Source organism: Acomys russatus, chromosome 18, assembly GCF_903995435.1.
Source record: "Acomys russatus chromosome 18, mAcoRus1.1, whole genome shotgun sequence".
Classification (NCBI taxonomy): domain Eukaryota; kingdom Metazoa; phylum Chordata; class Mammalia; order Rodentia; family Muridae; genus Acomys; species Acomys russatus.
In genome coordinates, this window is record NC_067154.1 from 44,284,767 (window position 1) to 44,418,841 (window position 134,075).

Genomic DNA, 134,075 nt, shown 5'->3' on the forward strand with positions numbered 1-134,075 from the left:
ACCCCCACATGGATGCTTCTACTTCTTGTTTTCTCGTCATAGGCACGGCCAAGCTCAACCACAGTTTTTAGGAGCAATATTTTATTTTATTTTATTTTATTTTATTTTATTTTATTTTTAAGGAGCAGTTTTAAGGAGGATAATTGCTGGCATGTTAATGAATTAATATGACCCAGGAAGCATAGACGATCCAGTTCCCTTTAACAATGTTGCTAAGCTTCTTTTAATCCTCCTTGCTGTTAGGAAAAGTTCATTCCAGAGTCTGTGAGAGGACCCCCCCCCCCCGCCACCCCCGCACCCCCCCTGCGTGCACGCCCCCGCATCCCCCCCGCACCTCTGCACCCCCACACCCTCACAGCCCCCTGCACCCCTCGCACCTCCCCCCCCTTGTGCCCCCAGCCCAGGAAGCGCTTCTGTGTCCTTCCTCCATCACAGCAGAAACAGCTTTGGTGTAGGAATCTGTGTCACCATCAGCTGTAAGAGAAGTTTTGACCATTGTTAGCACATTACAATTTAACTAAAATTGTATTTACTTATTTGTGTGTATGCACGTTGGAGTCCACATGTGGTCAGAGGCCAACCTGCAGGGAAAAGTTTGCTTTCTCCATCATGTTTGTCCTGAGGCCCCAAGTCAGGTTATGAGACACTTAGCAACAAGCAGCTTTACCCACTGACCCATCCTGCTGACTCTCTTAAACTTCTTCCTTCCTTCCTTCCTTCCTTCCTTCCTTCCTTCCTTCCTTCCTTCCTTCCTTCCTTCCTTCCCTTCTTTCTTCCTTTCCACATTGTGAAACAACTTAAGCATGAAGAGTCTTATGTTTGGAGTGTAATAGTCCTCTGATGTCTCTATAAAGGGTTCTACATGTGGAATGTCTATGGACTCCTTTTATAATTAAAAATAAGACGATGATAAAAAAGATACTAAGAGACCAAGGCAACAGATGTTAGATACGGAGTTTGTTAAGTGAGCATGAGGAGAGAAGGAAAGGTGGGAGGGGTACCCCAGAGAGAGGAAGAGAGGGATAGACACAGAGACAGAGGCAGAGAGAAGAGAGGGAAAGAGAGGGGAAGAGAGAGAGAAAGGTGAGGTAGGTCTGTCCTTTTATATACTGGGCAGGGCTACGCCCCCATGGTGGGTAGGCCATGACATCACAGGCAGGCAGACTGAAGCAGAATTCTAACAGAGGCCCTGAATTTAAAACGGAGTAATGGAGGATGATGTAATTGTATTTAAATCAAAAATTATTATTAATCATTTAGGTTTTTTGGCATTCATGGTGAGCTGTTCTGTACATGAGTTCCCATCATAAATAATAATGTATACTTCTTCTGAGCCCAGAGCTCATGAAGTTGTGCCTTTCCCAACTGAGCAGTGCACTCCCTATACATATGTCTGAGACTTCACATCCCAAGTAGTACAGGGAGAGAGGAAGGGAGGGGAGGATGGAAGGAGGGAGGGAGGGAGGGAGGGAAGAAGGGAGAGATTCATCTCTACTTTGAGTTTTTGTTTTGCTTTTAAAAAGTATGTACACACCAGGCATGGTGGTGCACGCTTTTAATCCAAGCACTCAGGAAGCAGAGGCAGGCGATTGCTGTGAGTTCAAGACCAGTCTGGTCTACAAAGCAAGTCCAGGACAGCCAAGACTAACACAGAGAGACCCTATCTCGAAAACAAAACAAAACAGAAACAAAAACAAAACAAAAAAAGCGTACTCACAAGTAGTTGGCTAGGATGCCAGCTTGCCCATATTGTGTGTTGTGGATATCAGTTAAAAGAGTGATAGGACAACAAATGCATTTTGGGGCATAGCAAGGCCACAAATTACACGAAGAACTTACGGACAGAAACAGTAGGCTGGCGAATGAGACTGTTTTTGTTGAGCTAGTGTTTGCACAAGGTGACACCCTCTTTCACACCGCCTACCTCCTCCCTGCGTGACTCAGTGCTGAGAGAGAAGCCTCTAAGCTGTTCATTAACAGAGTCAGGTGGAGGTGGGAGCTGCACCTAGGAAGCTCCAGGTGCTCATTTGTTTCAGCCGGATCCACTCGGGGAATCACTGCGGGCCAGTTGGCCAAGAGTCCGGGTTTCTGCGCAAGAGAGGTAAGCTGAATTCTATTTGCGGAGATAAAAAAAAAAAAAAAAAAAAAAAGAGCTGCTTTGCGGTTTGTGCAAAACTTGTGTTTCCCCTCCAAATGATGCTGGTCAGGGCTGTCTGCATTATCTTTGACTTGTTTCCAGTTACGTTTTGACAGCCTCTCATGAGTGTTCTGTGTGCCAGAAATCCTGCACTTTTAGTTCTCATGGTTTTTAATTTAGTCATCGTCCACATCACGGCATCACTGACATGGGTAGCCTTTTGAGTTTCCCGTGGGAGCTGGCAACTTAGGAACCCTACTTCCTATAAAGATAATAAAGCTTTTAAATCAAGGAATCATCCCTCACTGGTCTGTTTTCTCCAGTGACTATAAAACTGTTTTTTTTTTTTTTTAAAGATATTCCTATTTTTCATGCTTCTAGTAAAATATTAAACGTTTTTGATTTATAAATAGCACCATTTTTTTCCCTCAACTGTGACAAAGACTGCAGACCTATTCAACTTTATTATCTTCAAATAAGAAAATCACCCTTGCCTACACAAGAGATCCATGGGATAGAATAAGGTTGGGGTGACGCGGAGCTGTGTGATTCTTCTCAGGGCTTTGTGTGCCTGTGACTATGTTCTGACTTAGCTTGAGAAGGGATTAAGGTATGCAGAGGGAATTTCAACCTCTCTGTTCATCTTACTCCTGAAAAACCAGCTGGCTGGTCTGACTCGTTTGTTCCTTTCATCACGTTTGTTTACGGTACAGAGTAGTGGGAATCAAGCACAACTTATAGCAGCCCTTTCCTGACGCAGACATGGCTCTGTTTAAGAACTAGAGGTTTTGTTGCTTTCTATGACTGAGTGGCTGAGAGTCAGTGTTCAGGTCTCAAAGGTTTCCTAAAGAGCTTCACTGCTTGGTTTTCTGACATGTATAGTCAACAGAAAGCCCAAGGATAACATGTGTGGAGTACAGTTTTATTTTTCATAAGATTGAAAATCGGTTGTCACTTCTGTAGCTGATGATACAGATACGGCCTTTCTGATACTGGCTATTCTCTAGTAATTACAATATTGAAAAAAAAAAAAACCTAAGTGTTTACCAAGACATTTAGATGATTATAAATGTCAAGATATATAGAGAAGGGAGGGAGGGAAGAATGGGAGGATACAAGGGATGGGCTAACAATTGAGATGTAATATGAATAAATTAATAAAATGTTTTTAAAATATATATAGAGAGAATACATAGGAAAAGGTTGGAATTTTGTAGAAATGTAGGTGCATGTAAATCTAAGAAACTCATTTGTGTAATTTCTCAGCTGGGAAAAAAATAATAGAATCTTCTAGCTCAGCCTGTGTATTTAAACAACTTGATGATGATGACGATATGTGCATACACACGGGCTTTGTGTATGAGCATGAAAGTGTGCATACCATAGCATGCATGTGGAGATCAGAGGACACCTTTCAGTAGCTGTTTTCTCCCCTTCCACCTTACTGAGGCGGCATGCCTCTTTTCTTTCTGCTGTGAGGTGTCTCACAGTCTAGCTGGCCCATGAGTTTGTAGGTGACTGTCCTGTCTCTGCCTCTTGTTTCACTGCGGGGCTGTTGAGATTACAAATATGTCCTACCACATTTGGCTTTTCTATTTGGTTTACAGGGATCAAATTGGGGCTTTAGGCTCTGAGCCGCCTCTGTGGCCCTACCCTTCGAATTTTCTAGATGAAGAAAACAAAGAATAAGTATTAGGCAACCTCCCAGGCCAGAGTAGCAGGACCAGAACGTGAACTTGGATCTCCGTCATTTATCATGTACTATTGGATTTCCTCAATGATTTTTCAAAAAAATTTTCACATGAAAAATAGCGATAAAATGAGCTACACGCTATCTTTATAAAAGGACTACCGTGCAATGTAATCAAGAGTGCCCTTGCCTGGCAATATATAACAATGGTATTATGATTTTTGTTTGGTGATTTTGACATAGAAAGACATTTTTAGTTTGTGGCTTTTGGACTTGGTCTTTTATTTATTTATTTATTTATTTATTTATTTTATATTTGTAGGGTTAAATATTAGCAGCCAGCAGCCCCTCGGTGTGACCTTGTCTGGTAGATTCCCCACACTCAGCCTTGTCCTGACCTTGGCTGCCGTTCTGTAGGTTCTGTTAACTGGGCTGCCTCCCCTAAGTGTCAGAATTCTGACCGTTGTTCTTGAGAAAGTCTCATTCCTGGGAACCTTGTAAACAAAACGGAAGTGTGCTTTGAATGACTTCTTTCACACTGTGGAATGAGCTGTACATAGTCCACCCAGCAGTCAGCTCTAGAAAATATGATTGCAGATAGCATCCGGTGTGGTGGATGCATTCCTTACGAGCAAGGTGCTAAAATCCTTAGCCCAGCAGTCAAAGAGAAATCTTACTTGTTTTCACAGTTTCCCTCCTGGCATTATCCTACCTCTCAGCCATTTGTAATATTTTTTTTAATTTTGTTTTCTCGTCCCAAGAACTTTGAAATAAATAAAAGCTGTAGGCTCTAGCTCCTATACACCTATCTGTAGCTGCCTCGTGCCCCCCTCCCCCGCCCCGTTTGACATGGTGCAAATCTATTATGATTTTCAGATTTAGGCAAGGCTCGTCCTCAGGCGCGTGCTTTGCAAATGACAGCTTCATTTATTTTGCTTCTGTTTTATGTCAGTTACCAAATTCTTTAAAGATATGGATTGTCCTTTTATTGTAATCATCAATTAGAAGAAGGAATTTTATAGCTGTATGTTAAAAGCCAATAGGCTTTCATCTAGCCTAGAAACCAATAGTGCTGAGTACTCACTGTAATTGCACACTCAAGAACTCAAAGAATTGAAGTAATGTATCCTAAATTGTCTCTAAACCCATGGTTCTTGGCTCTAAAATGTTAGTAAATCTTTTTGTGGATGTTAAGAGCGAACTAGTTACTTAGTGAATGGTGGCACATATATCCCAGGAGACCGCAGCAGGCTTCTAGAAAGTATGTAAGAATTACACGGTAAGACACTTAGGAACATCTATTTGCTTTCCCCTCCCCTAACATTTCATGGGGGTTGGGTGATAAGAGCTCTTTGATGGCTTGTTTTATTTATCTGCTAGAATATTACTCTTCTTTTTATAGGTCTGTGGTGGTGATTGATTATTGGCTATTTACAGGTCTGAGATTATCTCTCATTCGTCTGTAAAAAATAGTTTTACAGCCTCCAATCTCTTCCTGCTCTTAGAGATTCTATCTGTCACAATGATTTCTGAGAAACAAAATCCCCAGGACTTCTTTATGTAGCAAGGCATATACCACTCAGGCCAATGCCATTTATACCATTTTTTTTTCCTAAACACATTTGCTGTAGTTCTTTCTACTTTCCATTCTACAGATAGTTGCATTGCTTTCCAAAAAGTCACCCATTTCCATAAATGTATTAGGAGTTCACTACACTGCAAAAGGGTTCTGGAGTAGTTAACCCATTCATTGCTACTCTCTTCTGCCCTCATAAGCCTTTGGTAAAATGACCTTCAAGAATCTGCTCCAGTTCATGCAGCTGGCTGACCCATCACAGAGTTCTGCTGCAAAGGGTCTGCTATTTTATTTACCATTTCCTTTAGTCCAGTAACTTTCCACTCACTGCTCCCTTTTGTTTGCTATGTTTCTAAGAGAGGAGCTTTAGTGTCAGCGTGGCCTGAGTTTGACCCTCCACCATGTAATTCACTAGCTATGTAACTCCAGGCAAACCATTTATCCTGAGACTCCTACCCAGGATAAAGCTACCCCTATTTCCAGCCTCTGCCCTAGCTTTCTTTAAAGCGACTCACATGTTATTTTAATTATAGAATTGCATTATCTACTTTTTGTTGCTGTGATAGAACACCATGACCAAGGTGACTTAGAGAAGATGGTGTTTACATTGGTTTATGGTTGCAGAGTACTGGAGGCAAGGCAAAGGGGTAGGAAGCTGAGAGCTCATGTATTCAAAGATAAGCATTCTGAGAGCAGACTAGATAGAAGTAAGGGAAGCTTTTCAATCTCAATCCCCATCCCAAAGATACACTTCCTCCAGAAAGGCTGAACCACCCAACCTTCCCCAAACAGCCCCACAACTGGGGACCAACTAGCCCATGGGGAGCATTTTTAATCAAATGACCACATTTCACTCCATAGCCCCATAGGGCCATGGCATCTCATGTAGAGTTTGCAAACTGTAAGGGCAAAGGACCACCTTCTGTTACTGAATCTCAAAGAAGAAATGAAAAATTGGCTGCTGGTTGACAGTTTTTTATATTTGCTTTTCTTTAACTTTGTTTTGTTCTGTTTATGTCAAGGTTTTTGAGAATTTTGCTCTCTGGTTAGAATTTCAACTTAAGTATTTAGTACTTTGACAGCTAAAAGAATATTTAAGCTTGAATGTTGTATATCGACTATATGGCCATCTAAAGTATAGCTGGTTATGGGCACAGGGCTATTCTACCATTGTGGCAAGAGCACTAAATTTAATCTGAGAATTTCTAGTCTAGAACTCTACTTGGCTGAGAGACACTGGACCCTTTCTCTGGGTTTTTTTTGGCTCCTCAAGCATAAACGGTAGTTAACAATACTGACAAATCACAATGTTTTTGTAAGGACTTTGAAACCAAAACCAAAACCAAAACCAAAACCAGAGGGTGCTTTTTGTAGTTCCCAATACAATAGAGAAGAATTGGAGTATCCCTTTCTTTTCCTCTATGATTTCCACATTTAAAACATAGTTGCTGTGCTGTAATCCCAAATCCTGGGAACCTGAGGTAGCTCTTGGACACCAGTCTGGGCTCCATGGTAAGGCCCTGGTCTCATGAAAAATGAAACCAGAGAGACTCAGGTGCTGATGCATGCCACCGTTGCACATAGACTCAGGCAGCAGCTTTCTGAGGAGTTCCACCCTTCTCTCGAGAAGATATAAACTTTACTGCAATGAAACTAGAATATGGTACTTAAGAATAAGCCCAATTAACTTTCAACTGAAGCTACTAAAGTGGCCTCATTCGGTTGGATGTTGAATAGGTTTTAAAATCCAGATAACTCTAGGCCTTAAAAAGTAATTGCATTAAAGAATTCCATAAAAATAAAATTTTTGTTGTATTTAATTTTAGCATTCAATTTGAGAGACTTCTGATTGACAGCTTATTCCCAAAAAAGCATTAAAAAAAAAAGTATATTCTTCACAAAGATGTATGTTCTTTATTCTTTTTTGAATAACTGCATAAGAAACACCTGTATATTAAAAAAAAAAAAATGTTGCTTTCTATCCTACCCAGGATAGAGGAGTTCCGTCGCAGAAAAATGTCTGGGAAAGTGGAACTGAATGAAAGAGGGACTCACTTCACAGATGGTTTAGAAGCCACTAGAAATGGCTCTGGACCACCAAATGGGCTGATGAGAGGAGAAACTGAGGTAGATGATAGTTGGCAGAGGCAATTATACAGACAAGCCTTGAGCCATCAAGCAGATGGTGTCACTATTTTGTCATTATTTGGTGTCACTATTATGTCATTATTTTGGTCTGTTTTTCAAGGAAAAACAGAATCCTTAATGAACTATTATTACCTGAAAATAGCATACAATACATCTTCCTTTATTATCTAGATTGCATCAATGGACAGCATGAGTTTTGGAAATGAATAGGAAGCATTGCTCAGCTGTCTGGCAGCAAGATGGCCCCAGGCAAGCAATGTTATCAGGTCTTAGGTTCAGTGTGGTGGGAGTGAGAAGTTCCATGCTGAGCTGTCAGGACATGTTGTAGGTGCCCTTCATCACTGTTGCTACCCCCAACCACCCCTCCATTGTTGCCCTATCTTTCGGTATGCTAGAGTGATCCCTCGCAAGCCTTGTATTGGCTATATCCCGTAGCATTTTGAGTTGTATATGGAACCACTTACTGCATTGTATTCATACACACTTAATTACAGCTCCTGTTTCTACCACTTACTGTGATCTGTGCAGGCTACATCTTGGGCTCCTATAATTAGAGATAATAGTACACACCGAAAAGATTAAACAAGATCATATACTTGAGCACAGGAATTGGCACATAGTAGTGACTCAACAAGTGGTCCCTCTTGCTAAAAGCCTTGATCACAGACCTGCTGTTGCGTGTGCTGTTTTGTCACATGTCTTGTTGACCCCTGTCTATTTCAAACCTATCCGTTCTACAAAAGCTTAGAAACGTAGAAGAAAAGCATTAGGCTTGAGGAATAAATATAAAAAGTAACTTAATTTTTAATAAGAGGAGCTTTGTCATTCTTCTAGATGGAAAAGTTTAAAGATGGATGATCTAGGATAATTGTGGCAGTTTTATGACCTTGTCATGTCCAGGACAGCCACTCCTACCTTCCGCATGGCAACTTAGAGAAGAACAACTGAAACAAAAAAAGGCCAAGCAGAAAGGGATTTTTCTTTTGAAATTTTGTTTGTTTGTTTGTTTTTGGTTTTGTTTTTTGAGACAGGGTTTCTCTGTGTAGCCTTGGCTGTCCCAGACTCACTTTGTAGACCAGGCTGGCCTCGAACTCACAGTAATCCGCCTGCCTCTGCCTCCTGAGTGCTGGGATTAAAGGCATGTGTCACCACGCCCAGCCTAGAAAGAGATGTTTCTTTCAGCCTCCATAGTCCGCACTACAGATGTGCTCACCTGTAGCTTCATCAGAGGCTGGAAAGTGTGGCTTTATCTATAGCTAGGGAAGAAGCAAAGAATGGGTGCTAGAGAGGTCACCATTTTGTGTTATGAGTTGCTAAAAAAAAAAAAAATCTTGATTACTTGTGTCTGGGCTTTTCCTATTCATCCTTTCCCAGTGCGCACAGGGCTCCTTTGATGGTCCCTGAAGTTTAAGATGAACCAGACAATAGACTGATCAGATGGTGTGGGAGGAGGGCTTCACACCGTACATATGTATGTATGTATGTATGTATGTATGTATGTATGTATTTTCCGAGACAAGACAAGGTTTCTTTTTGTAGCCCTGGGTGTCCTGGAATTCACTGTGTGGACTAGGCTGGCCTTGAACTCACAGTGATATGCCTGCCTCTGCCTCTCAAGTGCTGGAATTAAAGGTGTGTGCCTGCAGGGCATGGTGGCGTACGCCTTTAATCCTAGCACTCGGGAGTCAGAGTCAGGCGGATTGATGTGATTTCGAGCCTAGCGTGGTCTACAAAGTGAGTCCGGGACAGCCAAGACTACACAAGGAAACCCTGTCTTGGAAAAAAAAAAACTTAAAGGTGTGTGCCACCACTGGCCAGCATAAGCAAAATTTTTAATTAACAACAACAACAAAAAGAAGCCATGGTATCCTAAGAATGTTCTTTTTTCTTTTTCATTCTATGCAAACACTCTACCTCTGAACAGGATACCCAGTCCTCACTTTATGTTTTTTTTTTTTTTTTTAATTTGGGGCAAGGTCTTACTCACTTCTCCAGGCTGGCCTTGAACATTCTCTGTGGTCCAAGCAGCATCCCCAGGAGCTAGAATTATAGATACATTCTACTAGGCTTGACTTCTGGAGCATTCTGAATATGACAATCAGAGTGATGGTCATTTTTATTTTGAAAATTCACTCAAAAATCATGTGGTCCCACATATGAGACCAGCTATATATTCAGTAACTTACCAGATAACAGAAGACATGATGGACATATGGTGATTTGCATTTGGCTAATAAAAATGTCTGCACACTGAGTTATAGGCATACTTTTACTGTAACCCGGTGCTTCTAATGCTTCATCTCTCCCACCCTCTACAACCCGGTTCATTTAGAACAGAGGTTCCCAACCTTCCTGATGCTGTGACCCTTTCATGCAGTTCCCCATGCTGTGGTGACCCCCAACCATAAAGTTATTCTCATTGCTACTTCATAATCATAATTTTGCTACTGTTATGGATTGTAATGTAAACATCTGGGATTTCTGATGGTCTTAGGCGACCCCTGTGAAGAGATGTTTTGACCCCGAATGGGTTTGTTGTGACCCCTGATCTAGAAGTTTGTAGCCAGGGTCTGGGTATTATGCTGGGATGAGCAAGATCTTAAGAGACTCTCAAACTGTCATATTGTCAACTTTTTACAGAGTGCTATATACAAGAACAAAAACAAATCAACAAATGGAAAGCAGGAATTGCCTCTTGGTGCTACATTTAGAACTAACTCCAATAAGACAGACTGAACACCCTCCTGGAACGTGTGGCCTTCTCATGCTTTGGGAGCCAGGAAACATTCTTCAGAAGGCTTGACTAAAGGAGCTAGGTGTCTGCTCCAGTCTCTGTCTGGACCCTCTTCCTTTCTGTTAATGACAGGTCTCAGGTATCATGTAAACCCGAAAGCCCTGCCCTAGAACCTCTGGGATACATCTAGGAGTAAGTGGCTATAGGAAGCTTATTCTCTCTCTAGGTCCTTAGCCTCTATCTTGTGCATCTTCCCTGGTGTGCAGCTTGCCTGTAGGCATTGCTCTTTCCAGTTTCTTTGGTCTCTCACCCATGTCCCACTCAATCGTCCTCTCAACCCAGGCATCTGTTGCCTGTCGACTCTGGCAAGAAAAGGGGAGAGTTCAGAAATAATGACAGCTTAGCTGATTTATAGTAATTTATAAATTATAGAACATTATCTTAGTTTTCACAATAACCCTTTAAGCTTGCTATAACCCCCACTTTGCAGAGACAGAAGTAATGGCTTGGCCCACGTGGCTAATGAGTGTCACAGATGGGACTCAGCCTGTGGCTAAATCACAGTTTGTCACTTGTCCTCTGAGCCACCACTCAGCCTTAGTGTGCTCACTGCTCAGGCATATTTTACTTCAAACTAGCTAGTAGTCAGAAAGACAGAGAGACAATGACAGTCAAATGCATTGTGATACTTGGAGGAAAATAGAAAGTTCTGTGGCCTAACAAGAAGCCAAAGATGGCATACAATAGGGAGAGGAGTCATCAACATCCATATGTGTGGGAAGTCTGCACAAAGATCCAGTAGGCAACATGAACACTCCAGAAGCTGTTTGTTCTGAAAGCTAGCAAATGTAGTATGAATAAAACATGGCATATATAATGAGAGATTTCTGTGTTTTAAATGAGCACAGTGTGTCTTCTATATATTGAATTTTAAGTTCAATGTTATAGGAATAGATATTTACAGTATTTAATTGTTTTATAAATAAACAATATAATATATAAACTATAGAATAAATTATAATATATAATATTTACTATATATGCTAAATATTCTATTTGTCCAATATGTACTATAAATAGAATATATGGTATGTTATTAGATAGCACACTAAGTAAAATATCAGAAATCTAGTATCCGGTAGTTACATGTTTATGCAACATGGTAGAATATTACATTTTCTTATTGCCACACAATCTGCCTTATCACCTGGTTAATTCACATGGACAGAATCTTGAATGGGGTTGGCATTTTTCCTTTGATTTCCATCCATGCTTTCCTGTAAGAGAGTGACTCTGTTTCCAACGCAGAAATAATAATTGGGGTCTGGTCAGGAGCCAGGAACATTTAAGCAAGGATGTTTCTCAGTACAGTATATATGTTACCAATGTCTGGATGGATATCAGTTCTGAGGGGCTTGATGTAATCCTGTGATATAAAAATCTTACTTCATTTTATTCTGACAAAATGATGGTGGCAAAATAAGGCCATCCCTTCAGGTCTCATATGGCCCACACAGGCTGACAAGTTTTTAAAATTTTAATTTATTATAATTTATTCAGATTACATCCCGATTATTATCCTCTTACTTGTATCTTCCTGTTCCCATCCTCTCTCCCTCTTCTAGCCTATTCCCCTCCCCAAGACCTCTGACAGAAGGGGACCTCTTCTCCCACCATATGACCACAGCCTATCAGATCTCATCCAGATAGCCTGCTTCCCCTTCCTCTGTGTGCCCATTGGGCCTCCCCACTAAGAGGAAGTGATCAAATCAGGGGCACCAGAGTTCATGACAGCGACAGTCCCTGCTCCTCACAACTGTGGAGAATGCGCTGTCTATTGGCTATATCTAAACAGGGGATCTAGGTTTACTGTATGCATTGGTTGGTGCAACAGTTTGTGCAGGCTCCCCCGGGTTCAGAAACACCAGCCATGATGATCTCCTTGTGGGGCTCCTGACCCCTCTGGGTCCATCCATCCCCCAATTCTTCCATACCACTCTCAGCACTCCACTCAGAGTCCAACCTGATGACAATTTTTGGTTTGGAATTTTTTTTTTTAAAGTTGGAAGCTGATTCACATACCATAACATTTATCCAGTTGAAAGTACAAAATTCACTGTTATTTATTAATTCACAAGCTTTTAATCCATCACCACTGTGTAATTCCAGACCATTTTTGCCCCCAAAGAGGCCTCTCATTGCCATTAGCATCATCTTCCTTTCCTCTGGCTTCTAAAAAGCCCAAGTTAACTTTTTTTTCTAAGAGCCTGACTAGTTTTCACATTTCACAGAGACAGAATAACACATCTTTACTGTCTGGCTTCTTTCATTTAGCCTATTTCAAATTTCACCCATGTCCGAGTGTGAATCAGTTCTTCAGCCCTGTGTAATCCTGAGCAATGCATTGATTAGATATGCCAAGCGACACATCCATTCGTCATTTGGTGGGTGTTTGGGTTAGTTCCACTGTGTTTTTAGTATTACAAATGATGTTGCCATGACTACTCACGTGTAGGATTGTGTGTTCGCGTATGTTTTACTACCAAGATAGTATTCAAGAACACACAGAGGAGGCGCTTCTCTGGAGCTTGATCTGCTTTCGTGATCCCTTGAAAGGCTGCGTTGATTGCCCTGGTGCATTGTGGGTAAAACTTTCTGGACTTGCAATATGTCGTGGGTCAGGCAGGCCCCCAACAAGTGCTATGCCTCTGTCCCTCTGTCTCAGGATACCCGTCTAATTTTTCAGTGACTCATGCTGAGTACGGTGGCTGGGTGCTCAGAAAAGGGATGGCTTTGTTGTTGGAGAAGTCCGTCTCCCTGAACTTTACGTGTCTTGCCTGAGTGTTGGCGATACTAGTAGCCACCTCCCGGAGTTCATATGGTGGTGAGAGATAATGCCCATGACACACATTATGTTCTCAAAGCAGGGCCTCAACTAACACATGTTTATGGTGTTGTTCATTGCTCTGTGCGGTATGACAGCTGAAGAAATTCAGGGCACAGGCCAGGGGCAGTGTGGCACAAAGCTCTTCGAATGACTTCACTCCTTTGGAAAAGCTCCATTCTTAGACAGAGAGTATGCAAGGGGGCTCCACGCTTAGAGAGTAGGCAAGGAGGCTCCACGCTTAGACAGAGAGTAAGTGGCCATGACTTTTGTTGTTTCTCTGTCTTGTACCCGTCTCCCCAGCATCAGCGTGTGAGAGGAAATTTGGTGCCTGTGACTTATTGCAGGTGTAGTCTCAGGAGCAGGAAGTGAAGGATGGGGAGGCACAAGAAGCTGAGCAAGGACATGCTCTGTGCCAACTGAGCTTCAGGCAGATCCCATAGTAAACTCCAAATTGCACATTATCCTCACAGAGTTACCTCTGCTCGGAGTCACGGGACTGGCATTTTAATCCTGAGTCAGTCATGTTCAGGTTACGTGGCTGTGTCCTTATGCCTGTGACAATACTGATGGAGGTACTTTGGCGTCAAAAGATGGAAGTGGGGGGCTTTCAGAGTCTCTAGGACATACTATAGCTGCTAACAAGGTGCTAGGCAGGCAGAATTTAGAGTTTAACAAGGTATTTTTTTTTTTGTGAACATTATTCATTTGATCATTATCATCACAAGAACCCTTTGAAGTAGGTGGCAAGTTTTGTTAGCCCTGTTTGGTGGGGTAAGCTAAGGGGTATGACTGCAGAACTTGACTGTGAGAAATTGGACCTCGAATTTGCTTCTTAGTTAAGAGTGAGGGGATTATAATCACGATGTAGTGTGAATAACTTAGAATAAAAATATTTAAACAAGCAAAAATGAGAGATATCTGTTTTTTTCACAAAATAAAAGAAACTGAGAAAGTACATTTTAAGAAATATCTTTAAAGTGCCACATCTGTATGTCTATTTAACTATTATATTTTTCTGTCTGAAAACATATACTGGCACATATGTGACCACAAAATAAATAAATAAATAAATAAATAACTGAATGGTCCTTCAAGTTCTGTATGTCATCTGGTAGGATAGATACCAAAAGGACACATTTACTCACCTAGAATGACTAGTTGTCCACATTTGCCATGCTTCTGAGAGTCATGGAAGTGTTCTCATTTTAACTCCTTTAAACAACAGGAGAAAAAGCAACTGTAATAATCATGAACATGAATACTGCAGACAGTCTTAATTGTGTTCATGCTAACATAGTCGTTAAGGATATATCTTCATTTATTTATTTCGTGTGTGTGTGTGTGTGTGTGTGTGTGTGTGTGTGTGTGTGTGTGCATGCATGTGACAGGCGGAGGCCAGAAAATGACTTGTGGGAGTCAGTCGCCTCCTTCCACCCGCTCTGACTGTAGATTGTGTTGGTTGAACTCAAGGCATCAGGATTGGTGACAGTTGCCTTCACCTGCCGAGCCGTTGCGCTGATCCCCGCCAAATGTAATTTTTGATGCATATGCATCTGTGAGAAGGAGCTATGAGTATCCCTGAATACCACAGATAGCTATGCCACTTCTGCGGAGCTGTATCAGTCCTGGAAGAACAGGGATTGGTATCATATTAAACCTTTCACACTGTAATAATGGTGGCTGGTCACAGCTGGCTAAGGACCTTGGGATTTCCCCACGGAACAGTTGTTTAAAATTGCCAGCATTTGGCCAGCTCTGGAGTTTCTGGGCATCTTGTTGCTTCTCCTCTCATGCGACACCTGTTGCTTGGCTTTTCTTCGATTTCCCAGGAGGAAATTGGTAAGCCTGTCTAAAGTCCTTCTTCCCCTGGGCACTGAGTTGCGCACAGTCTCTCTTTCTGTCTATTCACCATGACCAAACACTTGTCCGACTCACTGTGCTGCCTCCACTAGGTCAGGGCCAGGCACAATGCAGGTACTCAATGCACATTTATTGAGTGAATAAATGAATCCATTGAAAACTGAATTTAATTAGTTGCTTATTATATAGCCTTGGGGATGTTAAACACACTGGGACTAATTTTTTCACCATGTATAAAATAAATAAAATACAGTCCTTGGAACAGATACAACTCAGGTTCTTTATGTAGGCACTTTATGTAACATTCATTATACTTGTAGGCTTTGTCACTATTGTTGAAAAATATATCTTAGCAATTAAATTGCTCCTTGAAGTTTCTTAATATCATCACTATTTTTTTCTCATCCCTATTTTATTTTCAGATCCTAACTAGAATCCAGCATGTCGAATTTTTCCTCAAGAAAAAAGTCTCCTACTGGAAATGGTAATGTAGATAATGTTTACTCAAAAAAATTTTTTTAAATCCCCTTTAAAATATAGAAAAACAACTGGGCACAGTGGTGCATTCCTGGAATGCCAGTATGCAAAGAGGCAGAGACAGGAGGATCTCTGTGAGTTCGAGGCAGCCTAGTCTACAAAGCAAGTCTAGGACAGCAAGACTAAAAAAAAAAAAAAAAGAAAAGAAAGAAAGAAAGAAAGAAAAGAAGAAAATGAATTCATAGGTCATAAGTTTTTACCATAGATATTTATTGTTTGTAAACAATGGACTTATTATATTAGCATTGCCTGTTAGGCATCTTTTTTAAAAAAGTATAAGAATGAGGCATGGGGATGTGATGTGAGTGTAGTTAGTATTCATGTGTGAAATTCTTTAAAATATTAAAATAATTTTTAAAAAATGATGTACTTTGCACTTATGTCATTGTAATTTTAAAAAATTAAATCAATATGAGATTCATGAACTAAGTCATATGTAATCAAATGCATCAAAATGTACTGTGTGTTTCTAAGGCGTATTTTCATTGAGCTGAATGGCTGGCCCCTAAACCGTGGCTGGGTTTGTCTCAGCCTGAAAATCTTGCATTCTCTGGGCCTCAGATGGGGCCTCCTGAGCTGCACTGCTGGTTTCAGTTGGCATCTGAGCACGTTTGCTTGTTATCTTTGGTGATGGGGTGTGGGATTTGTTCTCTCTTGCTGGGACACCTGCTTCTAAAAGCCACTAGACTTGCCAGTGCAGACAAGGCCAACAAGATGTGCCTCTGAAGTCCTGGTTAACGCCCCATACTCAGTTTCACTCTCCTATAGCTGTTCGTGTTTCTCTCTATAGATATGAAAAATGCCCAGGCGGCTGCCCTGAGACCACAGGGTTTCCATGATGTGAACAAGAGAAGGGCTTTATTACAGGATAACAGCTGGATAAAGAAACGCCCCGAGGAAGAAAAGTGAGTGTGATGTGGGGAGGATGCAAGCATGGATGAAGGGATGGATGGAGGGATGCAGGCATGGAAAAAGGGAAGGATGCAGGCATAGATGGAGGGATGGAGGGAGGGAAGAAGGGATGGATGGAGGGAAGGATGGATGGAGGGAGCAATGGAGGGATGGGAGGATGGAGGGAGGGAGGGATGGATGGAAGGAGGGAGGGAGGGAGGAATGCATGGATGAAAGGCAGCCATTTGGAAGATATAATCATCTAAAAAGCAGCCCTTTCCTGCTAAAGCTCATAGCTCCATGGCCTAATTTTTGTAAGATTTAGTAAGCATAAATCAGTTGTACCACATTCTTAAGAAAATCTGCACTTTTAGAAGCAAGCATTTACATGCACAAAAATGTGAGTTGTTATGGAGAGAGCATGGCTGTTAACTAAAACAGGTGTTTCTTCTTCCTTTGCAAACTGAAAAGGAAGCAAAATATCCCATTTCCCCAAAGACAGCACTCAATCATCTCTATGATGTATTGATCATGCCCGTAATTTTCCAAGTTTACAAATACAATGATAATTAAAGCTTCTATATGCACAAGTAAAATCAATAACCTCCCATCCAGGTTAGTCCCTTCTGACCACCGACCTCTAGGTGGCTGGAAGACTGTGGCCTTATTTAAGGGCACCCACTTAATCACTGGCTTTGAGCACCGCTTCTGCTAGCTGTGTATTTACAGAACTGAAACTATGACCATAAGCTTCCAACCTATTCACAACGTAGATTTATGATAGGCATTCATCTAGCCTGGTTTCATATTTATCATCAATAAGTTATATCTTATAAATAATGCATAGCTATGGATTCATTTTCTGATTTCCTTACGTGTTAAATTTGATTTCAGGTATCTGGTTGATGAAGTACCACTAATTCTTATAAACATATAGAGTAGGTGTTGTGATCTCATTTATAAGAGCGAAATCTACAGTTCTGAGATGCTATATAATTTGTCCAAGTAGTGCAAATCTATTATGTGGTTAAATTCATATTTGAACAAGATCCATTGTATTTCTGTTATACCAGCATTTTTTAAGCAGAGACAATTTACCCCAGGGGATATTTGGCAGCGTTGGGAGATAATTTTGTTCATGAAATTGGGGAATACACCTAACAATTAGTGAGTAGAGGTCCAAAGTACTGATTAGCATCCTGAAGCATGCAGGAGAGACCTCACAGCCAACAACTTTCAAACACAGAAGGTTATTAGCCCTATGTTGAGAAACTGCATTTTGAGATACTTACTCTAAACATCTACACACTACCAAGACATGCTTATTTGAGGAAGTGCTTGCAATAACTGGTAAAAAAAAGTATGTTAACTTCTGTTACTGCATCTTGTTTATTTAAGGACTTTTAGTGACATGCAGAGACTCAGTCACTGTTAGACTGAGCACTATTGAGCAATAATTACTCCCTGCTCTGCCCCCCAAATCTGCACTTAGCTCCTCTGTGAGTGCACTTCTCTTTTACAAATGCAGGTAATAAAGTTTGGCTTCAAGTTATTTATATAGATGAATTAATAGGTAGAAATGCCTATGATAAGTCATGGTTGGTAGGAATGTTGGTTCTGTGCCAAGCAAGCCTCCCTAAGCAAGCCCAGGGAAGCTGGCTTGGATGGCATGGTAGCTGCTGAGTGAAGAGGAAGTTGGCTCAGGTGCTTTCCTAGCTCCCATTGGCCCCGGTACTGGGCTGTGTGTTATCATTTGTTTTCAGGTAAGAACATGCCTGGTGCCTGCTGTGCTCTTGGGTTTTAAGGAAGAATACAGGGAGGAAGGAAACGTTCTCTTGGTGGCCTTCTGAGTGTGTAGCTTTGCTGCATTCTTTCAGCTTCTCTGCTCATCTTTCTTTTTAATTATCTGCTATAGTTTCTTTCATGGCTTTACTAAGCATAGTTCAAAAATGTTGAGAAATCTAATGGAGCCTAACCGGAGAAAATGTGGTGTTTCAGGGTTGGGCGTTGGCAGGAAGAAGTTCAGCTACTTGCCTTCTGCTGGGTTTTGAGGCCACTTCCTAATGCTGCCTGCACTCACTCTTATGCCCACTCTTCAAAGCAAGAGTGACGTAGCTTTGGCAACTTATGTATAAAATTCTATCCCAGGGCTGATAGGTAAAGTAGAGGATAGGAAACAAAGATCTGGGCTGTAAGCCACCTTTGTCACTTACTAATCTTGTGACTTTAGGAAAAGCCACAAAGTCTGATGAATGATCTCATCTGTTGAAGAGCATAAACAATGTTTTCTCTGCCTAACTTAATAGGTATTTTAAGGCACATGCATTCCAATGCTTCAAAGGATGGGCTTAATCTCCTATGAATGATTAACATCCCTCATTTGAAACACTAGTCCTCGTTTCCTTATATTTTGCCAAGGCAAATGGTGAAACCCATCAAAATGTGCAGACATCGCAGGCTTAATTAAGCCTGAAGAACATTTGCAGAGAACGTTTGCCTTTTCTTCTTGTAATGGTCTTATGTTCTGGTTTCAAAAAAAATCACAATAAGCAAAGCACTGACTCATTGTTGACTTATGTGGAAATCTCATGGGACAAATAGACTTGTACTGTCAAACTTGCTTTACTCCACTCTACTCCGGCAAGTTGTGACTGGTTAATTTAGATTTATGGTTGTGCTCTTAGGCATGGAGTAAAACAAATTAACCTTGCCTGAAGTCGTAAACTCTCTCCCTGTCTCTCTTATTTAGTGCTTAGCAAACATTATGGTAACTTTTGATGTAATTTAATTTTGGTCTTTCTCTGCAGAGATGAAAATTATGGCAGAGTGGTGCTCAACCGACATAACTCCCATGATGCCTTGGACAGGTGAGCACCTTACAATGATTACATCATTTAAAACACACACACACACACACACACACACACACACACACACACACAGAGGTTTAGAGAGAAGATGTGTTCAAACCAGATGTGTATTTGTAGCTACCAGTGAGCTTTCTCCAGCAATTGTGAACGCAAAGGAGACTCTAGAATATCATCAGGGATTTATTCTGTGTCAGCTCCCAAAGCTATGGCTTAGAGGAGGCTCATTAACCACATCATCCCACTCCACTGACAGGGAGATAAAGAGCTCTCATAAGGGCATGGCTTGAGAAGACAGCTTTGATAGGAAGGAAGACTCAAATACATAAGTTGCCTCTGAGCTCACATGCTATATGGGACAACACATTTCTTTTATGAAAGCTGTAGGCTTGTGGCAAAACACTGACTTGTCTGTGGTATTAAGTAGATTGAGAAGTACAAATGAATAGGGAAATTCAGTTAACAGAAGGAATCACACTGCTGGGACTAATCTCAGACTGCTCAAATGGATAAGAGCCTCATCAGTACACACTTGCACTCAACGTGCTGAGGAACAGCCACACCTGTTACAAGAACCTATTTATCACAGATGAGTTTCATCTGGTGCAGTGGCTTGCATTTCAGTGTCCTGTTCTGTGCTGTAGGGACTCGCAACCTGTGCGTCTGCCTTACTTTTCATTGTTTTGGAGATTGGGGACCTGGCTTACAATATGCCCTCATTTCACCAAGCAAGGAGACAATGATTATTTGAGTTCAACAACCAATGAAAGTTGTTCTGTGCATTTAAATATCCTTCCTCTAGAACACCAGAGAACACACACTGCCATGTTTAAACTGTGACAGCTGAAACCAAGCCTTGTCTTCTCAGTGTGCCCACAGTACACAGGGCCTTGATACCATCTATATTTTATATTTTAGTTTTAATTTATATTTGAAATATTTCTTTCCTGCAATATTCTTCTTGGGGGCCAGCAGTTTGGATAAGCAGTTCACCAGGCTTTTATCACTAGTTACAGAATCTGTGAACCAGAGACAACCTGTAACTAATATCACAGATAAGTCTCCTCACGGAGTATGCGAAATTCCCCTGGTACTGGCTCAAATGATGCTGCTTGTTGCTTCTCTATCCAGCCATAGAGGGTTTTCTGTGGTGGCAACACAGTCACTTTGGAGCATCTGTGGATTGTGGGAGTGCAGCAATGTATGAAACAACCTTGGACAGTAAGAAGCTCTTACACCAATGGAAAAGACCATGAGCTATAATACTGTCGTTTACCACAAGAGGTAGCTATGATACAGATGTGTGACAGTGTGTGGAAATAGAGGAAAGGGAGAGATTGCTTTGGCCCATATAATTCCCAAACCCACCAAGGAAGTGGTCTTTGGTGGATGCCACTGCCTGAAGAACAAGGAGGAAGTTTTTAAATGAGGCTGGCTGTTGGGCATATTGGGAAAGTGGGGGCAGGTTCCAACAGAGATGGCAATGTGTACAAAGAGCTGGCAGAGCAGAGCCTGAATTAACATACTCTCATCATCTTGGATAACAGTGTCATACAATCTGAGACTACAATATCTTACTATGTGGCCCTTTGGACATTTGATCATGTCAAATCAAGTTAATATCACCCATGAAATATCCCTGGAGCCAGACATTGAGCTGAGAACTTGATCCCAAACAGCCCCAGCTTCCATTGAATCTGAATCCCAATGAAAGGTCTAGGAGAGGAAGAAAAAAGAAATAATAGCAAATGATGCTATAAGGTCCCACAAAGTTTGCTCTCCGTAGAGTGTAGGATTTTGGGAAGCATTACTATGTGCTAAGAGACGAACAAAGCCAAGCAAAGTCTAAAGCAATGGTGTTTGTAGATGGGGTGGGTTTTGTTGCTGTTGTCAAATTGTTTGTGGTTTTGCTTTGTGTACTTGCTTGCTTGTTTTGAGATGCTGAGAGCAGGATGCAGAACTTCTCACATAGTAGACAGCACTCTTGCCATTTGCTACAAGCCATACTCAGGTGGCCTTTTTATGGATGTCCTGAGAAGCCACCCACTGTATTCATGCAATGCCCAGACAGAACCACAGCATAACTTCCTGATGTCTTTTGGAGGTTTCCTTTCCTTCTTTCTCGCTTTCACTGTATGTTCCATCAGCCCACTGTAAATGTTTTGTCTGCTCATCCTCCAGAGCCCAGACCAAGTTGCACATTATCAGGAAATCCTCTGATTCTTACATCTAAAAATCAGATTTTACAAACTTATCACTTCCTTGAATTTTGCCCAGACACCTTTTATCACATCAAACATTTGTTTTTCACTTGGACATATGTCTGTAATTTGTCTTCTAGCCTTAAGTGGGTAAGCAAGATGCATTTTTAGTTGGCAAAATGTGATGTATATGGCCTACTTCCAAGTATTTGCAATGAAAATAAATATGTTACTTTGAGTTTAAAATTAAACCAAAAAATGCAAACACAATGAAACCACACCATAATTTCCCACAAGTCCTGCTTTTTACAGGTCACAGGACTCCAAGAATCATTAAGTAGAGTTTCTTCTATTTAATCAGTTGAGTAAAAATATCTTCTGTTTCATCTTCCGTGGTCATGTTTCTCAATGTTGAGCATATAATAACAAAAAGCTTTGTCCAGTTTTAATACATGCCATAAACCCTCGCAAGAGGCTAACTACTGCAATGCCATGTTTAACATTCAGCACCATGGACAGGGAGAGAAGCAATGGGAGGATACAAGGGATGGGCTTACAATTGAGATGTAATATGAGTAAATTAATAAAATATTTTTAAAAAAGACAAAACTGGACAAAGCTTACACGATGATAAGATAGCTCCTGTTCTGTAGAAACCTGCAGCACTGAAAGATCATATTAGCCACTATTGGCATTAGTTTCATATTTCCTTAAGTTTGGTGTGAGTATGTTACACTTTGGTTCTTTATGAAAGATTGGGGAAATCATTGGGACCAACAAAGTGTCATTTATCAGCAGGAGTTAAGTTTGCCCTAATTTATTCTATCCAAGTAAAATTTTGGAAAACTCACGTATGACAACTTTGTTTTTTCTTAGTAATAAGTGCCTTTCCTAGATAAATGGGTTAACATTTTGTCAAATTTGTGATAAGTCTTATGAGATATTTTTGTAATTTTATCTTTTGGTAATTTTGTTTTCTACAGGAAAATGACTGAGAGAGATGAGCCAAAAGCCACAATTAGCCGGTACAGATCTGAGGACATGCTGGACAGGTGAGGTACTTGTGAACCCTTCCGTGCTTTAAACACACTGCTAGCATCAACCCCACCGTGTGCTAGCATCAACCCCACTGTGTGCTAGCATCAACCCCACTGTGTGCTAGCATCAATTCCATTCTTACAGTGCAGTGAGGCATTGCAGTGTCTACTTACATCGTCTTTGCACTGCTGCTATTTTTATCTCAAAAAGGAGAAGCCTCCTGAGACCGGATTATCTCCTCAACCATGGAATCTTAGCTAGATGAATTGTTTTCCCAGGGTCTAGATTTTAGGGAACAGTAGATTAACTTAGAAGACTGTGACCTGAGTATGAGTTTTGAGTGTGGGTAGGACAGACAGACCCTGTATGGACTCTGTTAGTTCCATGTACACAGAAGAATGTCAGTTTTTATTCCAATCTTGGGTTCTTTCATTTTGATGGCAAAAAGCAGCAGCTTCTTGTTGTTAGAACTGTGAATTGTGCTAAAGTTGAAATAATGTATGGTATGAAAAATAAAAGATCCTAAAGCTGGAGACTATTTCAAAGACTAGGTTAGGGTGCCCCCTAGTGTTCTGCTTTTGAAGTAAAGCTTTCCCTTGGATCTTTTAAAAACAATTCTTTGAATTAAAAGTTGCACACAACCTGTTTTGATGATGCTCCCCCGCCACACCCAGATCTACCCCCTCCACACTCATTGTCTTAGTTACATTTTTATTGCTTTGATAAAACGCCATGACCAAGACAACTTATAAAAGAAAGCATTTAATTGGTTTCAGGTTTTAGTGGGTTAGAGTCCATGATGGCAGAGTGGAGGAACCTCACATCTTGATCTTAGCCATGAGGCAGGAAAAGGGGGTGGTGCTCCTGTTTTTAAAACCTTAAAGCCCACCCCTGGTGACCCACCTCCTTTAACAAGGCCATATCTCATAATCCTTCCCAAAGAGGTCCACCAAACCGGGACCAGTTGTTCAACCATATGAGCCTATGAGGTCTGTTCTCATTCAACTTTGTGTCCTGTTTTGTTTTTGTTTTACCTATCAAGACTAATTGATCTAGGTTGGTATTGAGTCTTCCACAAGATTGTGTTCAGCTTATCAGGGAATAGTTTTAGAGAACATTGTCTCTCTCCAAGAGGCTAACAATTGCCAATAGCTTCATGGTTAGGAGTTTGACTTCCTGCCCAACTCCCATCCTCATTTGCTGGGATCTGGTCTGGATTGCATGGTTTTGTTAATGCTATCACAGTGCTGTGAATTTATATGTGCACCCGCCCTGTTGTCCAGAACACACTGTTCCATTATAGCCATTCACTGTTTTTTTTTTTTTTTTTTTTTTTCTTACACTCTCTCTGCCCTCTATTCTGCAATGAGATCCCTGAGTTTTGGGAGAAGGGGGTATGGACTATATATAATCCATATAAAGCTGAGCATTTTGTGGTTTCCTTTTCTCTTCACCTTTGCCAGTTGTGGGTCACTGTGTTACTTACCATCTACTGCAAATAGAAGTTTCTCTGATGCATTAATGTATAGTTATAATGATAAGGAAGGGGTCAGTTTAAATAATATGCCAATTCAGCAGAATAATAAAAGCAGGTTCTTTCCTGGGCCTAACAATTATGTTTGTTGAAGTAAACGAATTTGTCAAGATACAGTGTTTTTAATCCACCTCTCCTTTTCCCCAAATCTAAATGCCTTAACACAATAGACCATTGCTTGATTTATGAGAGCCTATTACCCAGGGAGTGAGCAACTCAGGCAGCTAAGTTCTTTCCATGTTTTTTTTTGCTGTCATTTTCAAACCATGGCACCAAAAATCCAAATGAGTTAATATATCAGTGAGTCCAGAAAGTGAACAGCTAATGTAACTATACACTCAAAACTGGAAACAATGTCAACGTGGCCTCAATAGCCCCTTTTACTTTCAAATAGTGTGAAAATGGTAACACATAGAAAACAGTTGTTTTACAAGCAAATGATTAAATATGAAAGTGTTCGTGCATCAAAGAGGTCTGTAAGAAGTTTGACAAACTAAATGTTTATGAAAACATCTGTGTTGTGTACGAGGAGTCTCAGAAAGAAACACTGTTTCTGAAACAGATAAGGCCCAAATCTTGGATAACCAACCTACCAATACGTAGCAACATACACTGACTTTGGAAAAGCTCAAATAAAATCTTTTCTAAGTATTACTTATTTTTATTTAACAACTCACAATAGTGCTTAGTAGTGCTTCATAAATTCTTACCCTCTCTATATTTAAAAACAATTCTATGAACATTTCTTTCATATATGCATATAATACATTTTATCACATTCATTGCCACACCTCCCTCTAACTTCATCTAGATCCATCCCTTCTCCTCAATTTCCTTTAAATTTTTTTATTTATTTGTTCATCCACTTATCTATATATTTGTGGATGTTTTCCTTGCATGTACATGTGCATGCCTTGGTGTTGGAGGAGGCTAGAGGAAGGTGTGACCTGCCAAATGGGTGCTGGAAATTGAACCTAGATCCACTGGAAGAACAACCAGTACTCTTAACTGCTGAACATTCTCTTCAGACACACACACACACACACACACACACACACACCTACACACCTGTATAGTCCAAGTCAAATTTGTGCTGCTCATGTGCTTATGGCTGTGGTGCCCCCTATTGGAGCCTGGTCAACCTACCAGGAACAGCACTCTTTAAAAATATATTTTTTTTTACATATACATTTATATTATTACACACAAAATAAGCTACATACAGCAGGAAGAACCATGAAACAATCAGGAATTATATAAGTGTTACATGGAATAGCACTCTTAAAGAAAACCTTGACTCTCTAGAAACCATTACTTGTCAATACTCTTCAGTTGGGAATGGGAGTTTGGATACCCTTTTGCTGCATTCTGGAATGTTGACTGGCTTGATCTAGTGGGAGCCTTGTACAGGCCTCACTATCCTATATATTTTAAGCACAACTTTCCACAAGGAAAAACCTTTCATCTTTCTCATGATAGAACAAAATGTCAGCTTACAAACCCAGAGGCTCAGTTGCTGTGGGTTCCTACTCTTAGCTCATCCATGTCTCTGTTAGGGTGTTAGGGTTATACTTTTACATTTCTACTGCTTAGAAAAATCATCAAATTTAGCATCTTAAGACATTGGGTGTAAATAATAATGAATTTTCTGAAGAAAAAATATTTTGTGATCCAATACAGGAGATTTTAGGCATCATGAAAGCATCTCACCAAATTTATTCAGATAGTTATGCATTTTCTTCTCTGAAGTAACCTCTACCTTTTTCTAGTGACTTTAAATTCATGGACAAGCACAAATAAAGGAAGAATTAACTGAGTTTTCACCTTTGCTCAAACTGTGCCATTGTTTCCTTCTTTTTCCAGAACACTGTCCACATTTAGGGCATCAGAAGCACCGAAGATGTAAGTATCCTCCTAACTGAGGTGTGTTTCCTTGTATGCATTTGAAAACAATCAAGGCGTACAGCCTTCAGGCCAAAGGTGTCATGGGAATACAGCCTCGGCCCTGTGGTGTTGGCAGAGTTAGCAGTGGAGGAGAAGAACCAAACTAGGCAGCAAGGGATCAAGTACTTTCTGGCTAGACTTGTGCTACAAAAGCTTACCTGCCAGCACTCCAACCAATCACTTAAGCTTACATCAACGCCTCTAATCTTATATTTAAAAACAGACTCAGGGCTGGAGAGATGGCTTAGTGGTTATGGGCCCTGGCTGGTCTTTCAGAGGATCCAGGTTCGATTCCTAGCACCCAGCTTACAAACCTCTGTAATTCCAGTCCTGGGGAGATCTGATGCCCTCTTCTGGCATCCTCCAGCACCCTGACTGTAAGTGGTGCACAGAAACATATGCAGGCAAAACACCCATGCACATAAAAGCAAAATAAAGTAAAATGATGGGCCATGGTTTTCTTCTGTTTCCTACTCTTTCTCACTCTACACCTCATCTCTCTGCTCTACACCCCTCACATCAGTGCCTCTTCCCTTAGTGCTGAATCATGAAATTGTCAAGCACATTTCCCCCAGCATATATTCCTAGTAAGCAATACAAATTAAATGGACTTTTTGAATATAATTACCTTTAATAATTGTATTTATGGATAAAATACTTTGTGTGCTGGATCTTAATCTTAATGTGTGAAGCAGAATTGCCATTTTGGAGGATCTGAACATATTAATAAGTGTGAAGTGGAGATTACAAATGTGTGTCCCTCAATTTTTAAGATCATATTTCTAATGCAAAAAAACCAGTATGAGTCTGTCAACACAACATAGTAATAAGATGAAGAGAATACAGATCCACAGCCTGTCACATGGATTCACCTGAACTTCACACGATTAACACCATGTGCTAGCAACTTTCTCAGCCAGTTTCATCTTTTTAACTAGCTGTGCAAGACTCAGATAGGGTATAGAACAGGTAAACTAAGAAAGAACTTTTTTCTTACTGCTTTTTGATCCGCAAGTGAAATATTTTATTGTAGATGGGCAGTCGATTATAAGATGTTTCAAAGGCATGCATGTGCCTGCGAATAAGTATATGTGTGTGTGCACTCATGTGTGTGTGTGTGTGTGTGTGTGTAAGCTGAAGGACAGTGATGACCTGTTGCTCTGCTCACTAAACAGGTCTGCTGGCAGCTCCTTTAGTGCAAACACTACCACCACGGCTTCCACCCCTGCTACCACACCTGTAAAGAAAAAGAGGTAAGACGGGCCCCTGGGTCTGCCTCTTGCTAACACCCTGCAAAAGACGGTTGCTTATTAACTGCCAGATCACCACCCCCCAAGGCTTGCAGGTGTGTCCAGAACTGTTTTTCTCAGTCTTCGTTCCAAATATCATAGCATCCTTACATCTCTGAAGCTCTGGGTCATGATTTGATGATTCTTTCTTTGGTTTCTGTAGTAGTTGGTACGGAAGCCGAGTTTGTGTATTCTAAGAGGGCCTAAACACCGAGCTCCTCTAGCTGACTCTGATGGTGAGCTTATAAGTTACGTTGTGCTACAGGGGCTACAGGGCATGGCTTGAAATCATGATTGGTGAATAACCACACATTACCATGCACCCATTGGGTTCCCCCTGTGCTCTGTACATCAGCCTAGTTCTACTTAAAACCAGAGTAAAGGCCCTTTCTTCAGACTTCACTCTGTTTCCTTTGTTCCTTTAGAGCCTAAAGTTTAGACAATTATATTTCTTTATATATATATATATATATATATATATATATATATATATATATAGTCTATGTCACCCATAAAATTAAAAATAAATCTACTAGGTGACCCACTATATTCTTTTTTAAAATTTTATTTTATTAATTTATTCATATTACATCTAAATGGTTATCCCTTCCCTTGTATCCTCCCATTCCTCCCTCCCTTTCATTTTCCCCTTACTCCCCTCTCCTATGACTGTGACTGAGGGGGATTACCTCCCTCTGTATATGCTCATAGGGTATCAAGTCTCTTCTTGATAGCCTGCTATCCTTCCTCTGAGTGCCCCCATTCAGGGGACGTGTGACCCACTATACTCTTAAGTATGTTCCTAAAGAACTCTAAGTCAGCATCTCCCAGATAAATGGGAGAGGGAGGGTTAATAGAGGGAAGGTAGTGGTGTACTCAATGGACAATACATACCTGTGTGAAAATACTTAAAAATTAGTTTTTAAAAAATAAAAATAAACACAATCAAACATGCCAGTATTTACTCCAGCACTGCTCACAAGAACTATGAGCTATGGAAACCAACATAGGTATCTAACAGTGGGGGAATAGATACAGAACATGTAGTCTATAACACATTGGTTTTTTTTTTTTTAATTTATTCTTGTTACATCTCAATGTTCATCCCATCCCTTGTATCCTCCCATTCCCCCCCCCCCCATTTTCCCATTATTCCCCTCCCCTATGACTATTCCTGAGGGGGATTACGTCCCCCTATATATTCTCATAGGGTATCAAGTCTCTTCTTGGCTACTTGCTGTCCTTCTTCTGAGTGCCACCAGGTCTCCCCCTCCTTCACTTACCAGGAAACACACTGGTTTTTGTTTTTGCTGTAAAGTCATGGCTAGATTGAAGTTATGTCCACTGGAGATGCATGTAACAAGCAAATCCAGCCAGTTTACTTCGGGAGTGTTGGCCAGTGTTCCTGGCCTCCTCAGCCTCAACATCCCTCCCCCATCCCACGTTACGTTCTTTGTCTCTTTCATTTTGTTGTTCTTATCTTAGCCTTCCCAGCAGAGTCCTTGGCTACAGAGATAGTTGTATAAAATTATATCCCCGAACTATAAAGTCCTCTGAGGCTAGCATTGTCGTGGCATCGATTTCTGGTGGTGGATCTTGTCAGACAGTTTCAAGGCTGAAAGAGAATAAAGTTGTTCTTTCCATTATGAACTACACCAGGAAAGTAGAAAAAGAGAAAGAACAACAGGATGAACACACACAAACCTGCAGCCTAGGCTTAACCGTCGTTATTCTCTCAGTTTTTACTTTGTAATAAAATGTCGACATTGCCAAAGGAAATGAAAAAAGCAGTTCACGTGGAGGGAAAACAGCCTGAAGTATAGGATCCTTTCCTCCTGCGCCACTTATGAAAATGTTCATTTTATCTCCAAGGCTTTCTGTGAGACATATCTTTTTAGCTATCAACTGCCCTCCCCGCCTCCCCGGGACCACCAGATTGGGTGGGATCAGCCATCCAAACGCCGTGGTTATGACTGATGTCATTTCTTAACAGACAGTCCTGGTTCCCACCACCCCCTCCTGGTCACAGTGCCTCTCTAAGCCCAGGAGCCAGCAGAAGGTAAGGGAGGGCGTCAGGTGTAATTGCTTTGCCACGATGGAAGACTATATCAGCCACTGGCGGTGTATAACTGTGGGTGCTTTTGAATAAGTTGATGGTGGTTGTGTGAACTCTGAAGATGATGGTGCCCAGTGGGAGTGGGTCAGGGGAGAAATGTGACAAGCTGTGAGAACTGAGTAGCTGCCCATGTTAGTCTGCAATGGTTTCCATGACAAAGTGCCACAGCTGTAGCAGGTTAAGCCGTGGGAAGTTCTTGCCTCGCTGTGAAAGATCAAGACGTGGGTGGGGTCGGCTCCTCCTGAGGGAGGTGAGGGAATCCTGCCCTTCTGAGTAGCCCTGGCTTCCTGGCAATCGTTGACATTCCCCAGTCTGAACAGGCTGACTCTCCATGCCAACTGTCATCCTCACGAGGCTGAGCACAAACTTCTTTTGCTTCTAAGAACACCAGACCTGTTGGACTGGGGCTCCGCCTTCTTCCAATGTGACCTCATAGTAACTCACACTAACAAGACCTGACGAGACCCCCCTCCTCCAAATGCCGCATTCTCAGGAGAAACAAGTGAAGACCTCCACATGGGAATTTCAAGGGGACACAATTCAACTCCTAAAAGTGTCAGGGAGAGAACTGAGCCAAACTTCAGGCAGGGGCTCCACTGTGGGTTCATCTGCTTCAAGGTCAGATGACCAGTGGGGATATGGGTGACAACTTCCTTATAAACATGAAGTGACAAATGAGTGTTTTCCATTTACTTGTTGTTTTTGAGAAGAAACATAACTAAAATTATAGACCAGCAATTCAATAAGTATTTAATAGATGAATCAAATACCATCAAATACCATTCTGGATCATTGGGCTCTCTCTGTGAACAAAACACAGAGCCGGAACCTTGGCTTTTAGAGAAGAGTCTTCCAGAAGCGGCGAATTCCTTTGGTGTATGTCTCCACTAACACAGGAGAGAGGAGGGGCCTCCAACCAAGGTCAGATGTACATTAAGATAGCCTACATTTTTTCATGTCAGAAGCCAAAATATCTTCACCAAAATATTTCCATATTTCAAGGAGATTTTTGTCCTGCTTACAACTGTGAAACCCTATGTGTGTGTGTGTAGTGTAACATCGGCGTATTTTCTAAATGCCCATCTGCTACACAGACTTCTGGTGTCGCTTTTATTTCTAAATGATGGAAATATGTGGAAATAAATGTCCTTTGATGTAATTTAAGTTGGATCTGTAAAGATATAAAACTTTAGTTGGGCAAGGAAATTAAATTACCCTTTCACGCCTGTCTCTGCATCTTTCTATACACTTATATACAAATATGACATGTCAGTAAAGCTATAGAACACATTAAATAATCGTAATTTCAAATAACACCCACTTTCTCTTAAAATGCTTGACTCTTAAGAGTGTACATCTGTGGGTGACTTCCTGTTACACATGCATATCTGTGGGTGACTTTCTGTTATGTGAACTGCCTCGTTTGACTCTATTTCTAGTGTAAAGCATCCTTTTTCTGGTAATAACCTACAGCTGGCCACACTTCTCTCTGTTGGTTAGAGTATCCTCTCCTACCCCCAAGTATCAGGGGACCCATTTGACTTTTCTTTGATAGGCAACAAATGGTATTTTTTGCTAGAAGTATTTATTAGATAATTCCAAAATAACTTTTATTTTCATTCATTCTTCCTGTTGCTGGTATGAATATAAATTACCATTGCAATGGGCAAGCAATTATATAACTTGTATAAATGTTCAAAGATTGGCCTTGTGTCAGAATCGCATACATTCAAGGCCTGTTAAGCTCGTGGGTGTGGGTTGGCTCAGAGCTGGCAGCCCTGGCTATTAGCCATAGCAATCCAGCAATTTGCTGGATGTGCTTTCACAAGGAAGATAAAGTGAACAACAGTGCTCCTTTAAAAAAAAAATCTGGCTCAGAGTCACAGCACTACAACCAAGGAATGAATTAGATTGTGAGTGTCATTGATCAGTATAGCTCTCTGCTCCTATTTTAGAATTGCGGGGTATTTACATAATGCCCAAACTGAAAGGATTCTCGCACCAGCCTTTCAGAGAAGGAGGTGATAGCAACAGTATCACAAGGGCTTGAGTCTAAAGAGCCTTGCTTTGGAGTCAAGGACAGTGTCTTTTTCTCTAATGTCTTTAATGCTGGTGCCTTCCCAGAGATGACAAGTAGACTTTGTAGTAAATGCTAAAAAAAAAAAAAAAAAAAAAAGGAGTGATTACTAATGACAAAAGGGATTGAATGCTACAAAACCAAATCTCTGTCCTCAAAGGAACCAGAGTAAATGAAAATAGGTCTCAGATAAGACTGAGGGACTATGAGTTTTAAGTTAGGAGCATAATGCTAAATTTATTTCTCTTTATCCTCTGCTAGTACACTGGGATCCTCTCTCCTTTCTCCTCCCTCCCCTTTCCCTCTGTCTCTGTTCTGCCTCCACCACTGGGTTTTCTGTTCATTTCACAGGTGTGCTCTCACTGTGCCATCTGTCTGTGAAATGTTTTATCTCTGTGTTTCATGCTTAAACATCCTCTGACATCACCACCATCCCAAGAGACAGCCTCTCTCCAAACAGTGTTTTCCAGATTTCTCTGCAGCCTTTAGCATCATGGGTCATTCCCTTCCTTGTTTGTTCTCTCCTTAACTTAACATTCTAGGTAAGAAATCAAAATGAGTAGTGTTTAGATTGAAAGTTTGTATTGGTGCAGCATAAACCGGAATAAAGGGTCTCAACCTGTTTTATTAATGAAGGTCATCATTTCATATTTTTATTGTCTATCTACCATCTATCTTTACACATGCATGCTTATGCCTGTGACTGTAAATCTATCTGTATATGCATCCTAACTTTTATATTTACGTCTATAACTGTATCTGTATCTGCATATTTAAGTAAGCAAAGCTAGCAAGGTCAGCTACACTTAAACAATTACGTACCAGTCTGAAAGGACATTTAAAATAAAGTCTTAAAAAAAATCACATTTAAGGCAGAGGCAGGCGGATCGCTGTGAGTTCGAGGCCAGCCTGGTCTACAAAGTGAGTCCAGGATGGCCAAAGCTACACAGAGAAACCCTGTCTCAAAAAACCAAAAAAAAAAAAAAAAAAAAAAAAAAAAAAATCACATTTAGGGCTGGAGAGATGGCTCAGAGGTTAAAAGTGCTGCCTGCTCTTCCAGAGGTCCTGAGTTCAATTTCCAGAAACCATATGGTGGCTTACAACCATCTATAATGTGATCTGATGCCTTCTTCTGGCCTGCAGGTGTATATGCAGACAGAGACTGTATACATAATAAATAAATCTTTAAAAAAAAAAAAATCACATTTAGCTGGGGTATGGTGGTGCCTGCCTTTAATCCCAGCACTTGGGAAGCAGAGACAGGTGAATCTAGGCTGGAGAGGCTATCCAGGGCCAGCCAGGACCCTGTTTCAAACAAGACAAACCACCAAGATAACACATTTATAGCTAAATAAAGAACGTAAATATCTCAAATGAAGAGAAGAAGAAGAAGAAGAAGAAGAAGAAGAAGAAGAAGAAGAAGAAGAAGAAGAAGAAGAAGAAGAAGAAGAAGAAGCAAAGCAAAGCAAAACCAAAACAACAAACAACCCCAAACCCCTCCTATGTTCTGAGTTTTTCCCAGCTCTGAAACTTAAACATTCCCCATGGCTAAGTCTGGACTCTCTTCCTGAGCTCTATGCAAAGCCCTGGAAACCAACGATGAACAAAACTGTAAACAATAAAGCAAAATGTCTTTTACAGATGAAAATGTGAATGGCACAAAACTAGTTTTAATGTTTGAAATACCACCCTGAAATACTTTAAGCAATTTTTGTCTTGTCTTGTTTTGTTTTTTGAGACAGGGTTTCTCTGTGTAGGCCTGGCTGTCCTGGACTCACTTTGTAGACCAGGCTCTGGCCTCAAACTCACAGCAACCTACCTGCCTCCGCCTCCCTAGTGCTAGGATTAAAGGCGTGGGCCACCACGCCCAGCATACTTTAAGCAATTTTTAAGGCTTAAGAATAGAACTTGGTACCAGATTTGATTTTTGCATGGCTTTACTCTTATTAATGAAAGGAATATTGTCAGACTTAAAAATAAATTGTGATAAATTAATTGTTTGAAACATGTAGCTGTTGCTCATGACTTTATTTTAATTTCAATAATTTCCAAACTAAAATTTCCAAGACTAAATAAAATAAAACTTCCTAAGAAAATTTTAATTTTCAGTTCCACATACATTAATTAGTCTTGAAATGAAGGGTTCAGGTAGGAACGATTAAACAAAATAGCAGACAAAATGAAACATTTCCACTCCATCTGGGTTGAATGCTGAGGCATATTTAATTCATGACACTAGGACACAGCATGCAAAGTTTGCTTAAACAAACCCATTTCCCCGTCCAACTGATTTCCCAGGTTGTCTTGGGCAGTGTGCTGCTCAGCAGGTTGGAAATGTTGTTTGGGACCACAAATAACCAGCACAGTGTTTTCAATTATCAGGATATGTCAACACGTTTATATTCTCTGAAGGTTTATCCAATGCCATCAGCACAAATATTTTTCTTTAATTTTTATCAAGACTGAATAAAAAACCTTAGCTTTATTAGTTCTTCTTTATTACATTCACCTCTGTTCTCCTGCCCTTGGGATCAAGCTTTACTGCTTTCTCTTTATTCAAATCTTTCATCTTAAAATGTTGTCTTTGACGTTTTCTGAGCAGATCTTCCAAGCCCATCCAGTTTGCACCCTTGGTCTTTTAATCCTGCCAACGAGTTCCCTCTGCGTTATGCTGGTTCCAATCATCTTCAGCTCTTAGGAACAGCTCTCCCTCAGGTCAGTGAGGGCCTTAGTGATACCGTCCTGGTTTCCCCCTGCACAGTTGCACTACAGCTTTGTGACCATAGTAAGCCCCTCACCACACATTTCTAGGTTTTGGTTTTCTTTTAACCTATACCAAATCATTATGTGTCTGTATACCTAAAGCTCAGAGCCATGCCCTCCTCTCTCTCCGACCTCCAGCTGCAGTGCACAGCCAGGACAGCAAAGACCACTTGGTCCTCCAGATTTCTCTGATTTTCATTGGATAACCACCCACTTTCTTGACACTTTTGCTTAAATCTCTAAAAAATAACTGGAAGCTTAGCTTGTTTGTGATACTTGTAATTTACTGAACCCTGGTCTTTTTTTTTTCTTTTTCTTTCTTTTTATTAATTTATTGTTGTTACATCTCAATGTTTATCCCATCCCTTGTATCCTCCCATTCTTCCTTCCCTCCCATTTTCCCCTCATTCCCCTCCCCTATGACTGTTCCTGAGGGGGATTACCTCCCCCTGTATATGCTCATAGGGTATCAAGTCTCTTCTTGGTAACCTGCTATCCTTCCTCTGAGTGCCACCAGGTCTCCCCCTCCAGGGGACATGGTCAAATATGAGGCACCAGAGTTCGTGAGAAAGTCATATCCCACTCTCCACTCAACTGTGGAGAATGTTCTGACCATTGGCTAGATCTGGGTAGGGGTTTAAAGTTTACCGCCTGTATTGTCTTTGGCTGGTGCCTTAGTTTGAGCGGGACCCCTGGGCCCAAATCTGCCTATCATAATGTTCTACTTGTAGGTTTCTAGGACCCTCTGGATCCTTCTACTTTGTTATTCTCCCATGCTTCTCTCATTTAGAGTCCCAATAGGATGTCCTCCCCTCTGTCCCAGTTTCCAGGAAACTGAACCCTGGTCTTTTACCTTAGTTAACACCACCAAAATTTCCAGCCATTTGAACGCTAAAACACATTCACCTTCTAGTTTCTTTCTGTTGCTGCAATAAAAAAATACCCTGACCCCCCTCCCCCATCAATGTACGGGAGAAGGAGATTTATTTCATCCTATGATTCCAGGCTATACTTTACCATCATGGAGAATTCAAGGCAGGAACTTCAAACAACTAGTTACAGCAGGCTAGTCCACAGTGACGAGCAGGGAGGAGTGGGTGCAGGCTAGTCCACAGTGACGAGCAGGGAGGAGTGGGTGCAGGCTAGTCCACAGTGACCAGCAGGGAGGAGTGGGTGCAGGCTAGTCCACAGTGACCAGCAGGGAGAAATGGGTGCAGGCTAGTCCACAGTGACCAGCAGGGAGGAGTGGATGCAGACAGGTTTACCTGCTTACTTGTGCTCATCTTGATTTCTCCACTTTTACTCAGCCCAGAATTCCTTACCTAGGGAATGGTGCCATCCACCCTGGGCTGGGACTTCCTATACCATATCAATTAACTTAATTAAGAGCATTTCTGGCAGCTTTGCCTACCAGTCAATTCAGTGTAGAAAATTCTCTATTGAGTTTTTCTTCTCAGGCGATTCTAACCTGCGTTGACAGTTAAAGTTAACCATGATAAAAGTCAAAGGTATTTTTCCTACTTAACCAAGTGTACCCAATGCACAAACAATCCTGACATCTTCTAAATGCGTTTAGAATCCACGTGCCTCCTTGTATTTCTATCACTTTGAATCCTTTCTCTCCTGGATTATAACAGTCAGATTCTCTCTGTAGTCTCCTTTCCCTCGCCCTCACACCCACCCTTCACTCCTTTTCTATATGGCTGACAAGGGTATATTTGTTTTAAAAAGTAGTACTCAGATCATCTCACCTTCCTAAGTAACAGTTACGATGATTTTGCGCGTTATCTCGCAAAAAACGAGCCGGGTCCTTATCAGGACGTGCGTGTTGTCCATCTGTTGAGAAACCCCTTGTTTGCTTCAGTTACTTAATCTGCATTATCTTGCGTATGCTGTTCTCTGCATTCTAGCACCCCACAGGACACCCAGCCTTTCCATCCTGAACACTGTCTTCTTCCCTGTGGGAGGCACCGAAGTTCTCACGCTGTGTGTTGATCTAGTTTCTCTTCAAGGTTTTCATGTCTGGTTTATACCATTCTGTTCTCTTAGCTTCACTTCTCTCGGCTGTTTTCTCTAAGAAAGTTTCCTCGGATTACTAAAATGCTACCTGCATAAGGTTTAAGTAGAGATATAAAATGGAAGGACGGTGACATTTTACTGAAGAAGTTCACGTCGAACTGTGTACCAAAAATCAGAAATCTCTGCGAGTCCTTTGGCCAGCCCTTGTCAGGTGTCTCTCATTGACTGGCATTTCCTACAGGCCATTCCGCCGCTGCTCCACTCAGCAGCCACACACTTGTTGTTTCTCGACCTCATTTTTCATATTCTCAGAAAATTTCCAGCATTATTTATGCCAGACAGTTTAGTTCTGTCTTTGCTATGCCTGGAAATCCCGGAAGAGCTCATCCTGCTATCCAACAGGAAATACTCTGTTGACCTTCGGAGGGGCACTCTGTGCATCCTATCTAAGGAGGGTTCCGTGCTACCTTTTACAACAAAACTTAAAGCCACCCACTCTGACAACTTCTATCACTGACCTCCACATCGTCGCTAGGTGGCAGTAGCACACTGATCTTAGTTTTGCTGGCGCCTTCACAGGTTTGCCTACTTAGAGCAGAGATGCTCCAAAGACTAACTAACTGCACATGGGCCAAACTCCCCAAAGAGGAAGGCAGCTCCTAGGAGAAAAAGGATCCTAAGAGGAGCTTATGTGTCCAGGAGACACTCTTTGCAAGTGTGATGAGAAATTCCTGTGCAAGAACACTGAGAGGCCACAGCGGTTTGGAATTCTTTATGATAGTTAAAGGTGCAAACTGCGGACATGCATAAGGAACACACAACAGTGCCTCCCGGCACTCAGGAGGCAGAGGCAGGCGGATCTCTGTGAGTTTGAGGCCAGCCTGGTGTACGGAATAAAGCCAGGATAGCCAAGGCTACACAGAAAAATAACCCTGTCTCAAAAAAAACAAAAAACAAACAAAAACAAACAAACAAAACCAAGCAAACAAACAAGATCCACTGTGGGGTCACGCAAAGAGCATCAGTATCGTATGGGAGATCTGATGTGCATGGTAAGCATCTAATGTGTACCGGAGGAACAGATCCTGGAAGACGATGGGAGAAATTACACAATGAAGGGCTTTCTAGCCCAAAGTGGTTTTACGCATACTGGTGCAGCCACTCAGTGTCAGCTGAAATGATTGCCCAGGGCTAGCGCGGTAGGACCAAAGGCACTGCTTTGCTCTGAGCAGGTAGACTCTGGACTACCACGAAGATGTTTGTTGTGGAGGTAATTCTCAAGCAATAAGAAATGCTTGGGGGTGGGTTGGGGTACGGAAGGCGCTCAGGTCAGAGGCTAGGGATCCTAAGTTAGCGATGCACTTTAAATGTGGCACATTTAGAATGAAGTTACTTGTGGAGCCAGTATCGAATTAAAAAAAAAAAAGGAAATAAATGTAGAATGCTGCCTGAGGGTTTTTCCCTCCTGAAATCTGTACTCAGAAAAATTATTTGTTAATAATCCTCATTTGGCAAGTAATAGTGCATTACCTTAAACAACTACTGCAGTATATTCATGAAATAAATGGGGTCATCTTGTAATCCTTTGCAACATTAAGTAAATGTGTTCATGGTAATTTACCAATAAACACATGTCCCTCCATTGATTCTAATTCCTAATATACATAAAGCGATGTATTTCCTCAGCTCGTGACCCCATCTGTGACTTTGTGGTTAGGTGGAGCTTATTCTACGTGCTTAGAATTTGACGACGGATTATACCCTCTACCACCCTTTGTTCCTCCTCTTCTCTGTGTCTTTCAAAAAAAAAAAAAAGCCATTGCTGATCTCTGTCTATGTGTAGAAAGCACCTGGATAGACGCTAGAGGTGCAGTGTGGTAGGTCCAATCCCCTACTTCAGGAGACTCAAATGCTGCCACGGATCACTAAACATGAAGGCAAATTCAAGCAGTTCTTGGCAGACTGATGAACACAAAGATGGAGACAGCTGATGAAGACAGTCAACAGGAGAAGCATTTGGGATACAGTTGACTCAATAGACACAGTTCCAGAGGTAGTAGTTAAATAATGAGTAAGGTTAAGGTGTAGTGAGGCGGAGGGGGCGTAGAGTGGAGAAGCAACAAACCCTGGTGGCAGAATGATGCTGTGTGTGCAAATTTGCACACGTGTAGTCTGGTTTCTGTGGTTTCACTTGTGTGTATGGAACTCTCTACAGGGAGTTCTGTGTAGCCATATTTTCCCAGGTACCTTTCCTAGTGGCAGGAAACCCAGTTATTCTAAACTTAATGTCTTGGGTAAAATTGGCTGCTGGCTCAAGGTGTCATGGGTATATACGTTCATACCTTATGGTAAACTCCAGTACCTTTTCAAAGTCTCAGCTTTCTGTTTAAGAATCAGCACTGTGCTTTTATGTCATCTGAGCTCTGTCTACATGTTAGTGTGAAGCAGGTGTAAAAGAAAGTACCCACATCATCAGTACAGCAAAGTGCTAGAAGGCCAGAGCCTCTGGCTGGGGGTCTCCTTCACTACTTTAACTGAAACAGTGTCAGAAAGTGTGACACAAAACAACTTGTCAGCAATTAATAATTCACATATTTTTTATATTTTTATTTGGTGTTTAAACCTTTGCATTCTCTTTTATTGCCGTATGTGATTCTTTTGTGAGAGTGAAGCATTCGCTAGGCTGGAGCCAATGACAGAACAGATAGATGGCAGACAACAGGTGTCGTTTGGAAGGCATGGAACACACATTACAGTGATAAAGAGTGGTCACAGAGTTCCTGCTGCCTTCTGAACCAAGCAATATATCTTAGTGAACTCAAATGCTCCTATGTATTTTGAGGACTTTGAGGTCTAGTGGTTAGATGTCGCATAAGATTCATTTACAAACCTGACTAGCCAGGTACAATCCCGACATGGGAAGGGGATGCAGGAGGCCCATGAGTTCAAGGCCAACCTGAGCCACACAGTGAGACCGTTCTGAAAGCAAAGCAAGCAATTTGTTAAGCCATATTAAAATACTAGCTTAACAGACAGTATAAATATTCATAAGTGCTATCCAGAATGCTGAGTGAGGGAGAACAATGAAGCCATTGTCTCTATTTTTCAGTACTAATAAAGCCAGTACATTTTCTTCTGGAATCATTTTCAAACACAAGAAAGAAAATAAGCACTGGATAAAAAAAAAAAAAATAAGATAGTGGACACATACCTGGCAAAATGAGAAAAATAACTATTTCCCATGCACCACCATTATATCTCATCCTTATTCTGTTCCAACCTCTTCTCTTATGGTTTTGACTTCCAGTTAGCGGATTGGTAGAATTTGAGGAGAAAAATCCTGATTGAGCAAGTTGCCATGGCAACCTTGCACTGTAGTTATATTTTTCTGTCTGTAACTATAAATGGTAAACTGTAACCTTTCTAATTACGCTGCAGCATTCTTAACTCTATTGGTACCAAATTCTCTACCAAGTTTCATCACACACACACACACACACACACACACACACACACACACACACACACACACACACCCAACAGATCTCGTTTTCATCTCAAAGAAAAGCTTCACATTAGCTAGAATCACTTATAAGTATTAACATCATCTGGCACTGATGCCAAATGCCTTAACAGTCATGCCTGTGTGTCTAGATTGCATATTCTAGACAGCTAAAATAATTAAGACAATAACCTGCGTATAGGTTTGTCATTTCTTTGAAGTGACATTTGAGTAGAGTCAGAAAGCTGGCTCAGCATAGGCAAGTAAAGGCCTTGACCTTGAGCAAGGACTTGCTTTTTCTTCAGTTGTTCAGGGACAACTCAAGCAGTCCCAGGCCTCCCCATGTCAATTTTAAGCAACTCATATATTCAAACTAGTGAAACCAGCACTTTGCCCAATACTGATTTCCATGGCCCCTCCCTCCCCTGCAGTCCCTGTTATTTCTTTCTCTGCCAAAGACCAATTGAGGTTGTAGAAGCCAAGAGATAGATGGTCCAGGTCCAAAGCAGAGATGAGGAAAAAGCTTGGAGAGTCAGGATACTTGGGATTTGTCACTTGCCAAAACATCACCCTGCCTTAACCATAAATGCCAGGCAGATTGAACAAGAAAGAAATAGCTTTGGTATTTAGCAGTATTGCCTGAATCTCTATCAGAGATGGCATATTTCACCTCAAAGTACAAATGCTCGGGCACATTTAAATGGCTGTCTTTGGTCATTCAAATTGTAGTGAGAGTCATTTAAATCAGATTTCTTCCCTACTGATACTGGCTGAAGGCGAGCACAGTGAGGCAAGGCTTAGCTTGTGCAGTAAGCAGAGGAAAGGGGCAAAAGTTGCAAGCAGGGAGTCCTGAGTGTTATACCCTGTGGGTGATGGCACTATTGATCACAGCAGCGTCTTACGAGGACGTTGGAAGTAAGAGGAGCCTGTAAAGATTGTGTCGTTTTTCTTTTCTTTTCTTTTCTTTTTTAAAGATTTTATTTATTTTATGTATGAGTGCTCTATCTGCATGTACACCTGCAGGCCAAAACAGGGCGTCAGATCCCAGTATAGATGGTTGTGAGCCACCATGTGGTTGCTGGGAATTGAACTCAGGACCTCTGGAAGAGCAGACAATGCTCTTATCCACTGAGCCATCTGTGTCGTTTTTCTTAAGGCTGTCTTTGTACTTGGGAAATGAGGCAACTTACCTTTTTGTCTTCTAATCTCTCAGCTGTTAAAACACACACACACACACACATACACACACACCAGATTCACAGATGGTGTAGGTTATTCTTGAGTGTGTACGAAGCGTGCACAATCCCTCCGTGTTCTAGTGTGCTTCAGTGGCAGACGGTGTTTTGTTGCAGAGATGCACACAGTTCAGTTATCCACTCACTGCAGGGAAAATGTCAGGGCTTTGAACAGTCCACCTGGCTTGGGTGAACAGACATGAATGATCCTCTTAGGTAAATGCCAACAAGGGCTAGGTCACGTGATGAGCATATGCTTGACCTTGGAAAGCCCTCACAGGTTTTGGTCAGAGTGGTTGTTGCTTTTGTATGCGCACTAGCAGAGGAAAAGAACTGTACTTGGTTCATTTTCTTAATGTCATTTAATTCTTGCAGGTTAGGAAAAACCCTGTCAGCTATTCTAATATTCTAATATGTTTAGATACCTGCGTTTCTAAGGACCAGCTGTCCACTGTATCCTTTTGTATATTTGTTTGTCAGATGTACTTATTTTCTCATCAAATATACATTCAAGTATTTTCCCTTGAATGTTTTATTTGCTTATTGGTGAATTCGGAAAATTAAAGAACATATCTTTTATCAGATATATGATTTATACTTTTTAATGTGTTGCTGACATTTTTCAATCTTTTTTTTTTCCTTTTGGTTTTTTGAGGCAGGGTTTCTCTGTGTAGCCTTAGCTGTCCTGGACTCACTTTGTAGACCAGTGATCTGCCTGCCTCTGCCTCCCTGAGTGCTGGGATTACAGGCCTGTATTTGCTAGATCAAAAATTAAAAAAAAAAAAAAACAAAAAAAAAACAACAACAACGTTGAAATCTGATTTTTCATGTTTTGTTAGGTGAATTATGCTTTTGAAAACATGTCCAAACAATGGTCACACAGAGTTTCTTCTAAATATTTTTTAGTCTCATGTTTTACATATAGTTCTATGGTCCATTTTGAGTAGATGATATTTTAGTGTTGATGTGTTTTTCCACCTCATCTGATAATGGCTAGGCTATTATTGCAAAAACTTTTTGCAAAAGACCTTTTTGCAACAACTACCTAAGGACTAAAAACTAGTGTGACTGAACCAGTATTTTATAAGTTAGGTCTCTATGTGTCTATTGACCAACTGTTTTCATGTGGTTGTTTTTTTTTTTTTTTTTCTGTTGCTAATGCCACCCCCCAAATTTGAAGTTAAGTTCTTATCAGGAAAAGATACATATTTAGCTCATAGCTTTGGAAATGATCTGCGTAGCTAAGAGAGAAGAGCGAATCGTGAGAGAGGACAACAGACTGAGACATTGTGCCAATTCTCTTCTTACTAATTCACTTTTATAGGAACTCAGAAGGACGCATACACAATGATTCACTAGCGATTTTCCTCTAGACACCATAACCAGAAGGCTCTACCCGCCTCATTGCCATGCGCGAGACCAATCCTTCTGACAGAGCAGCCTTCAGGGTACAAACTACATCTAAACTAGAGAACTGACTGCTGTGGACTTATGTTCTGGATCAAATATAAAGTTAAATTTTATTCACACAGCAGTATCCATATAAACTTCCAATAGCCCACTACTCAAAGGTTGAGTTACTTGGTCTATAAAGAAGCAGCCAGGGCCTTCAGGGATGGAGACTCCTGTCCAGTCCCTGTCTTCTCGAATGGCCATCCGGACCAGCCTGTCTCCGTAGGTCAAGAAGCCGAGACTCAGGAAGCACAAGCATGCTTTCCATGGTCACACAAAGTGGGCCACAATGCCAGTTTAGAGCCTGAAACTCAGCACTCAGGTTTAGAAAGTGACGTCATCACAGCCTTTGAACACGGTCCTGGGCCTTGTAAGCTCTCAGCAAGGGCGAGCTGTACTTTTTCTGGCCTCATACACTGATACCTATCCAAACACTAAAACGTGGTTGGCAGTGAAACAAGTCCCTGTAGAGCTGACCGTGGAAGCTTCTCTGGATTTGAACTCAGAATCCTCCTGAGTTAGCCTCCTGAGGGCTTGGAGTACAGAGATGCGCTACCGACCTAGCATCCTTTGAAAAACAAATTTGCACCTAAAATACTTGATTAGCTGTAGTATGGCAAAGAAAAAAGAAGCATGTGGTTGACATCAAAAGGATGGTCCAAAACCGTGGCTGTGATACTTACTGCCAATGTGGTATAAGGAAAGTTACATAACTTTCTAACCCTCAGGGGGAAAACGCACCCACGTGTTAGGCTTCTGGAACTAATAAAATTATGGAGGTGAGAACCTGCCAGTGCTGATACCCAGTCATTCCTAAAGAATTTTTAAAACTAATTTTCCAGAATTATATTTTAGATTTTACACTCCAAGGAATGTAGTAGACATTGGAGATTTTGATCATTGGCTGGGCATCTCAATATTTGGAGTTGTGGTTGGAGCACCGGGCCCTCAGCCACACTTAACAGAGCATTTCCCCTCCTCTCTTTGTCTTTGGGCTATAGTTTTCATGTGTCTCTCTTGAAAACTGCCTTTTCATTCCTTGAAGCAACTCTTTACAACTACATCTGCTAACGTGGTGGCATAGATCCTGTGAAAGCTTGTAGGATGCCAGGAAGGGCAGAGGCGGGAGTGCGGGGGTATCTATGCTCAGGCATCACATCTCCAAGCAGAATTCAATTGCCATCACTCCAATAAATGTCTTTTGTTTCCTTCTCTTCACAACACTCCAGGCCACAGCTTCCTGCCTAGCTTTCATTTTTAATCCCCTTGCTTGGATCACATAGGGTTGCTGGCACAGTGTGAATGACTTTTCTCATCCTCCCCTCCCCCCGGGCTTGGGTTCTGTCATCTGTGGCTGTCAATGCAAAGATAGAAATGGAAGCTCCTCTGAGGTGAGGGGTAGCCTATGGGAACTGGCCTGCAGCTGACCCAGCAGGGGGTAAACCTACCGCCCAGAGAGCTAAGTTAGTTCCACTGTTCTTGGCTTTCACAACCTCATATCCACTCCCCCCCCCCACCAGAACTACCCCAACCATCTCAGATCTATTTTTTTTCCTCTGCCAACATCTACCTCCCAAACTCACTCAACAAATACATCCAGACCCTTCTGAAGCTGTAGCCATTCTAAGGTAGAAGACATCTTACATTCCATTGATGTGAAGCTGGTATAAGAAAAGCTTGACACCCCACTTCTCTATTTTTTTTATTTTTTTATTAATTTATTCATATTACATCTCAATGGTTATCCCCTCCCTTGTATCCTCCCATTCCTCCCTCCCTCCCATTTCCCCTTACTCCCCTCCCCTAGGACTGTGACTGAGGGGGACTTCCTCCCCTGTATATGCTCATAGGGTATCAAGTCTCTTCTTGGTAACCTGCTATCCTTCCTCTGAGTGCCACCAGGTCTCCCCATCCAGGGGACGTGGTCAAGTATGGGGCACCAAAGTTCCTGTGACAGTCAGACCCCACTCTTTGCTCAACTGTGGAGACTGTCCTGTCCATTGGCTAGATCTGGGTAGGGGTTTGAAGTTTACTGCACGTATTGTCCTTGGCTGGTGCCATAGTTGAGTGAGTTAACCCAGAAGCAGAAAGACTCCAATGGTATATTCTCACATATCGGCATACTAGCCCAAGGGGCATGTCCCATGAAAGTATTCCCTTACCAGGAAAGTGGGACAGAGGAGAGGACATCCTATTGGGACTCTAGGTGAGAGGAGCATGGGAGAATGGCAAAATAAAAGGATCCAGAGGGTCCTAGAAACCTACAAGTAGAGCATTATGATGGGAAGATCTGGGCCCAGGGGTCCTGCACTTCTCTATTTTATAACCATCCTTTCTGTGTGGTGACTGCTCTCCTGCTTGTCTGCATACCCAGTGCCCCATGCAGTCCTATTATTGCCTGCAATTGGTCCTTCCCTATCTTTCATCTAGGGTGAAGACCTCAGGCCCGCCCTACGGTCTTTCTACGCTTTACTCCTACTGCCGTGTTGCGTCTCTTTAGATCTGTCCCTCCACTCCTGGGTCTGATAACTCCTCAGCCTCACCTTAAACACCAGATCAAGGGTTCTGCCATCTTTTCCATAGTGGCATATTCTCCAGATGCCATTTTTCTTCCACCATAGACTCCACAGTGTCTTGTTGCAATTGTCAGCGTTCATATCCACCCGTATCCTTTGCCATCACATTCTGTTGTACTCTTGGGTGAACTGGCAACTTATTTACCTTTAAGCCTCTGCTTAGTCTGTTTCCATATAGCTGTATATGGCAAGAAAAGACTATGCTCAAGAGCCATCTTTTAACTCCATGGGTAGTAACATAGTATACCACTGCAGGTACCCAGGGTCCCTTGAGAGGCAGCGGAGCCTGATGGGTATGGAGCCAAACCTCATGACTCAGATCCCATACTCTTCCATTTGCATAATTTGTATAACTAGGAGATGTTTGTTTTCATTGTTTCTGGCTCAGTCTTTTCATCTGTGAAATGGGAAGGAACATATATTTAGCTCTGGGATTGTAGTAAGGATTGACTGAGTTAACAAGTAAAATATGTCTAGAAGAGTTCCTGATGTATAGTAGTCTCTTAGAATAGTGTGTTGTTTACTGGTCTACTTACTTTTCTGATCTCTCAGGGGACATTTTCATATGTTATCTCTCTCTCTCTCTCTCTCTCTCTCTCTCTCTCCAAATCCTGCTTGCTTTCTTCACTTTAAATCAATGACTTTGATTTTCATTTTATTTTAGGAAATAGAAACAGACAAAAGACAATTTTTTTTTTCCTGCCCCAAATCAGCTGATTACTTCAGCTGGTCTGGTCTCCTCTGTTTTTATACAGTAAGCGAGGCTGTGTTTCCATCAAAGACCAAACACACACACACACACATGTACACACACACGCACGCACGCACGCACGCACGTGCTCTTGTACCTTGAGCTTTACGGTAAAACATCTATTTCAATTCTTCTCCCTCCTTCCCTATTGTCTCCTAAATCTGCTCCTATAGTGCATACAACCCCTACCCCCCATAAACTCAGTGTTCTATCAGAACTGCTCCTATCAGTGTTGTCAATAATGACCTAACCACTATGCCAAAGTCATGCTAATTTTACAGTCCTTACCTACAATGTTTTGCTCGTCAGACCTGGGGGGTGGGGCTTGCTCAGCTGGTTTCCAGAGTCCCACCTCCTTCCTCACTTTTATCCTCTTCTCTCTCGGCCACTCTTCCTTGGGCTCCTTTGCTATAACTTCTCATATTTTCGACTCTAAAATGTCATGGGATTCGAGGCAGGAACCCTTGGCTGCCAGTTTGTCTCTCTTTACAATAATTTCTTTGCTTATCTCATAAAGTTTCAAAGTGTCAAATGTCACCTCTAAGCTGATGTTCCAGCTGCCCTCGGGGTATTTATCACTTCCGGCAAGTCTCAGCTCTAATTTCGCCTGGCACAGAGGCTTTCCAAGGCCATGCTGAGGAAACGAGAGTGCCTATACCCATTACTCTATGTCTTTACTTTGACCTTTCTTTCTTCTTTATTTTTACTTTCTTTCTGTGTGGGGTTTTTTTTTGGGGGGGGTGGTGGTTGGGTACAATAGGTCTTATTTGTATATTTAAAGCCTTTGGAAACTAAAACATCATTTTCTTCATAAAATGCATGCCACACAGAAAACTACCAAGCAAAGCTTCCTGACTAAAACTATGATCACATTCAGTCCTGAAAATGCCCAACAATCCTGTTGGAGAGCTTACTACAGGTGGAGAAGGAGAATAAGGTTAACCGTGGCCACAGAGCTGCTGGTGCAGGTAGCCTTAGGGCACGTCTACCCAGCAGGCCATCAAGGGCTCGGGTCCCAGACTGTGAAGCATTCTCTCTAGGTACAGCGCTTAGCACCAGGACACCTGAGAGCACTGAAGTGGCACTGCCTGGGTCGGTGGGGTGGGCCAGAGTGACACGGCATTGGTGAGAGCTGACTTCATCCACGGTTAAATATACTTGCCTGTTTCCAGTTCCCTTGTCACCCAATCATGTGGACTCTTGAGGCCTGCTTTGTTGCCACACCGGGAGCTGGCTAATGGTATATCTTATATTTTGTCAGTACTGAGGTGTCATGTGCTGATAATGTTTAAGTCAAGAATTGTTAAAATTAAAAAAAAAAAAGAATTGTTAAAATCTCCAAAGCAACTTTTCTTTGAGATCTATAACAGAAGAAAATTTGCAGCCAGGCATGTTAGTACATGCCTTTAATCCCAGCACTCAGGAGGCAGAGGCAGGTGGATCACTGTGAGTTCAAGGCCAACCTGGTCTACAAAGCGAGCCCAGGACAGCCAAGGCTACACAGAAAAACCCTGTCTCAAAAACCCAAAAGTAAATAAAATAAAATAGTTGGCTGCTTTAGAGTCTGTGCTCTGTGACTGCAGACCTTTCAGCTTCCCCATCCATGGGGTCGTGAGTTTGGGAGACATTTCCATGTATGTGATAGATATGGTTGGTTCAAAGATATTAAAATGCACACTGTTTCCATAGTGTAATGAACTGCTGTTCTCTGTTTCAAAGAGACCCAGCTGGCCACCCTCCAATACCTCCAAAACCCTGCTCTCCCATTGCGTCTCCTAAACAACTGAGGCGGAATCACAGGTAAGAACTTGCCCTTCAGAATGTCTTGCCAGGCTAAAGCCTTTGTGAAAACATGGCTCTGCTTTCTCTGTACATGCATGATTGCAAAACTCACAGAACTTCTGACTCTATCAATACGCATGTTCGATCATTTTTGCTCTAGCATGGTGGTGGCTATTACCTGTCTTATGGAATTGAACCTTTGAACTAGCCATGGGCCAATAGAATTGGAAGTGTTTGTATGAAGTTTTTTTATATATTAGCACTTGATATAAATGCATGTATATATTGGGCATATATCTCACGCCTATTAAACATAAGCCACATTAAACTATATGTAAGTATATTTTATTCCTACTTTTTGTAGTTAGGTTTCCCATTGAGAGCTGTATATTGTGATAAAGGATATTCTTACAGTTTTGTGTTACTACTCAAGTCCTCAATTATGTTAGAAATACCTTTAGGCTGTTACTTGATTTTTTTTTAAACTAAGGACTTTAAATTTTTATTTTAAAACTATAATGATTTTTGAAGAATATTCCAAATAACTTATCTCCTTGCCAGGAAAAACACACTAGCTTTTCTACTTTGAACTTCCGTCACTCTGTCATTAATATTTAGAAACAAATCAGAGTCTTGACAATCTTCCTATGTGCCTGCTACATAGTTTGATAATCTTGAGCCATTTTTCACCACGGGCATCCCAACTTTTCATTAGGACTGTGAGGTTAAACCCCAGTGTACCAGTGGAGACTGAGAGCTGCTTGGACGCTTGCTTTCACTTCTTTTTATTTTGCCTCTTGAGGAACATTCTTGACACCATGCAAGAGACAATTATAGAACTATTATTCATAGGTCACACTTACAGAAGCATTTTAATTAATTTATTTTTACATATACATTTATATTATTACACACATATGCAATAAACTACATACAACAAGAAGAATCATGAAACAATCAGGAATTATCTAAATGCTACATTCATAGAGTTTTGGCTATTTGTATTTGGCAATGTTGAAAGAAACATCTTTTCTATTTTTTTTTTTTCCACTAAGAGGATGACCTACCTGCAAGAAGTCCTGAGCAAGGAACAGGACTGAGTGGCACTGTGTGCTCATCCTTAGGGGGTAAAACTCCAGAGCTGAAGTTCCACCTGTAAGGTCCCTCCAGAGTCTGAAATTATGTCCTTAGGATATTGCTTTAATGAGTCAGGGGAGAGGTTTTCACTGAACTAATTAATGGTATGGATTAGTTTTATAACTTTTCATTTCTGCAATGATTATAATTATCTCATAAGAACAATGTCTCAAGCTTCCTGTCTTATCTGATTGGTCCTCTTAGTCCTATAGTATAAAGCAATTAAGTCACAGTTAGAATAGATTTTGTTTTTTAAAGAAATTGAAATAAGTTGTCCTTGTACCACCTAAAATCTAATCTAAAATCATTGACACTAGAGGGCGGCTCATGTTTGTATTCAGAAAAAGCTAAATTCCATAGGAATTGGTCAAATCCATTTTTACTATTTTCATTTCTTTCTTCCACTAATGATCCGAAAAATAAAATTGGAACAACTTGCATGTTTTAAAAACCCTGATTACTTTAATCACAGCATGGTGATTTTAATGAAGGCATATGAAAGGGAAGTGTTTTCTATGTAATTAACACATGTCCTCAGGAGAACAGAACATAGTTGAATATAGCTTCTTGAGAATAAGCAAGAACATATAAGTAGGTCAACCAAATCTGAGGAAAAGAGAGAAGTCTTAGCAATCCTGACAGCGCATTGTACAAAGTACTGCTGTCAGATTCATCTGGCCCTTCTCAGTGTGGTAGAAGTATTTGAAATATAGACTTATTTCTGATCTTCCCTGAGCAAATACAGTTCTTGATGTTATTCACATGGGATAAGTCCTTAAGAAAAATGTTATTTTGGCGAACAACAAAAAAACATTCTTAGCCAGGCATAGTGTCACACATGTGTAATCCCAGCACTCAGGAGGCAGAGGCAGGCGGATCTTTGTGAGTTCGAGGCCAGCCGGGTCTACAAAGCAAGTTCAGGACAGGCATAGCTACACAGAGAACTCCTGTCTCAAAAAATATATATTAATATTTAAAGTGTTATATCACTGTTAGAGGTGAGGAAAATGTTTTGATGACTGGAAATATAAATGAACAATGTTTTGATCAGACACAACTAAATAGACTTTGTGGTTTAAAACATATGAAAAGAAATCAATATTGTAAAATGAGCGCCTTGTACTTTTTAAACTTTCAAAAGGGGAGTGGCTGAATTTTAGTCAATCCTAAGAACTAGGGTAAATTTTTTGTCAAGTAGTATAATATTTATATTTACTGGTATCTTCTGATATATATGAGTTTCTTATCTAACATGTATTATTTTTAAAAATCTAGGCAAACACATGCAACTACAGCAGGTACCTGTGAAGAAGCCAGTAGACATGCAGAAAGAAATATAAGGTACAAATTTCTGTCTACATGTATGTATTGTACCAATGGTAAAAAAAAAAAAAAAAAAAAAAAAAAAAAACTGCTTTGTTGAAGCATTGTAAATTAATAAATTAGATAAAAATGTTTTCTTGACAACTTTAGCTATACTGAGTAAACTGTTTGTTTGTTTGTTTGTTTGTTTGTTTTTGAGACAGGGTTTCACCGTATAGCCCTAGGTGGCCTAGAACTTGCTATGTACACAGGCCAGCCTCAATTTTACAGAGATCCATCTGCCTCTGCCACTAGAGAGCTGATATTAAAGTGTGGCACCATGCCTTGCTAGGCAATACATGTTTTTGTTCTTTACATTTGTCATAAGATTTACATTGCAAATCCAAAGTTGTCTGAACATAAGGACACTGTGCGGTGAGACCGCTTGAAGGAAGGAGGCTTGCTCATCTCTGTCTTCTCTGTACTTGCTTCAAGATACAGGGCACTGTTGCTCTGCGAGTATAAATGAGCAAGGGGAAATAGTTTTGCTTGGTTGAACTTGTAACACAAAAGCTTCTGTTGGTTCTGGCTGCAGAATCCGTACTCCACATCTCCTACAGCACCAGGACAGGTTCACACATCGCGTGGACTTGTTCGGGTGAGGAGGCATTTTCTGAGTATCTGCTTTCCCCACCACGGTCCTTATTCACACCTGCCGTGAACACCCTACCTATTTTAGCATTTATTCTAGCTATGTTTTCTCTATATTTCTTCTTCTTTTTTATTTAGAAAAAACAATGGCTTTTGGAAAAAAATTTTTTTAAGAGCAAGGCATGATGACACACGCCTGCAATCCCAGGAGGAGGCAGGAACAGGAGGATTTTTGCACGTTTGAGGTTCTAGGATAGTCAAAGCTACCTAAGGAATATGGAGCATGGGAGAAACAGTCTGAGAAAAGGAAGAACCCACCAGCTGGTTATCCAACACCAAGCTGTCAGCCCTAAAGTCGTACATACAAGGAACATTTTACAGACTGAGCAGTTTTTACTTATGTACAATTAATTTTAAAAAAAGTCCATGAATGTATCTGGGATGGTTTAGAGGGTGGGATAAGAGGGGGAAATTAAGCTATTACATTATAATCTCAATTTTTTCAGTTGTTAGTTTAGCCTTTAATGGGTGAGCCATCTTTCCAACCCAGAAACAATTTTTTTTAACAAACTGAAAAAAATACAACATTGATATTTTATAGTTGTATAGTTTCATCAGTATCATAAGCCAGCTTAAAGTGAAAAAGTGACTGAGAAATCTCCCAAAGTCAAATTTCTTTTATGTTTTCACTTTGACTGTCCAAAGAGGCCCAGTTTGAAGCACAGGCCACACATGTGCTCTACACTTGGGGGAATCTGGCTTCCCTGTACTTACAAACTCCTGCGAAGCTCGCCACCTCCCACACTGTTCTGCATGTGTCACATGATGTCAGTGCATCTTCTGTGAGGGCTCAATGCTCCATTCTGCTGAAGGTACCCCATGGCAAGGAAGGATGCTAGTGTCTGTGTGCACCATGGGTGAAGACATTGGGATCAACTCGTGATTGTACTAAACTCATCATTCCTGAGTGTGGAATACCCTGCTCTTCACCAGAAATTCTAGCAAGTTATCCCTGACTGTAGTAGCACCATCTCCACTGACCTGATTCTCTTTCTGTTCTTTGAAGGACTGAGGACCTTGATGACATCACCAGAGTGGCTCCTTCACTTCAGGAAACTGACAAGGGGTGAGATCCCAGAGCTCCCAAGCTTGTTTTTCTTGCCTGTTTTTATTTATTGTTTTAATTAAAAAAATTTTTTTTTAAAATTTTGTCTAAAAGCTAGCCAGTACCTCTGTAATTTCTAAATATGAGCCAATCCCCCATGCTGTTTACTGTATATGATCAAGAAGAAAAAAAAAATCTCTCGGCATCCTTCTGTAAGCACCCATGCGTAGCGGGCGGTGCTGGTATTCACAGATGCCCATCTTCATCTTCCACTAGTCTACTCATCCTAGTGACATCAAATCTCAGTCCCACCTCCAGTCCTGTGTTTGTGTTGCTCCCCTAAATGCCCTTAGTACCTCCACTTCAAATATCCTTGGACCACGTTCACCTGTCCTCACAGATGTGCTGGTTTCTGCTTCTGTTCTTTCATCCCTGCAGGCTCAACTTTCTAAAACCATTCCCAGTCCTTCTACCCTTTTCCCTTTGGTGTAGTATAGGGATTCATAACCCAAAAGTCTACACTGTCTCCTGTACATACAGTGTCTTGTGCCAATTAGCATGCGTATTCACAGTTACTTACTCTCCTCTGGCCTCTCTTCCTTCTGCCCAATTGCTGCATGTGAATGGCAGATATATTTCTGTATATACCTGCCATGGCTCCCCCACTGTCCATTTAGTTATGTATGACTCTGTTTGCTAACCTGGATCAAGAATAATTCAGTTCCAAAATCATTTCTGACTTCACCCATGTTTATCCCATGGTTGATATCAGCGTGGACGACTTTCTACAATTTCCAGACACACGGGGTGTTTACTCGTCTCAGTGCCACTATGTCTACGTATCCAAACCTTACTAACTTTCAAGATCCGACTCACAAATCTTCCTCGTGTGCTCCAAGGAGTGTCACTCCTGTTTCTCTCAGTGACTAGAACCCAGCAACTTGTATTGCACACTGTCTAACCACATTCGCTTTTGATCTGTGCTGTCTATATAAATGTGCCACCTTCCATTTAATCTCATTGTCATCCCATTCATCACCATTTTCAGGGACCATATTTTGTCTCAGTCACCAGAGATCATTTACAAGCTAACATGCAGCTTTGTCCAAAAGAGTCATGCGCCACAATCCTGGATAACCTGAGACGTTCTTCCTTGTTTAATGTAGTTAAGCAATGATAAGAATTTGCCTACATTATGTCTCACTCAAAACCAAAACAGACAAAAAACTCAGAAGGGCTGAATGTGCTCATGCACACCTTCAGTGCCAACACTTGGGAGACTGAGCACAAAGGCCAGCCTTGGACTACAGAGTGACCCTCTCTCCACAAACACCGTTAACCTCACCAGAGAGGGAAGTGACTCTGGATTTTCTGTGCTGTTGATAGAAGCTTTGTATTAGATGGAGATGAGAAAGTATGTGCAGGCTTCATGCTAAAGTTTCATTTTCCTTTCATCTAAGCTCCTGTGTTTCTATTATTAATTTACTTCAAAGTATGCTCTTCTGGATTAGGGCTTAAGTCTAGGCATTATACATGATGAGAAAGTGACCTGTCACTGAGATTTCATTAGCTTTTTATTTTAAAAATTATTTTATATCAAACCAGCATCTTTTTACATTTCCCAGGCTTGCCTTGAGCTCACTCTGTAACCCAGGTCAGTCTTGAACTTGTGATCCGTTTGCCTCAACTTTCTGAGTATCTAGGATCACAGGTCTGCCCTGGCCATGCCAGTTTAGTATTTCATTTTTAATAACAGTGGAGCAAGTTTTCAGCTGGAGTCTGGGATGCTTGAAGGAAAGAGAGGTGATGTTGAAGAGCAAGGACACTGTACCATGAGTCACTCCACCCAGTGGGACCAGCAGTGGCCTGGCTTTCCCGCCCTGGGTCCCCAGCCACAGGCACAAATCTCACAGAGACGTACAGTCATCAGAGAGAGAGAGAGAAACGTACTCTGGGCTATCCAAAGGGAATAGAAAGCGCTTCATTATCCCAGCTGCCTTTTGTGGACTAGAAAGCCATTGCTATCTGATTAAGGGCATTTCATTTGTGGCAAAGACAATGGTGAAACTTAATATCTAAAGCTTTTTTTTTTTTTTTAAATCAATTTATAGTCATTTTGAAAGCTCAGTTTCTTCATTCAGAATGCTGTCTCCATGAGGTTTAATTTACCACAGAGCATCTTTCTTGTGATTTATGCTAATTTTCATGTGATAAACACCAGAGACCTTGGATCCTGGAAAAAAACATCTCATCATTGTGGCTCATGCCAGCCACAAAGGTCTGGGACTAAAACGTATGATTCCTACTGTTTCTCTTTCCCTTGGGATGGAAATGAATTTCCAGCCAGCCTCTGTCTCTCAGGTAGCACTTCAAGCAAGAAATGATAACAGAACGCCACGTTTGGGTACTAGGCAGGTTTTTTTCCCCCATTAAGGTAAAACATTATTCCTTTTCCTTTCCAGTCAGGGCCAGTAACTATTTTTCAAACATTTCAGTATTTATTCTCAAGTTTTAGTTTTATCATTAAGTGTGTAATATTGTTTTCAATGAAACATCTACTTATTGGTGATGAATCAAACATGTTGAAGGTCCCTGAGAGGACAGACCTGGACAGCTCTTGTGGTGATAGTGGTTTACCTGGCATCTTCACCACGCAGGACAGACTTACCCATTATATCTCTCTGAAACTGACACAGTGTCTTGCTGTGAACAAATTGAATTGAAAAGGTAAACATAGCAGGCATGTATTACATGAACAATATTGACAAGGTACTACTTATTATAATGGCTAAGATTAGGTGAGAATTTATGACTTCCTAGGCACTGTGCTCAGACTGTATATTAACTTATTGATGCTTTTTAAAGATGACCATGATTACTATTATTATTCTACCTATGGGGAAACTGTAGCAACATGAGCTGAAGCAATTCACTCAGGTCACCTATGAATCATGGGGTGCCTTAGATGGCAGTGTAGATGCCACTGGCTTACAAGCTTAAAGGTGTAAATACTGGTCTCCTGGCCAACCCTAACGATGACTCAAGAAGAGAGAAGAATGTTAAGGAAGCCGGAGACATGTGTGACTCTGTGGCAGCAGGAAGAGAGAACCAAGATGTGTGAATGGAAAGGCTTAAGTGAGGAAGACACGAAAAATGGCATGAGAGTAGATGGAAGAAGGAAAGGAAATATGGGGAGGAGGCATACTGTGAGGAGCACACAGGAAGAAGCGCTAGACAGTGCTCCTTGCTTGGGGGGACACCTGAGCCCTTGGGTTAAGAGAGATTCTTAAAGATAGCTCAGTTTAAATAGGTCACTTGCAAGAAGGCTTCCAGACAGGGCAGTTCTCAAGTATGGAAACGGGCTTTGCTAATTTTGTTGACCTAGAAGGACCTTGTAGTAGGGTTAAAGAAATAAGCCACCGTCTTTTGAGTAGTTGCTTTCTGTGCGGCTACATTGTCGGGGACTAGAAGCTATAAATAGCCATAGCTACCTAAGGGTTGCTGCGGCTGATGATCAGCTACCTAAAAGCAAAGTGTTAAAGACTGACAGGATGCACTGTACGGTACAGTTCTGGATGCTAAGGAATGTCCATGGTAAGGGCCATTAACATGCAACAAGAGTGCACTAGCTGCTGACACACAGTAAGCAGAGTCCCACAAGGCAGATGCAAAACCCCACAGGCTGCAAGAGGCCCAGACAAAGGGAGACTTCAGCTGACGGTCCAGGAAAGCTTCTCTGGCAGCGTGGTGTTTCAGGAGCACCTGGAAGGATAAATGGGCTTTCACAGATAATTAACACTGTTCTATTTCTGAGCTCTCAGAATCTGTACTTTGACTCTGGTATGGATTTAAAACTAATATTCGGGTTTGTTTTCTCTTCCCAAAGGGAAGAACTGGATAATCTCATCAGACTGAACAAAAGCTTGAACAGGTAAGGCTTTAAAAGCTCTGGTTTTCATCTTGTTGTTGAATATTGCGACTTCTTGTATCATCTTTTCAGAATTAAAAACCATGTTTGGTTTTTGAGTAGGAAGATCAGCATATCTGACTAGTCAGTAATACCTTACCAATCATGGATAAAAAGCTTGCAGAAATACACAGTTATTAAAGTCTGAACTGCTAATATCTAAGTACTTTTGATGTTCATGTTCCATGAAATTCGAGGTAGTTGTATATTTATACATATAGCACAGTTTCTGGCATCTTAATACATTTATATGTAAATAGTTTCTTGCCATTGTTAAATATTTTGTTTAACCACTTCAAGACTCACTAATTATCTTTGTGATTATTATTTCCCTGTTTCAAATTATGTCATTGCAAAACAAAATTTTCTAGGAGAGAAATGAAGGATGGAGATTAAAAGGGTCAGCAGCTAACCAAAGGGAAGGGACAGATAAAGAAGGGTCCACTGGTTTCATTGATCCAAGGCTATGAAATACGATTTTCATACACTGTGTTAAAGTTGTGATCTGTATTCTGCAGGGTGACTGATGACATTTTGAAAGCTCAGGTTCTTCACTCAGAGTTTAATTTCTTGTGATTTATGCTAATTTTCATGTGATAAACACTAGAGACCTTGGATCCTAGAAAAAAAAAAAATCTCATCATTGTGGCTCATGCCAGCCAAGTCTCACCTAGACTTGCTGCCCTTCGGGTTCCTCATCTTTACAGCCATGAGGGTGTAAAGATCATGAGTTGTAGGGGATGGGTGGATATGGTTGACCTCCTAAAGCATAAGCAGTGAAGGGACCAGGACAGGATGAGAAAACATCTGTCAACAGCATCTCAATACCAACTGAGGAAGCCAATGGGAACTTGAAGGCAGTGTTATGGGGCGTTTTCAGGACTGAAATGCCCTGGTCTTGCATCATGGATAACTCTCTATAAGTACTGGGTCATTATTTTCATTTTATATATTTTCAAATATATTCATCTATCTATCTGTACTTAAAGAAAAAAGATGAATCTGAGAAGAAGGCCATGAATCTGAGGGAGGGGTAGGGAGGAGTGTACATGGGAGAGGTTGCAGAGAGTAAAAGAAAAATGGTGCGTAATTTCATCTTAACTTCAAAAATGTAAAGAAAAAGAAAGAAAACGGGCTGGGGAAATGGCTCAGTGGCTAATGACATTTGCTGCTCATTTAGAGGGCCTGGGTTTGGTTCCTAGTACCCACATAGTGGCTCACAGGCATCTGTGATTCTTGCCGACTTCTGACCTCTACAGGAACCAAGACACGCACGTGATTCACAGACATGCTGTTAGACAGAACACACATACAAATAAAATTTGTTTAAAAAGAGTACAAAATAAAACAAAAATTTTCATGAACATAAGCAGCATTTTTCACAGACTTATCATGGCCTGCACATTCCCAGTTCATCTCTTTGGTTGCATTTTCCCTAAGGTTCACTGTAATTTAAATTTGGAGTGTGTGGCGGGATTGGGAGGGGGAAGACACCTCTATGGAATAAAGCAATTTCCAGAATCTATAGTTCATTATTCCTAGGCTGCTTCTATTTTACATGTAAACTGGTATATGGTTTTTACAGTTACGCATCTGTCATTATTACTGATGAGATTGTTTTAATCCATATATTTAAAGCAATCAAGGTCTTGATGGCCTCTTCCGAGCAAACCTAAAGGCACAGCAGATAGACAAAAGGTAAGTGCCTGTCGTCTCTGGACATCCTGTATCCCAGACTCCTTGTCTTGCGCCCTCAGATGGTAACAGTGATGGGAAGGGAGCTGCAGCCCCTGGCAGGCAAACACACCAACAGATGGGCTAGCTCTCTCAGCATTGTACATTTAGTTCAGGCATAATTGCCCGGAATGATCCCTGCTCTTCCATTCAATGAGAGAAAATGAGCAATTCATAGAAAATGTTTATTGTATCTGACCTTTCAAGTCACCACACAACTTCACAGTTTTTATTGCAATTCTTTTTGTTTCCAGAGCCCAGAGCCTTGAAAGTCTCATCTGTATGAAAGCCCAGATGGACAGAGATGGCAAAGGGTAAGATTCAGTCAGGTCAGGCCACGTTGAGTGAGTCCTCTGACTGCCTTCTGTTGTCAGCAGGAAGCCTCTTTCTCTGCCAGGGTCAGGTGGTCTGGTGGTACAGGCTCTGGGTAAGAGTCAAGGAAGGCTGGTTCCTCAGTACGGCCTCTGCTACCATCTTGAGCTCAGTGACCTAGTCAAGTGGTTTAATCTCTGGAGACTTGTTTCCTCTTTCCATAAGGAGAACTGTGTTACCTAGGTCTCCATACATATTTTCATACTTAAAAATGGAAGAGGCCCAACTGGTTACTCTAGGACGCTTAGGAAGCAAGTACACTGACCACAGGGTGCTTTGGTTCTGGGAACAGAGCTGCTTGCCACTTAAGTCCTTAGAAGGCCTTTCTTGGATGGAATCCTGCTCACACTTCATGCTCATCTTTATGGAGGTGTCTTTTTTTTTTTTTTTAATTAATTTATTCTTGTTACATCTCAATGTTTATCCCATCCCTTGTATCCTCCCATTCCTCCCCCACCCCCCATTTTCCCATTATTCCCCTCCCCTATGACTGTTCCTGAGGGGGATTACCTCCCCCTATATATTCTCATAGGGTATCAAGTCTCTTCTTGGCTACTTGCTGTCCATCCTCTGAGTGCCACCAGGTCTCCCCCTCCAGGGGACATGGTCAAATGTGAGGCACCAGAGTACGTGAGAAAGTTGTATCACACTCTCCACTCAACTGTGGAGAATATTCTGACCATTGGCTAGATCTGGGAAGGGGTTTAAAGTTTACCTCCTGTATTGTCCTTGGTTGGAGCCTTAGTTTGAGCGGGATCCCTGGGCCCAAATCTGCCTATCATATTGTTCTACTTGTAGATTTCTAGGACCCTCTGGATCCTTTTATTTTGCTGTTCTCCCATGCGTCTCTCATTTAGAGTCCCAATAGGATGCCTTCCCCTCTGTCCCAGTTTCCTGGTAAGTGAAGGCTTTCGTGGGAGATGCCCCTTGGGCTAGTATGCAGATATAAGTGAGTATATACCATTTGATTCTTTCTGCTTCTGGGTTAACTCACTCATTATGATCATTTCTAGCTCAATCCATTTATCCGCAAATTTCGGGAATTCCTTGTTTTTAATAGCTGAGTAGTATTCCATAGTGTATATGTACCACAGTTTCTTTATCCACTCTTCTACTGAGGGACACTTAGGCTGTTTCCATGTTCTGGCTATTATGAATAAGGCTGCTATGAACATGGTTGAGCAAATTTTCTTGTTGTGTGCTGGAGCATCTTCTGGGTATATTCCAAGGAGTGGAATAGCTGGGTCTTGAGGAAGCCCTATTCCCATTTTTCTGAGATAGCACCAGATAGATTTCCAAAGTGGCTGTACTAGTTTGCATTCCCACCAGCAATGAAGGAGTGTTCCTCTCTCCCCACATCCTCGCCAGCATGTGGTGTCGCTTGAATTTTTGATCTTAGCCATTCTGATGGGTGTAAGATGGAATCTCAGAGTTGTTTTGATTTGCATTTCCCTGATGACTAAGGAGGTTGAGCATTTCTTTAAGTGTTTCTCAGCCATTTGATATTCCTCTGTTGAGAATTCTCTGTTTAGTTCCAAGCCCCATTTCTCAATTGGGTTATTCGGTTTGGTGGTGTTTAATTTCTTGAGTTCTTTATATATTTTGGATATTAGACCTTTGTCAGATGTAGGGTTGGTGAAGATTTTTTCCCAGTCTGTAGGCTGTCGCTTTGTTCTCTTGACAGTGTCTCCTGCCTTACAGAAGCTTCTCAGCCTCATGAGGTCCCATTTATTAATGGTTGACATTAAGGCCTGGGCCGTTGGTGTTCTGTTCAGGAAGTTGTCTCCTGTGCCAATATGTTCCAGGCTCTTCCCACTTTTTCTTCTAAGTGGCTTAGTGTCTCTGGTTTTATGTTGAGGTCTTTAATCCACTTGGATTTGAGTTTTGTGCAAGGTGACAAATATGGGTCCAGTTTCATTTTTTTACACATAGACCTCCAGTTAGACCAGCACCATTTGTTGAAGATGCTATCCTTTTTCCATTGAATGGATTTGGCTTCTTTGTCAAAAATCAAGTGACCATATGTGTGTGGATTCATATCTGGGTCTTCGATTCGATTCCACTGATCAACCAGCCTGTTGCTGTGCCAGTACCATGCTGTTTTAAGTACTATTGCTTTATAGTACAGTTTGAGATCAGGTATGGAGATTCCTCCGGAGCATCTTTTATTGTACAAGATTGTTTTAGCTATTCTGGGTTTTTTGTTTTTCCATATGAAGTTCAGAATTGAACTTCAATGTCTTTAAAAAATTGTGTAGTTATTTTGATAGGGATTGCATTGAATCTGTAGACTGCTTTTGGTAGGATGGCCATTTTTACTATGTTAATTCTCCCGATCCATGAGCAAGGAAGATCACGCCATCTTCTCAGGTCATCTTCAATCTCTTTCTTCAGAGTTTTGACATTTTTTTTCATACAAGTCCTTCACTTGCTTAGTTAGGGTAACTCCTAGATATTTTATATTGCTTGTGGCTAATGTGAAGGGTGTGGTTTTCCTAATTTCTTCCTCTGCAAGCTTGTCATTTGTGTATAGGAAGGCTACAGACTTTTTTGAGTTAATTTTGTATCCAGCCAATTTGCTGAAGGTGTTTATCAGCTTTAGGAGTTCTCTGGTGGAGTTTTGAGGGTCACTTATGTACACTATCATATCATCTGCAAAGAGGGATAATTTGACTTCCTCCTTTCCCATTTGGATACCCTTGATCTCCTTTTGTTGTCTTATTGCTCTGGCTAGAACTTCGAGTACTATATTGAAAGAGATATGGAGAGAGTGGGCAGCCTTGCCTTGTTCCCGATTTTAGAGGAATTTCCTTGAGTATCTCACCATTTACTTTGATTTTGGCTATTGGCTTGCTGTATATAGCCTTTATTATGTTGAGGAAAGTGCCTTGTATCCCCGATCTCTCTAAAACTTAAACATGAATGGGTGTTGAATTTTATCAAATGCTTCTCTGCATCCAAGGAGATGATCATGTGGTTTTTTATTTCAGTTTGTTTATATGGTGGATTACATTGATGGATTTCCGTATATTAAAACCATCCCTGCATGCCTGGAATGAAGCCTACTTGGTCATGACGAATGATATCTTTGATGTGCTCCTGTATTCGTTTGCAAGTATTTTATTTAGTATTTTTGCATCTATGTTCATAAGAGAAATTGGTCTGAAATTCTCTTTCTTTGTTGAGTCTTTGTGAGGTTTAGGTATCAATGAGACTATGGCCTCATAGAATGAATTTGGTAATTTTCCATCCATTTCTATCTTTTGGAGTAGCTTGAAGAGTATCGGTATTAGCTCGCCCTTAAAGGTCTGGTAGAATTCTGCACTGAAACCATCTGGCCCTGGGCTTTTTTTGGTTGGGAGACCATCGATTGATTTGCTTCTATTTCTGTAGGGGAAATGTGACTATTTAGCTTGTTTATCTGTTCTTCATTCAACTTTGTCAAGTGAAATTGATCAAGAAAATCCTCCATTTCCCTTAGATTTTCAAATTTTGTGGCGTATATGCCTTCAAAGTAGGATCTTATGTTTCTTTGAATTTCTTCAGTGTCTGTTGTTATGTCTCCCTTTTCATTTCTGATTTTGTTGATTTCAATACTGTCTCTCTGCCTTTAGTTAGTTTGGCTAATGGTCTGTCTATCTTGTTGATTTTCTCAAAGAACCAGCTTTTGGGTTTGTTGATTCTTTGGACTGTTTTCTTAGTTTCTAATTTGTTAATTTCAGCCCTGAGTTTGATTATTTCCAGGCGTCTACTCCTCTTGGGTGTTTCTGCTTCTTTTTTTTCTAGGGCTTCCAGTTGTGTTGTTAAGATGCTTATGTGCGATGTTTCCAATTTCTTTTTAAAGGCACTTAGTGCTATGAATTTTCCTCTTAGCACTGCTTTCAATGTATCCCACAAATTTGGGTATGTTGTTTCTTCATTTTCATTGAATTTCAGAAACTCCTTGATTTCTTTCTTTATTTCTTCCCTGACCCAGGTGTCATTTAGCAGAGAGTTGTTTAGTTTCCACGTACGTGTAGGCTTTTTGTTATTTCTGTTGTTGTTGAATTGCAGCCTAAGAGCATGGTGATCTGATAGGATACAAGGTATTATTTCAATCCTCTTGTATCTGTTGAGGCTTGCTTTGTGACCTACGATGTGATCAATTTTGGAGAAGGTTCCATGGGGTGCAGAGAAGAAGGTGTATTCTTTCTTGTTTGGGTGAAGGTTCTATAGATATCTGTTAGATCCATTTGACCCATGGCATTGGTTAATGATGTTATTTCTCGGCTTAGTTTCTGTTTCAATGACTTATCCTTCAGTGAGAGTGGGGTGTTGAAGTCTCCCACTATTATTGTGTGGGGATCGATGTGTGGTTTCAGCTTTTTTAGGAGATCTTTTACCTATGTGGGTGCCCTTGCATTGGGAGCATAGATGTTCAGAATTGTGATGTCATCTTGGTTGACTTTACCTTTGATGAGTATGAAGTGTCCTTCCTCATCCCTTTTGATTAATTTTGGTTGAAAGTCTATTTGTTCGATACTAAAATGGCTACACCTGCTTGCTTCTTGTGACCATTTGCTTGGAATATTTTTTCCAACCTTTTACCCTGAGGTAATGCCTTTCATTATGGGTGAGATGTGTTTCTTGGATGCAGAAGAATGTTGGGTCTTGTTTATGTACCCATTCAGTTAGTCTGTGTCTTTTTATTGGAGAATTGAGGCCATTGATGTTGAGAGATATTAATGACCAGTGACTGTTAAGAGTCTTAATTTTGATGTTGTTTCCAGTCGAGCGTTTGTGTAGTTGTGTTTTGCCATGGGATAGTTATCTATTTCCTGGGTAGTTTTGGTTGTAGCTTGACCCTTTGGGATGGAGTTTTCCTTCTAGTACCTTCTGTAAAGCTGGGTTTGTGGATAGGTACTGTTTGAATTTGTTTTTGTCATGGAATATTTTGTTTCTCCATCAATGGTTATTGATAATTTTGCTGGGTAAAGTAGTCTGGCCTGGCATCTGTGTTCTCTTAGGGTTTGCAGGATCTCTGTCCAGGCCCTTCTGGCTTTTATGGTCTCTGCTGAGAAGTCAGGTGTAATTCTGATAGGTTTACCATTAAATGTTATTTGGTCCTTTCCCCTTGCAGCTTTTAATATTTTTTCTTTGTTCTGCATGTTTTGTGTTTTGATTATTATGTGGCGGGCAGTTTTTCTTTTCTGGTCAATTCTATTTGGTGTTCTGTAGGCCTCTTGTATGTTTATAGGCATCTCTTTCTTTAGATTGGGGAAATTTTCTTCTATGATTTTGTTGAGAATAGTTTCTGGGCCCTGGAGTCTGATGTCTCCTTCTCTTTCTTCAATGCCTATTATCCTCAGATTTCTTCTTTTCATGGTGTCCTTAATTTCTTGATGTTTTGTGTCAGGAGTTTTCCAGATTTGGCATTTTCTTTAATGGTTTGATTCAATATCTGTGATTGTATCTTCTAGCCCTGAGATTCGTTCTTCCATCTCTTGGATTCTGTTAGAAAAGCTCACCTCTGTGTTGCTCGCCTTCTTCTCTGAGGTCCTCACGTTCTCGTTTTCTTCTGTCTGTGTGTTTATCATTGAATCCCATTTTCATTTTCAGATCTTGAACTGATTTTTTGATTTCTTTCATCTGATTTTTTGTATATTCCTGAGTTTCTTCCATTGCCTCTTTATAGGTCTTCAGAGCTTGAACCGTTTTTAGTTATTTCTTCATCTGGTTGTTTGCATTTTCCTGCAATTTTTCCAGTTCCACTCTATGTGCTTCTTTATGTCTCTCACCTGTTTGTCTGCGTCTTCCTGCATTTGATTACGAATTTTATTTGTTTCCTCCATTATCATCCTCATTACTAAGGATTTGAGGTCATTTTCTTGTATTTCCGTTGTATTTGAGTTCTCTGGGTGGTTTTCTTTGGATAGCTGGAAACTGGAGACGCCATGTTGTTTTGGGGTTTTTTGCGTATGCTTTTTCGTTGTCCTTTAGACATCTTGCCATCTTTGTTTTTGTTGGGTAGCTTCCAGAGTTGAATGGAGGGTGTCTGACGATAGATTCACTTGTTTTCTTACGATTTCCCTAGGCTGCGAGCTCAAAGCTTCACTGGTGTGGATGTTAGGAGGTTAGCCCTGTTGTTCTGGTCTCTCACAGCCAGTGATCCTCAGTCCCCCTCTGCTGTGGATCCTGCAATTGTTCTGGGTCTCTGAATGAGCGTTGGGTCAGGCCAAGGTATCCACAGCCTTCTGTGTTCCCTGCCAAGTCCAGCCAGGAGCACTGCGACAGAACCACGGGCAGAACTCAGCTAGATTCTCAGGGCCTGAACCGTCTGCCAAGCTCAGCTAGGGATTTTGGGCCCAAAATGCACACAGGGTCCAGCCAGAATTTTTGGGCTGGGACTACGCACCAAGCTCCACTAGGGCCTTTTGGCCCAAAGTGCGTGCTGTGGTCAGTTATTGACTCAGGGCCCGAACTGACCACCAATCTCAGCCAGGAATTCTGGATTCAAACTGCACACTGTGTCCAACCAGAGTCTTAGAGCTGGTGAAACCGAGAGCTCTGTCCAGCCTGTGCCACAGCAGGAGAACTGCGGCTGCTCTGAGTTAGCGCCAGTGGTGGAACAAGTGCTCCGCCCGGACTGTGTCACCGCAGCGGAGCTGCCGCTGAGCTGAGGTGGTGCCTAGGATGGAACCGAGCACGTCACCAAGCCTGCGCCACAGCAGGAGAACTGCGGCTGCTCTGAGTTAGCGCCAGTGGTGGAACAAGTGCTCTGCCCAGACTGTGTCACCGCAGGGGAGCTGCCGCTGAGCTGAGGTGGTGCCTAGGATGGAACCGAGCACGTCACCAAGCCTGCGCCACAGCAGGACAACTGCGGCTGCTCTGAGTTAGCGCCAGTGGTGGAACAAGTGCTCTGCCCAGACTGTGTCACCGCAGGGGAGCTGCCGCTGAGCTGAGGTGGTGCCTAGGATGGAACCGAGCACGTCACCAAGCCTGCGCCACAGCAGGACAACTGCGGCTGCTCTGAGTTAGCGCCAGTGGTGGAACAAGTGCTCCGCCCGGACTGTGTCACCGCAGGGGAGCTGCCGCTGAGCTGAGGTGGTGCCTAGGATGGAACCGAGCACGTCACCAAGCCTGCGCCACAGCAGGAGAACTGCAGCTGCTCTGAGTTAGCGCCTGTGGTGAAACCAAGTGCTCCGCCCAGACTGTGTCACCGCAGGGGAGCTGCCGCTGAGCTGAGGTGCTGCCTAGTGTGGAGCAGCGTGCTCAACTAAGCCTGCGCCACAGCAGGGGAGCTATGGCCACGCTGAGTTAGTGCCTCAGGCAGAATTGTTTGCTGGGCCGGGCCAATACCCGGGACTCTGGGGCCGAACTGTCCGCCGAATCCAGTCTGGGTCCAAAGGCTCCACGCAACCCAAATCCTGCCCCGAGTCCCCTCTCCCGCAGTAATTCCCACCAGCCACCACACCAATCGCCTCCACCGGAAGGCTATGAGCTGCAAACCTCAGCCGCCGCTGCTGGTGCCTCTGCCGCTGCCGCTCCGATCAGAGAAAAACCACGCTCCTCCCGTGTGCAGGGGCACGCAGGTCCTCCGCACCCTGGTCCCTCCGAACCGTGGAGCACTCCTGCTGCCGTGATGTTTGGACCTCGGTGTTCCTGGCTCAGAAATCTGTGCAATTTCCTGAATTGTTCACTGGAGCCTCCAAACGCGGTCCACACTGCTCGCCGCCATCTTGGATCCCCCCCCTATGGAGGTGTCTTAATGTTGAAAGACACTGAAAAGTTTTGTAGTCGGTAAATTAGTGATTAATAACTAAACTAGTAGCTTTTGAGAGACGAATTTACAATTTTAAACTGATAATGACAAACTAGAAAATTGGTTCTTCATTACTGATATAATTTTTCACATGGAAAGAAATCAAATTCCTGACAGTCTCAGTAAATAAAATTTCCAAGAAGTGAAGAATGACAAAAGTAAAGGACTTATCAGAGTTCTGCCATTTCTTCCCCAGCTGGACATTTACTTTGTAAGTGGTTAGATCTTTTAAACTTGCCTTTCTAAGATGACAATTACTTCTGACATCACATTTATTAAAAAAAAAAAGTCTGTCTGGCCAGTGTGTGCCCAGAATGGTACCCTGGTTTCCCAAGTCAGTCCTGTCAGATACATCCCCAGCTCTCTGACCCAGAACACACAGTGAAGCCTGCGTGATGGGAACTATTCTTAGTGAGAGCCACACAGGCATACTGCCTCCTTACAGGTGACTTCCTCCAAATGGGGGAGTGCAGGCAGAGAGCAGTCAGCAGCTCTGCAGCGTCAATCTGTGTGTTAGAGGAGAAAAAAAAAAAAAAAAAAAAAAGAGAGAGAGATTTTAAGAAATTTTAAAACAAGAAGCTTAGAGAGCTCCAAAAGAGTGGTAGAAAAGAGGAAAGAGGAAAAGCAAGGTGAGGCTGGGCACACGTGGTATGGACTGTGAAGGAGGAAGGACAATGATTCACAATGTGTGGTAGCTTACTGACCCCTGAACTGATACCGGAATAAGTGACCTGACAGGTACAAGAGGGAGAACACCCTCGTTTCTTGTCATTATTCCCGTCTTCCATGTTATATAGTTGAAGAACTTAATGCGCCAGTAATTTTACCACGGGAAACCAATCAGAGATGAAAATGTCAATATGCGGAACTTGGTTGGTTGTGTAGTATTAGGGGATTAGCTTTCAATTTTTTGTTTTAATAAGAGAGAATCTTGTCTTATTGCCCGGTTAGTCTCAAACACATAATCCTCCTGCCTCAGCATTTCAGGTGTTTGGATTACAGGTATGGCCAACCATCAGGCTCTAGCAACTCTTGGCTTTTGGTACATCCATTCTATGTGGTTAGTTTGCATAAAGCGCTGCAGTTGGAGTGTCTTTATTTTTCCTTTTCATGGTAGCGTTAGACCTTTTTAAAAAAAGATTTGTTTTTTATTATGTATACAGTGCTCTGCCTGCCTGACAGAAGAGGGCATCAGATCACATTATATATGGTTGTGAGCCACCATGTGGTTGCTGGGAATTGAACTTGGGACCTCCTGAAGAGCAGTCAGTGATCTTAACCTCTGAGCCATCTCTCCAGCCTGACACTAGACCTTTTAAGGACACTTCAGAAACTTATGGGAAATAACTTCTCCAAGTCCTCAAAATATTTCCATTTAAAGTATTGAGTTATCAATTGATTTCTCACTAGCATGAGTGAGTTTTTATGCTTAAATAGGACAAATTCCTCATGGCCATATTAACCAGATCCTCCCCCAAATCTGCTCCTCCTACCCTCCAAAAAAGAAAAGGCTGAGGCCTGGTGGGAGCATTTGCTTTTAAATTGATTCAGTTGTAACTGAGCAGTGATTGGTATCTTGGTATCAAGGTGTCTCTTGAACATTTTACACCACTTGAATTTGTTATTTCTAAGGATTGCTCTGATTGCATCTCACTCCTGCTGTGAGAACTGTGCAGCCATCATAAGAGATTCTGAGCGTGCCTCTGACTTTCATTCTCACACACTTTTCTTTTCTTAACTCCAATGCCACAAAGAAGTCAAACCATTGGAAGTCTTAAGAAAGTCAACCAAAGGGGTGACAACCAGAGAGAGTAAGTAAAACCCCACCATCGATGGGGTTCTTTCTTGTGGTTTGCCTCTTACACCTCATCAAGACTGGGAGTTTTATCCTTATTTGCTGCCACAGATGCACTATTTAGATTTATCAGAGATAGTGGGCCAAAGGAATACAGCCCGTACCATTTCTAAAGCATGGCCATACAAATCCACTGCCAAATATTCCATTCTGTATTTTATTAAATAATTAAAACACGTGTCAATTTTTAATATGAATTGAGAAACATAATGGACAAATTGTAAAATGAGAGACATGATGTAAACTGGTTTAGATCAAGTTCTACCTTGGACACTGATAGATATGAAGCTAGAAAAAGGAATGGGGAGACAGATGGCCCAGGGAAATATCCGCTGTGCAAGCACATGGGCGTAAGTTCAGATCCCCAGCACCCACCTGAAACCCTAGCACTTAGGGAGGGGAGGCAGAGGCTGGCTTCTTGAGCTCTGCCCATATAACTGGATCTGTAACCTCCAGGTTCAATGAGAGACTTTCAAAAAGTAATGAAGAGGGGAACAAAGTCAGAAACTTGATGTTGACCTCTGGGATTCACATGCATACATGCACACATTGTGCTCATATACCTACAAGCACACGCGACACGAACACACACACACACACCGCATAAACAAAGATAAGCCAAGTATAATTAAAGCCAAAGTCTTTCTGGTCAGTTGTTTCTAGAAACATCTGTGTTGTAGTAAATTTAAAAAAAATATATCTAGTAATCTTTATTATAAAATTAGCCTATAATTATTATAGCGGTATTATCTAAACCCCTATCATAATCAATAAAGACATAGACACCTGTTGTATTTAGAATGGCTTTATTTTACCTGGGGCTGGGCAGATATCACCCCCCTAAACCACCTCCCATTATCTCGCAGCCTCCATCCCGTGCCATCTGCTTTATTCATTTCTATCTGGGCTATTTCCCATCTGTAATCCCCAAATACCTGCTTATGTTGTTCACCTGGGCCGCTTCTTTCCATGCGGAACTTCAGGGTTCCTCCTCCTGGCCCTCTTCCCCTTCCCAAGGCAAATCTGCTCCTTCTTCCTCTTCCAGTACCCATTTCCTTCTCCAAATCCCGTGAGACTTCCTTGCAGCTCTTCCTTCTGCCCCGCCCAGGCAGTAAATACGTGGGGCTCATAAAAGACAGCAAGCAGAGCTCGGGGGAGCAACATAGGTAACGATCAAACACAAAGCACCCAAATACGCGGTTACACAGGGCACACCACATTCAGGTACGTTCTCATTTATAGAGTTACAGTTACTACTGATGAGATGAAACACCATGGCTAAAGCAACTTGGGGAGCAAAGAAAGGATTTATTTAGCCTACACTTCCACAGCAATGTCCATTACCCAAGGAAGTCAGGACAGGAACTCAAACAAGACAGGAACCTGGAGGCAGGAGCTGATGCAGAGGCCATGGAGGGGTGTGGCTTACTGGCTTGCTCCCTGTGACCTGCTCAGCCTGTTTTCTTGTAGAACCCGGGACCACCAGCCCAGGGATGGCACCATCCCTAATGGGCTGGTCCCTCCCCCATTAATCACTAGTTAAGAAAATGGCCTACATACTTGCCTGCAGCCTGGTCATATGGAGGCATTTTCTTAATTAAGGTTCCCTCCTCTCAGGTGGCCTTAGCTCGTGTCAAGTTAACATAAAACAAGCTGGCACAAAGGCTTTCAGAAAATGTTACCAATATTACATGTAGTCTAACTGCCATAAGTTTTCAAATTGAAATTCATACAGAATGTTCTGATCACTGTTTCCCCTCCCCATTTCTTCATAGATTCCCCCACCTCTTCATCCTCCCAACACAACACTTATTTTTCTTCCTTCCTTCCTTCCTCCCTTCCTTTCTTCCTTTCTTTCTGAAACAAACAGGCAAAAAAACCAAAACAAACAAACAAACAAAAAACCCCAGAAACAACAACAATGAAAAAGCACAAGAAACACATACAAACTTATAAAAACACAAAATTGAAAACTATAATATACAAGTAAAAGACTGGTAATATTTTTTTTTTTAAAAGCCCAATCAATACTAGGCAAAAAGAAAAACAAAAATATTCTACAAAAAACAACATTGAGATCATTTTGTGTTGGCCATCTACTGCTGGCCGTGGGGCTTCTCCTTAAGTGTGGTTTATATACCAGGGACATTCCATTGGAGAAAACTTATTATTTAGAGATGGGCTATAACTGTCCATTTCCTCCGGTCAGTGCTGGAACTCCATCTGGCTTGACCCTGAGCAGTTGGCCACAGTTTTTGTGAGTTCATATGTGTCTCACTTCCTGGGTGAAAAACATTGTCTCCTTGGTGCTGGCATAACTTTTGATGACTTTTTTTTTCTCCCGAAGAAGCCAAGATCTCAGATCAGTTATCAAAACAAATGTCATGACTGACAGAAGCAGCAGAAGGTGAGACCTGCTTGCATGCCTCTGAGCCTCATGCTTCTCTGGCTTAACTGGTGACCTCAAGGGTGTGGAGGGAGTCACAGCCTCAAATCTGTCCTCTCTCTTCTGTGGCTTCTGCAGCCCTGTCATTCACTTGGAGAGTGTATTGTGATTGTGCCTTGCACAACAAAATCTTGGTGTCTTACTTGACTATATTACTTGGTCCACTTTATACCAAAATACATTTGTTATCAGAATAATTGTCTACAATTAAATAATAATTTAATGAGTTAATCAACAAAAACATAGAATGGACGATATGTATCTAGTTCTATATGTAATCTAATTCTGTGGAAATGTCGCGAAACTTACCAAAACATTCCTTTCATAAGAGGTAAAGATCTTGAGAATGTGAAGGTCAGCCCCAGAGGACAGGAAAATGCCACCAGGTATGTCCATCTCACTAATGTCTCTAATTCTGATTTCTACGTAATAGTCAGAAGGCAAATGAGTCAACATTTTAGCTTCATAACCATATTTTAATGTATGGAATTAGCCAATAAAGAGATGTGGCCATTCATGCTTACCTTCCATAGATGTATTTATTTTAGTGTTTAATACTGAGTTATTATTTTTCCTTGCTCTGGGGTATTGATTGCTTTTTTAAGGATTGGTGAGAGAATAGAATTATCTAAAGAATGCAGCTTGCCCATGGTTTCTTTAGCACATTTTGGGAGTGACAGAGACAGCCGAGCCAGCTTAGCTAAGACCCCCTGAGTCACCTCCGCTAAGGATGGTGGTTTCTGCAGGCAGCCCCGGGAGGGAGGGCCAGAGCCTGGCAGGAGTAAAGACTTCCTGCTGCTGCCCACCTCTACCATCCCGCTGCCCGCTGCCCGCTTTGAGCAGAGCTCCTCCGGGTTATTAAAAGGGGAGCATGCAGATCCAGTAAGAAGTAAGTCATTATTTTTCCTTCTGCGAATGTGGTTTTCATTTTTTAAAAAAAATCTTGCTCTTTGTTACTTACAATAACAATTCACTCAGAGGCAAAAGATATTTAAAAGGTTTGACTGGGGGCTTGATTGACAGGTTTATAGGAGGGCATGCTTTCTTAGTATTTTCAATACTGTTAAATTATTGTTATTACCAATATTTTTATTATTAAAACAAACAAACCAAAAAATGAGATTGTATCGGTTTGTTGAGTGGCAGCTTGTATTCTGTGTGGTTCTAGAGGACAGCCACATCTAAATTACCTCACCTCACTGTGGCCCTTTGGAAGTGGTCTAACTGGATCTGAAGACAAGGCTGATTTTGTTCAGTAGGACGTCTCACATGTACTTATAATCTGTGAACAGACCAGACAGTCCGTATGTATGAGTTGTTACATTGTTAGCAAATGAACAGCTTTAAGTGGCCTTCAGCTTGAGATGTGAGAAACTGTCATTTATATTTAGAACTTTAAGTGTTCACACCGGTGCAGAGAACTTTTACATGGAATGCTTGTTAACGTGTGAGCTATTATTCATTTGATTTGTGTTTTATCTTACTGACATCCATTAGAACTCATTTCCTTTCCCACAGAAAACAAGATCTCGATGGACTGCTTAAAGTGAATCCTGAAACAAGTGAACCGTTGAAGAGGTACGGCATCTAACGTGTCCCTTTGCCGTTAGGATGCTGGTGTTTATGTTCGGGACAGTGACTTGAAGTGCAAGCCCAAACAGCTCGTTTATTCTCTCACACACACTTTATTAAGTCACAGAGTCTGTTGTATTTTCTTCTTTGGTGATGTTTGCTATCTGGCAATTTTAACAAACCCCACGACAGTGTTCACTAAGCATCTCAGTTCTCTTCTTTCTCTTGTATTAGTGTATACACGTATGAATATTATATCTATAAAAGTGCGTGAGTATAATAATAGCACATGTGTGTGTAAGAGTGAAATGTACACGGATGCTTATGTATGCATGTGTGTGTGTAACATGCATGTGAACTGTATTTTGTAACGGAACTGTTGCCATGTAGCTGAAAATGGTGTATCAAATAATTCCGTGAGCTCTTTTCCACTCAGTTAACTCAGCATATGATATTATTTGTCTGTTCTCAGCTGTGTCAGCAGTGCCCCAAAGGGCTGTGCTGGCAGAGCAAAGGCTCAGCTAGCTAAAAGCTGCTGTGAACACTGCCAGCTGCCCTGTTACTGGCCTCGTGATGCAGCCAGAGGCACAAGCACCCGGTGAAGTTGGCAAAACAACCAAATCTTGGATACTTGTTGAGAGAAAAGCTTTGGCTTTCTTGGCTTCGTAAGTGGTTCGGGAAGATGACTGAGGCATTAATGTGAACAGGGACTCTGGAAGCCCTGGTTCACACTGGTTCACACTGATTCACACTGATTCACACTCAGCTTCTGGCTAACTATACCACTGACCCTGTTCACTCCATGCCTTTTCTACTGCTGTGATAAAGACCACAGCAACTTAAGGAAGAAAGGGTTTATTCCACCTGAAAGGGGAGTCTGGGCAGGAAGAAAGAGGCAGGGAGTTGGGCAGAGGCCACGAGGGAGTGCTGCTCACTGGTTTGCTCCTCCTGGCTTGCTCAGCCTGCTTTCTTATACCACCCAGGACCATCCACCCCCGGGGTGACACCACTTGCTATGGGGTAGGTGCACCCACAACAATCATCAGTCAAGAAAATGCACCAAAGGTTTGGTCACAGGCAAATCTGATGGGGGCATTTTCTCAATTAAGGTTCCCTTTTCTGAAATGATTCCAGCATGTGTCAAGTTGACATAAAACTGGCCAGGACATTCATCTACCAAAGAGAAATCAGAATACACTTGTGCTCAGCACATTCTAGATACAAACAATGAAGCCAAAGTCAGTGTTAGTAAAACATTCAGATCAATTGTTTTTTGTTATGGTATATAGGCATTTAGTTCATCTTGACATCCAAAATAGGTTCCTATTTAATATTTATTAAACTACTTCAAATTGCAACCTATTATTCTTTATATATTGAAATGGGCATGTGTATACGTGACTGGTATGTGCATATGTGTATGTTTTGAATACTTGCTTGCACTGTGCATTCTTATATAAGCACATGTGTGTGCTTACAAGTGGAGATATGTGCCTGTGTATGTATGCAGGTAGACATGCCCATAATGTGTGCATTATGTAACTTGTACAAATGAATTATGGCATATATGTGAATATTGGTTGTGCATTCATATATATGTACATATATAATATATGAGTGTATGTGTTCATGGATGTATGTACATGTGTGAACACATGTGAAATGTGTGTGTGGGTGCTTTTTATGAGCTTTTAAGAATAGCAGTTTTAATGTATTTTTTATGTAATGAGACTTTGTAAATATTTTAAATATAAAGTTAGGGACCGAGTCAGTAACAGGCATGAGACTCTGTGTTAACATCTCAGCATCCTTGAAAAAGTCAGGCATTGCAGTATAGCCCTGTGACCTTATCCTAAGAAGGTAGAGGTAACAGCACAGCCCTGTGACCCTGTCCTAAGAAGGTAGAGGTGACAGCACAGCCATGTGGCCCTATCCTAGGAAGGTAGAGGTAACAGCACAACCCTGCGACCCTGTCCTAGGAAGGAAGAGGTGACAACACAGCCCTGTAGCCCTATCCTAGGGAAGGTAGAGGTGACAGCACAGCCCTGCGACCCTGTCCTAGGGAAGGTAGAGGTGACAGCACAGCCCTGCGACCCTGTCCTAGGAAGGTAGAGGTGACAGCACAGCCCTGCGACCCTGTCCTAGGAAGGTAGAGGTGACAGCACAGCCCTGCGACCCTGTCCTAGGGAAGGTAGAGGTGACAGCACAGCCCTGTAACCCTGTCCTAGGAAGGTAGAGGTGACAGCACAGCCCTGCGACCCTGTCCTAGGAAGGTAGAGGTGACAGCACAGCCCTGTAGCCCTATCCTAGGGAAGGTAGAGGTGACAGCACAGCCCTGCGACCCTGTCCTAGGGAAGGTAGAGGTGACAGCACAGCCCTGTGGCCCTGTCCTAGGAAGGTAGAGGTGACAGCACAGCCCTGCGACCCTGTCCTAGGGAAGGTAGAGGTGACAGCACAGCCCTGCGACCCTGTCCTAGGAAGGTAGAGGTGACAGCACAGCCCTGCGACCCTGTCCTAGGAAGGTAGAGGTGACAGCACAGCCCTGCGACCCTGTCCTAGGGAAGGTAGAGGTGACAGCGCAGCTCTGTAACCCTGTCCTAGGAAGGTAGAGGTGACAGCACAGCCCTGCGACCCTGTCCTAGGAAGGTAGAGGTGACAGCACAGCCCTGTGGCCCTATCCTAGGGAAGGTAGAGGTGACAGCACAGCCCTGCGACCCTGTCCTAGGGAAGGTAGAGGTGACAGCACAGCCCTGCGACCCTGTCCTAGGGAAGGTAGAGGTGACAGCACAGCCCTGCGACCCTGTCCTAGGAAGGTAGAGGTGACAGCACAGCCCTGCGACCCTGTCCTAGGAAGGTAGAGGTGACAGCACAGCTCTGAGGCCCTATCCTAGGGAAGGTAGAGGTGACAGCACAGCCCTGTGGCCCTGACCTAGGAAGGCAGAGATAGGAGGATCCCGGATGTAGCTGCCCCACTACTTTTTACCAAATTAGTGATCTCTACCTTCAGTAAGAAGCCCTTGTCTTAAAAAGTAACAAGAAGAGTGATGTAGACATCAATCTCTGGCCTCATGTGTGCAAATGTACATGTGTATGCTTGTACATGCACATACACACACACATACACACACACACACACACACACACACACACACACACACACACACACACAAAGACAGGACAAGCTTCTTTCCTTACTAAAAAGATGTCACTATTTTTCTATCTCAAGTGGAATACAATTTTAATTTCTTACTTTCTCAATAAAGTCCTATCAAATAAACCTTTCCTAAATCAGGGTCACTCTTGCCTTAAGGCATTTACACATGCTGTTCCCATTTTCTGGACTACTACCGCCATATTGTCTTCTTTTCAAACAGATCATTTGTAACTACTGGATGTAATTAAATTATATGCCCCACTTGTCCACGGTACTACAAACACCGAATACTCTTTTTAAAGTACAGCATATGTAAATTAGCTGGAAAAAAAAATGATGCCGTTCACTTAGATGTCTGTGTATGTCCCGCCTCTCCACAGCTTGGAATGGAAGCCTCAAGTAGGCGAATTCTGTGTCTGTTTCGTTCACATCCAGCCCACCACTTGGCAGAGCCTCGTTCATTGGCTTTTTGCTATTTATGGACTACATAATGTATAAACACGGATGCTATATACAGTATGAGCCAATGATTCATGCAGTTAAGCTTCAAATAGCATATCACTTCAGTAATTAGATCATCTCATTACTTAGCTCACCTTCCTTTATTGACTTTATGCATTAAGAACTTAAGTAACCTTATACAGTTTTCAGCCTCATTCAGTGTTTAAAGAGGCTGACGTCTTCATAATATAACGAGAGCAAAGCCCCAGCCACACTCTCAAGGGAAGGGCTTACAGTGCTTGCTGACATGCTACTTATTTGAACACTGAAATCTTGCAATTGTAACCTGGGAAGCTTTTCCTAAGACCCTGTGGTTCAAATCCCATAGACTTCATTTAGGTGAAAAACAGCACAGGCGAATCTGGAGTACATCAGTTGTTTCTGTGGGGTTAATTGTTTCATTGTTGTCATAATGGAGGTCCACACATTTTCTGTGTGGACTTCAGTCTGAGCATCACATCTTGAGACATCTGGATCGAGGAAAAACTTGGGTCAACATCTGGTTGCTTCTAAACACTGTATCTTTGATGTTGTGTAAATGGAACCTCAGAGACATCTCCGTGGGGTCATCAAGTGCAGAGAGAGTGTTAAAGCTTCCTCCTAAGGAGGCTCCGCTCCCCATGTGGCACCCTCTGTAGATCAGAGGAGAGGTTGCTGGCTGCCTGGCGGGATGGATGTGAAGAGCACATGCATGTGCAATCAGAGAAGCATCACTCCGCTAAGATCAGAAGCAGGCGTGCAGCTAAGGCCAGCAGCAAAGCACTCAAGTGTTCTCAGTAACTGTGGAGTTCATATTCCAGCCAGTATGGCTTATATTTTGGTACGTTTCAGAAGTCTATAGACTTTAGTTTTCTGACCATTTGTTTCTAAAACAATCAGTTACAATGTGCGTGTTGTTCTTAGTAGTTTTAAGTACCAGAAGTAGATACCAGGTTTCTATATTTGTCTTAATGCAATTTTGTAATAGAAAACTTACCAATAAATATCAACAAAACATGGATTTAAAGCAGTTTGTCTTACACATGTTGGAGGTTGCTGCCAAGAGAGAATGTTTTCTGGAATGTTCTATGGGATCAGTCTATGGACTAATTAAAACCTGTTTTGTATACTTGGTAGTGGTTAACAGAGTACCATTAAATGCACTGGAGAGAGCCCTACTGAAAATTTGCTAATAGCCAAAATGTCTGCATAAAATATAGTCTCACCAATTCTCAGTGCATTCCTGGTATGTATGTAAATCCCTCCGTCCCTGCACATGCCAAAGTGAACTCTTTGGCATGATCTCAATGCGTGTTTATACTGTTTCTGGGCCTTAATTCCCCTGGTTGAAACTCCACCATTAACCACGCCATGTCCTCAATGTTTTACAGAGGCCAGAGCCTTGACAATCTGATCAAAGTCACCCCGGAAGAAAACAGAAGTAGCCAAGGGTGAGTGGATTATGTCTTACCTTTCCTTTCCTCCTTCAATACGTAGCACTTATGACAGAAAGAGCTTGGATACTTGGACCCAGAGAGCCTGAAGCTCATTGCCTACAAGGTGGCGTTCTGAGCAAGTCCTATGGCCACTGGGCTACAGCTGGCTGGTCACAGTGTGAGGATCGTGTGCTTAGTCTGTCTTTGGCAGCAGAGAGCATGAAGGATCAAGTGGAATAATGTTATAAGATTATTAAAGCCGAGCATAGTTGCGCACGCCTTTAATCCCAGCACTCGAGAGGCCGAGGCAGGTGGATTGCTGTGAGTTTGAGGCCAGCCTGGTCTACAGAGTGAGTCCAGGACAGCCAAGGCTATACAGAGAGACCCTGTCTTGAAAAAAAAAAAAAGATTATTAAAACAAAATGCTGTAGATGAAAATGGTTATCAAAACACCACTTAGCTGTGACTGCAGGATAAGTCTGAATTCTTCTGGAGGCAGGAAAAGTTTTTGAATAAACAATTGCTTTGTTCCAAAATAAGCTAGTGAAAAAAAAATCTCAATCATACCCTAATGTTCGGGTTTGTTTTGAGAATAAATGGGAAACTAAGCCAGTGTACCAATTATTTGTATGAAAGTTAAGCTTTACTCCTGTAAGTAGAAGATTTAGACCAGTATTTATTTCTATCAAAACTTAATAGTAAAGTTTATCCCGAGGACATATAGATTCACAGGATTTAAAGCAAAATGGCCAGTTCATTTCATTCTATTTTTATTGAAATGGGTTTCTGTTTGGTTTGTCCATTTAAAGTTCCAAAGAACTGAATAATTTTCACCAAGGTGAATACAACAAGGGGAAAAAGGTTTCAAGGGTCAGATTTAATATGCTCCTCCTTTGGGTTTCATGCTAATCAGTGTCTATAAGTGTAGTGAAATCATCTGTACACGTAATGGCTCTGACTGTCACGTAGCTAAGATAGTAGAGATTTTTGCCAGTTAATTTCCAGTATCATGAATGGACCTTTGATCATTTAGGTTCAGGTTGTTTTCTAATAAATACAGAAAATGTTGTTATTGCTTGGTTCCTTTTTTGTGAAAGGATGGAGCAGAAGAGGGGACCGCACTGTAAGCTAGAGCCCCTCCCACACACACACACTAGAGTCTAGGTCTCTTCTCAGACAGGTCAGTTTGCTTAGCTTTTCCATCAAGCTGATGAGCTGGGGATGCTCAAGCACTGGCCACTTCTGGAACCAATTCCATCACTAAATTTCATCAAAATGGCTGATGTCAAGGTCTCAGTAAATATTTTATAATAAAATATTTATCAGTTTTAACAAATAATTTCAACCATTTGATATAATCGATACGATTGTTTCTTCTATATTTTTAAGGAGTCAACGTCTTGACAATTTCAACAAACGGGTGCCCACAACCAACAGAGCAGACCACAGGTAAGGCTTAGGAAACTTTTCTCTCTCCTCTTTTTTCCTGACACTTAAAAATCAGAGAAATGTTTTATACAGTCCTAGAGACATCCCCTAGCAGGGATGCAGAAATCAGAAACAGATATGTCACCAACCCACAGGCTGATATTGAAACTCCTACAAGGGGCTCCCTGGCTGTGGACTGTGGTGCAGACAGGAGTTCTTGAAATACAGTGTAGCATTTCTATTGCACACTAAGGGCAACTCCCATGGGAGAAGGCAGCACCTTAAGAGGATTTCCTAAGACCAAGCAGCTGAAGTAGAATTCTGCCGATGACAAAACGTTCTCTGTCTTCTTCTTTTCCTTTCCTTTTCTTTTCTTTTTGTCTAAAACCCAAACAATTCTGAAGTTAGGAAGTCATTTTCGTGTGTGTGTGTGTGTGTGTGTGTGTGTGTGTGTGTGAGAATGGTGTGCACATATGTATATCTGTCCTTGTGTTAGTGGGTCTATGTGTGGAGCTCATACATGTATTGTCTGTATGGAAAGGTCAAAGGTTGACATAGCGAGTCTTGCTTGTGTAGCTAGGAGTCAGCTTATCTAGCTAGCCAGCTTGCTGTGGGAATCTTCTGTGGGTTCTCTCAAGATCTGCCTTACCTGCCTTGCATCTTGCATGGGCGCTAGGATTCTAAAATACAGTCTTTATGCTTGTGTACCAAGTGTTGCCCACTGAGCTCTGTAGCTATCCCAGGAGACCATTAAAAAAATCACATTCAGTCCATTAAAAAAAGAAGATATTTATCTTTCATATAGAAAAAATTTTCCCTATGGCCCACCATGTCAAGAAAGCATGGATTGCTATGTCAACTGGAATTGCATCAGATATGGATGATTTTTATATATATATATATATATAAAATCATCCATAGCTGATGCAATATATATATATATATATATATATATATATATATATATATATATATATATATATATATATATATATGTCTCTGTGAATAGGGATGCTGTTTTATAGTGTGTAGCTACAACAAAGCTCATATAGACTAGATTGGGAGTCAGCAGCTTTTCTCAAAGGTCTAAATAACAAGTAAATCAGGTATGAGAAGCCAAAATAAATTTTCATTTAACTACATAATCCTGCCACTACTGTGAAAGCAAATAGAAAATGCTTTGTAAACAAATGAGTGTCTGTGTTCCAGTAAATATTTATTATAAAATCTATGTGCGGGAGGAATTTAGCCTGGGGAGGGGCTTAGTGAGGGGACCCCTAGCCTAGATAATTTGTATTTAGAAGGCAGAGGTGATTCGACCCATAATGTAGTTGAAGCAACTTCTTGAACACAGCCAGCTGCCCTTGCTTTGCGTCAATGATCTCATCATTGCGAGGCTAAGCTGGAGACGTTGCCATCCTGCAGCTGGATCTTTCGTGCTGAGTTGTCCTGGGATTTCATAGCCCAACTAAGAATAAAACCTTATTGTCAGCCACTGAATTTGGAGACCATTTAAATACTTTACAGTGAAAGGGTGCAATTCAACACAGAGCTCCGCAGCTTCGGTTCAGAATGGCTAGTCTAACTATTAGAATAATAACTATAGAAAAACTCATTGTGGTGTATAGACTTTGTGTCTGGCTCATTCGGGCGTGTGGTTTTTTTTTTTTTTGTTTTGTTTTTTTTTTTTAGTTTTGTATAATAAAGTTTATTTTTAAGAAGAAGACTCTAGTCATGCTGGAGTTTTAAACTACTAACTATCTATTTGATTTTATATTAAGGCTGAAAAGTATAAGGTGATTGCTCTTGGTTGACCTTGTTAGATATTTCAATGTATTACTTTCAGGAACCAAGACCTGGACAGTCTTATCCAGGTGACCCGCTCAGAAAACAAAAGGTAAGCTTTGGAAGATTATTGATTGCTAAATCCTCCAATTTATGTAAAAGGAGAAGAATTATTTGGCTAAAATGTTTCAAAGGAGAGGATAAAAAAGTAGAAGATGGTTTGTTGATCTGTGGAATGCGTGACAGGGCTTTCTCTTTTATTGCTTCCATTCATTTCACTTTAATATTGTTTAAGATGATAATACCAATGCTAATTCTGTGTAATTACTACTTGAGAAATTCCTTGTGACACCATAATCACACAAGTAGGTTAATACTGCAAATTCTTAGTTAATAAATTATAAGTGTATAAAAATGAATAAACCCAAGAATATCAGTTTGGTACTTTCTCATAATCACATAGATTAATATTTAATAACTTGTGAGAAAACTGGCAAAATAACAGGTTTACACCTAATTAGAATATTTTTTGCACGACATTGAATTTGCTTCTGTTCTTGAGAAATTAAGACTATTTACATATTGGAGCAATAGTTAATAAATAGCTAATAATAGCTAAAGCATGTCAGAGAAACCTCAAGCTGTCACTCGCAGAGCTGCTATGAGGATCCTGTTGGTACAAGGGACTACTGTGAAGACAGTGGCGAGGAGGATGTTCAGGGCAGGGCCACAGAGTTCACCAGCAGCTGTCCTGAGTTTCACCTTAATGCCCAGAGCAAGGAGTGAGGGTGCAAGCTGCTCTTGTTCAGGAGTCAAATTTGGTTTGCCTTCAGCATTTTTTGGGAAGTTGACCGCAGGGAGTGTCTTAATCTTTATGAAGCTCTTCTTTATAAGGGATGGTCCTAAGCGCCCCTGTACTCTCAGAACTTACGGTTGAGGAAGAAATTAGAGAGCTTGGGGCTCTATAAAGGAGGTAGGGAGACTCTATGTGAAAACAAAACAAAATTCAAAATAATTAATGATCTGAGATAGATACTTTGTAACATATTACACACACACACACACACACACACGCATACTGAGTTCTTATTGACTCTGACTTTCCTTTTACTTTGTTTTAGCAATCAACACAATCTTGATGAACTTATTAAGACAAGCCCCAAAGCTGTCAAAACTACTGCTGGGTAAGGGAAAACTGTTGTTGTTTTTTAAAATTTCTTCTTAACTAAGCATAATATGAATATAAGTATCACAACCAGTTCATGGAAAAATTGAATGAAATTCTTGAAATATAAGCACTGTTTTTCTACGTACCTTAAAACTCAAATGTTAATTTCAGTATTTAGATGTAGCAAAGCACAGGCAGCTGAAAACTGTATATAATGGGGTCTTCTCTTAATCTAAGTAAAGCAGGAGATGGGAACACCCAGAAAGCAAAGGAAGAATGAAGCTGGGCCAGCAGATAATTCACTGTATTTGGTTTATAGATCATTAATGTTAAACTTTTGCTTCTCAAGTTAAAAGTTACTAACGGTAGCGATGCAGTACACTCAGAGTCCTCATTGGCTGCATCAGCAGCAGTGCGTTTACTTCTTTATGGAAAAGTGCTTCCTGGGGGAAAGGTAGACATTTTATATAGCTTATTGGTCTCTAGAGGGCTTACGCTTAAAGGAGGCATATGAACTTAAATTTAATAATTTTCTAAGTAGTGTCTCTAAGGTAGGTAACTTCACTTTTTGTCTATGATTATATACAGCTCACATTATCCATATATGTACTTTTTGTATAAAAAAATCTTAGGAATATGTTCATAATTTTCACTTTCAGGTTGTATTGATGCCTATAAAAACCATAAAACCCTGCAGATGGAATGAAGGAAACATAGGAAATCTTAGCCCAGCTGAGGGGAACAATTTTGAAAAGCACCATTCCAGCTGAATCTGCTCTGTAGAAGAGAAAATAAGGTCTCAGAAAGGTTAAGCAGTGTGGCCAAGGTCACAGAGAAAAGCAAGGGAAGACTGCTAGTTCTGTGACTTTGGAGGCAGTGAACAGTTACCGAGCACCTACTGGGCTCACAGCTATCGCTAGGTCTCATTTGCGTGCACGTTAGGTATAATTACAGGCCGTGGACACCAAAAAGGGAAATCGGTCGTCGTACTCAATCTTATTAACAGCAGGCAATTAGCATAGATTAAAACTAATTATGTACCAGGGGCGCAGAGATGTCACTGTTAGACAATAGTAGGTTGTCAGTTTAATATGTGACATGTAGGAGCCCCCATGTACTGCTGGCTGGATATAGAGGGTATTGTCAGTGAGTTGCAATTTAAAAGGAAAAAAAAAAATGAAATGAAAAAGCTGTTGTGATAAACATTATGTGCAGGAGCGCATTTGTATTCCTGTGGTAGATGTTAGAGAGGTCAGAGCTATAGCTGTGTCCTGTCCAGGTCCCTCTCTACGCATGACAATCCTGAGGCTTGAGCAGAACCCCCCCCCCCCCCCCATCTTCTCTAAGTCCTCTGCCCTCCACCTGAATTCTGTCCTTTGCTCCACAGCACAGAGACCTCAGTTTCCAATAAAATGAAGGTTCATTAGATGCCTCAGAAAATACTGGCGGCCACAAGGATCAGGCTGGGGTTCTGTTGTGGGACAATGGGAAGTGTCCCTTAGTGGTCTGACAGGGTCACTTGAAGGGTCATATATGGATGACATTAGCACAAGCACAGATGACTACAAAACACCCAGAGTCTCAACCTCCACGGAAGTAATACCTCCACATCTGCTACATCCTCTACCATATAGGCATCACAAAATCAAACCGGGGACTTGAGTAGGAAAGATGCTATATTTTCCCAGCATAAAATTTAACACTGGATTCCTTTGTTGGTAGGATGCAGGGCCAGGAAACAGTGTTTTCAGTTCACTGAGATATGTTGTATCTGCCACTTATTCAGAGAACAACACTGTTGCTTAGATCCTAGCTGTGGTGACACACAGTTGCCTTTTTGTAAGTAGTGGTGGCACAGAGCATGTCTTTATGTCTGCTGGGCTTTTGTTGGGTATGCTCCTTATTAAAGGGTTTATACTTAATGAGTAGCAATCAGCACAGAATGAATCAATTAGATATTAAAGTTTTAATGCTGTCAGGGCATTGTTTCTTGCAATTTCTCTCTCTCTCTCTCTCTCTCTCTCTCTCTCTCTCTCTCTCCCCTCTTCTGCCCCCCTCCCCCCCCCGCCCGCGCATATGTTGAGTGTGCTCATACTGGGCTTTATATAATACTGGTTTGAATAGGATATCACTGTTTTAGGTTTTTAGATGAACAATCTTGTATTCTGCTCAGTAGAACACATAGAAATGGAGGCTCTGACATTTGTTTTCATATTTCCTGTCTTTATTTTATTTTATTTTTTAAGATTTATTTATTATGAATACAGTGCTCTGCCTGCTTGCACACATGAAGGCCAGAAGAGCGCATCAGATCACACTATAGATTGTTGGGAGCCACCATGTGGTTGCTGGGAATTGAACTCAGGACCTCTGGAGGAGCAGTCTGTGCCCTTAACCTCTGAGCTGTCTCTCCAGCCCTTCCTGTCTTTATTATAAATTATATTTATGGATAGTATATGCAGTAACACCAAAACTCATTGTGACTGATCTTAGATGTAAACAATTTAAACACACCCTGCCTGCTACAAGGTTTTATTCCTTGTTATTTCTTTTTCCTCAACATACTAAGTTAACTTGATTTTAAATACTTGCATATTTGTCATCATTTAGATTTTAAACAGATTTTCCAGACTTTCTTTTCTCATTTAATCGTCATAACATGTATTTTGTAACTAAATGTTTTCAATTAATTTATTCTGAGAAATTATGTTTTTAGTAGTGTTCATTTGCTAACCATTCCTTCTATTATATTTATAGACTTTAAAATGTGAAAATATCATTCTTGAGGATAGCTCAACACATTAAAAATCCAGGTTGAAAAATGATTTAAAATTCAATATATATTTATAATAAATGCATATTCATATGTGCAAAAAAATCCAGGTTGAGATTTTTCATCTAGTAGGAAGATCTGAGAACTCTGAGGAACTATCTTCACATATGGAAGCCATGATGGACACACATTCCATGGGGAAGCTGGAGAGGGAATGTCGCCTTTGCTGGTGACTCACTGCTGAGCAGCTTCCTCTCTGTTTAGCTCTATAGAAATCTTGAATAGTAAAAATACCTTCACATTTATCAATGCAAAAGTAAGTGTTGAAGGGAAGGAGACCCAGGCAAGTTGCTGCCCCAGATGGTACTAGAAAAAGACAGAGCTACTCTTGTGATCTTTTGCCATGGCACATGGCAGGTGCCTCTATATACTTATAAAATGTTAAAGAACAAATAATCTAATTAAAGCAAGCAAATGGGTGAATAAGCACTTCTTGAAAGAAATATGAATGCCCAGAAACATAACAGAGAGATAATTATAAGTGCAAATTATCACTCCTTTTGCATTCTACTGTAATCAAAATGGTTCTTAGGAAAAAACACAATAAATTTAAAACCACACCAAACCAAAATTGTAAACAAACAAAAACCCCCAAATGCTGGTGAGCATAAGGGGACAAAAGCAGGCACTTGCCTACTATTCGTGGGAATGAGAATTACCCAGACATTATGGAAATCAATATGGCCTTTCCTCAAAAAGCTAAACCAGAGCTGCCACTCTTGGGCATACATAGGGAAAATGTCATCCTTCAAAAAACGACACTGAATGCAGCTCAATGGGGTTTGTGTCTTGGTGAGTGAAAGGTTTAAAAAAAAAAAGACAAAACAACAAATAAGAGAGCTCGGGAAGATTTATTACCTGTACCATGTAAGGAAAGCATGGGAGTCACTTCCAAAGCAAAGGAGCACGCTGCTCAGAAATCCTGTCCACATTCACGTGGAAGAGTAGGCTCAGGGCAGGTGCATTGCCGAGCGTGCTCAGTGCAACACAAGCGCTGTTGAGCAATCTCAGTTTCAGGATCTAGAGCTTAAGAGAGACAGATGGTGGGTAGAGATTCTTGTGGGCACACTTAGTTTACTTCCCCAAAAGTTTTAGCCAAAATAAATAATAATAATAATAATAATAATTAGAAGGTATATTGACGTAGAGGCTAGATGCTTGTCCTTAAGGATTCCTACCTCACTCAGCTTCTCACAGTCCCTGCACATTCATGTTTTTTTATGGCACTGTCCTCAGGAGCTAAGATATGCAATCAGCCTAGCTGCTCATCAGCCAATGAATGGATAAAGAAAACGGATTAATATATATGCATATGCATGTGCTCGTGTACTATTCAGCCACAAAGAAGAACAAGTTATATCATTTCCAGGAAAAGGGCTGGAGCGAGGAGATGTCCTTTTAAGTAAAACCTCACAAATAAAGACAAGTCATGTGTTTTCTCTCACACGTACATACAAGAACCTCCAAAAACAAAAACAGGAAGGCACTGACAGCCAAAGGGAAAGGAAAGGAAACTTGAGGAAGAAGGGAGAAAGAAGGCCAAGAGCAGATAGAAAAGGTGATGCAATCAGAACATGGCAGAAACACATATGGAGAAGTCACCATGACATTCATTGACTTTATATGATCAGCCTATGCTAATAATTATAATTTAAAAAGGCTTTAAATGCTCACTCCCTAGGCATCAAGGCTGGAGTTACACCCAGGAGCTTGAGGATGCGAGTCTAGTGGGGTAAATGCTGTTTTGTAGTTGTGATAACAAATAAACACATAGTGAACGCTCAAAAGAGAATAGTCTTTTATAAAGCATGCATCTAAGGTTCAGTTCTTCAGTTATTATAAACTCGTGATTTCCATGGCTTGCTATAAAAATGTCTTCATCTGTCTGCTAGGTTTATGTTTAGGACATCTCTGCTTTTCAGCTCCCATTTTTAATATTGATATGATCTTTAAAATGGCGAAGGCTTGAGAATCAGTTTGTGTCTTCATAATGTGGAAATACTGAGACGTGAAAAGAGCCAATTGTTGGATGCTGTCCATAGAGGGCTGAAGATGCACGCCCTGGTAGAGTGCCCTGGAAAGCAAGAGTGCAGACCCAGAACAAGTTCTTAGCATAATTCTTTCTGCCCTGGGTTAGGTGGGAAAGAGACCGTTGCTGTTCTCAATTGCAACAATGTATCACATAATACAATCACTTCCTCCTTTAAGGACCATGCATGATTGTCTCTAACCCCTAATGCGTCTGTCTTTTCCCCCAAAGACACCAAGATCTCAATAAGTTCATCAAAGTAAATCCTGATGTTCTTACAAACAACCAAAGGTAACAAATATTTTGTAATGAGTTTTGCTCAGGAAGAACGTTCTATTTTACTGTTCCAAGTAGAGTTAAAGCTTTATCTTTACTAAAATAACTTTATTATTAACTTGGATATTTTTCTTTGTTATTCCACTGAAAGAAACTATGATCTGGATGGCATCAGAGGGAATCCTACAGTGACCAAAGATGATCAAAGGTAATAAAACTAAATTTGCTAATTCATGTTTTCAGCTATTTTCCTTGTGTGAAATAAATTTTTACTGTTGCTGCATTGATCTATCATGACCAAATTACCATTACTAACCCACCTCCTTTCACTATTTTAAACAGCCAAGACTTGGACAATCTTATTAAGGTGAAGCCTTCTGCTTTCAGAAACACAAATGGGTAGGTGACCTTATCTGAGACATTGATGTATTCCCAAGGCCCCAGGGTAGGAATTTCTTTGTTTTTTGAATAAGGTTTCTAGTTTTCTTCAGTTTTCAAAGGCACCATTTATAACCTGTGTGACTCTGTCAACACTAGACACATTGTACTTTCTTGAACTGGTTGCTTGGTTTGGGAGTTCTAGGCTTCTTATTTGTATGGACACAGCATAATGTTTATTCCCTAAAGGAAAAGAAATTTCAAGACTAAAATGAAAACTGAGTAAAACTAACAAGAAAAAATATTTTGAGGAAGTTAAAACAACTTGGAAAAGCTATTTAAGGTACTTCAAAATCTGGAGATCCTCAGCTTGTCTGGTCTCACAGAGTATCATAGCACATTTTTTAATATTTTTTAATATTAGGAAAGAAGAGAGAGAGAGAGAGAGAGAGAGAGAGAGAGAGAGAGAGAGAGAGAGAGAGAGAGAGAGAGAGAGAAGGGGGGGCAGTCATTTGTGCTTACACCCTGAGTTTTGAACCTATTTCCCAGTTATCTATGTTTTAAATTAAAGTAGATGTACATTACTTTCCCCCCTTCCCTTTATGCCCTTTATCCTCCAAGAAACCCTTCCTGCACAACTTCTCTAATGCCCCACAATGGTCAAGTCGGTTATTTCATTTGCTTTACTATTGTTATGTACACATATGTGCATGTATGTACAAATATGTAAACACAGCCAACGAGTCCACTTTTGTTGTTTGTGTGTGTATAGATAAGCAGTGGGTAGCTCATCTTTAGGAGAGACTCCTCCCAGCCCTCAGTCACTGGTTCCTATGGTTTTGGTCTAATGGTGTGACCCTGTGAAATGTCTCTGTCTCACACTAGCACATCTGCTACTGTTGCCAGCATTCTAATCTTGTCTATGCAGCCATTTCTCAGAGCGAGTGTTTCACAGCAGAACTCTTGGTGTTATGGCTCTTAAAGCCGTTCTGTGAGCTCTTTCATCATGTTCCATAAGCCACAGATGCAGGAGCTATGATGGAGATGTGTCATTTGGGACTGGGCTCCCCGCTATCTGCTGACTTCTTCATTGTGTCTAGTTGTGGTTTTCTTTGATAATCTCCATTTGCTATAAAAAGAGGCTTCTCGACGAGCGTGAGGCAGCTGTATTTATCCGTGAGTGTAAGGATAAGATTTAGAATGTAGTAAAACAGATTGTGCTGGTTTGGAAAAGTGGGTTAAGAGATTATTTTCTGAAGTTCATGACCCCACTAGCCCCATGTCTTGTTTCTAGTACCAGACATGACTGTCCTCCTGTGGAGTGGGCTGTAAGTCCAATTATTTGGATGGACCTTTCTTGGTATCAGTAGCAACTTTGGGAGATTACCGCTCATGTTAGTAACAGGTTTAACAGTCATGTTTTGCAATAACTGACGAGGGAACATGACCTCCAAGCCGTGCCTCTTCCCTACCACTGTCAAATGTGTTATATTGCCATGGTAACTCTTACAGGAATCTTGCCTCTGCTTTTACTGCCAGTGGAACTTTTTACAAAAGGTAGTTCCCTTTTAGCAACTTCTTTCCCAGGAACCCACAGAAAGAGTACAGTCTTCTTAAGCAAATATGATTACTATTAAAAGGAATTTTTAAAAAAACTTTTCTAGGCAGCTTGGTCAGCTAAGATAACCTGCCTGGCTCTTCTTTAGTAGGGTGTAGTAGATCTGACGATAGATAGCCAAGAATTAGCCCACAGAAGACAGACAGAAAAGACAGCTATTTTAAAACAGTGACTTTATGGATTGAGTCAGCCACCTGTATCTACCATATAACTATGCTGCTCTCTTGATTTTTAAAGCACATCTAAGTTAGGTGAGCCATCACAAAGCCCCTTTACATCAGTGCGATGAGGCACGGGACTGCTCAGTTAGAAGCAGGGCAGCAGAAAAGCAGAGTTCTTTCCTGTGACTTTGTAGACATTTCCAGCAGCTGCCTGTTTAACTCATAGTTAGAGACTGAATAGACTTCACTCATCCACCAGAATATATACAGGCATCCCTGAGATCCTAGGAACATAGCAACCAGAACAAACGCAGATGTACACTGGACTTCCATTTATTCAGTGAGAAACAGCATGGCTTTTAGTAGTAATATGAACCAATACTAAAGAGAGAGGCCAGTATCTGCAGCCAATAAACAGATGCTAGGCTATTAATGTTCTAAATTACTGCTTACAAATAGCTACAGAAGAACACCTCATATTTCCAGTGATATTTAAGATTTCCTGGTTAAAAAAAAAGGGCATCATTCCCATAAAGAAAAAAAATTCTATTTGTAGTCAGAGTTCTATTTGTCAGTATTTTTCCCGTTTGTTGACATATACCTTCCAACATACATGTAATGTGAGGACAGTGTCTTCCTACTTCCCTGCTGTATGTCTTTCATACTTATGTTTAACACATTAACATGGTGTATGTTACTCTATTGCATCACTCCCTGTAGTCAGCCAATCTACCAGTCATCACTGTGGATGCTTCTCATAAGAACGTCTGGAAGTGGTCCTTTGTGTCCATGGTGCTGCTGTGGTGGTGGTTACTCTTCAGCCTTCTAACCACTCCTACTGCTAGTCATGACTTCTACTCTTGAATCCATCCACTGGGATGAACTGTGATCTTCCTAATCTGATTATACCATTCTTCTAAGTGTACCCTCCAGGGTCTTCCTATTACCACTGAGTCGCAGCCACGCTCCTTAACCTTGTCTCTAAAGACCACCACCACTGGGCTTTTGTGTGGTTTCCCTCCCCAGTCCTGTTACTCTTTTCTCACAAGCAAAACCCTTTCCCATCTCCATTCTCCCTGGCCTGCACTCTTTGTTCCCTCTCATTGCATTGCCAGAGAAGCTACTACGCATCCTTTGGGTACCAGCCTGGTTATCTATCACACAGACTCGGGGGAGCCTCTTCCCACCTCTACATGTACAGCATCACATATATGCATTTCTTTAGTGGATTATTAATCATCTCTATCAATATGGTCTCTCTAGGTATGGATGGGATTACCCTGCTTATTTCTTCCATTGTATTAGTATAATAACAGAATGTCTGATATGTGTTGAGTGTTTAGCAAGTATAGTGTGAATAGAAGACTACGCCACAGAACAATCAATACTTGACGATAGTCCACTTGGGTAAAGTCTATTGTGTTACGTCTCTATACATCTCCAACACTCTAAGCCCCCATCACTGAAACTAAATAGAAATCGATTTTGCTATGATTGATTTCTTTACTTGTGCCAATAACTGTTTCCTGCTTATGAACAATCTCAAGGGATCACAGTGACTCTCGTACATTAAAATTATGAGTTATGTGCTATATTTAAAAATCTCTAAATCATACATAAATCTATTAATCTCTTGAATACAATATCTTGAAGAATAGAAAATATCCATTGAAAAATTATAAAACTGTGTAAATGTCCCGTTTTCCTATATCAATAAGTTAAGGAGTTTTGTGAGCACTTTTACTAAGTACAATATTCTTTTCAAGGAGATTCATTTTGTGCTAAAAATCTGATGCCTAAGATCAATTTCTGACATAAAAGAAAAAAACCAGTTCATTTTTGTGTAAAAACTCTAATTTTGTAAATGTGTTGGACACTTTACAAAAGCAGATTAAGTTAGCAGTGTAGAGAGAAACATATTGTAGCCTATTAATAAACACCTCCTACATGTTCACTAAAGAGGAAGAGTGGCTAGAATTGAGCTAATAACTTTTTTCTTGCATTGGAACATATAGGAAAAGCTGACTTATATGTTCTCCATATTTTTCCTTGATTTGTCCTGTAGGGGAAGACCATCCTCCTTTACACAGTGGCAACCACATTCCATTATTACAACACGGAAAATTCTTACACTGAAAAATATGTATGTGGATTTATACCTTAGATAATTCACGTTCTGCCCCAAATGTTTTGAAAATGACATTTTGGAGGCATTCTTAGACCTTTCACATAGCTGAACAGAAGTGCGGTCTGCAGTGTGCGAGGCCCTGGGCATAATTCCTAGCACCAAAATGAAAATAAAAGACACAGAAACATGTGGCTTGCACATCTATTAAAAAAATCTATTTTCACACTTTGACTCACAGTTTTTCATCTTCTGCCACAGTGTAGAAAACACCATGCAGTACATGTGGTCTTAATTAAAGAGCATTTATTTTCGCATCCTTTAGCTCGGGCAGTCTAAAGTTCTTTTACTGGATCTGCCAGTCTAACTAATGCTCCCCATCAGTGTGCAGACCCCGAGAAAATGTGTACTGTGTGTTTTTCACCGCGTAGTTTCCTTTAAATACTGGTGTAGGTTGTTCAAATAAAAAACCTGAGGCTTACACAACCAAACTTGATACGTGCTATCACCTAATAAAAAGATACACTATATGAACCTTCTAGTAATACAGTTTCCTTGATGCTTCACCCTACTTTGGAAGCGTCATCTTTGAATGCGTGCACAGTTGCCAGCATAGCTGTTGAATCTGCAAGAATCTGGCTCCCTGCTTCCTCGGGTGGAGCCATCCTTTTTCCTTCTCTCCAAAACTACAGGCCCCGCCCCCAAAAGAGTAACTCTAAAGCCATCACAGGTGGAATATTCTCGAGGAACTGCAAATGTCCATCCTCAGGCTGAGAAACTAAGTGCAGAGCTTTTAGAGTTACTCCAACAAAACTTGTATCCTATGTTGCTTACGCACAGAAAGCATCCTTCCAGCCTGGAGATGAGAGGTCTGGGGTCAAGTCCTCTTGGTAGTGCTGCTTTCCTCCTAGGCTAAGAAGGGAGAATAATTTCCAGATTTTTCTCCTTCACCTATTTATGCAACACACACTTAATGGAGTCCATACTAGACCTTGCTCTCACACTGTGATGAAAAGCCACAGCTTCCTCACATGTAGCACTTGGTTACTTCAATGTTATCGCCGTGGGAAAACTGCAACTTCGCGGTACAGAATTCTGATTTCCCAGCATTCACATGTCCTGCCATCTTTCACCACTCCCACTGCCATTTTGAATGAACACTGTGCTTTCTCATACTTCAAGCTGTACACCTGGAAAGACTCACTTTCTGGTGCAGGCTGTTAAGATGAGATGGTAGCCTCTGATACTACAGAGATGATTTTTTTTGTAATAATTAGTGAAGATGATCTATCTGCATCATAAATTTGCAATATTGATCATGCACAGTTTTATCTGATAATGTGGAGGAATTTAGTTTTGAAGTTTACATCATCATTGAGATGAAACATCAATTAATATTCCTGAAATAGTGTATGTTTTACAGAGTTTCATTGGAATATGTCAATTCACATTAAAAATATTTATACAGATTTCTATATTTTTAAAAGTATGCAAATAGTACTTTAAGTGTGAAGTTTAAGTAGCTATAGTATGCTGGCTAATTTGTATAGTTGATCCACCATTAATGGCTTAGATATTATATGAGAAGTGTTAAATCTCTTCCACATAAAAATTAGGATAGTTCATTGTGTTTTGCATCCTAATAATGTTAATTTTGTGAGTGAGTCATCCTTCGTACAAATCCTTATTTGAATTCAACATTTTGGAGCAGGAGAAGGGAGAATTTTAGGAACTGGAGTTAATTCCAAAGATACCAAGATTTAGGACTGAAATAAAAATGAAAAAGCCCCTCTAGAGTGCGATTGCGGAATCCACGACTCCTACATTAGCACATTCTTTTAACCATTACTCTGCTCTACTTGTTCTGTTCACAGTTTAATCATTGCATCATGCCTTATGTTTTCCTGACCAAAGCCTTGTTGTATTGGATGTTAGGAGCCTCACTTACAAAATGAAACCTAAGGAACTATTTCCCAAAGGGAGTAAGGGAGGAAATGAACCTCACTGTTCTGATTCCAAAGCAATGCTTCTCCTCAGCAGGCTTCGTGACAAAGGCTTTTCCAAACTATGAAAACAGCAAACAAGATTTTTAAAATAGTATCTTAATATGCAAATGACTAGTCCATCATAGCATGCCAGAGGGCCCTGAAATCATAGAAGGTGTCAAATCAGCCTAAGATGCAAGCACCGTATCTCTGCATCTCTTTTCTGTCTTGTGAACGTTTTATTCAGTTGTTGGGCTGAGCTTGTATATGTCTGAAATCCAATAGCATGAGTGAAGCCTCCAGATGAAGGAGCTAAGCATTGGTTTTATGGAGGCAGATACTCTGAACTCAGCACTGGATTCTTCTGTAAGTAGGTTCACTGGCTTTGAGAAATTAAATCAGTATTTCTGAGCTCCAGACGCCGGCTGTGCAAGCTCTCATGAGATCTGAATCAGAGAACCCATGTGAAAGTGCAGTTGGTGCCTCAGGACACGCCAGGTGCTCGGTCAGTGTGGGCAGAATTCTTCAGACCAGATTGCCCAAGCTTTCCAAAAGTGATTTCTCTCTCAGTTATAAAATCCACATCCATTTAAAGGGTGCGAGAATCAAACCCAGGACCTTCTGCATGCTAGGCAAGTGTGCTAGCTACCCTTCAGGTAGCTATATTCCAGCCGTATGTTCATATTTATCTGTAAGCTTAAAGATAAAATAGCTCAATGTCTAATTTCCAGTCTCCTAAACACTTATAAACCAAAATTACTATGTCTAAGATGATGTATTTTTATTATAATTTTTCATATTTCCTACAATTGTGTTATAAATAAAACACCACAGAGAGAGAGAGAGAGAGAGAGAGAGAGAGAGAGAGAGAGAGAGAGAGAGAGAGAGAGAGACAGAGACAGAGAGACAGAGACAGAGAGACAGAGACAGAGACAGAGACAGAGACAGAGACAGAGACAGACAGACAGACAGACAGACAGACTGACTGTGGTTTTGTTTCTACTTATTTTCTTTAGAGACCGGAGCCTAGAAAATTTAACTGAAGTAAGTTCTCAAGTATCTGAAGATAAAAATGGAAGGTAAGATTGATTGTAACTTGCTTTATTTCTGAGGAATTCCATCTGTACCTGAGTAATTATTTCAAACATTTTTCTGGGCAGTTGACTTGCCTTATGCCATTTAAATATAAGTACCATTCCAATAAGAAAAGTTACAGCACCATATGCATAATAGCTAGCACAGAAAAATTAACAGTGTTCTAATTGTGTTAGAATTTCTCATTCCTGTTGCTCAGTCCTGGTACTTGGTATAAAAGGTGTCATGAAAATTCAAAGCCCTTTGCTTAGATTGTGAGAATTTATTTTTACTCACTGTTGCTTGGCAGGTTTCGGTAGTGAAGAACCCAGGACACTCTTTCTCGGATGTCTCCTGTTCAAAACCACACATACATTCCTTGTAGCCACAGAGCAAAATCTCATTTTGAAATTGCTTTGTTCAGCAGAGTCTAAGGGCTTTAAAGCTATCAATGGCTGTTAATGTCTTGTTTGGCATTAAGAGGACACAAGGGATACCTGGTTGCTACATGTAAGTTAGGGAGAAACTGTTAACTTCCTTATGTATAACAGTGCTCCTACCATGTATGAATGACTTGAACAATCTTAACCTTTCCCACGGTGCCGCTGCTTTAAAAAAAAAAAGCTTTTGTGATTGTGTAAGAAATAATACTGCTTGTACTTTCTGCAAAGAGTGGAATAGGTGTGGACAGAGGAGCTGGCTCACTTTCCCCACACTGTCTGCAAAATGCCCTTGAATCTGACAGTTTGTGCTGCTCTGGTTCTCCAGATCTTCTGCATCGTTTTGTTAGGATCCAGACAATCTTTGCTTGAAAGAGAGAAGAGAAAGGTTCAGAGGGATCTGCAGCTCCCAGAAACACATCTGCCATTGGGAACTGCATAGGACTAACATTTAACCAACTGCATTCAAACATTATTTGCAAGTAACCAATGTCATAAACAAAACAAGGCAAAAGAATCTGAGTGGCTAAGTGCAGTCAAGGAACTTTCCATTTAAGTCGACTTACAAAGCTGTTCCATCTTCTGTTCAGGCTTTAAGAAAGGCGTGGTTGGAGACTGATGCTCTGATATACGAATTTTAGGGAACACAATTCAGCTGAGAACAGTGCTGTTTGCAGACTATTGCCCATTTCCATTTGTGCATTTCACAAGCTGGTGACGTTTTAAGTTTTGCACAGCTAAAGATAACACAAATGCATTTTGATGTCACACATAGCTTTCTTTTTGAACTTAGGCATTTTTAAAGTTGAACTTTAAAGTGTGCACAAAGTGATTTGGGTAGAATTAATACATACTTAGTGGTGCTGGAATCTGAAACGAGAGTCTCATAGATTCTAAAAAGCACTAAATTCGAATGTTCTTCAACATTTCTGAGCCAAGTTTATTGTTCTTGGGATGACATAGCCTAATAATAGGCCAAGAAAACCTATGATTGTTTTGATCCCACCTTTTCACTGTGTTCTGGAACTTGAAATTTTACAACCCCCTTAAAGAGAGAAAACTTTTAAAGATAAATAGGTGCAAAACAATTTACTATAGATGAATATGCAATTTGTTAATGATAGGCACAATTCCCCACCCACGTTTATTGACTTAAAAATGTGCATATACATTTAGAATCACAAGAATGTAATAGCTTTAAATGTGTGACATTAGGGCCTGATGAATTTAAAAGCAACACTTCACATACTTTTGTGAAAATTTGTTTTGTTTTGTTTTTGTTTGTTTTGTTTTGTTTTATATATATATATATATTATTATTAATTTATTCTTGTTACATCTCAATGGTAATCCCATCCCTTGTATCCTCCCATTCTTCCCTCCCTCCCATTTTCCCCTTATTCTATTGTTTTGTTTTTTGAGACAGGGTTTTATGATGTAGCCTTGGATGTCCTGAATTTCACTCTGTAGAATAGGTTGGCTTTGAACTCACAAAGTTCCTCCTGCCTCTGCCTCCCAAGTGCTGGGATTAATGACCTGCACCACCAAGCCCAGCTCTTTGTAAAGTTTTGGACAAAATGGAGGTAAAGGTTATGCTAGCTTCAATTCATAGCTTCATACTTGGAAATTTTAGTGTATATTTAAGCAAGCCTAAATTTTTTATAATTCAAAAACTAAGATAGTTTCAAGTACCTTCCCCTAATATTTTTATTTATTGTATTAGTTTCATTTTGTGTGTGCACCAGCAATGATTAGTTAATACATTTTCTTCTTTAAAAAGTTAAATAGGACAAGGTTGGAGAGATAGTTCAGTAGTCCGTAGCATGTGCTGCTCTTTCAGAGGATCAGAGCTCGATTCCCAGCACCACGTTGGGTTACCTCACTACTGCCTATTATCCTCAGTCCAGAGGGATGGCTGTTTTTGGCTTTGTGGGCACCAGCACTCAACTGCACAAACCCAGCCTCAGACAGCCTGCTTGAAAACAAGGCTTAATGAACATCCCAGTCCTCTGTCGATTTTCATGTCTCTGCTCTCAAAACTTACCAACAATGAAGAAGAAGAAAAAATTGCTACAATTTTCACTATTTTTTTTTTTTCATTGAGAATTTCCTCTGTTCCATGGGAGAAATTGAATGTGTTTATGCTCTGTTAAACATGATGACATTTTTAGATCAGCAGAAATCTAGGTCAGACTTCTGCAGTCTTCAAAGTATCGCTTTTCATTAAAGCAAAAATGGGAACCGAACTGTCTCAAAGCAGCCCCTGGATTGTTCATTAAGATGATGAGTTCTTAGATGTATGGTACAAGGGGAGCTTTCTAAAGGGCACTGCTGCCGTGAAAAACGATCGAGGAACCAACTTTCAATGGATTTTATCCTTGATGAAAATGTACTCTGCCATAGCGTTAGATAATATGGCCTGTTTGTGGATTATTCTCGAAAGTAAGACAGTGGTTTCTGTGGAGCCAGTAAAGCAGACGATGCATTCCATATGTGTCTGTGTAGAAACCAGGTAGATGGAGAGAAATACTGTCCAGTGAGTGAAACTTTAGTAAAGCAAAAACACTTGTCAGTGACCTTGATTTTGAGTGCCAAGCACCTATGTTTGCTCTTGCAGGATAGATGGCCAAACCAATGGATTCATCAACACCCTCTTCAGGGAGTCATCAGGCACCTCTCTCTACTCTTATGAAGCCAGGAACAGCCTGAGGTACTACAGACAATCACAAAACCAATGACCACACCATCCCTGTGGTTATTTTTTTTTTTACAAGCAAACTAACCTCATCTTTGGAACATGGGACATTCGATATGTAAATACCCATACATCAGAGTGTTGGAGTCAGCAACTCAATTATTGCCGGGAAATGCATTGAAGAATACCAAATGCGGTCATTGCTTTGAAGTCTACAATTACACTAAATATGAATGTGACATTGATGTTGCTATTCTACTTTTAGAGATTTAGTGTGTGTGTGTGTGTGTGTGTGTGTGTGTGTGTGTGTGTGTGTGTACCTGAGTCTATGTGTGCGCTACACATGTGTTGGTGCCCACAGAGTCCAGAAATTATCAGATCCCCTGGAGCCAGAATTAACAGGGGATGGAGAATCACCCAATGTAAGTGCTGGGAACTGAACCTGGGTCTCCTGCAACAATAAAAAGTTCTCTTACTTATTAAACCAGCTCTCTCCCTTGATGGTATTCACATGCTTGAACTAGATCTGAATATACCATGAATCTGAGGTTTGAATTGTCAACTAATGTCCAGTTTTAACTTTAGGTTTAAGGAGGGAAATCTATGGCTTACAAATGAATGGGGCATCAGGGAAACAGACACTAAAATGCTAAAAAAAATTACCTCCATTCTCTAAGACAAATGTACTGAATCATTAGTTTTCACAATAGTAATCCCAAAGTAGTACAAGGCAGTTGATATTAATAGTTAAGTGGGAGAGGTGGGAAAACTCTAATGGAGCTGACTGGTGACACGAGCGTTTTCATTTGAATAGTTGGTTTAGAAGGAATTTATATAATATGTGTATATATACAAAACTTTTTGCATTGAATTGAAAAATAGTTTTGTTTTTATTGTTCTCACAAGTGACATTTTAACATGAAGCTAAATGATTTTATTGCAGCTCTAATTCTGGAACCAGGAATGCTGGACCCAAGGACACTGTTGTCTATACAAGGACATATGTGGAGAATAGGTAATGCAAAAGTGTTTTGGATAGTTCACTTCCTTTTATAGCTGTGAAATGATCTGTGCCTTGCAAGAGGTGCTACCATCTCCGCATGTGCTTTTTTTTTCATGGAGAATATAGTTTAAGACTATTTAAGTTCTACACATAAAAGATTTTGTGTTGTTCCAATATTCAGTTGATAAAGGACTCATAGTCATTGGATGTACTCAAAGTATTTCAAATAACTAATGAGTAAGTCGTAGGACTGACATAAATGTGTATGACTATTTGGCTATAACAGTCTTTTGATTTGAGCCACCTTACTTCAAAGGCTCTACCTACTCTCTACTCACAATTTGACACAGAAAGGATATCTTTAGGTTGACATACAATGGCCTAAGTCACAGAGAATTGTGTCCCATGAAACTATCTGCTTGGAATGGTGATATTGACAAAAGTGTCAACCAAGGCCATGGATTCATAACACATTTAGTTTTCAAGGAGTATCAAAACAAACAAACAAACAAACAAACAAACCAATAATTGGCCTAATTATAAGGTATTATAATGGCAAAGCACATAAATGCAGATGTATGTGACATGTGTGGGTTCACGGCTGTTCCTATAGGCAACTCAATGCCTCTATGGGTCAAACCCATGCAACTTCTAAAGTGATTTTTCTTCTAATTCAAATCTTTCTCTGTGGTGACTCCTTGGCAGCAATTGCTACTATCTCTTAATTAAACAAAAAGATACAATATTTAAGAGAGAATTAAGATAATAAGTAGTTATTGAATCTGAAAGAAATTGGCACATAGATAAAGAGCCTGAGAATGATGCACAGTCAAGACAAGAAATGAAATACTGGCAATCTGTTTTCACAGGTTGGTGTCCCTGTGGGATGGCACGCCAATATATTTTCCCTTCTAAAGAAGTGGCTCACTTAAACAGAGGCCACCATCTGTGATACCAATATTTAAGAAATAGCACATTTCTAGAATTCAGCCTAGTCTACTAAACACTATTTTCCAGATTTCATACTTACTGAATAGTTAAGTTAAATTAATTATTATTATTATTAAATAAATTAAAAATTATTACCTTTATTTATGCAAGTACAGAAACTAAACTACACTTGAGTTATTTAGCCATGTTGACTATGGTTCACTTTTGTAAACTACCGTGTATATGCAATTTGACTATCTGTGTTTGTGTATATAGACAGCAATTCTCACGTGTAGTTTCTGGGTTGGCTTCAGCAGTATCACTTCAGAACTTGTCACAAGTGGAAATTACTTGGCCCTACCCCAGACCTGAAGAACCAGAAACTCTGCCATTGGGGTTCTGGCTATCTGTGTTTTAAATTACTCAGCATGCTTTTGATGCAAGCGCGAGTTTGAGAACTATAACTATAAAAGATAATGTTGTGTCATATAAGACCAATAGTCTGTAGGGTAGAATATTCTGAGAGAATAGATTTGGTACTGTTTGCCAAACTAATGTGACAGCGATGTCACTCAGATATTTCTAGCTTTCTTAAAATCTACACAGACAGCACAGCTATAGTGTGAAGTCTCTGGAGTTAGGGTCCAGATTGAGTTGTCATTTACTAGCCTTGGCAAGGTACTCAATGGCATGGTGTGTGTGTGTGTGTGTGTGTGTGTGTGTGTGTGTGTGTGTTGGTATTTTGATTTATATTGGACTATTTTACTTTGTTCAGTTACTTAATTGGTTAATCTCTGTAGTGCTGAGAATTGAATTTAGGGCTTTACACATCCCAAGCAAATTCTTTAGCACTATACTGTCTCTCTAGCCCTCCTGTTTAATTTGTGGTTTGAGACAGGGTCTTGCTAGTTTGTCCAGGTTGGCCTTGAGCACACTCTTTAGTCTAGGCAGACTTTGAACTTGTGATTTTCCTGACACATCCTACAAACCAGGTGAGATTACAGGTGTTTGCCTCCAGACTATCAGACTTTATTTTAGTAAATAAGTGAACTACAAGTATGGATCGTGTGAAAAACAAAGATGTCTTTATTGCTTGTATATTTTGACTGTGTCTCAGGCTGTTCTGTTCCTCTTGGTGATGTGTTGACTTGTCGAGGCTTTTGCATCATTACTTCTACAGATTAAAAAAAAAAATGAAAGGTGTAAAGATATCATCTGGGTTTGCAATATTACAAATGGTATAATAATGATAATGTGTGAAGGAATGCATGTTTTCTTAGCTGTGTGGAGGTGAGGAATAGTAGGAAAAATGTTCTGATTTCTCACATGTCCTTACATGTTCCATTTTAGTAAATCACCAAGGGATGGATATCAGGAAAATATCTCAGGAAAATATATACAAACTGTTTATTCAACTTCAGATAGGTAAGTATGCTTGATAGTGTATATGCATATATATATATGTATATATACACATAAACATGTGTACACTTTAATGTGCATAAATGTATGTATATTTCTCTTTTTCCTTTTTTTGGTGATAGTCTTGATTGTTGGACAGGTAGGAAACTGTTAGGAATATTCATGAAGAGATCACATTACAGTTCTGCATTCTGAGCCCTGCTTCCTAGCAACTGCCTGGTTTTTAAGTGTTTTATTTTAGATATTTCCATGTCTTCCAAACTGCTCCCCTGGCCATCCATTTTCTGCTGGAGATTCCCTGGAGTCCCCAGCGTGCTGCATCATAAACACCTAGGTGTCACTGCGTCACTAGACTACCCCCAACCCTTCCTTCCTGTGGTTTTTCCAAATGTAGCTGTATGGATTTATTGGTCCAGCACATTCTGGACTCAACTGGGCTCCTAAATGGGTTAGGATGAGTGCACAGAATGCTGGAGATCTTCTCCCATCCCAGGCTGTGTCTTCTAGTGATGCTCCTCACACTTTCACATTCCATGGAGCCCCCAGGGTACTCAGGAGAGAGTGGCTTGAGGGTCTCTAGGGAAGTCAGCGAAAGTCATTAGCACTTCATCTCAACTCCTAGAAACAGACTGTTACACAGAACACGACCTTCCACTGTTTGGGTTCCTTGAGCAGGGGCCAGACACATGACCTGGTTGCAGTAAGCACAAACCTTGTTTCTAGGTGTAGCTTCAGCTTCTGCTGCAGCGCTTAGCACCAAACAAGTATAGGAAGAGAAATCGCATCTGGCTTGCTAAGAGAAAGGCAGTTTGAGCAGTCATTTCTCTGATGGTTTTCCATGTCCATGGTCTCCCCAGCGGAAAGAGCATCTCACAGGAAGAGGCCATTTCTTCCTTCTTTGTATATCTGGCCCTTTATCAGTGCTTGTGGAATGAAATGATGATATAAAAATGCTATTTTCTGGTTTTGGCGACTTCTGGTCTTAAATGGGAAATATATATATATATATATATATATATATATATATATATATATGTATATATATATATATATACACACACACACAATTCATAGGGAAATATTTGCCAGGCATGTATATGCAAGTAGTTGTAGAGTAAATGAAAAGTTTCAACTATTTATACATATATGTAAGCCACTATGTAATTTGCACATTATATATAAATCATTGTATAATTTACATATATGTAAATTGTTATATACCTATATGTGTGTATGTAAAGATTAGGATGATGTGATTAGAATGACTGAAAGTATAAAACCAGGCAAGGTTTATCTTCTCTTAATGCCTCTCCTCTCTCGTTTTCTCTTCCCCTCCACTCCCTTTCTCTGCTTGTACTCTTGAACGTGGTGGCAGAAGAGTGGAGTCTGGCATGACTAGCTCACTGCAGCCCTGGGCTGGGGACTCTGGATCACTCCGCTTATTTCAGGTCTACTCAGGATACATAAGAGCCTCAGTTCACTTGCTGCTGTCCTGTGTCCCTCTTTTCTCTTCTATAAAGTGACACATGAGATAACAGTCCTGACTTCTTATTTGTTCGTTTTGTTTTTTGAGACAGAGTTTCTCTGTGTAGCCTTGGCTGTCCTGGACTCACTTTATATGTGGTTATAGACCAGGATGGCCTCGTATTCACAGCGATCCGCCTGCCTCTGCCTCCTGAGTGCTGGGATTAAAGGCGTGTGCCACCACTCCCACCTGAACTGAATTTTTAAAGTGGAGCACATGGGCACATCATACACCATACAAACATTGTTCTATACATGTATTGTTACGTGCAGTCAGGATCATATGAAGAGTTCTCTTGGTAGCATGATAAGTGTTAGAATACAGGGATGCAGACCATGGCAGAAATATTTTTTGCATGTACTACGTAAGAATTGGATATTTTTGTTTCATTACCTAATCATACATGCTTCTCTGGAAACTTTGGCCCTGCATGCTATTAATGCCTCCAAACCAGTAAACTCTACGGGGAGCTGCTTGAGACAACCCTAAGCCCTTTCAAAGGGAAAGGGGCCTTTACTCAGGGTTCTGGCATGTTTGCGATTTTGTACTCTGCTGGTCATATCTATGGACCATTTGCTGTAGAATGTTAAGTTCCCAAAACAAGTAAGCAAAACCACGTTTTCCCTCATCAAATCTGTGGCAGGGTCGTCCCTTCCTTTACAGAATAGGTTAATTTCATCTCGATCCGTATCCTGCTTCTTTCCATGGTACCCAGAGCACGGTTCATAGGCCTGTGACTGTACAGATTCACCACTTACGAGTTCATAAACTCCCCTGAATGGATTTCTATTTGGGGGCTATTGAATGTTTTCAGAATTTGAAATTTGCATTAACCTGCTACATAATTTCGCTGTGTGGTATATAATGCAGTGATATCTGTGAATTAGTTAAAGGGTTCTTCCACCTTCAAACAACACTTCTGACCTCATTCAACTGGGAAACGGGGCGTCATCTTCTGCCCATATATGCTCTTGATTGCTAGTAAATTAATAGCCTAAGACTTTCCCCTTGTGTTGTTTCCTTGACCTTGCTATAAAATTAATCCTATTATGATGATAAGTAAACAGCGTGTTTTCGGGTGTTGGCACAATTCTTAAAGCTCCGCCAGGATCAACACGTTCCCACCTGACTTTAGCGGGAGCACACCTGTGCCTACATGATGGCAGATTTTAAGTGGTTTTTTAATTCTTATGTCACTACAGGTCTGTCATTGAAAGAGATATGTGCACTTACTGCCGCAAGCCCTTGGGGGTAGAAACCAAAATGATTTTAGATGAGTTACAAATCTGCTGCCATTCCACTTGCTTTAAGGTAAACCCATGCTTATTTCATGTTACTGAGAGTAAGGTTGTACAACAACGACAAAAATGCATCCTATTCACACGCTTAGAATGAAGTCACAACTTTCAACACTCCGTAATCCACATTAATAATATGCTACTTAAGGGTTCCTCTGTGTTCTGCACTTCACCCTCAAAGGTCTATAATTACTATCTTGGCTTTAGGCTTAGAATTCATTCCTCACACATCTCTCAGGAGATTTAAGTCTGAGGAAAAGATAAACACTTGTTCATTCTTAAGTTTTTTTGTAACATTTTAATAAACAATGGATTGCATCATATTTGTAACAAAATCATAGGACAACAGACTGTTGAGAATAAAGCTAGCAGCCCTCTTTTCATGAGGTCAGGATTTGACAATGGTTTAAACTCAGCCTCCGATTGAGACCATGGTTAATTGTGACTTAACAAATAACAGAAATGTTCAGTCACAGATGCTTTCAAGTTTCGTTTTAATGAGCTGTCTCTTCTCATCTTGTGTTGTGTTGGTCGACAAACCTCTCGGTGCAATTGCAGGAGCATTGCCCTGAATGTCTGAAGATCTCAGTTCTGCCTCTGCCCTTCAGTGTGATGGCCATGTGACAATCAATTAAAGGACAACGGCCTCGTTTCCTTAGCTGGGGAATAGGCTGCTGACTATGGTGTGGTTCTCAACACCAGCTGCAAGTTATGATAATAAGGATTGGTTTAAGGAAAACAAAATCCTTAGAATATTCAGAAAAATTTAAGATTTCAGAGATTATATTTGGACATGGATAGTTCTTAAAAGCTCCTTAGATTTATCTAATATGCATCCAATATGAAAATCACTTGCCTAAGTTTGAGTCCTTTATGGTGGTGCCATGTTATGTTTGATGCAAATTCATCATTTTAGCGAAACAGATGTACTACTTCGTCAATTGATTGCTTGTCCACCAATTACCTACCAATCTGAAGAATGGTGCAATATTTTGAATATATGATCACATATCTAGGCTGGCTGGCTGGCTCAGCATGTTCATTCTCCCGCAGCCACACTGAGGATGAGATTATGATCCTTAGAACCCACATTCTGGGAGGAAAAAACTAATTCCCACAACTTGTTCTCTGACTGTCTCTTGAGTCTCATGGCACATATGCATCCAATCAATCAATCAATTAATCCATCAATCAATGTAAAAAAATAAACTAAGCCACAACCCAATAGAGAATTATAAAAATATAGTCTGAAAAATGAAACAATTATTTGATTATAAGATGAAAGTATTTATAGTTGCAAAATATACTCCCTTAAATAAAACTATATACTTAAAAATTTTTTTAAATTACTATGCATAAAATCTCCTAAAATAGACATTCTCTTGGTTATTGCTTTGGTAAATGGGAATAACTTTCATTGATGATATTTTAAGTGATTCATTTCCATCTTAAGTATTAGAGACTAGAAGAGAACAAAATCTTCCTCCTGCTCATAGACAAAGACAAATTGTTCTACAGCCAAGGGAGCAGAAAACCACTTAAACTAGTTTAAATGTTTAATAAATGGATCAAAGACAATTTGCTTTAGTGATTCATCTTGAAAGCCAACCAGTATTTTGAAAGCTGGGCAATCAGCAGTAGCTGGGTCTTAAAAAAAAAAAAAAAAAAAAAAATGGAAGCCAACCCTTCCCCACTTCTGTAATCAGCACACTCATAACACTCCATCCTTATCCACACCCACATCCCCATCATTATCCACATCCATAACCATATCCACACCCACATCCCTATCCACATCCCCTGTATAATCATCAATTTGTTTGGTTCGGTAGGTTCACATAGCTCTGCCTTGTGAAAGCAAATGCTAAACACAAATCTGTGGGTTTGTTTGAGACACTGGCTGGTTATCTTGTCCTTGCCGTAGCCAGTTTGTGAAAACATTCTATTTGCTTCATTGTGAGTTGTGTAGAAAACATCAGTGGTGGAGCTTCCCTGGACTGTATCCGCATGCAGCAGGACGGTGGAGACACTTGCAGAAGTCAGGCATGCAATGATAGGCAAGCACACTCAGGTTCTTGCGCTTTCTCTTCAGAGCTGTCTGTAACTTTCTAAGGAGGATGATCTTGGGAGAACTGAAAGGTTTTCTGTCCCTACTCTCCTGAGGATACACTGTCAGACTGTAATATAAACTTGATGTGTTGGTTTTTTTGTTTTTGTTTTTTGTTTTTTTTAGTGTGAGATATGCAAACAGCCTTTGGAAAACTTACGAGCAGGTGACAGTATTTGGATCTATAGACAGACAATCCATTGTGAGCCCTGCTACTCTAAAGTGATGGGTGAGTGCTGTACTGTGAGCAGGGTCTTACTAACACTGGACACTGCTTAGGATTGCTAAGTGTGAAGTGTCTCAATAGGATGCAATACTTTATTGGTTATAGCTAATGAAAAAGTAAGCAGCAGACAGTTAACTGTGGCAGTATTTTGTTTAATGATATAAACCCACCAATATTTATACTATTTTCTTTGGTATTGGCCAGAAGGCAGTGGGAACAAAATGGGACATTTATTTTAGAAAAATTTCCAGTTTGGGAAACAGAAATAACTATTTTCTGATTAATTAAATTAGTACTTAAGTTGAATAATTTCTGTGGATGCCCTTTTGTACTTTAAATACAGTCTGGTAATTACAATCAACACTTTTCAAAGTTACTTTTACCTGAAATAGTTAATTTTATATTAAATATAGCATTCAAAGTTTGGGTTTTTTTTTTTTTTTTTGAAGATTCAAGACCAAATGTTACTGTAATTTGGACTCTTAATTAGCATCAGTAAGAAGAAAGCAAGATGTTATGGGCATGCATTTTTAACTAAGCATGAGAAATTTAAGTGGTGATCTAAAACACATGTAGAATATGTCTGGAAAATAAAGTCCTATAAGATTTAATTGATTGTTACAAGAGAGTATGGTCAATTTATTTTTAGTTTTACAGCTTGTAGAACAAGAGGAACAAATTGCTATTGAGGGGAAGGTCCACAGTCACAGTGTTTAGAGGGCCTTTATTCCTGACAACTTTGGTGCAGTGAAGGGAACTATTTGGGATTGATCCATTGGATGAAAAGTATAGAAGTTAATGACAAATGCATGAGCTTCATGAGCTCAGTGGCTACATCTGGAAAAATATCCAGAAACCCACATTCCATCATGCTCCAGGGTCAATTAAAAAAATAAGCCTAAACATATTTGTACTTTTGTCTCATGTTTTCTGATTCCCCAGATTGTTTCTCATACGCACTTTTTTTTCTTCTAATTTTGTAGTCCTAACCAATCCAATGTTCCATCTCAATTCTGGGTGTGCATGGGGATAATTCCAAGACTTTCACTCCTAAGAGTCCCTGACAGGATGCACGGGGTGTGTGCTCAGCGGAGAGTCACCAAGTGTGCAGCAGGTCTTCTCCTCGGCCTATGTAAACTCCATAGTAATATTTTTTTTTAAAAAATCATACTTATAAGCTGTGACTTTCCTTTGTTTTTAAATATGCAGACCCAGTGCGTGGCCCTTCATGCTTGACCAATGCCAGAGTGAAGAGTGCAGGCTAGCAGGACTGACAGGATGGATGCTTAGTCCAGTACTATCCCCTGGGAGAATGACTGGGCTTTTTTCAAATTTTAATTTTGGGTTTACTTTCATATTGATCTATGTATCTAACTTTTTTTTTTAATTTTCAGCAAAATGGATTCACTAATGCTGACACACAGAAATGAAGATGAAAGCCTTCGTTAAGGAATTTAAAGCTACATTTTAAGGAATATACAATCTGGAAGATTTATATTGAAGATCATCTCTTATATCAAAATAACAGCTTTGTTGTTGCACGGATAATCTAATTACTTTCAAATAGGGCCACATACATGAGGAGAACCATCTTGTATCTGAGATTTGGTGGTAAAAATCTATACAGTTCTAGTCGCCAGTGTTAGTGGCAGTAAAAATTGTCAACCCTGAACAGGCCTTCCCTGCTCCACGTTTGGCTGCCCTTCAGGGTTTCCACTATAACCACACTCCTCACCTTCTCACCCACATTCCCCTAACAATTTGTGGTAGAGCATTAATGACACCCTGACATACAGGCTGACGGAAGCAGGATACTCTTCTTTTTTCTACATAAGAAAATGCTCATAGGAATTTTCTTATAAAGTTCTGCAGCCAGATGTTAATGTTACAAGTTGTTTGGAGCTTAGAGTTCCCAGACTTCTGTGACACTATCTGTGACACCACAGACGTTAGACAAAATGGTTTCCAAGCTCTTCCCTTTGCTTTTCTCATCCTCTGATTCTAAAAGAAAATTGGGTTTCCTGTTTATAAACATGCTGGTATATTTGTTAGCTGTATTGGGACATACGTATAATTTCACCTAAGTGTATTCCTTCAGTTTATCACAGGCATAGCTCTTATAGACTATTCTTAAAGCTGAAATAAATAGTTCTATGGGTGATAGGTAAAAACATGTGACATATGTACTTTGTTAAAATTTGTTTGCATGCATTTCAAAATCCAGGTGTATGAGTAATCTGAGCAGTAGTAGCTATGGATTACAAGCATGCTATGTATGTTCGTGTTACAGTTTATGGTTGCAGAAGACTCAGAATAATAAAATGAACTGTCAGTTTCTGTAATGTTTGTTTATCATTACTTACCATTGATTTTTGTCACTTATACTGAGCACAAGTTATATTCTGTGCTATGAAACTTAACTTATTCTTTAACTGCTTAAAATATAGTTTTTATTTTGAAAGAGTTCTTTTATTAAGGAGTTAGCAATTCAATAATCATATAAGATATCATTATTATTACTTACATAGAAAATTTAAACATATAAAGTATGTTATAGGCACAAAGCAACTGTTTCTTGAAGGAAGAATGACTGGACTGTTCTGGGACATAGAATTCCCGGGCACTTGTAAGGAGTTGTGAGAAAAGAAACTGGGAAAATTAAAAGGTGACTGCATGATTTGCAAAGTGATACATCAAATAATTATTCTCTTGTGTAATAATTTTATGCATCTGTTCCTCTTAGACACTGGTCCACAAAGTGTTAAACACAAGTGCTTATCAAAATTCAGCAATGTATAATTGTCCTATGGGGAGGGAGCCAGAAAAAACAATTAATAATAATTTGATATTCATTAATTCATGCTTGATGAGAAGCAGTGGTAATTGAGCCATATGTCTTATTGTTCTTTTATTACATGCTATCAGAGTGGATCAAAAGAAATAATTTTCTTAGGGTTGAAATTGACTGCAGAAAGCAAGAATTAAATCGCCCTCTTCTGTCTTATAAAATACATTAGCATTTCAATGCCTTTTTAGTAATTAAAATCATCTGAATATCATTTAGAAATATGAAAATCTGAAGAGAACACGCTTCTCACTTCTCTATAGCACTTTTATGGGCACTTTCTTGTACAATAATGTAGTAAACCAAGCCAAAAGCTGTTGGAGAAACGGGGCATACACATGTCAGAGAGACAAAGGTTTCTTATTCATTAAGACTACTCCATTATGTCCGAGCATTTTTCTCACTATTGAAATGACAGATTCTTTTTTAAAAATTTGGAAATTTTAATTATTTTTGTCATCAATTAATCATGATATGATTGGCACATTGCACCTGAACAAGATTACCAAATCACCAATACTTCTGGTGTAAATTTTTTAAAATCTCCATAAGAGAAACAATAGTTCTATTCAGGCAATTTCCTTTGTGTGTGGTGTGTGTGGGTGATATGTGTGCAACTACATATGTGTGTACATGTGTGTAGAGGTCAGAGATGGTTGACTTTGTCTTGTTCAAGTGACTTCCCTCCACTTTTATCGTCATGATCTCTCTTTGAACCCGAGATGTCTGATTCGTCTTAGCTATCCAGTCACCTTCAGGGTGGTCCCATCTCTGCCTCCTCAGCACTGGCCTTACAAGCATAAACTGCCACGCCTAGATTTCACAGCAAGTGCTGGGCATCAGACTTGGATCCTCACTCCTGTGAGGTGAGCACTATCATCATTCATCTGTCCATCACTAAACGCCTCAAACTGACGAGGCCATGCCCTCAAAGCCACAACAGTATCCTTTATAAAGGCAAAGTAAAGGAAGCACCATTACTTCAGAAATGGAATTTGTCCACAGAGTGTGCACTTGTAAGGGAAGGCCAAGAAAGAAGAATTGATTCAAGAGCTAATATATCCTTAATTGTTTGACTGCATTTGCTCATTGGATCTGAGTGACAAGACAGTCTAGCTCCCACTGCTGGTAACTTGCTGATTCTTGTTGTGAGCATTTGGAGCAATGTCCTGTTCAACTGGATTCAGAGTTCCATCAAAACAAGTGATTTATCTACATCATGACAAGCTAACAATGAGACAGACTTGTAGTTGGCAATGGAATTGTTTTTGGTACGATGTAAATAAATTGGTTTGTAGAGTTCTACCTATTTCATAGGAGTCAGCAGTTTCCTTAGAGGTACCCATCAGCATTCCTCCTTTTCAGTTGGGTAGGCTGCTTTCTCCGTCTAGATTTCTTCTTGTTTGGCATGCGGCTTTAGAATATTGACTCTCAGGAAGTGCTCAAGCACTGCAGAGATTCCGAGCCTGCTTCTACTGATCACCTTATTTGCATATGATCTGTTTTGTTAAGTACCTGTGGGCTGCTGAATGTTTTGTTTGTACTTAGAATTTTATTTGAGTTATCCACAATGCGGGCAGCAGCTGGGGTGTGTCACAAATATGCAAACCCAGCACTTGTGTGGGTGACTGAGTAGATTAGTGTTAAATTCAGAGCCAGCCTTGGTGACATAGTGAGACCCTTCCTCAAAAGGGAAAAAATAGAGTAGCCATGATCCATTGGCTCTTTGACCTGCCATTTGATAAGTGTGGCTTCTGGAAGGTGGTTCTGCAGTAAAAGTACACAAGCTAAGCGATGATTTTTCTCCCCAATGTATAAAAAGAAATCCAAGGCCGGGTGTGGTGGCCCCATGCCTTTAATGCCAGCACTCCGGAGGCAGAGGCAGGCGGATCACTATGAGTTCGAGGCCAGCCTGGTCTACAAAGTGAGTTCAGGACAGCCAGGGCTACACATAGAAACCCTGTCTTAAAAAACCAACCAACCAACCAACAAACAAACAAAAAGGAATCCAGTCAGGTATGGTGGCGCACACTTTTAATCCCAGCATTCAGGCAGCAGAGGATTGCTGTGAGGTCAAGTGAGGCCAGCTTGATCTACAAAGGGAGTCCAGGATAGCCAAGGCTACACAGAGAAACCCTGTCTCAAAAAACCAAAACACCCCCCAAAGGAATCCATGGTTTATAATCTATCATTTATTCATTCAATTATTAAACAACTCTAACCATTTCTTTGACCGTCTGTGTCATGTGACTTTTCTTGAGAACATACGAACATTTATTCACCCTGGTACTGACTCTTAGGGTCAAATCTTAGGTCTATAACAACCATAACATGTTAGGATCACCTACATGGCCTCACGTGGCTAATTAACCGAGAAGGAAGGGTGACATGAAGATACTTATACAATGTGCCTCCAATGGGAAAAGAGACAAGCAGAGATAGCTAGTAACCCTCCTCGCCCGGCCAATCTTCTCCCTGTCTGTTGTAACAAGGAGCTCAGACAGTGTAAACACTGTGAAATCTCTTCCCATAGGGCAAAGTATACTTCTGGTTGGCGTCAGGCTTTAGCATTTTTGGAGGTCTCAATATCCTGGGGACCATTGTTTCAATAGTTTCATAGCCAAAAGGAAGGATACAAGTGCCTCTCTTTAGAATCCCTTTGCTCCTGCCAGGAAGGTTACAACCCCACACAGGGCACCCATCCCACACCAGCCTAGCTTGGTGAACCAATGGGAACTTTGGTTACTTTTAGGCCTAATGAGCAGCTCAGTGACAGCTGTGTTGCCAAGAAGCTCACCCAGAGTGGGCCATACAGCTCCTGGAGCTCCCTGCAGGACTTGCAGACCCTAGGCTCACTGGAGAGCCCCTGTCCCTGCAACTGTTTATTGTTTGTAGAACCTTAGAGAGGCCTGTGGTGAATCTTGTAACTTTCTGAACAGCCTCAGCTTTCTCAGTTTGTGTTGAAGGAAATAGTTACTCAACAGATTGAGCACTGAATCTGAGGTCTCTGGCCTCACAGAGGGGAACTTCCATCCTGCAGGGGCAAAGGATGGGGAGGAGCAATTTGAAAGAGAGAAGGAAACCCCACAGTAATAAACTCGTGCAGGAAATGAAGCATGCTGACTGTGTGACTAGGGTAGTTTTGGACATAATATGGCAAGAAGGAGAGAGGCAATTTCCAATAAGACCTAATTTTGGTCAGTAACCGGCATGGGGAACAGCTTCAGTGATGCACTCTCTTGGATTTGACAATAAATAGGTCACATTCTAGGTAAATCTAACTTTGCTTCTTTCCAACATAATGTGACAGAAATCCAAATGCTAAGAGACAGGGAGCCCAAGGATTCTGAAGTTTCCTGTATAAAACAATGTTCAGATATGACTCATGCCCACTTTCTGCTTTCTCCTAAACACACTTAGTCCTGAGCCCCAGGGTGAGGTTTTTCACTAGGCAGAGGAGCCCACAGCAAGAATGAGGGGCTGTCAGGTGGTTGGCGAGTGTGACCAGGGCAGAGGAGCCCATAGCAAGAGTGAGGGGCTGTCAGGTGGTTGGCAAGTGTGACCCAGATCCCCCCTGGAATGGAAAGAAAGCGATGTGGTGTGCCCTCCCTTCACTGGAGACACCAGAAGTCTTCTCTATTACATTTTATTTTCAAGTGGAAACATCAAGCAGAAAAAGTAGCATTATTTGTAATTGAGGAGAGACTTCCCGCTGGAATTTTCTCAGCTGCACATGTTCTTTTCTTTTGTTGCAGCATGAAATCATATCTGACAAAAAGAGACATTTAGAACTTGATATGTCTCTCTCGACAATCACTGTTTGTTAATGTTTTTTTCCCCAAGAGAAATGGGAAAATCTCTAGTGTTGGGGTCATTCTGGCTCTCAGTAGCAAACCAGGCTAAAGATTTCCCACTATAAAGTGCCACATCCAGAGAGATTTGGGTATAATTCCACAATGGAATGACAGCCAAGAACCTGGGGCTAGTGAACATGAGATGCTGTTGAAGATGTAGGCAAGACACTGATCTAGAGGCTTTGCCAAGGCATCTTAAAATATGCACTAAGCTTAGGTTGTATTAAATATAATTTATAGTTGGCCATTGGTTTGGCCTAAGCTTGGGCCAACACAACAAACACAAATGGAATTATACTTCCTGACTCCCATGCTACTAAGCTGAAACTATTCCGTTGATTTCCAAAACCAAAACATAATAAACCAAAAAACAGGAGAGATAATAGACAAGGCATGTCCTTTTCAGACAGTATGATATGGTGGTTGTAGGAATGATATGCCTTCCCACAAACCTGCTTCTAGGTTGCCTAGCAACCTCTGACATCATCACCTGCAAGGGGAGGGGCGGAGGTGGGAGTGGGGAGGAACCTACCTGGGATCCCCATAATCTCTCTTGCTCGCTTATAGCTTTCTTTCTCTCCCCTCCCCCCGCCCCCCTCTGTCTTTCTCCTGTCTCTGCCCTTCTATGCTCTCCCACTGTCTCTCTCTTTCTCTTTCTCCTTGTCTCTGTCTCTCTCTACCCCATTCTTTCTTCTCCTCTTCCCTTCTCCTAAGTAAATCTTTTTGTACCAGCTCTGTTGTATGGCCTCTTTATTATATATTACAACAGTGGTTCTTTCTGCTTTAGAGCTTTCAAAAAATATAATTTTGAAACAGCACAACTCATTTTTATTCTCTGTTTTTGCTCTCTCAGCCCTTTCTGCTTCCAAAGCTAATCTCTGATAAGTTCGTAAGACACTCCTTCTATTTGATAGGATAAGGAATTGGTAGTGCCTACAGTCACAAATAATAATAATAAAGATCTCTAAATGTGTTGTAAATTTATGATTTGATATTATATTTATACCTTTTCAATGTGTGCCATTGAAATGTTAATTGCATTTATGAACAGATTTCAATCATATTGACACCAATATGGTCAACTGTCTTGTGTTCACACATTTTCCAAACACTCAGAGACTGACTCATTGACCTAGATATAAAAATGAAAAACTATAAAACTTTTAGGAGAAAACCCAAACACTCTTAAGCTCGGTGAAGTTTTAGATAGAACACCAAGAACCATTATTTATAGAACAAAAATTAACAATCTGAAACAAATAAAAAAAACAAAACAAAACAAAACAAAACTTATGCTGTGTAAAAAGAAACTGTTAAGAGAAAGAAAAAGATAAGCCACGGTGTGAAAACATTTTCAAAACACTTGTCTGTTAAGAAACTTGTTTCTCATCCTATTGGGACTTTAGGTGAGAGAAGTATGGGAGAATGGGGAAATAGAAGGATCTATAGGGTCCTAGAAACCTACAAGAAGAACATCATGATGAGTGGATCTGGGCCCAGGGGTCCTGCTCAAACTATGGCACCAGCCAGGACAATACGTGCAGTAAACTTGAAACCTGACTCAGATCTAGCCAATGGACAGGACATTCTCCACAGTTGAGTGGAGAGTGGGGTCTGACTTTCACACGAACTCTGGTGTCCCATATTTGACCACGTCCCCTGGATGGAGAGGCCTGGTGGCACTCAGAGGAAGGACAGCAGGCTACCAAGAAGAGACTTGATACCCTATGAGCATATACAGGGGGAGGAGGTCCCCCTCAGTCACAGTCCTAGGGGAGGGGAGTAGGGGGAAAGCAGGAGGGAGGGAGGAATGGGAGGATATAAGGTATGGGATAACAATTGAGACGTAATGTGAATAAATTAGTAAAATATTTTAAAAAACTTGTTTCCAAAATGTCTAAGCAATTCTTAAAATACAAGAAAATAAAACAAATCTTCATAGAAGTGGACAAAAGATCCATACCAACATTTCACAAAAGAAGATACACAAATGGTAAAAGGCTCCTGAAGGATGCTGGGCAATGTTTGTCATTGGGAAGACGCGGCTCAAACACCGAGGACCGTCTGCTGCACCTGCCAGCAAGGCCACTGTACAGGCTGCTGTGAGCATGTCAGCATGGGGCTCTTACCAGGACCAATGAGCCTGGATGAACTTGTGTCTATATTGGTTTTTTTTTTTTATTTCCTTTTAACTTCTTTCTGTCACAGCATCCCGGCCACAGACTACATCGCTTTTTGTCATTGCATCTCTTTCAGCTCTTCTTGCTTGTGACGGTTTCTTAGGCTTTGCTGTGTTTGGTGACCTTGTTACTCAGAGGTTTTTTTTTTTCCCTGATGCTTTCATGATGCAGCTGTGGGTACAAAGGGGGAGGCTATATAATCCCACTCTGAGAGTATCAGACTGAGGCTAACCTTAATTCTCTGGCTCAGGCAGCATTTGTTAGGTTTCCTCTCTTGTCTAGTACCTCCTATTTTTCTCTATCCCTACAGAATACATTTTTTTTTTTTTTGTTTTTCGAAGCAGGGTTTCTCTGTGTCCTTAGCTGTCCTGGACTAACTTTGTAGACCAGGCTGGCCTCGAACTCACAGAGATCCACCTGCCTCTGCCTCCCGAGTGCTGGGATTAAAGGTGTGCGCCACCACTACCCGTCCTCAAAATACATTTTTATTTTTAACATTTTCTCATATTTTTATTCATGTGTAAGAGTGCACACGCCTCATGTATGGTGGACATCATTGCCTGCCCACACACCCCATGCATTTGAGCATTTCTATTTTATGGCCCTGTAAGAAGCTTCAGACTCATGTAACATGTACTTTACCACACTCTGAGAGACCAGAACAAATCTTATCTCTTTAAGTGTTGATTTGCTGGTTCATCAGATTTCTAGCCCATAATTCTTATTTCTTTATTCTCTACTGTATAACCAGTTAGCCAACACCATCTTATAGGATTTTGTTTGAAAGCTTCTGATGTCTGGCATCAGTTTTGTATAAATTATGGTATTGCTAATTGTCTATAACAAAGAACACCTAAATTCACTATTGCAAACATGCTGTTGTTTTCTCATTGTTTCCCACAGTAAAACAAAAGTTCAGTTTGTACACATAACTGTCCAGAACATGCTCTGTTATGTTCTAATGCACTGTGATCAAAGTTGGCTCAGCACCTTTACACCAGCCCGTGACTGAGGCAGAGAAAGGCTAGGAGAAGCCATCCCTCTCCTTTTATTCACAGCCAGCTGACACTCACATCCACCACACAGGAGGCCGTGAAAAGTGTTTCCTACCACTCTCTGGTGAGTGTTCTACTGCAGTGAGAAGACATCATGACCAAGGCAACATATAAAATCAAACATTTAACTTTTGGGCTGGCTAACTCATTCAGAGGGTTAGTCTATGCATATTGTGGTGGGGAACATAGCAGCAGGCAGGGCACTGGAGCAGTATCTGAGAGAGAGAGAGAGAGAGAGAGAGAGAGAGAGAGAGAGAGAGAGAGAGAGAGAGAGAGAGAGAGAGAGAGAGACACGGACGGACAGACAGACAGACAGAGACAGAGACAGAGACAGAGACTGGTCTTGGTCTTGGTTTTGGTCTTGGCATGTGCTTTTTGTTTTTTGTTTTTTGTGTTTTTTTGTTTGTTTATTTTGTTTTTGTTTTTGTTTTCTTTGAAACTTCAAAGCCCAACCCCCAGTTGCACACTTTCTTGAACAAGGCCACACCTCCTAAACCTTCCTAAACAGTCCACCAACAGGGAACAGAACATTCAAATAGATTAGTTGGGGGTGGGGGGTGGGGGATGGGATGGAGGCATTCTCATTCAAAACACAACAAATGTGTGGAGTCTCTCACTGTTGAAAGAAAGAAAGGCCTTGAAATCTGGGAGCCACAGACACCTGTAGGACAGGGCCACTGACCTGCTTTGTGATAATTCACCGTTGCCTGATAGCTCACAGTCTAAATGAACGTAGTCCTTATAAACAAGAAACTACGGCTAGATTTCACCTGAATCACCTAAAGCAGACTTTTCAGTCTTAAAAGATTATGTTTATGATACACAGGGTTGTTTATGATTTTTCACCTGATGCTTCTAATTTTTGCCAGATTTAAAGATAAAGAGAGATAGGCTCTCCAACCAATACCTTTTTTTCATCGCTAAAGCTAAGAATGGCACTCGACATATTAACACCTCCTTTGCTGTATATGGAGTTTTAGATGATTATGACAACCTAAAAATTACCTCACAAGAATAGACCAGTCTAGGTGACAGATTAAGCCATTTATGCCATTCTTTTATGTGGATACTACAATATTTTATTAACTTTTAGAATTATAGTGTGCCCTGACTCCTACTTAAGTGTGGTTTTCATTTGCCTAGACGAGATTTTTTTTTGGTCATATATTTGCAAAAACAAGTTCTAGTCTACTTAGCATTTGGGTAGATTTCTTCTTTCTGAGCTCCTTTTTGTACCCTGCAGGTTTCACTATTGAATTAGTTAACTTTAGAGTCATTTCGAGCCTATTTACTATGAAATGCTTTCTAGCATCAAATCCTGCAGCTGACATCGATATGGATAATACATGTTTTAGGCCTCCAAATCATTGTTTATGATTACTTCACATTAGATTTACTCTAGTAAAAATGATTTGAGTTTGTTACTTTTATTATGCGTTCTGATATTTTCTCTGGAAGTACAGCTTATTTATTGCTCTGCAATTCATGGAGCCCAGGCTGGTCTTCATCTTGTGATGTTCTTGCCTCGGGCCTTCAAATAGCTGCATTCCAGACCTTTGTCATTACAGTGAACTGACTTCTAATTCTGCTCTACATATAGTTTGTGCGTCTTTAAAGCCATCTTCACTTTTAATAGATCCACACTGGCTTGTAATGCTTAACTCCACCTTTTACTTCTGATATAACTACAAGTTAGAGAGGTCTCCCAAACTATAGGGAAAAAAGGCAAGGAACGACCTGGTGGCCAGCCTCCTGGGCACACTTAACTTCTTCTTCTTCTTCTTCTTCTTCTTCTTCTTCTTCTTCTTCTTCTTCTTCTTCTTCTTCTTCTTCTTCTTCTTTTTTAATATGTATTTTTTAAAAGATTTATTTTCATTATTTTAAACTATGTACATGAGTGTCTGTGGTGAATATGTGTGTTGGTATTTGTTTTTTAATTAATTTATTCAGATTACATCTCAATTGTTATCCCATCACTTGTGTCCTCCCGTTCCTCCCTCCCTCCCACTTTCACCCTATTCCCCTCCCCTAGGTCTTGACCAAGGGGACCTCATCCCTCACTATATGATCATAGGCTATCAAGTCTCATCGTAGTAGCCTGCTTATTCTTTCTCTGAGTGCCACCAGGCCTCCCCACCAAGGGAAAGTGGTCAAACCACACTTCACTTCTAAATAAGAAACATAGCTCGCCATGCTCTTGAGGTCAGAAGTCTGAATTCTGAAGTGGCGGCGAAGGTAGCCCATGGCTGGCCTGCAGAAGAGTCTGCACTCTCTATGTCTCCTTCCTCATGGAGACCCTGCTGGTCTGAGCACTCACTGTCCAATCCAAGGTAATGTGCTCACCAATCACAGTCCTTGGCTTTCACTGTGTTAGTGTTGCTCGCGTGCAATAAATAAGGCAGCCGCTGCTCCCCTGAAATCATCTCCGGAGTGGTTTGTCTTTGCTGTCTTGTAGGAGGACAACGTGGTAGCCATGGCACCAAACCAGTGTTAATTCTGATAGCTTACTAAAGAAAATCACACAACTTGGGGAAACTTTTATATTCATAATTACACACAGAGGGTACAGTAGACGGAAGCTAAGAGGACAGGACAACACAGTGTTGAGAGGTGTTCAAGGTTGAGTTTCAGTCATTCTCCTTGGTGCAGCTGTGTGAGATGCACTCATTTCCGCCCCACACATACTGAGTAAGGACCATCAGAGGAGCTTTGCTTGGTTCTGGTGTCTAGGGTTTCTGTTGGAATTTAGTCACAACAGCGTGCTGACCTCCCTGCCTGATTGTAGTTGCCAGCCCACCTCGGGGCAGTGGGTAGAGTGGTTGGGAGTTGCCCAAAATTCCTCCCACTAATCACTTCATTTTTGTACAATATTTAGCATGGCTTGTGATCCCAGGGAAACCTAGACACACTTAGAAATGTGGATAATCCCAAGGTTTAGGAGTTACCTCCCCAGAGCCTGTGAAAAACACTCGAAATCTCTCTCTGGGCTAGGCTAATCCTTTTCCACACAGTCTTGATGCCAACAAGGAAGCTGTGTTAATCCAGATGTGCTTTTGGTCCCACAAGCAGTGTTACCCTAGGAAGGGTAGCTCAGCTCTTGACACATAATTAAACAGAATCCTCTTTGTCTAGTGCCTCTCTGAGACCTGTCAAGGGGACCCAAATATGTACTCCAATCCACTTTTATTTGCATCCCCTTTCCTCTTCTTTTTGTCCCCAACAGTAACCACTTCCACAAAGGATTTAGAGCCCCAGCTTTCCTAGCCTTACACTCCTCTCTCCTCCTTCTAACTGCACTACACCATAGAACCATTTAAGATGACACTCAGCAGCAAGTTACCATTGTCCATTAGAAGGGGAGAGGTGGAGATGAGGGATTCACACTTTCTCTGAGAGAGATGACAGGGGAAATCAGAGCCTCTTTCCATATCAGCATTTTGACACAATAATAACTTCCCTCAGTGGGCAATAGCTAGGTTCCAGGCACGTTATGCAAATGTGTCTTGAGAATCTAATATCTTACCTTTTCCGAGATGCCATAACTTTGGGAGTTTGTGGCCACTGAGTGCAGTGAATATGACTTAAGGGTCACCATAGGCTTGTACTATTAGTGGGCTTAATTCCATACTTTGGCATGGTAAGATGAAAACATACACACCTGAAAATATCCAGCCTCAGAGGTGTCAATTTCTTCCTGTTTCCCTCTCCAACAACTCCACCTCCTTACCTCCTTTTCCTCCAAGTCCTTCCCAAACCCTTCTGCCTCCTCACCTCCACCTTCTCCTTCCACTCCCCCTTGGCCTCCTCCACCGCCTCCACCACTTTCTCTTCTTCCTGTCCTTGATTTGTAACTCAATCCTGAATGATTAATCCATAGGAAAAAAGGAAAATATCCAAACTTCCTACCACATTTTAACAAATCCGAATACAGACACATGTATTTCTGTTTCGCTTGTGGGACTCAGTGAAACTTTGAGAGTTGAGGTGTGGTGGAGCCTTCTGAAGGTCACTGCAAGGCATCCCCTTAAAGGGGACAGGAGGGTTCCTGGGCCTCTTTTACTCTTCCTGGCAATGAGATGAAGGATTTTCCTCTGCCATGTGTTCCCACCATGATGGGAAACACAGGTTGCAAAGACAAAGGGACATACTGGGCATGGACTGGCACTTCTAAACTGTAAAGCCAAACCAGCCTAGTGTCTTCTGTGCTGATTGTCCCGGGGATGTGGTGGAGCTGACTAACACATACAAGCTCTTCCCACCTCTCCTCTGCCTCCCTTAGCAATTTCCTTGTTGGGGAAGACCACCACCATCAGCTGTTGGGCCTGTTTCTCCCAACACTTCACAGGTTTATTTTTCCATGGTGGTTGTGTAGGGCAATCTACAAGCCTTTTTCTCTCCCTCTAGTGTGTGGGACCCTGGGATCACACTCAGGTTGTTGTGGTTGGTGGTAAGCGCCTTTATACACTGAGCCATCTAGCTGGCTTCTGCACTTTTGGCTTATACATGTTTTTCTATTCCTATATTTCGGTGATAGTGGTGGTGTTAAAAGAAGGTAGTGTGTGAAACTACCCCCATCACCTCTGTGCATATGCGTGTCTGTACAAGTGCATGTGTGTGGAGGCCAGAGAACAATGTTTGGTATCAGAACTCAACAAGTAGGCAAAGCTGGCTGGACAGCCATCTCCAGGATCTGCCAGTCTATGTTTCTCCAACCCTCAAGTTACAAGAGCATCTTATCACATCTGCAGCTCTGTCTCTGTCTTACTGTCTCTGTCTGTCTGTATCTGTGTGTCTTGCTATCACTATCTCTCTCTCTGTCTCTGTCTTGCTGTCTGTCTGTCTGTCTCTGTCTCTCTGTCACTGTCTCTCTCTCTGTCACTGTCTCTCTCTCTGTCTCTCCCTCTCTTGTTGTGGGTTTAAGGGATTGAACTCAGCTCCTCATGCTTGCAAAGCAAGCGTTTACTGACAGCTATCTTCCCAACCCACCATGATCTTCTTGTAAGTGACATTAAGTACCTCCACTAGAGACACATAATGCCATACTCTCATTTCATAAGATTAGGAACTTATTAGAAATTTCAAAATGTGGCTTCCCCTTTTTTCTTCATTTACTAACTAATGAAAAGACCCTTTGTGTCATTATCAACTCAGCCATTATAGATTTGAATAGAAAGTGTATAATAAGTGTTTTATACTTTACTTATTAGTTTTCTGAATCATAAGTCAAATATAATGTTCCTCCCCCAAAGAATCTACATGTCAAAGAGTCATTTTTGCCTAATAGATGTAAACAGTTTTGATGTATTTCACCTTCCAGTTGTTAATTTTTTGGTTCGTACTAAAAGCGTTTTGGTCTTTGGGTAGTTTGAGCTCATACAAATTGTCTCCCAAGTCTTTTTCATATAATCTGTCTAGTTTTTAGTGAGAACTTCCAGGGTTACCTACTGTATTGCTTAGACTTCTTTAGGTGTAAATGGTATTTAAAGACCTCAAAAAGTTTATAGATTAACCCATTGCTACCCAGTGGGCCTACATCCCTACATTTTCAGTGGATAGTGCTAGAGATTGGTCTCTCTGATTAAAAAAAAAGGCAAAACAAGTTCCTCATGATATTGTAATTCATTTCGTTGAGGACCCCAAGTTATAATCATGCATCTCAGTGGCTGTCGGCTGTGTTACTCATTAGCAACAGCCCTCAATGATGCAAATGCGTTATCCAGGTGCTTAATCTTGTTGTGTGCAGTTCACAACTTCAAAGTAACCAAACCAACACCACCGTCCACAGTGTGTTTTCTTCAGCTCACAAAGTAGCTCTAGGTAAGTGATGGAGTCTGAAATCTAGCTACTGTCTGTCTGTCTATATGTTTCTTGGTTTTGATTTGTTCTCCTTTGCTTGTTTTATTTGTTTTTGACATAGAATCTCACGTAGCCAGGACTAGCTTCAAACTCACTATGGAGCTAAGGTTCAGCCTGGGTCCCCTGATCCTATCTCCACTTCCCAAGTAGTGAGATTACAGTCTATGCTAATGCGCCTCATGGTTGATCATTCTTTATTAAAGAAAGACGAATTGCATGGCTTAAACATCTTTTTTATCTTATCTACGTTCTGGGTAAACATGTTGGAATTTTATGCTTTATGTTAGAAGTGCAGCTCAGGAGGAGGATGGGAGAATTTTCTTTTTAGAATTAACACCTTTTAATTCAAATGATTTATAAGACTGTCTACAGCTAATTCTTATCTCTGCTGTACATTAGCTGGAGTTTGAGACCATATTTGCAGAGGAAACGCTCTCTTCATGTGACAAGCCTCACAATGAATTGGTCTCCCTCTATGAGAAAGGCACAGTAGGGGGTCAAGCCACACCCGGTTACACTATGGTTCTGTCTGGTGTCCCCCAACAGTTACCATAGCCACTTTGAAGTACTGAAGTAACAGATGGTAAATTTAAAAGAACAGCTTTTAAGATTTTAAAACAAGTCCAAATGTAAACCTCCCTCCTCTTCTCCATTACTTTCTGTGCCAAAAAGAGAGAAAAACACAAGCATGATTCTGAGTTGCTTATTTTAAAAATATCATTTATCCTAAGTTTTAAAATCCATTACAACTCATATTAAACAGTTTTTTTTTTTAAAAAAAAAACACACCAACTCTTCACTTAAAGGAAGAAAGAAAGGAAGGAAGAAGACAGACTGACCATGATATAGAGACACGCGTCACAAATCAAGGACTTTTAGGAAGCAGGAGCAAAGAAACACGACCTAACCCCTGCCTACTTGTGTCTATCACATGGATATAAGTCATCACATCAATACATGTGAAATTTGTTTTTAGGAGAAAAATATGACATGTAATTTATTTCTTTTGTTTTTACTTAAAGGGAAGAGTCACAGATCTTTGGCCACTCTCTCTTCTCTAAGTGGGAGCAGGCGTGCTGGTGAGGTAGCACCCACCGTGAGGCACATTCGAGGCTTATTTTCAATCAAGGCTAAGAGTGAAGGGAGCAGTCAGGTGTGGACTGTGGGGAGTGATTATGGTACACAATTTGTTCTTTTCATGTAAGTGATAAAAGAATATAGACTTATCAAAATGGAAGTCAAAGTTTATAGTGTGAAGCACTCACAAACCCTATGTCCAAGTGCAAAACTATGAAACAAAAATAAAATAAAATAAAATAACTATGACGCTTTCCTTATGGATCATGAGCGCGTATGGGAATTCTTACACTGGCAGTCCCAGAGTGGCGTGTTTAGTAACAGAAGCAGTTTGATACCCTATGAGAATATATAGGGGGATGTAATCCCCCTCAGGAACAGTCATAGGGGAGGGGAATAATGGGAAAATGGGGGGGGGGAGGAATGGGAGGATACAAGGGATGGGATAAACATTGAGATGTAACAAGAATAAATTAATAAAAAAAAAAAAAAAACAGAAGCAGTGGAATCAGTAAGGATGCCAGTTGTAGGGCCAGAAAGGACTGAGGGAGGTCACGGGGCTGCTCTCCCCTCTCCTTTCTTGTGCCTCAACCCCAGGAAGAAAAGCAGAAAGAAAGGAAAGGGTGCTGATATTTGTTGATGAGATTTACAACCTAGGAGATTGAGAGCCAGAGGAAAAAAGACATCAGGACACAGTCGCCATGACCTAGAATGAGCCATCAAATCTTAAAGACTCCTGATGTCATAGTGCAGTAAGATCTGTCATGTTATCAGTTCTGTTTCTCTAGAGAATCCTGGCTAATACACATTGTGGGACCAGGAGTAGGGCTCAAACATACATATATACGTCCACTGGAACTGTATTCCCAATAAATAGAGTTGTTGTATTGGAAAATAAACATTAGATAAAATTAAAATGTTATTTTAGATGACTTAAGACTAAGTCCATTTGGAGATATCAAGGACACACAGATTCATATATAGTGTTAGCATCACTCGAAAGAAATAGGGAATTAGGAGAGAAAGGTTTTGCAGTTCAGTAGACTAGATACATTTTAGCAGATATAAATGAAGTATTACAAGTAAGTTAGGGGTAAATACTAATGAGTTGACTTAAAATTAACCCAACAGATAAAAAAAAAAATGTATGAAAGATCAGTTAAGAGATAAGGAAATAGAACAATATGGAGGTATGACTAAGTGAATTAATGCCTGCATACAGAAAATATTTAACTATTGAATGTGGAAGTGTAAACTACCTAACACAACACATATATACAACTGTAATAAAAGATTCGGATTTTAGTAATTGCTATGATAGCCTATCAAATTTCACTGAATCATATTCACATAGACAATGTCTTTTATTATAATACAAATTAAAAATTAATAACGTTGGCTAATAAAATATTCCAATTAATAATATATTTAGAGCCAAACAATTATAAAAACAGAACATTCCAAAATGTGTGAGAAGCTGCCAAAATAAGGCAAATTTTAGATGGAAGTTTACTCAGTAACAAGTGGCATTTACATATAAGATATTTCTTGTAGGCAAGGTTCTACACCAAATAGTTCCAACCCTCTTCTCACGCAATATAGCGGGACATAGGCCCTGTGTGGGCAGCCATGTGACGGTATGGCTAATTTTGATCAATGGACTTCATGTAGGATGAATTTCTGCCCCTTGAAGATGTGAGCTATATGGAGCAAGTGTACACCTGGCCAGGTCATTTCTTCTCATCCTGGCAATTTTCAGTCTTAGCAGCGCCAGCCTCCCTTCTGCCCAGCATATGTGATCAGTGATAACAGTGTCCTGTGCCCTGGATCTCTGTCATTCTCTGACTTCTGTCCTCTCACTCCACTTGTGCTATGGCATCAAAAACATAGTATGGGCTAGAACGATGGCTCAGTGATCAAGAGCACTGGCTGCTCGTACAAAAGCCCTGGGTTTCATCCCCAGCACTCACACGGGGCTCAGAACCATCCAGTTCCAAGGGATCTGATATTTTCTTCTGGTTTCATGGGCTGGTACTTCATGCATCGATATACATGTAGATAAACACTCTGACATATAAAAAAAATATAAACAAATCTTAAATAGAAAACAAAACAATGCAAAAATGTAACACCACACTATTACCCAGTTAGGCTGCCACAGTCATTGTCTAAGTTTCTGCTAAATTATTTTCAACTTTTTTGGTCATAGCTGCATTTGCCATCTCCTGGGGGTGGGAGAATCAATGAATGGGCTAATCTTTCCTGCTTGCTTGCTTGCTTTCCTTTTCTTTCTTTTAAGACAGGGTCTCTACCTGCATGTACACCTGCACACCAGAAGAAGGCACCAGATCTCATTATAGGTGGTTGTGAGCCACCATGTGGTTGCTGGGAATTGAACGCAGGACCTTTGGAAGAGGAGCCAGTGCTCTTAACCCTTGGGCCACCTCTAAAAGTTCAATGATTATTTTTTTTTCAATGATTATTTTTTAAATTTAGATTTGTTTGCTCAATTATGTTCATAGCAGCTTTATTTGTAATAGCCAAAGCCTGGAAACAACCTAGATGTCTCTCAACTGAAAAGTAGATAAAGAAATTGTGGTATATTTACACAATGGAATACTACTTAGCCATTAAAAACAAGGAAAGCATGACATTTGGAGGCAAATGGATGGATGGAATTAGAATGATCATCCTGAGTGAGATAACCCAGACCATGAAAGACATACTTTAAAAGCATATACTCACTTAAAAGTAAGTATTAACCATATAATACAGGATAACCATACTACATTGCAGCCAGCTGGGGTTGTAGAGTCAGCCATAATTACAAGGGACTGGTACCATTGATGTAAAACCTTTTCATTCCTAGGACAATTGATGCTGGTCAGCTGGAGCTAAGAAATTAGTGGTGATGGAGAAGAGACCAGCACCACTGAGGTAAAATCTTCTGAGAAGTGTTTCCTCAGGGTTAGCACACAGAAGCTGTGTTCCAGAAGTGGATGAAATTGTACCTCCTGTTGGCAGCTGAACTTGGTTGTTGGAGTTTTCTTCTTATTTCTTAACCTGGCTATCACACAAATAATTAAGACTCTCTTATAATACATGACTTCACCACACAATTAAGTCTGTTCTTAACCCTCTATGCTATTTTTTTCTCACTCCCAGCACACAAGCCAGTGATACTTGCACATTGTAGCTTTCCTAGGCTCCAACTCCTTCCTCCTGATCTTCCCCGGACTTCTCCCACTGACTCTTTTCCTCTCTTCCTCTCCTAACTCCTCCCCCAACCCTTTGACTGGCAGGAAGTCCAGCCCTATTCTCTCCCCTGCTTATCGATTGGCTATAAGCTGCTTTATTGACATAACAGGGAGACAACTGGGGAGCATAGTTTACACAACTTCTAGACAGGAAGTCAGAATTTAAACTACACGATAACCTTATGCTTACACTTGGTAGTGTAAGAGTCACCCTGGTGGTACTTGTTTTAAAGGCATGAAGAGTGTATGAAGAGCAGCCGACGCTTGGCCCTTCGTGGCAGGGCTAGAATCTCTGAAGAGAGACCAGGGGAAGCTATTGGTGAAAGTGCCACCCAGTTGTAGCAAGAGACCCCAGCAGTTTTGGAGATGCCAGTACCATGGGAAGTCCACCAAGAACCCCAGAGATGGAGAGGATCCAGTCTGAACCCACAGGATAAACTGTGTGTGCTGCAGAGGGTGGAGCTGCACAAGTGACCCTAGCACCTTGAAGGAGCCCGGAAGACAGTGAGTGAGTCACAGATAATTGAGCATTTACAGATAATTGAGAGTTATTTACACTGCTGGAGCGGTTTTTTTTTTTTATTTTATTTATTTTTTTTTTTTTATTTATTTATTTTTTTTGCTGGAGCGGTTTTGCTTGTTCAGACTGTGAGTGTGCCCTTGTTCGTCCCTCTTAAAGAGTGTGTTTAACTTAATTTTGATTTTTACACGAGTCCACACCTGAAAGACTTTGAACTTTTTGAAAAGTTACCTGATTTTTAAAAAGATTGGATGTTTTAAAGAGATTGAGACTGTGAAACTTTTAAAGTTATTTATGCTTTATATTGTGGCATTAATGTTAACATTCCATCTTGGGCATAAATGTGAAAGGAAAGGTTTTGATTGAAAAGTGATGTATTAGGGTGTCAAATTGACAAGGGGTCAGCTGCACTGGCTGGTTTTATGTCAACTCGACAAAAAGCTGAAGACATCAGAGAAGAGGGAGCCTCAATTGAGAAAATGGCTCTATAAGATTGGTTTGTGGGCAAGCTTGTAGGAAAATTTCCTAGCTAGCGATTCATGAGGAGGGTCTAGCCCATTGGGGGTGGTGCCGTGCTGGGAGGGTGCTCCTGGGTTCTTTAAGAAAGCAGGCTGAGCAAGTCAACACGCAGCATCCCTCCATGGCCTCTGTATCAGCTCTCTCTGTAGACTCCTGCCCTCTTTGAGTTCTTGTCCTGACTTTCTTCAGTGATGGACTAGGATGTGGAAGTGTAAGCCAAATAAACCCTTTTCTCCTCAACTTGCTTTCCAGTCTTGATATTTTGTTGAAGAAATAAAAATCCCAACTAAGACAAGGATATATTGTTGGTTTTCTTTGTTTGTTTGTTTGTTTGTTTCTCATAGCATCTGGGAACTTTCAGATATTGTTTTCCATGTGCTAGTAAAAATTGCTTGTCAATATCATCAAGTTAGGTCCAGAGTCTGAAGAGAGAAGCTTAAAGCTGATTGTTAACCTGTAAAATTCTCCTGTTAGGAATTCTCTCCTGCCCCATGTGATTGGTTAGTCTCTACTTCCCAGAGCCAATAATCTTTGAGGTTGAATTCTGGTTTGGTAAAGATGACCACATTTTCATAAAACTTCCTATAGCAATCATTACATATCATCCTGAAAACAAGCTATCTCTTAAGATAAGGAGCAAGACCATTCTGTCATACTTTGCTTTATAATAAGGATTTATCTTGAGAAATGTGTTTTAAGGTGAATTCATCCTTGGGAGAGCATCATAGATGCACTTACACAAATTAAAATGTCAATGGCACCTGATGACATGATCTTATGGGGCTGCGACAGTCACGCAGTTCACTGCGGAATGAGAGGTCGCCGTGTAGGAGTTGGCTATCTGTGTACAGTGTGTGCAGAACCATGGCGCAGCACGGCTTTGAAACTGACTCCTGGCATGTGGCGATCTGGCAGGCCTAGTGCTCTCGTGTCTCTCTGCTGCTCTTCACTGAAGTTTATTAGGTTCCAAAAGTGATAACCTTCCAGCTGTGTTAGCCCCTACTCCTCCCAACGGAGATCGACAGGAACCGCAATCACAGGAGCCTTCCTGGCCCACGTTACACACACACTTTAAGTGACTTTGGCCTGAAGTCACAGCAGCTGTGTATGACTGTGATAAGTTGTGCAGAGGAGTCTTACAGAGCCTGTAAATTATCACAGACAACTGCTTTCCTTGAGGAAGCAAAATACTCCTTAACCATTGTCGTTTCTTAGCATCCAACTGAGGTTTTAGTGCCCCTCAGACACTTTGCCTAATAAATACTCTACCAAGTCACTTTTTTTTTCCTTAGGATAGAAAACTCTCTGAGTGAATGGAAATTTTACTACATCGACTTTTGGGATGATGGCTTGGTGTTTTAAGAGCACTTGCTGTTCCTGTAGAGGACCCACTATCAGGCAGTTCATGATCACCAGTGACCCCAGCTACAGGGAATCCAAGGGTACCTACACACATGTGGCGTGTGCGAGCAGTTAGTGTGCCTCTGATATGTGTCGCCTCTCCTGTTCCTGCTCTGTCCTTCCCTCCTTCCCTCGCTGCCCTTTCTTTCTCCTCCTGGCTCCCTTTCTGTCCCTCCTGGTCCCTCTTTTACTTCTATGCCATTTAGTTCTTACAGATGAGAGAAAAATTGTGTGATATCTTTCCTTCTGTGTTTACTTTACTGAACACTGCACTGGCCACGTCTATCACTCTTCTTCCAAAATGTGGGACTTTATTTTCTTATGGATAAAAAGTTCCTCGTTGTGTACAAGACCATATTCTCTCTAACCATTCCTCCACTCAGTTGCTGTGGCTGATTGTGTATCCTGGCTCTTGTGAACAATGTTACTTTGTGTATTAAAAATTATTTTTAAACTAATAGTAGAGAGTGGCACATTTTATTACAGCATTTTGTGTACATCCTGTCTTGTTTTACTGTATTCTTTTTTTTAATTAATTTATTCTTGTTACATCTCAATGTTTATCCGATCCCTTGTATCCTCCCATTCCTCCCCCCCCCCATTTTCCCATTATTCCCCTCCCCTATGACTGTTCCTGAGGGGGATTTCCTCCCCCTGTGTATGATCATAGGGTATCAAGTCTCTTCTTGGCAATCTGCTGTCCTTCCTCTGAGTGCCACCAGGTCTCCCCCTCCAGGGGACATGTTTACTGTATTCTTTTTCTATTAGTTAAAAATTTTTACATATACACTTATATTATTATACATATATAAAATAAACTACATAGAGCAAGAAGAACTATGAAACAAGCAGGAATTATATAAGTGTTACACTCAAGTGCTTTGGCTATTTGTATTTGGCATCCTTGAAGAAAACATCTTTCCTATCTTGGAGTGTCTAAAAATGTAAATGCAAATCAATATCTATCATATCTCATCTTTATCAACTTAAAACATCTGTCTAGACCTAAAAAATCTTAACCCCTAAACAGCTAAGCTGAATTGTAAAAACTAAACTATCTGGTCTTCAACCCCATCAGAGACTTGAGAAGGAATCAAATTAATTATCTGAGTAAACAGGAAGTGCAGGTTAGCAGCTTCCAAAATGAGAAAATGACAGAGGGAGTTTGCTGCCTGAACAGTCACCCAAAACTCTCTATAACGTTGGAGCATCATCTTCAGCCTTCTGGCCCAGTATATCTGACAGATATATTTGTGAGGCAGGAACTATTGAGGACTTGCTTACCCTGTCTTGGTAATTTTGTCACGGCCCCCTTTCTATTTCAATCTCCCTCTCCCCTTCTCTCTCTTCCTCTCTCCTCCCTCTCTCCATCCTTCACTTCCCCCCCTATACACACACACACACACACCTACACACACACACACCCCTGCACATACACACACCCCCCCCCACACCCCTATTCTACATATGAGAGAACAGATGTGGTATTTGAGCATGCATACATTTTAAAAGATTCTTTAAGTAGGTTGCTATTCTAATGTTTCTGATTTTGTAAAAAATTTATATATTTTTGTGGGTTTTAAATTTAAAACCGTTTCCCAAACCAGTGTGACAGGTATTTGGGTCGATCATAGGCTGTAACATGGTTTCTTTGGAGCATGTTTAATAGTGGTGTTAGCATGTGAAAAACAGTGTGGAGGTGATTAATGCTGTGTTGGCATCTGCTCAGAGCCGAGCAGTTAGTGGAGAGTGAGGAGCCATTGTGGTGCCTGGGTGTTGTGTCTGCACTGGCAACTTTGTTGATCTTGGAAGCTGACAGATTTCTAATCTGTTCTTGGTGACCTTCAAAGTTCCAGTAGTATTCCTTGTTCCTTTGTTCAAGGCACCCTAGTTTCTGAATTTTGCATTGGTTGATAGTTTGTCTTTACCGATGGTGGAAACAAACTGTGCTGGCTAATTTTATGTCAACTTGACACAGACTATAGTCCTCTGAGAGGAAGGAGTCTCAACTGAGAAAACACCTCCATAAGACTGGGTTGTAGGCAAACCTGTAGATCATTTTCTTAAGTAGTGACTGAAGTGGGAGGGGCCCAGCCTACTGTGGGTGGGGCCTACCATCTCCAAGCTGGTGGTGCTGGGTTCTATAAGAAAGGGCTCTAAGAAAGCCATGGGGAGCCTTTAAACCCAGAACTTGGGAGGCAGAGGCAGGTGGATAGCTTTGAGTTTGAGGCCAGCCTTCTCTACAAAGTGACTCCAAGACAGCCAAGGCTACCAGGCTACACAGAGAAACCCTGTCTCAAAAAAAAAAAAAAAAAAAAAAAAAAGAAAAGAAAAGAAAAAAAAGAAAGCCATGGGATGGCAGCTGTATCAGCTTCTACCTCCAGTGAACTGTACCCCTCATGGCCTCTGAATCAGCTCCTGCTTCCAGGTTTGAGATCCATATGGACTATGAATACAGAAGCCTAAGTCACATAAACCCTTTCCTTCCCATCTTGCTTTTGTCATGGCGGTTCATGACAGCAGTAGTAACCCAGATGGGGACCAAATCATGGAACTTTGCTAGGCATGGATTCCTAAGACCTAAGACTAGATAGCATGGCCCAGGGACTCAGACTCTTGGGTACAAGCTAGGTGAAACTGCCTCGCTGTGATTCCCACTGTTTGGGCCAATTAAGCATTGGGCAGATTCACACACCCCCATGCCTCAGTTTCCCCACTTTTTTTATTTTTTATTTTCTATTTTTTTTAGTTTCCCCACTTTTATGAATAGAATAATAAGCATTCTAAGGGGCATTTGATGACCAGATGACTTTATGTATATGTAAATACCTACTGTTAAAAACTATATAAAATTTCTTCCTCATGACAATGGTAGGTATTTGCATTTTTAATAAAAAATAAAAATAAAAAAGCAAAGTGGCCATAGAGGATACTAAGAATTTAGTATTGGGATCCAGGAGCTACATCCTTATTTTTCTGTCAAATGATAGCGTTCGTACCCTGACAATGGATGTCATACTTGTCCTAATGCTTTTCAGCTAGATGAAAGGACTCAGAGGAAGCCATGCCTCTTGCTGCCGTAGCCTCATCCGAACTCATAGCTAGGATCACTCTACATCGGGCCACCTCCTACACTTCTGGCTTGTGTTTTCATCTTTATACTGGTCACACCGAGTCGAGAGCTATCCTTAGTCATCTGGATATTTCTTTCCTCACTAGATAAGGACTTACTGGAGACACTGTCTTACTCGCTTTTTAAAAATTATATAGTGCTGTGTCTTAAACATAATAGACATGTAATCAGTATTTATTGAAAGAGGCTTTTAAAAGTATAGCTTGCTGAGCATACAGATAATTATTAACACTATTACTCTCACTATAAGCACTACTGTATGGCTTTCTAAGGTATAATTACATGGGTGTTTGACCTGAGTCTAACTAGGAGTACTGAGTGAGATGAGGCTATGCAACCTAAACACAGAGTGCTATCAGCCCACTCACGTCTCTCTGTATTCCCTGGTACATTAAAACATAGCACATTTGATGTAGCAAGAGTTTTTTCCAGTTCTATTGGGGTCATATGTGAAATAATCGATTATCATGGGTCTTCAAAAAGCCTCCTGATCTTCCCAGGGTGCTTCTACATGTAAATGGTGCATATGCAAATAACTAATTAGGTTCTGATCTTAGTTCCAGATACAGCGTGGGAATTTACTTATTCATCTTTTTTTTTTCTTTTTCTTTTTTTTTTTTTTAAGCCTTTCAAAGTTTCTCTGCCGTGAACCGGTCAGCCCATGAGGCACTGAGGCGCCCAGTGAGTGCTGGGATAGAAGCTTTCAACTCCTTCCTGTGTGGATAGCAGGCATTGCCAGGAGGAGCAGACGCATTGGAGCACTGTCCTCTGAGTGGACTTGAAAATACAGGGGGAGATCCTCAGTGTGTTTTGCCTATTAGGTGCATTTTCAGTTTTGGGGGTAATTGGTGGTGAATTTCTAGAGTATAGAGAGGGGAGTCATCTGGCCAGTAGAAACTGTTGAGAACTGCTGCTGTTTTTGTGAGTACATTTGGGCAAATAACCAAGCCTGACTCTTCTTTAAAACTAGGCTGAGGACAGGCAGGGTGTCTCTAGATTTCTCAAAAGAATTCTATTCATATATGCTAGAAGATAGTACGCTGTGCCTTAGTTAGGGTTTCTGTTGCTGCGATGAAACACCATAACCAAAGCATCTTGGGAAGGAAAAAGGTTTATTCAACTTACACTTCCATATTACCATTCATTTTTGAAAGAAGTCGGGACAGGAACACAAACGGGGCAGGAACCTGGAGGCAGGAGCTGATGCAGAGGCCATGAAGGAGTGCTGCTTGCTGGCTTTCGCCCATGGCTTTGCTCAGCCTGGTTTCCTATACAACCCAGGCCCAGCAACACAGGGATGGCATCACCCATAATGCCCTGGGCCCCCTCCCACATCAATTACTAAGAAAATGCTCTACAGGCTTGCCTACAGTTCAGTCTCATTGAGGCATTTCCTCAGCTGATTTTCCCTCTTTTTCAATGACTCCATCTGTGTCAAATTGACATAAACTAGCTAGCACACGCTGTTTGTGCAACTTTGTGGTTGGATAAGTAAATGAACTCATAGTTGATAGCTGTAAGTACCATTAGAGATACAGGTGACTAAGTTAACTTTTGTTTTCTAAAAGTAACTTCAGTGACCTTGTGTGATTTTTGAAGTGCAAGGAATAAGAACCATTGGAAAATATGCTTTTCTTGATCCAGTTTTGAGCATGTGATATGGATGTTTATCATAAAGTTTTTAGTGGGGCATACAATTTTATGTGTTATCTTCACTGCAAATTCTGAAGTCACCTTTTCATCTCATTTAAAATACTAAATTTTAAATGCTAATTAAATTGAGCAGCTACACATGCAGTTTCTTTCAAAAACCAAAGCTTGGAATTTGCAAATTAAAAAAAAAATCAAACTGCTTAATTAAAACCCTGACACCACCAACCTCTTCAATTATGTGTTAAGGAGATGGGCACCCTGGGGATACCAACTTAAAATCAGTGTGCACTTTGAGTGCCATTAGCATGTCTCCACGCACAGTTCTCTGAAGGGAGGAAAAGAGATTTAATAGGGAAAAAAAAAAACCCGAATTATTTTGCTCTTTAAAAGCACGGAAGAGACCAAGCCTGCAGAACATTCTAAACAACGCCCCCCCCCCCTTCTAAGCTTTAATTTTCAAGTACGCTGTCTTTGTAAATGTTGAGAAATGTTTATAATAATTGTTACTTAAAAAACAGTTCTACAGCCTGACCTCTGGTTTCTAGGATGTGTTCTGTAGATCATAAAGAGTAAATGCAGGAGGGAGGGGGGAAGGCTGTTTGTTCTTCTGCTTCTTTAGAGTATATGACTTTTTCAGTGAAAATGACTGCTTCTCTTGTTTAACCCTTGTTGTCTTCATTATTCTGTGCTGATTCCCAGTTTCTTTCACTAACGTCGAAGCCAGCAGCTCTTTGTTCTCATTGTGTGTCTCCTCTCCCTTTCTTTGTGTTTCAGGGATACTGCTGCCCGCATCTGCCACTGAGCATGCGGGAAAAATCCTTCAATAGATTCTTCACTTAGGAGTTTCGGTAGTATTATTCCACTTCTCCAGGTTTTTGTAATAACCAACATACCCCCAAAAAGATGGAATGAAACTTGGAAAGGTGATGGGAGATACAGGTGGTCCGGAGGTCAGATGGCCAGCTGGGATTCCAGGAAAGAAAACTTCAGAGTAGTTACCGTACATCTAACTTACAGAAGTTCTTGCCAGCCAAGTCAAATTCAGGCCAGCCACCTTGTTCATACCCACAAGTTTAGAGATGGAGCTTGTTAAGGGAGAAGTGTTTCTGCGCAGCAAGGGACAGGGTCAAATGAAAAACCATTAGATGCAACATCCTAGCCAGGCTACAGAAATGCGATACATTTTCATCGATGCTGTGTGTACAGTGCCTGAGCGAGGCCCTTCACCAAATAGGGTACCATCTGAGGATGAGAACCAGCAGTGTGGATTGTTCTCGCAACATAACGTCAGGCTTTCCTTTGTGTTAAACACACAAAATGCTAAGTCAACATTAACTGAACAAAACGACTCGTTTGCTTAAAAGCATTTTTTGTTGAGAATAAATAATAAGCACGATTTCTTCCAAAAAAAAAAAAAAAAAGAGGGAAAAACAGGTGATATTAGACACTTCTCCTCTTTTTGCTCAGGCATGTCTGACTTTAATAGTGCGAATTTGACAGATGGAGTACTCTACAATTCTGCTCATATTTCTCCCTGCAGTGACTCATGTCTGTTCACCTGCTCAAAAAGCAACACAGTGGAGCAAACAGGGGATCCTCAA

At 40.9% G+C, this 134,075-nt stretch overlaps 1 protein-coding gene across 1 annotated transcript; it reads left to right on the forward strand.

Annotated features, from left to right (window-relative positions):
• Nucleotides 1–1,937: 1,937 nt before the first annotated feature.
• Nucleotides 1,938–106,888, forward strand: Scel (sciellin). Its single transcript, XM_051160934.1, has 31 exons — nt 1,938–2,101; nt 15,455–15,516; nt 16,360–16,474; nt 19,268–19,327; nt 22,512–22,580; nt 25,964–26,002; nt 27,220–27,297; nt 29,327–29,392; nt 47,544–47,624; nt 50,019–50,084; nt 51,763–51,822; nt 55,688–55,732; nt 57,407–57,466; nt 57,757–57,816; nt 67,430–67,486; nt 69,878–69,937; nt 71,495–71,554; nt 76,574–76,633; nt 78,008–78,067; nt 79,893–79,943; nt 80,953–81,015; nt 86,093–86,152; nt 86,289–86,345; nt 86,480–86,536; nt 93,421–93,483; nt 96,536–96,628; nt 97,557–97,628; nt 99,897–99,971; nt 102,696–102,804; nt 105,025–105,127; nt 106,519–106,888. The coding sequence occupies exons 2-31, from the start codon at nt 15,474–15,476 to the stop codon at nt 106,533–106,535; spliced, it is 1,959 nt and encodes a 652-aa protein (XP_051016891.1). The 5' UTR covers nt 1,938–2,101; nt 15,455–15,473; the 3' UTR covers nt 106,536–106,888.
• The last annotated feature ends 27,187 nt before the right edge of the window (nt 106,889–134,075 follow it).

Bases quoted from the DNA above. Each gene is read 5' to 3' on its own strand.
- Scel (XM_051160934.1), top strand. From the start codon at position 15,474: ATGTCGAATTTTTCCTCAAGAAAAAAGTCTCCTACTGGAAATG. The intron at 26,003-27,219 runs GTAAGTATCCTC...CTCACTAAACAG, and splicing joins GCATCAGAAGCACCGAAGAT to GTCTGCTGGCAGCTCCTTTA. The intron at 76,634-78,007 runs GTGAGTGGATTA...TATATTTTTAAG, and splicing joins GAAAACAGAAGTAGCCAAGG to GAGTCAACGTCTTGACAATT.